This window comes from Pseudophryne corroboree, chromosome 2 (assembly GCF_028390025.1).
Source record: "Pseudophryne corroboree isolate aPseCor3 chromosome 2, aPseCor3.hap2, whole genome shotgun sequence".
NCBI lineage: Eukaryota > Metazoa > Chordata > Amphibia > Anura > Myobatrachidae > Pseudophryne > Pseudophryne corroboree.
Window position 1 is genome coordinate 31,954,008 of NC_086445.1, and position 144,179 is coordinate 32,098,186.

Below are 144,179 nucleotides of genomic sequence, written 5' to 3' on the forward strand. Positions count from 1 at the left end.
CGGTATGGGGAAGCCTATATTGTACAAAGTATAATCAGCCATTATATACAGCTGCTGTGGTATAAATACATGTACACCGGTATGAGGAAGCCTATATTGTACAATGTATAATCAGCCATTATATACAGCTGCTGTGGTATAAATAGTACATGTACACCGGTATGAGGAAGCCTATATTGTACAATGTATAATCAGCCATTATATACAGCTGCTGTGGTATAAATACATGTACACCGGTATGAGGAAGCCTATATTGTACAATGTATAATCAGCTATTATATACAGCTGCTGTGGTATAAATACATGTACACCGGTATGAGGAAGCCTATATTGTACAATGTATAATCAGCCATTATATACAGCTGCTGTGGTATAAATACATGTACACCGGTATGGGGAAGCCTATATTGTACAATGTATAATCAGCCATTATATACAGCTGCTGTGGTATAAATACATGTACACCGGTATGAGGAAGCCTATATTGTACAATGTATAATCAGCCATTATATACAGCTGCTGTGGTATAAATATATGTACACCGGTATGGGGAAGCCTATATTGTACAATGTATAATCAGCCATTATATACAGCTGTTGTGGTATAAATACATGTACACCGGTATGAGGAAGCCTATATTGTACAATGTATAATCAGCCATTATATACAGCTGCTGTGGTATAAATACATGTACACCGGTATGGGGAAGCTTATATTGTACAATGTATAATCAGCCATTATATACAGCTGCTGTGGTATAAATACATGTACACCGGTATGAGGAAGCCTATATTGTACAATGTATAATCAGCCATTATATACAGCTGCTGTGGTATAAATACATGTACACCGGTATGGGGAAGCTTATATTGTACAATGTATAATCAGCCATTATATACAGCTGCTGTGGTATAAATACATGTACACCGGTATGGGGAAGCTTATATTGTACAATGTATAATCAGCCATTATATACAGCTGCTGTGGTATAAATACATGTACACCGGTATGAGGAAGCCTATATTGTACAATGTATAATCAGCCATTATATACAGCTGCTGTGGTATAAATACATGTACACCGGTATGGGGAAGCTTATATTGTACAATGTATAATCAGCCATTATATACAGCTGCTGTGGTATAAATACATGTACACCGGTATGGGGAAGCTTATATTGTACAATGTATAATCAGCCATTATATACAGCTGCTGTGGTATAAATACATGTACACCGGTATGAGGAAGCCTATATTGTACAATGTATAATCAGTCATTATATACAGCTGCTGTGGTATAAATACACGTACACCGGTATGAGGAAGCCTATATTGTACAATGTATAATCAGCCATTATATACAGCTGCTTTTCCTCGCTTGTACAGCAGATTGTCAGACTCATGACAACCCTTCTCTGTAAGTATACACTGTACATGAGCACTGCATTGTGGCATCAATACTGCAGCATTGTTTATTACTGCACATGGGCATGATTGAGAGATGGATGTAATAGCCCAGCCGCTGTGTCTTTGTATCTGCTAAAGTATGTAATGCTGCAGGGGGAGTTTTCTGTAGGACGCAGCATCTGCATGAACATCAGGATGGCTGGAAAGTTCATGCTTCCAGGTCTGACCTTGGAAAGCCAACATGCCTTTTTTATGTGAATGCTGCCCGTTGCTGCCCCGTTCACGCTGCCATGTCAATCCTGCTGTAACTTACAAGGTATTGCAACTGTCGTCACATCCACAGATCAATCAGAAAATAAGAATTTACTTACCGATAATTCTATTTCTCGTAGTCCGTAGTGGATGCTGGGGACTCCGTCAGGACCATGGGGATTAGCGGCTCCGCAGGAGACAGGGCACAAAAGTAAAAGCTTTAGGATCAGGTGGTGTGCACTGGCTCCTCCCCCTATGACCCTCCTCCAAGCCTCAGTTAGGATACTGTGCCCGGACGAGCGTACACAATAAGGAAGGATTTTGAATCCCGGGTAAGACTCATACCAGCCACACCAATCACACCGTACAACCTGTGATCTGAACCCAGGTAACAGCATGATAACAGCGGAGCCTCTGAAAAGATGGCTCACAACACTAATAACCCGATTTTTGTAACAATAACTATGTACAAGTATTGCAGACAATCCGCACTTGGGATGGGCGCCCAGCATCCACTACGGACTACGAGAAATAGAATTATCGGTAAGTAAATTCTTATTTTCTCTGACGTCCTAATTGGATGCTGGGGACTCCGTCAGGACCATGGGGATTATACCAAAGCTCCCAAACGGGCGGGAGAGTGCGGATGACTCTGCAGCACCGAATGAGAGAACTCCAGGTCCTCCTCAGTCAGGGTGTGCCCCTGACCAAGTATCAGCTCGGCAAAGTTGTAAAGCCGAGACCCCTCGGGCAGCCGCCCAAGATGAGCCCACCTTCCTTGTGGAATGGGCATTTACATATTTTGGCTGTGGCAGGCCTGCCACAGAATGTGCAAGCTGAATTGTACTACACATCCAACTAGCAATCGTCTGCTTAGAAGCAAGAGCACCCAGTTTTCCTGACTCCAGCCGTCCTGGAAACTATATTTTCAGGGCCCTGACAACATCTAGCAACTTGGAGTCCTCCAAGTCCCTAGTAGCCGCAGGTACCACAATAAGCTGGTTCGGGTGAAACACTGACACCACCTTAGGGAGAAACTGGGGATGAGTCCGCAGCTCTGCCCTGTCCGAATGGACAATCAGATATGGGCTTTTTTGAGACAAACGCCGCCAATTCTGACACTCGCCTGGCCGAGGCCAGGGCCAACAGCATGGTCACTTTCCCTGTGAGATATTTCAAATCCACAGATTTGAGCGGTTTAAACCAATGTGATTTTAGGAATCCCAGAACTACGTTGAGATCCCACAGTGCCACTGGAGGCACAAAAGGGGGTTGTATATGCAGTACTCCCTTGACAAACTTCTGGACTTCAGGAACTGAAGCCAATTCTTTCTGGAAGAAAATCGACAGGGCCGAAATTTGAACCTTAATGGACCCCAATTTGAGGCCCATAGACACTCCTGTTTGCAGGAAATGCAGGAAACGACCGAGTTGAAATTTCTTCATGGGGCCTTCCTGGCCTCACACCACGCAACATATTTTCGCCACATGTGGTGATAATGTTGTGCGGTCACCTCCTTCCTGGCTTTGACCAGGGTAGGAATGACCTCTTCCGGAATGCCTTTTTCCCTTAGGATCCGGCGTTCAACCGCCATGCCGTCAAACACAGCCGCGGTAAGTCTTGGAACAGACATGGTACTTGCTGAAGCAAGTCCCTTCTTAGCGGCAGAGGCCATGAGTCCTCTGTGAGCATCTCTTGAAGTTCCGGGTACCAAGTCCTTCTTGGCCAATCCGGAGCCACGAGTATAGTTCTTACTCCTCTACGTCTTATAATTCTCAATACCTTGGGTATGGGAAGCAGAGGAGGGAAGACATACACCGACTGGTACACCCACGGTGTTACCAGAACGTCCACAGCTATTGCCTGAGGGTCTTTTGACCTGGCGCAATACTAGTCCAGTTTTTTGTTCAGGCGGGACGCCATCATGTCCACCTTTGGTCTTTTCCAATGGTTCACAATCATGTGGAAGACTTCCCGATGAAGTCCCCACTCTCCCGGGTGGAGGTTGTGCCTGCTGAGGAAGTCTGCTTCCCAGTTGTCCACTCCCGGAATGAACACTGCTGACAGTGCTATCACATGATTTTCCGCCCAGCGAAAAATCCTTGCAGTTTCTGCCATTGCCCTCCTGCTTCTTGTGCCGCCCTGTCTGTTTACGTGGGCGACTGCCGTGATGTTGTCCCACTGGATCAATACCGGCTGACCTTGAAGCAGAGGTCTTGCTAAGCTTAGAGCATTGTAAATTGCCCTTAGCTCCAGTATATTTATGTGGAGAAAAATCTCCAGACTTGATCACACTCCCTGGAAAATTTTTTCCCTGTGTGACTGCTCCCCAGCCTCTCAGGCTGGCCTCCGTGGTCACCAGCATCCAATCCTGAATGCCGAATCTGCGGCCCTCTAGAAGATGAGCACTCTGTAACCACCACAGGAGAGACACCCTTGTCCTTGGAGATAGGGTTATCCGCTGATGCATCTGAAAATGCGATCCGGACCATTTGTCCAGCAGATCCCACTGAAAAGTTCTTGCGTGGAATCTGCCGAATGGAATCCCTTCGTAATAAGCCACCATTTTTCCCAGGACTCTTGTGCAATGATGCACTGACACTTTTCCTGGTTTTAGGAGGTTCCTGACTAGCTCGGATAACTCCCTGGCTTTCTCCTCCGGGAGAAACACCTTTTTCTGGTCTGTGTCCAGAACCATCCCTAGGAACAGCAGACGTGTCATCGGAAACGGCTGCGATTTTGGATATTTAGAATCCACCCGTGCTGTCGTAGAACTACTTGAGATAGTGCTACTCCGACTTCCAACTGTTCTCTGGACCTTGCCCTTATCAGGAGATCGTCCAAGTAAGGGATAATTAAGACGCCTTTTCTTTGAAGAAGAATCATCATTTCGGCCATTACTTTGGTAAAGACCAGGGGTGCCGTGGACAATCCAAACGGCAGCATCTGAAACTGATAGTGACAGTTCCGTACCACGAACCTGAGGTACCCTTGGTGAGAAGGGCAATTTGGGACATGGAGGTAAGCATCCTTGATGTCCAGGGACACCATATAGTCCCCTTCTTCCTGGTTCGCTATCACTGCTCTGAGTGACTCCATCTTGATTTGAACCTTTGTATGTAAGTGTTCAAAGATTTCCCATTTAGAATAGGTCTCACCGAGCCGTCTGGCTTCAGTACCACAATATAGTGTGGAATAATACCCCTTTCCTTGTTGTAGGAGGGGTACTTTGATTATCACCTGCTGGGAATACAGCTTGTGAATTTTTTCCAATACTGCCTCCCTGTCGGAGGAAGACGTTGGTAAAGCAGACATCAGGAGCCTGCGAGGGGGAGACGTCTCGAATTTCCAGTCTGTACCCCTGGGATACTACTTGTAGGATCCAGGGGTCCACTTGCGAGTGAGCCCACTACGCGCTGAAACTCTTGAGACGACCCCCCACCGCACTTGAGTCCGCTTGTACGGCCCCAGCGTCATGCTGAGGACTTGGCAGAAGCTGTGGAGGGCTTCTGTTCCTGGGAATGGGCTGCCTGCTGCAGTCTTCTTCCCTTTCCTCTATCCCTGGGCAGATATGACTGGCCTTTTGCCCGCTTGCCCTTATGGGGACGAAAGGACTGAGGCTGAAAAGACGGTGTCTTTTTCTGCTGAGATGTGATTTGGGGTAAAAAAGGTGGATTTTCCAGCTGTTGCCGAGGCCACCAGGTCCGATGGACCGACCCCAAATAACTCCTCCCCTTTATACGGCAATACTTCCATGTGCCGTTTGGAATCTGCATCACCTGACCACTGTCGTGTCCATAAACATCTTCTGGCAGATATGGACATCGCACTTACTCTTGATGCCAGAGTGCAAATATCCCTCTGTGCATCTCGCATATATAGAAATGCATCCTTTAAATGCTCTATAGACAATAAAATACTGTCCCTGTCAAGGGTATCAATATTTTCAGTCAGGGAATCCGACCAAGCCACCCCAGCGCTGCACATCCAGGCTGAGGCGATCGCTGGTCGCAGTATAACACCAGTATGTGTGTATATACCTTTTTAGGATATTTTCCAGCCTCTCAGCTGGCTCCTTGAGGGCGGCCCTATCTGGAGACGGTACCGCCACTTGTTTTGATAAGCGTGTGAGCGCCTTATCCACCCTAAAGGGTGTTTCCCAACGCGCCCTAACTTCTGGCGGGAAAGGGTATACCGCCAATAATTTTCTATCGGGGGAAACCCACGCATCATCACACACTTCATTTAATTTATCTGATTCAGGAAAAACTACAGGTAGTTTTTTCACACCCCACATAATACCCTTCTTGTGGTACTTGTAGTATCAGAAATATGTAACACCTCCTTCATTGCCCTTAACATGTAACGTGTGGCCCTAAAGGAAAATACGTTTTTTCTTCACCGTCGACACTGGAGTCAGTGTCCGTGTCTGTGTCTGTGTCGACCGACTGAGGTAAATGAGCGTTTTACAGCCCCTGACGGTGTTTGAGACGCCTGGACAGGTACTAATTTGTTTGCCGGCCGTCTCATGTCGTCAACCGACCTTGCAGCGTGTTGACATTATCACGTAATTCCTTAAATAAGCCATCCATTCCGGTGTCGACTCCCTAGAGAGTGACATCACCATTTCAGGCAATTGCTCCGCCTCCTCACCAACATCGTCCTCATACATGTCGACACACACGTACCGACACACAGCACACACACAGGGAATGCTCTGATAGAGGACAGGACCCCACTAGCCCTTTGGGGAGACAGAGGGAGAGTTTGCCAGCACACACCAAAAACGCTATAATTATACAGGGACAACCTTTATATAAGTGTTTTTCCCTTATAGCATTTTAATATATATATACATATCGCCAAATAAGTGCCCGCCCTCTCTGTTTTAACCCTGTTTCTGTAGTGCAGTGCAGGGGAGAGCCTGGGAGCCTTCCCACCAGCATTTCTGTGAGGGAAAATGGCGCTGTGTGCTGAGGAGAATAGGCCCCGCCCCTTCGGCGGGCTTCTTCTCCCGTTTTTCTGAGACCTGGCAGGGGTTAAATACATCCATATAGCCCCCAGGGGCTATATGTGATGTATTTTTAGCCAGAATAAGGTACTATCATTGCTGCCCAGGGCGCCCCCCCCAGCGCCCTGCACCCTCAGTGACCGCTGCTATGAAGTGTGCTGACAACAATGGCGCACAGCTGCAGTGCTGTGCACTACCTTATGAAGACTGAAGAGTCTTCTGCCGCCGTTTCTGGACCTCTTCACTTTTCGGCATCTGCAAGGGGGGTCGGCGGCGCGGCTCCGGGACGAACCCCAGGGTGAGACCTGTGTTCCGACTCCCTCTGGAGCTAATGGTGTCCAGTAGCCTAAGAAGCCAATCCATCCTGCACGCAGGTGAGTTCACTTCTCTCCCCTAAGTCCCTCGTAGCAGTGAGCCTGTTGCCAGCAGGACTCACTGAAAATAAAAAACCTAACAAACTTTTACTCTAAGCAGCTCTTTAGGAGAGCCACCTAGATTGCACCCTTCTCGGCCGGGCACAAAAATCTAACTGAGGCTTGGAGGAGGGTCATAGGGGGAGGAGCCAGTGCACACCACCTGATCCTAAAGCTTTTACTTTTGTGCCCTGTCTCCTGCGGAGCCGCTAATCCCCATGGTCCTGACGGAGTCCCCAGCATCCACTTAGGACGTCAGAGAAATCATTGGAGTTGGGTGTATACATCAAGTTTACGTACATCTCGGAATCAAACCACATGTTTCTATTTGCAATAAAATGTACAATATCACTTCTCTGCTATATTGATTTCTCTATAGTTACAGGTAGTGTAAGCTCTATTTACGCAGGCACATTAATACTGTATGTTGTTATTTCTGTATATTGTATGCAGCCCTAACTTTGTTACAAGAAATTCTATAACCTTAAAAATACTCTTCTTCAGAGAAACTGAATTTCTGTGACTCCAGATGCTATTTGGAATAAAAAAAAAATGTTGGATGATTTTAATTTAGATGTCTTAGTTTTCTATATTATAAAACACCTGTATTAGTCACTTTCCATTCATTAGGAGGCCACAATATCTCCTAAAATGTGAGTTCTGGATCCTGCCAGAAGTGCTGCTCTACTGACTCCGCAACCAGGTGTCAGGCGATTGATAACTCATTCATCGGCATGGTTACACCTGACACCTGGTTATTTAGTCTGCCCGATCCCAGCATTCTTTGCTGGGTCATCAATGTTTCCTGCAATGTTTCTGGTCTTGTTTAATGGTTCTTGTCTTGTGTTCCTGAGCCCTCCTGTGTTCTGTGCCTGCCAAGCTAAGGAACTTCTGCCAATCTCCTGGTTACCATCCTTTGTTTCTTTATTCAGTAATCTGAGACTTGTATTTGCTCTGCTGCTGTGACCACTCTGAAATCTGAAATAGTCTGCAATTATCTCCATTTGAGCATAGTCTGGATTCTCAGTGTTTCTGCATTCCCCTGTCACTGTACCCTCCTTCAGAAAACATCCTTTGAATATATTACTACATTCTGTGATTTCATGCTGGACAGGAGTTCATAGCAAAATTTAGTGAAAGTGGTGATTATGTTGCAGTCAGGGGCGGATTAAAGGAGGGGCTATAGGGGCGATTTTCCCTGGGGCTCCCCACACATTGTCCCACCAAATCGTCTGTCGAGGAGCTACAGTGCAGTGGTGCACAGAAAGTCTCACAGAAAGCCAAATACCACAAGACACTCACTGCCACAGAGCCACCCGCAGGCCACGAGAAAGCTCCGGTGCAGTGGCTTGGATTGTCTAGGCCAGGTTCCCTCGACCCTTATTCCCTGGAGCCTGCTGTTATGCCAGTGACCTCCCTCAGTAGCGCTGAGCGGTGCCAGACTGTCCATCACTTGAAGACAGAGAGGACGCCTCTGCAAAGTCATCAGAAGCCGGCCAAGACTCACTGTGAGTAGCAGTAGTGGGGACACTGAGTGGCATAATGGGGATATTGTTGCATATGGGGGACACTAAGAGGTCTATTTATTAAAATTATTTTTACTAAAATAATGTGAAAAGGGTGCAAAAACATCCTTTTTCACATTATTTTAGTATCACCATGAAAAACTGCTCCAAACCCTTTAATTCACTTTTTTTTAGTAACCCACATCGCATTCCCCATACTTATAATGGGAAATGTGATGTGGCTGAATTTACTAATAGAAAAAATGTGAATAAATACCGCAGTGTGCCCTGTGATAGTCTCCCCAGCTCAGACTGGCGAGATTACAGGGCAGCATTGCGAAAAGCACCATTTTGCCCAGCTTTCTGAGAGGGGACCCGGCAGAGTTTTGCCCAGAAAGCTGAGCAGGGACCCGGCAGAGTGATCAGCTATGTGTGTCCGATGGACACACAAGCTGATCACAGTGTAAAAAAAACCAAACCATAATCACCTGTCCAGGGAGCCAGTGTCCGCTGCTCCGGTTAGCGCTGCCGAGCGCCGGGTCCCCCATGTGTTGCAAAGTGACCCCGGTGCAGTAAAGTGTCGCTGCAAAGACTGGAGTCACATTCATATATAGTAGGAGTCACAGTCATATATAGTAGGAGTCACAGTCATATATAGTAGGAGTCACATTCATATGTAGTAGGAGTCACATTTATATGTAATAGGAGTCGCAGTCATATGTAGTAGGAGACACATTCATATGTAGTAGGAGTCACATTTATATGTAATAGGAGTCGCAGTCATATGTAGTAGGAGACACATTCATATGTAGTAGGAGTCACATTTATATGTAATAGTAGACACATTTATATGTAGTAGGAGACACATTCATATATAATAGGAGTCACATTCATATGTAGTAGGAGTCATATTCATATGTAATAGGAGTCACATTTATATGTAGTAGGTGTCACATTAATATGTAGTAGGAAACACATTCATATGTAGTTATAGTCACACACATATGTAGTAGGAGTCACATTAATATGTAATAGGAGACACATTCATTTGTAATAGGAGTCTCAGTCATATATAGTAGGAGACACATTCATATGTAGTAGAAGTCACATTCATATGTAGTAGTAGTCACATTATTATGTAGTAGTAGTCACATTCATATGTAGTAGGAGTCACAATCATATGTAGTAGGAGTCACATTCATATGTAATAGGAGTCACATTTCTATGTAGTAGGAGACACATTCATATGTATTAGGAGTCTCAGTCATATGTAGTAGGAGACACATTCATATGTAGTAGGAGACACATTCATATGTAGTAGGAGTCACATTATTATGTAGTAGGAGTCACATTCATAAGTAGTAGGAGTCACATTCGTAGGAGTCACATTCATATGTAATAGGAGTCACATTTATATGTAATAGGAGACACATTCATATGTAGTAGGAGTCACATTCATATGTAGTAGGAGTCACATTTATATGTAGTAGGAGACACATTCATATGTAGTAGGAGTCACATTGATATGTAGTAGGAGTCACATTGATATGTAGTAGGAGACACATTCATATGTAATAGGAGTCACATTCATATGTAATAGGAGTCACATTCATATGTAGTAGGAGTCACATTGATATGTAGTAGGAGACACATTCACATGTAGTAGGAGTCATATTTATATGTAATAGGAGACACATTCATATGTAGTAGGAGTCACATTCATATGTAGTAGGAGTCACATTTATATGTAGTAGGAGACACATTCATATGTAGTAGGAGTCACATTGATATGTAGTAGGAGTCACATTGATATGTAGTAGGAGACACATTCATATGTAATAGGAGTCACATTCATATGTAATAGGAGTCACATTCATATGTAATAGGAGTCACATTCATATGTAGTAGGAGTCACATTGATATGTAGTAGGAGACACATTCACATGTAGTAGGAGTCATATTTATATGTAATAGGAGACACATTCATATGTAGTAGGAGTCACATTCATATGTAATATTAGTCACATTCATATGTAATAGGAGTCACATTCATATGTAATAGGAGTCACATTCATATGTAGTAGGAGTCACATTCATATGTAATAGGAGTCACATTTGTATGTAGTAGGAGTCACTTTAATATGTAGTAGGAGACACATTCATATGTAATAGGAGTCTCAGTCATATGTAGTAGGATACACATTCATATGTAGTAGAAGTCACATTCATATGTAATAGGAGTCACATTCATATGTAATAGGAGTCACATTCATATGTAATAGGAGTCACATTCATATGTAGTAGGAGTCACATTGATATGTAGTAGGAGACACATTCACATGTAGTAGGAGTCATATTTATATGTAATAGGAGACACATTCATATGTAGTAGGAGTCACATTCATATGTAGTAGGAGTCACATTTATATGTAGTAGGAGACACATTCATATGTAGTAGGAGTCACATTGATATGTAGTAGGAGTCACATTGATATGTAGTAGGAGACACATTCATATGTAATAGGAGTCACATTCATATGTAATAGGAGTCACATTCATATGTAATAGGAGTCACATTCATATGTAGTAGGAGTCACATTGATATGTAGTAGGAGACACATTCACATGTAGTAGGAGTCATATTTATATGTAATAGGAGACACATTCATATGTAGTAGGAGTCACATTCATATGTAATATTAGTCACATTCATATGTAATAGGAGTCACATTCATATGTAGTAGGAGTCACATTCATATGTAGTAGGAGTCACATTCATATGTAATAGGAGTCACATTTATATGTAATAGGAGACACATTCATATGTAGTAGGCGTCACATTCATACGTAATAGGAGTCACAGTCATATGTAGTAGGAGTCACATTTATATGTAGTAGGAAACACATTCATATATAATAGGAGTCACATTCATATGTAGTAGGAGTCACATTCATATGTAATAGGAGACACATTCATTTGTAGTTGGAGTCACATTCATATGTAGTAGGAGTCACATTCATATGTAGTAGGAGTCACATATATATGTAGTAGGACACACATTCATATGTAGTAGGAGTCACATTTATATGTAATAGGAGACACATTCATATGTAGTAGGAGTCACATTCATATGTAGTAGGAGTCACATTCATATGTAGTAGGAGACACATTCATATGTAGTAGGAGTCACAATCATATGTAATAGGAGTCACAATCATATGTAGTAGGAGTCACATTCATATGAAGTAGGAGTCACATTCATATGTAGTAGGAGTCACATTCATATGTAGTAGGAGTCACATTCATATGTAGTAGGAGACACATTCATATGTAATAGGCATCACATTTATATGTAATAGGAGTCACAGTCATATGTAGTTGGAGTCACATTTATATGTACTAGGAGTCACATTTATATGTAGTAGGAGTCACATTCATATGTAGTAGGAGACACCTTCATATGTAGCAGGAGTCACATTTATATGTAATAGGAAACCCATTCATATGTAGTAGGAGTCACATTCATATGTAATAGGAGTCACCTTCATATGTAATAGGAGTCACATTCATATGTAGTAGGAGTCACATTCATATGTAGTAGGAGTCACATTAATATGTAGTAGGAGACACATTCATATGTAATAGGAGTCTCAGTCATATGTAGTAGGAGTCACATTCAAATGTAATAGGAGTCATATTCATATGTAGTAGGAGTCACATTCATATGTAATAGGAGTCACATTCATATGTAGAAGGAGTCACATTCATATGTAATTGGAGTCACATTTATATGTAGTAGGAGACACATTCATATGTAATAGGAGTCTCCGTCATATGTAGTAGGAGACACATTCATATGTAGTAGGAGTCACATTATTATGTAGTAGGAGTCACATTCATATGTAATAGGAGTCACATTCATAAGTAGTAGGAGTCACATTCATATGTAATAGGAGTCACATTTATATGTAATAGGAGACACATTCATATGTAGTAGGAGTCACATCCATACGTAATAGGAGTCACAGTCATATGTAGTAGGAATCACATTTATATGTAGTAGGAAACACATTCATATGTAATAGGAGTAACATTCATATGTTGTAGGAGTCACATTCATATGTAATAGGAGTCAAATTCATATGTAGTAGGAGTCACATTCATATGTAATAGGAGTCACATTCATATGTAATAGGTGTCACATTCATATGTAGTAGGATTCACATTCATATGTAGTAGGAGTCACATTTATATGTAATAGGAGACACATTCATATGTAGTAGGCGTCACATTCATACGTAATAGGAGTCACAGTCATATGTAGTAGGAGTCACATTTATATGTAGTAGGAAACACATTCATATATAATAGGAGTCACATTCATATGTAGTAGGAGTCACATTCATATGTAATAGGAGACACATTCATTTGTAGTTGAAGTCACATTCATATGTAGTAGGAGTCACATTCATATGTAGTAGGAGTCACATATATATGTAGTAGGAGACACATTCATATGTAGTAGGAGTCACATTTATATGTAATAGGAGACACATTCATATGTAGTAGGAGTCACATTCATATGTAGTAGGAGTCACATTTATATGTAATAGGAGACACATTCATATGTAGTAGGAGTCACAATCATATGTAGTAGGAGTCACAATCATATGTAGTAGGAGTCACATTCATATGTAGTAGGAGTCACATTCATATGTAGTAGGAGTCACATTCATATGTAGTAGGATACACATTCATATGTAATAGGCATCACATTTATATGTAATAGGAGTCACAGTCATATGTAGTTGGAGTCACATTTATATGTAGTAGGAGTCACATTTATATGTAGTAGGAGTCACATTCATATGTAGTAGGAGTCACATTCATATGTAATAGGAGTCACATTTATACGTAGTAGGAGACACATTTATATGTAATAGGAGTCACAGTCATATGTAGTTGGAGTCACATTTATATGTACTAGGAGTCACATTTATATGTAGTAGGAGTCACATTCATATGTAGTAGGAGACACCTTCATATGTAGCAGGAGTCACATTTATATGTAATAGGAAACACATTCATATGTAGTAGGAGTCACATTCATATGTAATAGGAGTCACCTTCATATGTAGTAGGAGTCACATTCATATGTAGTAGGAGTCACATTAATATGTAGTAGGAGACACATTCATATGTAATAGGAGTCTCAGTCATATATAGTAGGAGACACATTAATATGTAGTAGGAGACACATTCATATGTAATAGGAGTCTCAGTCATATGTAGTAGGAGACACATTCAAATGTAGTAGAAGTCACATTCAAATGTAATAGGAGTCATATTCATATGTAGTAGGAGTCACATTCATATGTAATAGGAGTCACATTCATATGTAGTAGGAGTCACATTCATATGTAATTGGAGTCACATTTATATGTAGTAGGAGACACATTCATATGTAATAGGAGTCTCAGTCATATGTAGTAGGAGACACATTCATATGTAGTAGGAGTCACATTATTATGTAGTAGGAGTCACATTCATATGTAATAGGAGTCACATTCATAAGTAGTAGGAGTCACATTCATATGTAATAGGAGTCACATTTATGTGTAATAGGAGACACATTCATATGTAGTAGGAGTCACATCCATACGTAATAGGAGTCACAGTCATATGTAGTAGGAATCACATTTATATGTAGTAGGAAACACATTCATATGTAATAGGAGTAACATTCATATGTTGTAGGAGTCACATTCATATGTAATAGGAGTCAAATTCATATGTAGTAGGAGTCACATTCATATGTGATAGGAGTCACATTCATATGTAATAGGAGTCACATTGATATGTAGTAGGAGACACATTCACATGTAGTAGGAGTCATATTTATATGTAATAGGAGACACATTCATATGTAGTAGGAGTCACATTCATATGTAATATTAGTCACATTCATATGTAGTAGGAGTCACATTCATATGTAGTAGGAGTCACATTCATATGTAGTAGGAGTCACATTCATATGTAATAGGAGTCACATTTGTATGTAGTAGGAGTCACTTTAATATGTAGTAGGAGACACATTCATATGTAATAGGAGTCACATTCATAAGTAGTAGGAGTCACATTCATATGTAATAGGAGTCACATTTATATGTAATAGGAGACACATTCATATGTAGTAGGAGTCACATCCATACGTAATAGGAGTCACAGTCATATGTAGTAGGAATCACATTTATATGTAGTAGGAAACACATTCATATGTAATAGGAGTAACATTCATATGTTGTAGGAGTCACATTCATATGTAATAGGAGTCAAATTCATATGTAGTAGGAGTCACATTCATATGTAATAGGAGTCACATTCATATGTAATAGGAGTCACATTCATATGTAATAGGTGTCACATTCATATGTAGTAGGATTCACATTCATATGTAGTAGGAGTCACATTTATATGTAATAGGAGACACATTCATATGTAGTAGGCGTCACATTCATACGTAATAGGAGTCACAGTCATATGTAGTAGGAGTCACATTTATATGTAGTAGGAAACACATTCATATATAATAGGAGTCACATTCATATGTAGTAGGAGTCACATTCATATGTAATAGGAGACACATTCATTTGTAGTTGAAGTCACATTCATATGTAGTAGGAGTCACATTCATATGTAGTAGGAGTCACATATATATGTAGTAGGAGACACATTCATATGTAGTAGGAGTCACATTTATATGTAATAGGAGACACATTCATATGTAGTAGGAGTCACATTCATATGTAGTAGGAGTCACATTTATATGTAATAGGAGACACATTCATATGTAGTAGGAGTCACAATCATATGTAGTAGGAGTCACAATCATATGTAGTAGGAGTCACATTCATATGTAGTAGGAGTCACATTCATATGTAGTAGGAGTCACATTCATATGTAGTAGGAGACACATTCATATGTAATAGGCATCACATTTATATGTAATAGGAGTCACAGTCATATGTAGTTGGAGTCACATTCATATGTAGTAGGAGTCACATTCATATGTAATAGGAGTCACATTTATACGTAGTAGGAGTCACAGTCATATGTAGTTGGAGTCACAGTCATATGTACTAGGAGTCACATTTATATGTACTAGGAGTCACATTTATATGTAGTAGGAGTCACATTCATATGTAGTAGGAGACACCTTCATATGTAGCAGGAGTCACATTTATATGTAATAGGAAACACATTCATATGTAGTAGGAGTCACATTCATATGTAATAGGAGTCACCTTCATATGTAGTAGGAGTCACATTCATATGTAGTAGGAGTCACATTAATATGTAGTAGGAGACACATTCATATGTAATAGGAGTCTCAGTCATATATAGTAGGAGACACATTAATATGTAGTAGGAGACACATTCATATGTAATAGGAGTCTCAGTCATATGTAGTAGGAGACACATTCAAATGTAGTAGAAGTCACATTCAAATGTAATAGGAGTCATATTCATATGTAGTAGGAGTCACATTCATATGTAATAGGAGTCACATTCATATGTAGTAGGAGTCACATTCATATGTAATTGGAGTCACATTTATATGTAGTAGGAGACACATTCATATGTAATAGGAGTCTCAGTCATATGTAGTAGGAGACACATTCATATGTAGTAGGAGTCACATTATTATGTAGTAGGAGTCACATTCATATGTAATAGGAGTCACATTCATATGTAATAGGAGTCACATTCATAAGTAGTAGGAGTCACATTCATATGTAATAGGAGTCACATTTATATGTAATAGGAGACACATTCATATGTAGTAGGAGTCACATCCATACGTAATAGGAGTCACAGTCATATGTAGTAGGAATCACATTTATATGTAGTAGGAAACACATTCATATGTAATAGGAGTAACATTCATATGTTGTAGGAGTCACATTCATATGTAATAGGAGTCAAATTCATATGTAGTAGGAGTCACATTCATATGTGATAGGAGTCACATTCATATGTAATAGGAGTCACATTGATATGTAGTAGGAGACACATTCACATGTAGTAGGAGTCAATTTTTATATGTAATAGGAGACACATTCATATGTAGTAGGAGTCACATTCATATGTAATATTAGTCACATTCATATGTAATAGGAGTCACATTCATATGTAGTAGGAGTCACATTCATATGTAGTAGGAGTCACATTCATATGTAATAGGAGTCACATTTGTATGTAGTAGGAGTCACTTTAATATGTAGTAGGAGACACATTCATATGTAATAGGAGTCTCAGTCATATGTAGTAGGATACACATTCATATGTAGTAGAAGTCACATTCATATGTAATAGGAGTCAAATTATTATGTAGTAGGAGTCACATTCTTATGTAGTAGGAGTCACATTCATATGTAGTAGGAGTCACATTCATATGTAATAGGAGACACATTCATATGTAGTAGGCGTCACATTCATACGTAATAGGAGTCACAGTCATATGTAGTAGGAGTCACATTTATATGTAGTAGGAAACACATTCATATATAATAGGAGTCACATTCATATGTAGTAGGAGTCACATTCATATGTAATAGGAGACACATTCATTTGTAGTTGGAGTCACATTCATATGTAGTAGGAGTCACATTCATATGTAGTAGGAGACACATTTATATGTAATAGGAGACACATTCATATGTAGTAGGAGTCACATTCATATGTAGTAGGAGTCACATTTATATGTAATAGGAGACACATTCATATGTAGTAGGAGTCACAATCATATGTAATAGGAGTCACAATCATATGTAATAGGAGTCACAATCATATGTAGTAGGAGTCACATTCATATGTAGTAGGAGTCACATTCATATGTAGTAGGAGTCACATTCATATGTAGTAGGAGACACATTCATATGTAATAGGCATCACATTTATATGTAATAGGAGTCACAGTCATATGTAGTTGGAGTCACATTTATATGTACTAGGAGTCACATTTATATGTAGTAGGAGTCACATTCATATGTAGTAGGAGACACATTCATTTGTAGTAGGAGTCACATTCATATGTAATAGGAGTCACATTTATACGTAGTAGGAGACACATTTATATGTAATAGGAGTCACAGTCATATGTAGTTGGAGTCACATTTATATGTACTAGGAGTCACATTTATATGTAGTAGGAGTCACATTCATATGTAGTAGGAGACACCTTCATATGTAGCAGGAGTCACATTTATATGTAATAGGAAACACATTCATATGTAGTAGGAGTCACATTCATATGTAATAGGAGTCACCTTCATATGTAATAGGAGTCACATTCATATGTAGTAGGAGTCACATTAATATGTAGTAGGAGACACATTCATATGTAATAGGAGTCTCAGTCATATGTAGTAGGAGACACATTCAAATGTAGTAGAAGTCACAATCAAATGTAGTAGAAGTCACATTCAAATGTAATAGGAGTCATATTCATATGTAGTAGGAGTCACATTCATATGTAATAGGAGTCACATTCATATGTAGTAGGAGTCACATTCATATGTAATTGGAGTCACATTTATATGTAGTAGGAGACACATTCATATGTAATAGGAGTCTCAGTCATATGTAGTAGGAGACACATTCATATGTAGTAGGAGTCACATTATTATGTAGTAGGAGTCACATTCATATGTAATAGGAGTCACATTCATAAGTAGTAGGAGTCACATTCATATGTAATAGGAGTCACATTTATATGTAATAGGAGACACATTCATATGTAGTAGGAGTCACATCCATACGTAATAGGAGTCACAGTCATATGTAGTAGGAATCACATTTATATGTAGTAGGAAACACATTCATATGTAATAGGAGTAACATTCTTATGTTGTAGGAGTCACATTCATATGTAATAGGAGTCAAATTCATATGTAGTAGGAGTCACATTCATATGTAATAGGAGACACATTCATTTGTAGTTGAAGTCACATTCATATGTAGTAGGAGTCACATTCATATGTAGTAGGAGTCACATTCATATGTAGTAGGAGACACATTCATATGTAGTAGGAGTCACATTTATATGTAATAGGAGACACATTCATATGTAGTAGGAGTCACATTCATATGTAGTAGGAGTCACATTTATATGTAATAGGAGTCACAATCATATGTAGTAGGAGTCACAATCATATGTAGTAGGAGTCACAATCATATGTAGTAGGAGTCACAATCATATGTAGTAGGAGTCACATTCATATGTAGTAGGAGTCACATTCATATGTAGTAGGAGTCACATTCATATGTAGTAGGAGTCACATTCATATGTAGTAGGAGTCACATTCATATGTAGTAGGAGTCACATTCATATGTAGTAGGAGTCACATTCATATGTAGTAGGAGTCACATTCATATGTAGTAGGAGACACATTCATATGTAATAGGCATCACATTTATATGTAATAGGAGTCACAGTCATATGTAGTTGGAGTCACATTTATATGTACTAGGAGTCACATTTATATGTAGTAGGAGTCACATTCATATGTAGTAGGAGACACATTCATTTGTAGTAGGAGTCACATTCATATGTAATAGGAGTCACATTTATACATAGTAGGAGACACATTTATATGTAATAGGAGTCACAGTCATATGTAGTTGGAGTCACATTTATATGTACTAGGAGTCACATTTATATGTAGTAGGAGTCACATTCATATGTAGTAGGAGATACCTTCATATGTAGCAGGAGTCACATTTATATGTAATAGGAAACACATTCATATGTAGTAGGAGTCACATTCATATGTAATAGGAGTCACCTTCATATGTAATAGGAGTCACATTCATATGTAGTAGGAGTCACATTAATATGTAGTAGGAGACACATTCATATGTAATAGGAGTCTCAGTCATATGTAGTAGGAGACACATTCAAATGTAGTAGAAGTCACATTCAAATATAATAGGAGTCATATTCATATGTAGTAGGAGTCACATTCATATGTAATAGGAGTCACATTCATATGTAGTAGGAGTCACATTCATATGTAATTGGAGTCACATTTATATGTAGTAGGAGACACATTCATATGTAATAGGAGTCTCAGTCATATGTAGTAGGAGACACATTCATATGTAGTAGGAGTCACATTATTATGTAGTAGGAGTCACATTCATATGTAATAGGAGTCACATTCATAAGTAGTAGGAGTCACATTCATATGTAATAGGAGTCACATTTATATGTAATAGGAGACACATTCATATGTAGTAGGAGTCACATCCATACGTAATAGGAGTCACAGTCATATGTAGTAGGAATCACATTTATATGTAGTAGGAAACACATTCATATGTAATAGGAGTAACATTCATATGTTGTAGGAGTCACATTCATATGTAATAGGAGTCAAATTCATATGTAGTAGGAGTCACATTCATATGTAATAGGAGTCACATTCATATGTAATAGGAGTCACATTCATATGTAATAGGTGTCACATTCATATATAGTAGGATTCACATTCATATGTAGTAGGAGTCACATTTATATGTAATAGGAGACACATTCATATGTAGTAGGCGTCACATTCATACGTAATAGGAGTCACAGTCATATGTAGTAGGAGTCACATTTATATGTAGTAGGAAACACATTCATATATAATAGGAGTCACATTCATATGTAATAGGAGTCACCTTCATATGTAATAGGAGTCACATTCATATGTAGTAGGAGTCACATTAATATGTAGTAGGAGACACATTCATATGTAATAGGAGTCTCAGTCATATGTAGTAGGAGACACATTCAAATGTAGTAGAAGTCACATTCAAATGTAATAGGAGTCATATTCATATGTAGTAGGAGTCACATTCATATGTAATAGGAGTCACATTCATATGTAGTAGGAGTCACATTCATATGTAATTGGAGTCACATTTATATGTAGTAGGAGACACATTCATATGTAATAGGAGTCTCAGTCATATGTAGTAGGAGACACATTCATATGTAGTAGGAGTCACATTATTATGTAGTAGGAGTCACATTCATATGTAATAGGAGTCACATTCATAAGTAGTAGGAGTCACATTCATATGTAATAGGAGTCACATTTATATGTAATAGGAGACACATTCATATGTAGTAGGAGTCACATCCATACGTAATAGGAGTCAGTCATATGTAGTAGGAATCACATTTATATGTAGTAGGAAACACATTCATATGTAATAGGAGTAACATTCATATGTTGTAGGAGTCACATTCATATGTAATAGGAGTCAAATTCATATGTAGTAGGAGTCACATTCATATGTAATAGGAGTCACATTCATATGTAATAGGAGTCACATTCATATGTAATAGGTGTCACATTCATATGTAGTAGGATTCACATTCATATGTAGTAGGAGTCACATTTATATGTAATAGGAGACACATTCATATGTAGTAGGCGTCACATTCATACGTAATAGGAGTCACAGTCATATGTAGTAGGAGTCACATTTATATGTAGTAGGAAACACATTCATATATAATAGGAGTCACATTCATATGTATAAGGAGTCACCTTCATATGTAATAGGAGTCACATTCATATGTAGTAGGAGTCACATTAATATGTAGTAGGAGACACATTCATATGTAATAGGAGTCTCAGTCATATGTAGTAGGAGACACATTCAAATGTAGTAGAAGTCACATTCAAATGTAATAGGAGTCATATTCATATGTAGTAGGAGTCACATTCATATGTAATAGGAGTCACATTCATATGTAGTAGGAGTCACATTCATATGTAATTGGAGTCACATTTATATGTAGTAGGAGACACATTCATATGTAATAGGAGTCTCAGTCATATGTAGTAGGAGACACATTCATATGTAGTAGGAGTCACATTATTATGTAGTAGGAGTCACATTCATATGTAATAGGAGTCACATTCATAAGTAGTAGGAGTCACATTCATATGTAATAGGAGTCACATTTATATGTAATAGGAGACACATTCATATGTAGTAGGAGTCACATCCATACGTAATAGGAGTCACAGTCATATGTAGTAGGAATCACATTTATATGTAGTAGGAAACACATTCATATGTAATAGGAGTAACATTCATATGTTGTAGGAGTCACATTCTTATGTAATAGGAGTCAAATTCATATGTAGTAGGAGTCACATTTATATGTAATAGGAGTCACATTTATATGTAATAGGAGTCACATTCATATGTAATAGGAGTCACATTCATATGTAATAGGTGTCACATTCATATGTAGTAGGATTCACATTCATATGTAGTAGGAGTCACATTTATATGTAATAGGAGACACATTCATATGTAGTAGGCGTCACATTCATACGTAATAGGAGTCACAGTCATATGTAGTAGGAGTCACATTTATATGTAGTAGGAAACACATTCATATATAATAGGAGTCACATTCATATGTAGTAGGAGTCACATTCATATGTAATAGGAGACACATTCATTTGTAGTTGGAGTCACATTCATATGTAGTAGGAGTCACATTCATATGTAGTAGGAGTCACATACATATGTAGTAGGAGACACATTCATATGTAGTAGGAGTCACATTTATATGTAATAGGAGACACATTCATATGTAGTAGGAGTCACATTCATATGTAGTAGGAGTCACATTTATATGTAATAGGAGACACATTCATATGTAGTAGGAGTCACAATCATATGTAGTAGGAGTCACAATCATATGTAGTAGGAGTCACATTCATATGTAGTAGGAGTCACATTCATATGTAGTAGGAGACACATTCATATGTAATAGGCATCACATTTATATGTAATAGGAGTCACAGTCATATGTACTAGGAGTCACATTTATATGTACTAGGAGTCACATTTATATGTAGTAGGAGTCACATTCATATGTAGTAGGAGACACATTCATTTGTAGTAGGAGTCACATTCATATGTAATAGGAGTCACATTTATACGTAGTAGGAGACACATTTATATGTAATAGGAGTCACAGTCATATGTAGTTGGAGTCACATTTATATGTAGTAGGAGTCACATTTATATGTAGTAGGAGTCACATTCATATGTAGTAGGAGACACCTTCATATGTAGCAGGAGTCACATTTATATGTAATAGGAAACACATTCATATGTAGTAGGAGTCACATTCATATGTAATAGGAGTCACCTTCATATGTAATAGGAGTCACATTCATATGTAGTAGGAGTCACATTAATATGTAGTAGGAGACACATTCATATGTAATAGGAGTCTCAGTCATATGTAGTAGGAGACACATTCAAATGTAGTAGAAGTCACATTCAAATGTAATAGGAGTCATATTCATATGTAGTAGGAGTCACATTCATATGTAGTAGGAGTCACATTCATATGTAATAGGAGTCACATTCATATGTAGTAGGAGTCACATTCATATGTAATTGGAGTCACATTTATATGTAGTAGGAGACACATTCATATGTAATAGGAGTCTCAGTCATATGTAGTAGGAGACACATTCATATGTAGTAGGAGTCACATTATTATGTAGTAGGAGTCACATTCATATGTAATAGGAGTCACATTCATAAGTAGTAGGAGTCACATTCATATGTAATAGGAGTCACATTTATATGTAATAGGAGACACATTCATATGTAGTAGGAGTCACATCCATACGTAATAGGAGTCACAGTCATATGTAGTAGGAATCACATTTATATGTAGTAGGAAACACATTCATATGTAATAGGAGTAACATTCATATGTTGTAGGAGTCACATTCATATGTAATAGGAGTCAAATTCATATGTAGTAGGAGTCACATTCATATGTAATAGGAGTCACATTCATATGTAATAGGAGTCACATTCATATGTAGTAGGATTCACATTCATATGTAGTAGGAGTCACATTCATATGTAGTAGGAGACACATTCATATGTAGTAGGAGTCACATTTATATGTAATAGTAGACACATTTATATGTAATAGGAGTCACATTCATATGTAATAGGAGTCACATTCATATGTAGTAGTAGTCACATTCATATGTAGTAGGGGACACATTCATATGTAATAGGCATCACATTTATATGTAATAGGAGTCGCTGTCATATGTAGTAGGAGTCACATTCATATGTAGTAGGAGTCACATTTAGATGTAACTAGGTGATTAATCGCGCCCTACGGGCGCTCTTCACACCGTCGTAAGGGGCTACGCCCCCTTAACCCTTGCACACCCTTGTGGCATGCAATATTTTTATTATATGGAGTATTACATCCAATCATAATTGTGTGAGTGGTTAAATATTGCACGGACAAAGGGCGTGCAATGGTTAAGGGGTGGAAGGCCCTTGCAACGGCGTGAACAGCGCATGCAGGGCCTGGTGAATCACCTAGTAGGTGCTTTGGTTGGGGGAGTAGGGTGCGCGGGGAAGAGGCGATTGGGATCCTGGGGTGCCACGGGAGTGGTGCCGCAGGTGGGGGAGGGTGCGTGGGTGCTGCGGGTGATGGTCCGGAGCCGCTGCGGGTGGGGGAGGAGCAGTTGCAGGGGTTGCCCCAGGTGAGGGAGGGGCGGATGCAGTGGTGCGGTGGGAGGTACTGGTGTGGGGTCGCTGCGGGTGGGGGTCCGGAGCTATCGCGGGTGCCGGAGGGGGTATGTGGGGGTGCCGCGGATGGGGCCCGGAGTTACTGTGAGTTTGGGAGGGGCGGGTAATGCTTATCCTGCTTCTCCTCCTGTCAGCAGCTAAGCTGCTGTCCTCCCTTTGGCAGTGGCTCTCCCGGAGACTCGCACAGCAGGCAGTCCTATTGTTCGCACCGGTGTCCACACGCGCCGCATTACAGAGAAGATGTACGCAATAAACTACAGCTCCCAGCAGCCCTAAGGGACAGAATGCTTCGGTGCTAAGGGCTGCTGGGAGCTGTAGTTTATGTAGTGCGTCTACTTCCCTGTAATGCGGCGTGTTGGGACAATGTGTAACCACCCATTACCTTTAGATGAGGTCACCATCAAATAGGCGGTTATGATAATACTGAGTGCCTCCACCCAAGCTAAATTTCTAGGCTCGCCTGGGTAAGCCTAAATCACACCTTTACTTGAAAGTATTAGCATTAAATTAATCTGGTTTATTTGGAGTGAAATTAACCTACACACATACATAGACTACCTTTCCTTTCTTCTTTCAGGGCGCCAACTTCCGGATGAGAATCGGCATGGTAAGTATAAGTACAATTTTAATACTAGAAAAGTTTTATTAAAATCAGCTAAAATAATACAGCGAGATCAATATACCATTCAAATATAATAATATACTCTCTTCGTCTTTCCTTTCTACTTCCTATACCAAGTAAATTCAGCTAAATCACAAACACATCAGAATTACAGAGTAGTATCTAAACATACCGTAGAGTGTAGGAATGTATTGGCCAATACTTAAATACACCGTCTCTAACTGCAGTATTAACGTTGGGGCCCTTGCTGCAACAACTATATTCTTGTATCCGTCCTTCGAGTTTAATATAGGGTAATTAGTGTAGTTTAATGTTCTCCTCTATTTAATTTGTTCCTTCTCTATAAAATACTGTAAGTCCGGAGGAAGGAATATGCAGCTACTGTTACTTCGATGCACAATTCAGGAAAGCCTTTTATTGAGCTGTGGCATTACACCTCCCTCTGAGTCTAGAGTTCGTTAGTTTTGTTGCCACACTTATTATGAATAAATTTGCTGATGCACTTGCCAATCACTCTATATTTGTCCACTAGAGTCTAGGCCGCCACCGTATATCTGGCATGAAACGGAGGGGTACTAATAGACATAAAGAGTACAGTCGTCACTTTAGAATTTGTTATAACTGGTATTATTAACCACTAGGGGCGCCTCGTAATGAATATCCTAAACCGTTAGTAGTAAATTAGTTCAGTCTATTAAGTCCACCTTTCCTGGCACTATATTTGGCTTGTATCACTTTACTCCCCCAACCTCGGGCTGGGTATGACGTCTCACTAGCAGATGCCTGTGCCCTCTCACTTGAGTTGTTATGTCAGTTAGGCGCTGTGCATGTCCTCTTGCTCCTGCTGTGTCCTTCCTCTAACTTAGCACTGCGGGAGAGATGGGGCTCATGTCTACACAACATACATATTTATCAATAGTTGTGCTGTGCTTGGGGCTCTGACTGTCAATGGCATAGCCTGGGCTATCTTCATAGGATCACACTGGGATTTGCTTAAGCGGGGCTGCAATACTGTACTCACATACAGTTGTCACACTTGTAGGAGGGGACCGCCTCTCCGGGGCGTTACTTTGCTTTTCTCCTCCCTGCTTCTCCACCTCCAGCATGCCCGGTGACTCCTCTCTCTGTCCTCCGTCCCTGCAGCGGCTTGATCACTGGCGGCTGTACGTGTCTCTGTAACACCGCTCAGTGCGCTCCTGATCTGGACACCGTGCCCCTCGGATGGGGTACGTAGTTAATCGGAGTTGGAGCCAAGTGTCTCTTAAACTGGCACAACACTCGCCTCCGACAACACACTTGCCTCCGTCGACACTCGCCTCTGCTCCCGTCCTGATCCTCTGCCAACCTCAACTGACAAAACGGACGTAACAGAATTCCTCCGCACTCCTCCTCCAGCAGCTATATATATCCTCTCTCCTCTGTGAACCATCCTTACAGCGGGTCCCAGAGCTCGTGGGGCCTTGAACCTTCTACCCCCTTCCACATGCATAAATAGTCCCCCAATTCATGCCAATGCATCTATAGATTTAGTATTTATATGATAAACAGTAAACAAATAACATATACTATACATTCAACAAGGAAATAGATATATATATATATATATATATATATATATATATATATATATATATAAAAAAAATGGAATAAGGGTTCTGGCGACCACCGGTGTATGGAAAAAACCGTATCAGTCCATGTATATAATAAAATAAAATATACAAATTTATTAGGTACAGTTAAAATACAAATAGATCAAAAAATGTGCAATGCTATACTGAATTTAAAATATATATATATTTGTGAAAAATATTTTATCACACTCCGGCATTACAAGCACTAATGAAACGGACGCATGCGCACTGTGGACATGTCCGATACCGGAAGTGGGGCGGAAGTGCCGCACTCCGGTCTGATTATACGCTATAAGTACTTTTTAAACACGTTTTTCATCATGATCATGAATAATGAATTTATTTCTATACATGACTGTCCCCCATAGAATATGTATTATATATTATTAAGCTGTAGATCCAGACACAAACAAATCGACCTGCTCTGAGACAGGAAGTGACATCACTAATTACTGCCTGAAGGTAGAGGGTATATATAGAGACCCTGTCCCTGCACACCAGTACCCCTTGAAGAAGTCACCAGGACGAAACGCGTTGGGCTCTCCCTCTGTGACCCTCTACTTCAAAGTTAAGACTCTCCTTTATTCTAATCTTTGAACATTTTTTATATATTTATATATTTATACATTTCCAGTGGTAAACTTTTTTGGTCTTAGAAATTTGTATATGTTTTTTAGCACACAGTCCATTCCTCTCCCCCTTTTTAAAAAATATTTTTCTCAAATATATATATATATATATATATATATATATTTTTTTTTTTTAAATTCAGTATAGCATTGCACATTTTTTGATCTATATGTATTTTAACTGTACCTAATAAATTTGTATATTTTATTATATACATGGACTGATACGGTTTTTTCCATACACCGGTGGTCGCCAGAACCCTTATTCCATTTTTCTTATAAATCACTATTACAGTAGGTTACCACTACTGCATACTTAAGGGACGGCAGACGCCCAAAATCTTTGGGAGTGTTTTTTAGTTGGGTGTATTTACAACATCTGTGGCGCTTGCACATTCTCTATTTCTATATATATATATATATATATATATATTAATCCCCATCTCTATATATATATATATATATATATATATATATATATATATATATATAGAAAAAATCCAAGAATAACCACACAGGTGATTGTACCCAGAAATACCAGCACACAGCTTAGATGCAAAAGAAGAAGTTTTACTTGTCCAGAAAAATCATTTAAAAAGGCAACAAGCATATAGCACACATGATGGTAGCAGCATGAATAGATCAATGAGTACTTATCATTCCGACAGCTGTTTCGACTATCTTCATCATGGGAATAGATAAAGTGACATGGTGCTGTACACTGCCATCCGCAGTGTCTGGTTCCAAAGTGACGTGTGCCTGAAAAGCTTAGCCCATGAGTGCATTAAATAGTGTGTGAAATACTTACCTGTAAGCTGTCTCACCTGTTCCCCGTCACACGTGGACATCAGCTGCGTTACATCCAAGCAGCACGGCATGCCGTCAACCGGAAGTGACGTGCAGGGGAGGGTATTAACCGCTGCACATCGTCAGTGACCAAACGATGGAGCCGGGACCTGTCCATCCTGCACGGAGACATAAGTCTCCGTAACTGTGTCCTGGTGTGAAGAATCACCCTCGGGCCGCGCGTCACTTCTAACGCGTTACCCGTGGCAACCAACAGGTCGTGCTTGAAACAGTCCGGGTAAACGAACACACCCGGAACTGAAGAAGCATCAGACCTGTTTCCGGGGACAAGGGGAGAGGCGCACAGGCAAAGAAAAACAAATACAGTGTAAGATAACATTGAACTAATAAAAATGAATAAAAATGAAAATAAATTAGATGCACACTTACATCCTGATGATGAATCTACTGATAATAAAGCATGTCTATGGCCAGTCATAAATGATTTAACAATGAATTGAACTGAATTTAAATCTGTCACTGACTACATTCTTAGTTATTATACATAAATCATGCCTTATAAAAAAGCCCCAATTTATAGGCCTTTCAGTAAGTAGGTATATAAATCAACTGAAGTGTGCATATAAGCATAAACAGTTAATCTAATTAATAAACAAATAAACAAAAAGTACATAGATAAGACAATGGATCCGGATGCAGAGTCATCAGGCTCACATGTGTTCACGTACATAAAAAATGTGAAGTGAAAAAAATGTAAATATAAAAAAAAGGAAAAGAAAAAAATATATATTTATTTATAAAAAAGGTACCAACGAGAATTCCTCATTAAGTCCCAATGGTGAAAGGGAAAATAATCGTCGGATCCAGCGGCATTCCTGTTGTAATAGCAGCTTATGCCGGTCACCACCCCTCTTCAATGGTGGTATGTGGTCAATGGGCATGAATAAAAGATCTTTAATGTGGTGACCTTGATGAACGAAGTGTTTAGCAACTGGCGGAGTGGAATTTTCAATTTTGATGAACGCTTTCTTAATTGATGACCGGTGCAAGGCCATCCGTTCTTTGAGCATTCTAATAGTCTAATTTGTTTATTAATTAGATTAACTGTTTATGCTTATATGCACACTTCAGTTGATTTATATACCTACTTACTGAAAGGCCTATAAATTGGGGCTTTTTTACAAGGCATGATTTATGTATAATAACTAAGAATGTAGTCAGTGACAGATTTAAATTCAGTTCAATTCATTGTTAAATCATTTATGACTGGCCATAGACATGCTTTATTATCAGTAGATTCATCATCAGGATGTAAGTGTGCATCTAATTTATTTTCATTTTTATTCATTTTTATTAGTTCAATGTTATCTTACACTGTATTTGTTTTTCTTTGCCTGTGCGCCTCTCCCCTTGTCCCCGGAAACAGGTCTGATGCTTCTTCAGTTCCGGGTGTGTTCGTTTACCCGGACTGTTTCAAGCACGACCTGTTGGTTGCCACGGGTAACGCGTTAGAAGTGACGCGCGGCCCGAGGGTGATTCTTCACACCAGGACACAGTTACGGAGACTTATGTCTCCGTGCAGGATGGACAGGTCCCGGCTCCATCGTTTGGTCACTGACGATGTGCAGCGGTTAATACCCTCCCCTGCACGTCACTTCCGGTTGACGGCATGCCGTGCTGCTTGGATGTAACGCAGCTGATGTCCACGTGTGACGGGGAACAGGTGAGACAGCTTACAGGTAAGTATTTCACACACTATTTAATGCACTCATGGGCTAAGCTTTTCAGGCACACGTCACTTTGGAACCAGACACTGCGGATGGCAGTGTACAGCACCATGTCACTTTATCTATTCCCATGATGAAGATAGTCGAAACAGCTGTCGGAATGATAAGTACTCATTGATCTATTCATGCTGCTACCATCATGTGTGCTATATGCTTGTTGCCTTTTTAAATGATTTTTCTGGACAAGTAAAACTTCTTCTTTTGCATCTAAGCTGTGTGCTGGTATTTCTGGGTACAATCACCTGTGTGGTTATTCTTGGATTTTTTCTATATGATTACACCAACCGTGCACCAGCGTTTTCTAAATGATAAGTGAGAAGCGGCTGCTTTTGTGGATTTGTCTATATATATATATATATATATATATATATATACATACATGGTTACACTCCTATATGGGGTTACAAATGTAATAGGTGAGAGTGCTGTGCAGTGTCAGTTAACACTGCACACAGGGCCGGCGCTAGCCGCTCAGCAAAGGGATGCAGTGCAGGGAGGCACCAGGAAGGAGAGGCGTTCTCCCTGCTCTGCATCCCTGTGCTGAGCTGCTGCTGCTATCCCTGCTGCTGGCGGCTGCTGTCACACATGCAGCGGCGCCGGAAGCACAAAACCTTTTCTCCCCCTCGGCGCTGTCGGCACAAAACCTCCTCTCCTCTCCCCCCTCCCCTGTGTGACATTCAGTGGCTGGGAGGGAGCCAAAGTGGGCGGAGCTATATGGGAGTAAGGGGCGGAGCTACACGGGACCATGCTGCAGCAGGAGGATGAGCTGCTACAGCTTTGGCCAGCCAGACTTCATTAGATAAGTGTCTGGAAAGAGAGTGAGTGTGTGTGTGTATATACAGTGTCTGTGTATACTGTATATATGTGTGACTGTGTATGTGTGTAATGTATGTACAGTGTGTGTGTGTGTGTGTGTGTGTGTGTGTGTGTGTGTGTGTTTGTGTGTATATATATATATATATATATATATATGTGTGTCTGTTTGTGTGTGTGTGTGTGTGTGTGTGTGTGTGTATGTGTGACTGCTGCATAATGTGTGTAAGCGTCACTGGTACAGGGGGCGTTACGTGTCTAAGCGGCACTGGTGTAGATGGCGTTACGTGTGTAAGCGTCACTGCTACAGGGAACATTACTTGTCTAAGCGTCACTGCTACATGGGGTGTTATTTGTGTAAGCGTCACTGGTACAGGGGGGGCGTGACATGTGTAAGCGTCACTGGTTTAGGGGCATTACATGTGTAAGTACTACAGGGGTACGCTGTGCGTTTGTAAAGTATGCGAGGGTGCAAATTTATAGTTTGCAGGGGGGCGCCGAACACCGTAGCACAGGCCCTAACTGCACACCCACTGCACTGCACAGCACTGTCACCTTTTACATTGTTTCAGCGTCCAGACATTACCCTCTGCGATATCACCCTCTCTATCCGTTACATTAGCCATCTCGGGGCTTCCAGGCCGGCAGCCCAGGTGCTGTGTTGCGGAGTCAGGGCCTCTGGGGATCTGGGTGCGGCTGTGGCGGGGAGGCACTTCTGTGACATCACACGCAGAGCAGGCTCCGGGGCTCAGAGAGTATGCGGCGCAGGGAGGCCTATGAAAGCCTTCGGCTGCGCCGCTTTCATACACATCTATGCCGGTGGCCGCAGCAGCTTTTGTTCCACCTGCGGTGCGGCTAGGGAGTGGGGATTGTTGATGCCGGAGGGGGCAGGTGGACTGGCAGCAAGACATTGGTGGTCATTCCGAGTCGATTGCTTGCTAGCAGTGTTTAGCAGCTGTGCAAACGCTATGCCGCCGCCCACTGGGAGTGTATTTTAGCTTAGCAGAATTGCGAACGAAGGGATTGGAGGGCGGGTACAAAACATTTTTGTGCAGTTTCAAAGTAGCTTCAGACCTACTTGGCACTTACGATCACTTCAGATCATTCAGTTCCTGATTTGACGTCATGAACACGCCCTGCGTTCGGTCAGCCACGCCTGAGTTTTTCCGAACACTCCGTGAAAACGGTCATTTGACACCCAGAAACGCCCTCTTCCTGTCAATCACTCTGCGGCTGCCTGTGCGACTGAAAAGCATCGCTAGACCCTGTGTAAAACTACATTGTTCGTTGTAATAGTACGTCGCACGTGCGCATTGCGCTGCATACGCAGAAGTGCCGAGTTTTTGACTGATCGCTGCACAGGGAACGAATGCAGCTAGCGATCAACTTGGAATGTCCCCCATAGGACGCTGCAGTAAAAGGATGTGTTTTTCCTATCTACAGCACAGAGACTTGCTGCAGATGCAGTGACATACCCTCCAGCTGCACCTTTTTGGCAGGTACAGTCCCTTTTTTTTTATGGTCTGTACCATTTTTTGACTCTCCAAGCTTACATTGAAAGTATAGGAAAAGGGGCGTGGCAATGTCACTGTACCCGTGACCACGCCCCCTTTTCGAATGTGTATCAGTGTTTATGTGTACATTGTTGGAGGGTATGATGCTGCAGATGCAGGGGGACTATTTTGGGGTGTGGGGCTGGAGCTGCAGCTCCATCAGTCCCATTGCTAATCCTGCTCTGTGAAAACACTGCAGGCAAAGAGCAGAGCCTCCCATTGGATGTAACCTGTGTGGGAGGGCGTTTCTCGCCCAATCAGCTGTGGACTGGGTGTGATAGACCTGCCACTAACCCAATGAGAGCTCCTAGCCACGCCCAGCGTTAGAAACCCAGGCACAGAATCACAGGGCTATTATATAGGAGATTTATGAAGAATAGATAATAAATCTTTAATAACAATTAATATTAATTTGATAAAAGTTAACTGTTTAATCACAATTATTATTTGTTACATACACTGTACGATTGAAAAAAGATAAAAGCTTTTGCCATGGATGTATAAGGAGTAACAGTAACACTGTACATAAATGAGAGATAACAAGCAGAGGAATGAAATGCAATAATAAAAGTATAGGGAGGATCGTTCTGGGGAGAAAGTTACAGGGAAGAGAAATGGTTATTTTATCTGGACACATCGGGGGGTATACAATTAGCCAGGAAAATGTGATCTGCCGTTTGCAACTAATGTTATTGCACCTATCTCCCGAAAAATCCACTTACCGCAACCTGCGCGCTCCCGTTTATCGCATTCATTTGCACGATAATTCTAGCCTGCAAAACCAAATATAAGTATAGGAGAAAATGCAGAAATCTGCCTGTACCCCCAAAAAAAACAAATTAATATAGGAAAACATTATGGAAGTCTATTAGTGGTAATAATTAGAAATGTGCGGCGGGCATTTTTCGTGTTTTGTGTTTTGGTTCTGGTTCCCTCCTCGTGTTTTGGATATGGATTGGTTTTGCCAAAACCACCCTTTCGTGTTTTGGTTTTGGATCTGGATGATTTTTGAAAAAAACATAAAAACAGCTAAAATCACAGAATTTGGGGGTAATTTTGATCCTACGGTATTATTAACCTCAATAACATTAATTTCCACTCATTTCCAGTCTATTCTGAACACATCACACCTCACACAATATTGTTTTTAGGCCTAAAAGTTTCACCAAGGTACTGTAGCTGTATGACTAAACTAAGCGACACAAGTGTACGGTACAAACAACATGGGACATGCTGGAATTTGCCCAGATGTAGTACACGCACAATATTGGTGGCACAGGAGAGCGTACCCCTAAACCACACACACGGGAAAGCCTGTAAAATTAATTTGGATAATAATAACCCTTTTATTTGGAGCTATTATTATAATATGCAGCACAGGCGAGCGTACCCCTACACCACACATGGCAAACCCTGTTAAATTATTTGGATAATAATATAAGTAATGTATATAAGGCTTTTATTAGGAGTAAATAATATACAGCACAGGACACCACCACTGGACTTATGGCAGCACAAGACACCACCAATGGACTGATGTAGCACAAGACAGCACCACTGTACTGGACTTATACGGCAGTACCCCTGGACTTATATGGCAGTACCCCTGGAGTTGTACGGCAGTGTCAGACAGACAGGATGGCACTTTAAAAAACTAGTCCCCAAACAGCACATGATGCAAAGAAGTAAAAGAGGTGCAAGATGGAATTGTCCTTGGGCCCTCCCACCCACCCTTATGTTATATAAACAGGACATGCACACTTTAACAAACCCATCATTTCAGCGACAGGGTCTGACACACAACTGTGGCTGAAATGACTGGTTGGTTTGGGCCCCCACCAAAAAAGAAGCAATCAATCTCTCCTTGCACAAACTGGCTCTACAGAGGCAAGATGTCCACCTCATCCTCATCCCCGGATTCCTCACCCCTTTCAGCGTGTACATCCTCTTCCTCCTCACAGAGTATTAATTCGTCCCCACTGGAATCCACCATCACAGGTACCTGTGTACTTTCTGTAGGCAATTGCTGGTAAAGGACTTCCTGGAGGAATTTATAATTCATTTTGATGAACATCATCTTCTCCACATTTTGTGGAAGTAACCTCCTACACCGATCGCTGACAAGGTTTCCGGCTGCACTAAACACTCTTTTGGAGTACACACTGGAGGGGGGCAATTTAGGTAAAATAAAGCCAGTTTGTGCAAGGGCATCCAAATTGCCTCTTTTTCCTGCCAGTATACATACGGACTGTCTGACATGCCTACTTGGATGCGGTCACTCATATAATCCTCCACCATTCTTTCAATGGTGACTGAATCATATGCAGTGACAGTAGACATATCAGTAATCGTTGGCAGGTCCTTCAGTCCGGACCAGATGTCAGCACTCGCTCCTGACTGCCCTGCATCACCGTCAGTGGGTGGGCTAGGAAATGTTATCCTTTTCCTTGCAGCTCCAGTTGCGGGAGAAAGTGAAGGAGGAGCTGTTGATGGGTCACGTTCTGCGTGAGTTGACAATTTTCTCACCAGCAGGTCTTAGAACCTATGCAGACTTGTGTCTGCTGGAAAGAGAGATACAACGTAGGCTTTAAACCTAGGATCAAGCACCGTGGCCAAAATGTAGTGCTCTGATTTCAACAGATTGACCACCCTTGATTCCTGGCAAAGCGAATGAAGGGCTCCATCCACAAGTCCCACATACTTTGCGGAATCGCTCCGTCTTAGCTCCTCCTTCAATTTCTCCAGCTGCTTCTGCAAAATCCTGATCAGGGGAATGACCTGACTCAAGCTGGCAGTGTCTGAACTGACTTCACGTGTGGCAAGTTTGAAGGGTTAGAGAACCTTGCACAAGATGGAAATCATTCTCCACTGCGCTTGAGTCAGGTGCATTCCCCCTACTTTGCCTATATCGTAGGTGGATGTATAGGCTTGAATGGCCTTTTGCTGCTACTCCATCCTTTGAAGCATATAGAGTGTTGAATTCCACCTCGTTACCACCTCTTGCTTCAGGTGAGGGCAGGGCAGGTTCAGGAATGTTTGCTTGCGCTCCAGTCTTCGGCAAGTGGTGGCTGAATGCCGAAAGTGACCCACAATTTTTCGGACCACCGACAGCATCTCCTGCACGCATCTGTCATTTTTAAAAAAATTCTACACCACCAAATTAATTGTATGTGCAAAACATGGGACGTGTTGGAATTTGCCCAGATGTAATGCACGCACAATATTGGTGGCGTTGTCCGATATCACAAATCCCCAGGAGAATCTAATAGGGGTAAGCCATTCTGCGATAATGTCCCTCAGTTTCTGTAAGAGGTTGTCAGCAGTGTGCCTCTTACGGAAAGTGGTGATACATAGCGTAGCCTGCCTAGGAACGAGTTGGCGTTTGCAAGATGCTGCTACTAGTGCCGCTGCTGTTGTTGCTGTGGGAGGAAATACATCTACCCAGTGGGCTGTCACAGTCATATAGTCCTTAGTCTGCCCTGTTCCATTTGTCCACATGTCCTTGGTTAAGTGGACATTGGGTACAACTGCATTTTTTATGACACGGAGGACACTTTTTCTGACATCTCTGTACATTCTCGGTATCGCCTGCCTAGTGAAGTGGAACCTAGATGGGATTTGGTACCGGGGGGACACTACCCCCATTAGTTCTCTAAGTCCCACTGAACTAATGGCGGATACCGGACGCGTGTCTAACACCAACATAGCTGCCAAGGCCTAAGTTATCCGCTTTGCAACAGGATGACTGCTGTGATATTTCATCTTCCTCACAAAGGACTGTTGGACAGTCAATTGCTTACTGGAAGTAGTACAAGTGGTCTTCCGACTTCCCCTCTGGGATGACGATCGACTCCCAGCAGCAGCAACAGCAGCGGCAGCAACAGCAGCAGTAGGCGTACCACTCAAGGATCCTCCGGAGGAATCTCGGTTAGGAGAGGACTCCTCAGTCTTGCCATGGCCCATCTAGGAGTGGCACTGCAGTGGCAGACAGGATGGCACTTTTCAAAAACTAGGCCCCAAACAGCACATCATGCAAAGAAGTGAAAGAGGTGCAATGAGGTAGCTGTATGACTAAGCTAAGCGAAACAAGTGTGCGGCACAAACACCTGGCCCATCTAGGAGTGGTACACAGTGGCTGAATGTCGAAAGTGGCCCGCAATATTTCATCTTCCTCGCAAAGGACTGTTGGAAAGTCATTTAGTTGAAGTAGTACAAGTGGTCTTCCGACTTCCCCTCTGGGATGACGATTGACTCCCAGCAGCAATAACAGCAGCGGCAGCAGCAGCAGTAGGAGGAAGTGGTTCTTGATCTTTCCCTATTTTATCCTCCAAATTTTTGTAATCCATTATTTTTCTGGAGTTATATAACAAAATGCAGCACAGGAGAGCATACCCCATTAAAGGCAAAACCCTGTAAAAATTCTTTGGATTAAATATTAATAACCCCTTTATTTGGAGTAAATAAAGTACAGCACAGGACAGCATCATTGAATTTATATGGCAGCACCACTGGACTGGACTTATATGGCAGTACCACTGGATTTATACGGCAGTATCACTGGACTTATACGGCAGTACCACTGGACTTGACTTATACGGCAGTACCAATGGACTTATACGGCAGTACCACTGGACTTATATGGCAGTACCACGGGACTTACACGGCAGTATCACTGGACATATACGGCAGTACCACTGGACTTATACGGCAGTACCAATGGACTTGGTTTTATATGGCAGTTTCACTGGTCTTTACTTATACAGCAGTACCACTGGCCTTATAAGGCAGTACCACTGGATTTAAATGGCAGTATCACTGGAACTATATGGCAGTACCACTGGACTTATACGGCAGTACCACTGGATTTATACGGCAGCATAACTCGAATTATATGGCAGTACCACTGGATTTATACAGCAGTACCACTGGACATACAGTACTGTATATCATAGGCAAACGCAGGGGGGTTTCAGGTTGCCTGGAAACCCCCCTCCACTTGTCAAATGGCTCAAATTATGGCAACAATAGCAATGGTATATAATATGATTAGATTACTAGTGCTGCAGAAACATCATGCAGTTTAAAGGACAGAGCAGAGTTGCTGTGCAAGCCCAGTGGTAGCAGCTTCTTCTACTGAGTTTGCTGTGTGTGTGAATCTGACTCCTCAATCAGTGCACTGGACCAGAGAGTAGCTACCAGGAAGAAGAGACAGGAGCCTTACCATGAGGTGGGAGAATGTGAGCTTAGAAAATGCAGTACTGGTTCTATTATGTTTGTGTAATTATGTATTACGGGATGTTTCATCTTTTCCTGACAACTTATTTTATATTATTTAAATGTTTGATATATCCTATACTATAGACCATCTACAGTATTAAATATTAATACTGTATTCCATACAATATCCAGTATATAAAAAGACCATTAATGTCCAGGGTTATTATTAGGTTCTTCTACTGCTCCCCCAGACTCCCACACTTGCTTTAATGTTCCACAGAGTGGGAGATTGTGAACTGCATTTGGAAACCCCCCTTGAGAAATCCTGCGTTTGCCACTGTATATGGCAGTATCACTGGACTTATACGGCAGTACCACTGGACTCGACTTATACGGCAGTACCACTGGACTTATACGGCAGTACCACTGGACTTATACGGCAGTACCACTGGACTTATACGGCAGTACCACTGGACTTATACAGCAGTACCACTGGACTTATACGTCAGTACCACTGGACTTATACTGCAATACCACTGGACATATACGGCAGTATCACTGGACTTATACAGCAGTATCACTGGACTTATATGGCAGTACCACTGGACATATACGACAGTATCACTGGAATTATATGGCAGTACCCATAGACTTATACGGCCGTACTCCTGAACTTATACATCTGCACCACTGTACTGGACTTATACGGCAGTACCCCAAGACTTATACGGCAGTACCCCTAGACTTATACGGCAGTACCCCTAGACTTATACGGCAGTACCCTTGAACTTATACATCTGCACTACTGTACTGGACTTATACGGCAGTACCCCAAGACTTATACGGCAGTACCCCAAGACTTATACGGCAGTACCCCAAGACTTATATGGCAGTACCACTAGACTTATACGGCAGTACCCTTGAACTTATACAGCTGCACCACTGTACTAGACTTATACGGCAGTACCCCAAGACTTATACGGCAGTACCCCTAGACTTATACGGCAGTACCGTATAAAGAAAAGGAAGTGAGTCTGTACTGGAGGGTCAATCAAATGAATATAATAGTACAAACCAATATACTCAACTGTATAGTTGCATTTAATACAGTATTCTATTGGTGGTGCTCCTGCATGTAAAAGAAGGAAAACCATGAGTTTACAATAAAACCTAACTTTTATTTCTATAATCAAGTAAAAAAAGAACAGACAAGAAAGAAAGCTCTTTTGAATGCTTAATATAAAATATATACCAGTATATATATATATATAAATATATATATATATATATATATATATATATATATAAATAAGTAAATATATATATATATATATATATATATATATATATAGTATTAGATGGGATGTATCATCCCCTTGTGCACACCTTGTGCACACCCCTTGCGCTCATCTCTATAATAAACTAACTTTTCCTAAGAAACCAGTGGGTGGTGATGCCGATCAGTTAGGAACAACTTTTGACATCTGGTTCGGACTGAAGGAACTGCCTACAAATACTGACATGTCTACTGTCACTGCATATGATACGGATTGAAAGAATGGTTGATGATTATTTAAGTGATAGCATCCAAATAGGCATGTCAGACAGTCCGTTTCACTACTGGCGGGAAAAAAAGGCAACTTGGAGTAGAGATGAGCGGGTTCGGTTTCTCTGAATCCGAACCCGCCAGAACTTCATGTTTTTTTTCACGGGTCCGAGCGACTCGGATCTTCCCGCCTTGCTCGGTTAACCCGAGCGCGCCCGAACGTCATCATGACGCTGTCGGATTCTCGCGAGGCTCGGATTCTATCGCGAGACTCGGATTCTATATAAGGAGCCGCGCGTCGCCGCCATTTTCACACGTGCATTGAGATTGATAGGGAGAGGACGTGGCTGGCGTCCTCTCCGTTTAGAATTAGAATAGATTAGAGAGACACTTGATTTACTAATTTTGGGGAGCATTAGGAGTACTCAGTAGTGTACAGTGCAGAGTTTTGCTGATAGTGACCAGTGACCACCACTTTTATTTATAATCCGTTCTCTGCCTGAAAAAAGCGATACACAGCACACAGTGACTCAGTCACATACCATATCTGTGTGCACTGCTCAGGCTCAGGCCAGTGTGCTGCATCATCTATATATATTATATATCTGTCTGACTGCTCAGCTCACACAGCTTATAATTGTGGGGGAGACTGGGGAGCACTACTGCAGTGCCAGTTATAGGTTATAGCAGGAGCCAGGAGTACATAATATTATATTAAAATTAAACAGTGCACACTTTTGCTGCAGGAGTGCCACTGCCAGTGTGACTAGTGACCAGTGACCTGACCACCAGTATATAATATTAGTAGTATACTATCTCTTTATCAACCAGTCTATATTAGCAGCAGACACAGTACAGTGCGGTAGTTCACGGCTGTGGCTACCTCTGTGTCGGCACTCGGCAGCCCGTCCATAATTGTATATACCAGTGACCTAACCGTGGTTTTTTTTTCTTTCTTTATACATACATACTAGTTACGAGTATACTATCTCTTTATCAACCAGTCTATATATTAGCAGCAGACACAGTACAGTGCGGTAGTTCACGGCTGTGGCTACCTCTGTGTCGGCACTCGGCAGCCCGTCCATAATTGTATATACCACCTAACCGTGGTTTTTTTTTCTTTCTTTATACATACATACTAGTTACGAGTATACTATCTCTTTATCAACCAGTCTATATATTAGCAGCAGACATAGTACAGTGCGGTAGTTCACGGCTGTGGCTACCTCTGTGTCGGCACTCGGCAGCCCGTCCATAATTGTATATACCACCTAACCGTGGTTTTTTTTTCTTTCTTTATACATACATACTAGTTACGAGTATACTATCTCTTTATCAACCAGTCTATATATTAGCAGCAGACACAGTACAGTGCGGTAGTTCACGGCTGTGGCTACCTCTGTGTCGGCACTCGGCAGCCCGTCCATAATTGTATACTAGTATCCAATCCATCCATCTCCATTGTTTACCTGAGGTGCCTTTTAGTTGTGCCTATTAAAATATGGAGAACAAAAATGTTGAGGTTCCAAAATTAGGGAAAGATCAAGATCCACTTCCACCTCGTGCTGAAGCTGCTGCCACTAGTCATGGCCGAGATGATGAAATGCCAGCAACGTCGTCTGCCAAGGCCGATGCCCAATGGCATAGTACAGAGCATGTCAAAACCAAAACACCAAATATCAGTAAAAAAAGGACTCCAAAACCTAAAATAAAATTGTCGGAGGAGAAGCGTAAACTTGCCAATATGCCATTTACCACACGGAGTGGCAAGGAACGGCTGAGGCCCTGGCCTATGTTCATGGCTAGTGGTTCAGCTTCACATGAGGATGGAAGCACTCAGCCTCTCGCTAGAAAACTGAAAAGACTCAAGCTGGCAAAAGCACCGCAAAGAACTGTGCGTTCTTTGAAATCCCAAATCCACAAGGAGAGTCCAATTGTGTCGGTTGCGATGCCTGACCTTCCCAACACTGGACGTGAAGAGCATGCGCCTTCCACCATTTGCACGCCCCCTGCAAGTGCTGGAAGGAGCACCCGCAGTCAAGTTCCTGATAGTCAGATTGAAGATGTCAGTGTTGAAGTACACCAGGATGAGGAGGATATGGGTGTTGCTGGCGCTGGGGAGGAAATTGACCAGGAGGATTCTGATGGTGAGGTGGTTTGTTTAAGTCAGGCACCCGGGGAGACACCTGTTGTCCGTGGGAGGAATATGGCCGTTGACATGCCAGGTGAAAATACCAAAAAAATCAGCTCTTCGGTGTGGAGGTATTTCACCAGAAATGCGGACAACAGGTGTCAAGCCGTGTGTTCCCTTTGTCAAGCTGTAATAAGTAGGGGTAAGGACGTTAACCACCTCGGAACATCCTCCCTTATACGTCACCTGCAGCGCATTCATAATAAGTCAGTGACAAGTTCAAAAACTTTGGGTGACAGCGGAAGCAGTCCACTGACCAGTAAATCCCTTCCTCTTGTAACCAAGCTCACGCAAACCACCCCACCAACTCCCTCAGTGTCAATTTCCTCCTTCCCCAGGAATGCCAATAGTCCTGCAGGCCATGTCACTGGCAATTCTGACGAGTCCTCTCCTGCCTGGGATTCCTCCAATGCATCCTTGCGTGTAACGCCTACTGCTGCTGGCGCTGCTGTTGTTGCCGCTGGGAGTCGATGGTCATCCCAGAGGGGAAGTCGTAAGCCCACTTGTACTACTTCCAGTAAGCAATTGACTGTTCAACAGTCCTTTGCGAGGAAGATGAAATATCACAGCAGTCATCCTACTGCAAAGCGGATAACTGAGTCCTTGACAACTATGTTGGTGTTAGACGTGCGTCCGGTATCCGCCGTTAGTTCACAGGGAACTAGACAATTTATTGAGGCAGTGTGCCCCCGTTACCAAATACCATCTAGGTTCCACTTCTCTAGGCAGGCGATACCGAGAATGTACACGGACGTCAGAAAAAGACTCACCAGTGTCCTAAAAAATGCAGTTGTACCCAATGTCCACTTAACCACGGACATGTGGACAAGTGGAGCAGGGCAGGGTCAGGACTATATGACTGTGACAGCCCACTGGGTAGATGTATGGACTCCCGCCGCAAGAACAGCAGCGGCGGCACCAGTAGCAGCATCTCGCAAACGCCAACTCTTTCCTAGGCAGGCTACGCTTTGTATCACCGCTTTCCAGAATACGCACACAGCTGAAAACCTCTTACGGCAACTGAGGAAGATCATCGCGGAATGGCTTACCCCAATTGGACTCTCCTGTGGATTTGTGGCATCGGACAACGCCAGCAATATTGTGTGTGCATTAAATCTGGGCAAATTCCAGCACGTCCCATGTTTTGCACATACCTTGAATTTGGTGGTGCAGAATTTTTTAAAAAACGACAGGGGCGTGCAAGAGATGCTGTCGGTGGCCAGAAAAATTGCGGGACACTTTCGGCGTACAGGCACCACGTACAGAAGACTGGAGCACCACCAAAAACTACTGAACCTGCCCTGCCATCATCTGAAGCAAGAAGTGGTAACGAGGTGGAATTCAACCCTCTATATGCTTCAGAGGTTGGAGGAGCAGCAAAAGGCCATTCAAGCCTATACAATTGAGCACGATATAGTAGGTGGAATGCACCTGTCTCAAGTGCAGTGGAGAATGATTTCAACGTTGTGCAAGGTTCTGATGCCCTTTGAACTTGCCACACGTGAAGTCAGTTCAGACACTGCCAGCCTGAGTCAGGTCATTCCCCTCATCAGGCTTTTGCAGAAGAAGCTGGAGGCATTGAAGGAGGAGCTAACACGGAGCGATTCCGCTAGGCATGTGGGACTTGTGGATGCAGCCCTTAATTCGCTTAACAAGGATTCACGGGTGGTCAATCTGTTGAAATCAGAGCACTACATTTTGGCCACCGTGCTCGATCCTAGATTTAAAGCCTACCTTGGATCTCTCTTTCCGGCAGACACAGGTCTGCTGGGGTTGAAAGACCTGCTGGTGACAAAATTGTCAAGTCAAGCGGAACGCGACCTGTCAACATCTCCTCCTTCACATTCTCCCGCAACTGGGGGTGCGAGGAAAAGGCTCAGAATTCCGAGCCCACCCGCTGGCGGTGATGCAGGGCAGTCTGGAGCGACTGCTGATGCTGACATCTGGTCCGGACTGAAGGACCTGACAACGATTACGGACATGTCGTCTACTGTCACTGCATATGATTCTCTCAACATTGATAGAATGGTGGAGGATTATATGAGTGACCGCATCCAAGTAGGCACGTCACACAGTCCGTACTTATACTGGCAGGAAAAAGAGGCAATTTGGAGGCCCTTGCACAAACTGGCTTTATTCTACCTAAGTTGCCCTCCCACAAGTGTGTACTCCGAAAGAGTGTTTAGTGCCGCCGCTCACCTTGTCAGCAATCGGCGTACGAGGTTACATCCAGAAAATGTGGAGAAGATGATGTTCATTAAAATGAATTATAATCAATTCCTCCGCGGAGACATTGACCAGCAGCAATTGCCTCCACAAAGTACACAGGGAGCTGAGATGGTGGATTCCAGTGGGGACGAATTGATAATCTGTGAGGAGGGGGACGTACACGGTGATATATCGGAGGGTGAAGATGAGGTGGACATCTTGCCTCTGTAGAGCCAGTTTGTGCAAGGAGAGATTAATTGCTTCTTTTTTGGGGGGGGTCCAAACCAACCCGTCATATCAGTCACAGTCGTGTGGCAGACCCTGTCACTGAAATGATGGGTTGGTTAAAGTGTGCATGTCCTGTTTTGTTTATACAACATAAGGGTGGGTGGGAGGGCCCAAGGACAATTCCATCTTGCACCTCTTTTTTCTTTTCTTTTTCTTTGCATCATGTGCTGATTGGGGAGGGTTTTTTGGAAGGGACATCCTGCGTGACACTGCAGTGCCACTCCTAGATGGGCCCGGTGTTTGTGTCGGCCACTAGGGTCGCTAATCTTACTCACACAGCTACCTCATTGCGCCTCTTTTTTTCTTTGCGTCATGTGCTGTTTGGGGAGGGTTTTTTGGAAGGGCCATCCTGCGTGACACTGCAGTGCCACTCCTAGATGGGCCCGGTGTTTGTGTCGGCCACTAGGGTCGCTAATCTTACTCACACAGCTACCTCATTGCGCCTCTTTTTTTCTTTGCGTCATGTGCTGTTTGGGGAGGGTTTTTTGGAAGGGACATCCTGCGTGACACTGCAGTGCCACTCCTAGATGGGCCCGGTGTTTGTGTCGGCCACTAGGGTCGCTTATCTTACTCACACAGCGACCTCGGTGCAAATTTTAGGACTAAAAATAATATTGTGAGGTATTCAGAATAGACTGAAAATGAGTGTAAATTATGGTTTTTGAGGTTAATAATACTTTGGGATCAAAATGACCCCCAAATTCTATGATTTAAGCTGTTTTTTAGTGTTTTTGGAAAAAAACACCCGAATCCAAAACACACCCGAATCCGACAAAAAAAATTCGGTGAGGTTTTGCCAAAACGCGTTCGAACCCAAAACACGGCCGCGGAACCGAACCCAAAACCAAAACACAAAACCCGAAAAATTTCAGGCGCTCATCTCTAACTTGGAGGCCCTTGCACAAACTGGCTTTATTTTACTTAAGTTCTCCCCCCTCCAGTGTGTACTCCAAAAGAGTATTCAGTGCAGCCGGGAACCTTGTCAGTGATCGGCGTAGGAGGTTACTTCCCCAAAATGTGGAAAAGATGATTGTGGCCGGAGAGACGTGGACAATGGGCGCTGCAGCACTGAAGGGGTTAACCCCTAGTGCCCGGCGCCATGTTGCGGACAGTGCCCGGCGCCATGTTGCGGACAATAGGCGCTTGGCGTCACTGTTAAATGTACTTACGGCGCTGGGCGCAGACTGTTTAAAAATATGTTTAATGATGTGTCTTAACATGTCATATGTAGTGCTTTGTGCACAATTGCAGGAATGCATGTTTAAATTAGAGATGAGCGCCTGAAATTTTTCGGGTTTTGTGTTTTGGTTTTGGGTTCGGTTCCGCGGCCGTGTTTTGGGTTCGAACGCGTTTTGGCAAAACCTCACCGAATTTTTTTTGTCGGATTCGGGTGTGTTTTGGATTCGGGTGTTTTTTTCAAAAAACACTAAAAAACAGCTTAAATCATAGAATTTGGGGGTCATTTTGATCCCAAAGTATTATTAACCTCAAAAACCATAATTTACACTCATTTTCAGTCTATTCTGAATACCTCACACCTCACAATATTATTTTTAGTCCTAAAATTTGCACCGAGGTCGCTGTGTGAGTAAGATAAGCGACCCTAGTGGCCGACACAAACACCGGGCCCATCTAGGAGTGGCACTGCAGTGTCACGCAGGATGTCCCTTCCAAAAAACCCTCCCCAAACAGCACATGACGCAAAGAAAAAAAGAGGCGCAATGAGGTAGCTGTGTGAGTAAGATTAGCGACCCTAGTGGCCGACACAAACACCGGGCCCATCTAGGAGTTGCACTGCAGTGTCACGCAGGATGTCCCTTCCAAAAAACCCTCCCCAAACAGCACATGACGCAAAGAAAAAAAGAGGCGCAATGAGGTAGCTGTGTGAGTAAGATTAGCGACCCTAGTGGCCGACACAAACACCGGGCCCATCTAGGAGTGGCACTGCAGTGTCACGCAGGATGTCCCTTCCAAAAAACCCTCCCCAAACAGCACATGACGCAAAGAAAAAAAGAGGCGCAATGAGGTAGCTGACTGTGTGAGTAAGATTAGCGACCCTAGTGGCCGACACAAACACCGGGCCCATTTAGGAGTGGCACTGCAGTGTCACGCAGGATGTCCCTTCCAAAAAACCCTCCCCAATCAGCACATGATGCAAAGAAAAAGAAAAGAAAAAAGAGGTGCAAGATGGAATTGTCCTTGGGCCCTCCCACCCACCCTTATGTTGTATAAACAAAACAGGACATGCACACTTTAACCAACCCATCATTTCAGTGACAGGGTCTGCCACACGACTGTGACTGATATGACGGGTTGGTTTGGACCCCCCCCCAAAAAAGAAGCAATTAATCTCTCCTTGCACAAACTGGCTCTACAGATGCAAGATGTCCACCTCATCATCACCCTCCGATATATCACCGTGTACGTTATCAATTCGTCCCCACTGGAATCCACCATCTCAGCTCCCTGTGTACTTTGTGGAGGCAATTGCTGCTGGTCAATGTCTCCGCGGAGGAATTGATTATAATTCATTTTAATGAACATCATCTTCTCCACATTTTCTGGATGTAACCTCGTACGCCGATTGCTGACAAGGTGAGCGGCGGCACTAAACACTCTTTCGGAGTACACACTTGTGGGAGGGCAACTTAGGTAGAATAAAGCCAGTTTGTGCAAGGGCCTCCAAATTGCCTCTTTTTCCTGCCAGTATAAGTACGGACTGTGTGACGTGCCTACTTGGATGCGGTCACTCATATAATCCTCCACCATTCTATCAATGTTGAGAGAATCATATGCAGTGACAGTAGACGACATGTCCGTAATCGTTGTCAGGTCCTTCAGTCCGGACCAGATGTCAGCATCAGCAGTCGCTCCAGACTGCCCTGCATCACCGCCAGCGGGTGGGCTCGGAATTCTGAGCCTTTTCCTCGCACCCCCAGTTGCGGGAGAATGTGAAGGAGGAGATGTTGACAGGTCGTGTTCCGCTTGACTTGACAATTTTGTCACCAGCGGGTCTTTCAACCCCAGCAGACTTGTGTCTGCCGGAAAGAGAGATCCAAGGTAGGCTTTAAATCTAGGATCGAGCACGGTGGCCAAAATGTAGTGCTCTGATTTCAACAGATTGACCACCCGTGAATCCTTGTTAAGCGAATTAAGGGCTCCATCCACAAGTCCCACATGCCTAGCGGAATCGCTCCGTGTTAGCTCCTCCTTCAATGTCTCCAGCTAATTCTGCAAAAGCCTGATGAGGGGAATGACCTGACTCAGGCTGGCAGTGTCTGAACTGACTTCACGTGTGGCAAGTTCAAAGGGCATCAGAACCTTGCACAACGTTGAAATCATTCTCCACTGCGCTTTAGACAGGTGCATTCCACCTACTATATCGTGCTCAATTGTATAGGCTTGAATGGCCTTTTGCTGCTCCTCCAACCTCTGAAGCATATAGAGGGTTGAATTCCACCTCGTTACCACTTCTTGCTTCAGATGATGGCAGGGCAGGTTCAGTAGTTTTTGGTGGTGCTCCAGTCTTCTGTACGTGGTGCTTGTACGCCGAAAGTGTCCCGCAATTCTTCTGGCCACCGACAGCATCTCTTGCACGCCCCTGTCGTTTTTAAAAAAATTCTGCACCACCAAATTCAAGGTATGTGCAAAACATGGGACGTGCTGGAATTTGCCCATATTTAATGCACTCACAATATTGCTGGCGTTGTCCGATGCCACAAATCCACAGGAGAGTCCAATTGGGGTAAGCCATTCCGCGATGATCTTCCTCAGTTGCCGTAAGAGGTTTTCAGCTGTGTGCGTATTCTGGAAACCGGTGATACAAAGCGTAGCCTGCCTAGGAAAGAGTTGGCGTTTGCGAGATGCTGCTACTGGTGCCGCCGCTGCTGTTCTTGCGGCGGGAGTCCATACATCTACCCAGTGGGCTGTCACAGTCATATAGTCCTGACCCTGCCCTACTCCACTTGTCCACATGTCCGTGGTTAAGTGGACATTGGGTACAACTGCATTTTTTAGGACACTGGTGAGTCTTTTTCTGACGTCCGTGTACATTCTCGGTATCGCCTGCCTAGAGAAGTGGAACCTAGATGGTATTTGGTAACGGGGGCACACTGCCTCAATAAATTGTCTAGTTCCCTGTGAACTAACGGCGGATACCGGACGCACGTCTAACACCAACATAGTTGTCAAGGCCTCAGTTATCCGCTTTGCAGCAGGATGACTGCTGTGATATTTCATCTTCCTCGCAAAGGACTGTTGAACAGTCAATTGCTTACTGGAAGTAGTACAAGTGGGCTTACGACTTCCCCTCTGGGATGACCATCGACTCCCAGCAGCAACAACAGCAGCGCCAGCAGCAGTAGGCATTACACGCAAGGATGCATCGGAGGAATCCCAGGCAGGAGAGGAATCGTCAGAATTGCCAGTGACATGGCCTGCAGGACTATTGGCATTCCTGGGGAAGGAGGAAATTGACACTGAGGGAGTTGGTGGGGTGGTTTGCGTGAGCTTGGTTACAAGAGGAAGGGATTTACTGGTCAGTGGACTGCTTCCGCTGTCACCCAAAGTTTTTGAACTTGTCACTGACTTATTATGAATGCGCTGCAGGTGACGTATAAGGGAGGATGTTCCGAGGTGGTTAACGTCCTTACCCCTACTTATTACAGCTTGACAAAAGGAACACACGGCTTGACACCTGTTGTCCGCATTTCTGGTGAAATACCTCCACACCGAAGAGCTGATTTTTTTGGTATTTTCACCTGGCATGTCAACGGCCATATTCCTCCCACGGACAACAGGTGTCTCCCCGGGTGCCTGACTTAAACAAACCACCTCACCATCAGAATCCTCCTGGTCAATTTCCTCCCCAGCGCCAGCAACACCCATATCCTCCTCATCCTGGTGTACTTCAACACTGACATCTTCAATCTGACTATCAGGAACTGGACTGCGGGTGCTCCTTCCAGCACTTGCAGGGGGCGTGCAAATGGTGGAAGGCGCATGCTCTTCACGTCCAGTGTTGGGAAGGTCAGGCATCGCAACCGACACAATTGGACTCTCCTTGTGGATTTGGGATTTCGAAGAATGCACAGTTCTTTGCTGTGCTGCTTTTGCCAGCTTGAGTCTTTTCATTTTTCTAGCGAGAGGCTGAGTGCTTCCATCCTCATGTGAAGCTGAACCACTAGCCATGAACATAGGCCAGGGCCTCAGCCGTTCCTTGCCACTCCGTGTCGTAAATGGCATATTGGCAAGTTTACGCTTCTCCTCCGACAATTTTATTTTAGGTTTTGGAGTCCTTTTTTTTTCTGATATTTGGTGTTTTGGATTTGACATGCTCTGTACTATGACATTGGGCATCGGCCTTGGCAGACGACGTTGCTGGCATTTCATCGTCTCGGCCATGACTAGTGGCAGCAGCTTCAGCACGAGGTGGAAGTGGATCTTGATCTTTCCCTAATTTTGGAACCTCAACATTTTTGTTCTCCATATTTTAATAGGCACAACTAAAAGGCACCTCAGGTAAACAATGGAGATGGATACTAGTATACAATTATGGACTGCCTGCCGAGTGCAGACACAGAGGTAGCCACAGCCGTGAACTACCGTACTGTACTGTGTCTGCTGCTAATATAGACTGGTTGATAAAGAGATGTCTATGTAACTATGTATGTATAAAGAAGAAAGAAAAAAAAACCACGGTTAGGTGGTATACAATTATGGACGGACTGCCTGCCGAGTGCAGACACAGAGGTAGCCACAGCCGTGAACTACCGTACTGTACTGTGTCTGCTGCTAATATAGACTGGTTGATAAAGAGATGTCTATGTAACTATGTATGTATAAAGAAGAAAGAAAAAAAAACCACGGTTAGGTGGTATACAATTATGGACGGACTGCCTGCCGAGTGCAGACACAGAGGTAGCCACAGCCGTGAACTACCGTACTGTACTGTGTCTGCTGCTAATATAGACTGGTTGATAAAGAGATGTCTATGTAACTATGTATGTATAAAGAAGAAAGAAAAAAAAACCACGGTTAGGTGGTATACAATTATGGACGGACTGCCTGCCGAGTGCAGACACAGAGGTAGCCACAGCCGTGAACTACCGTACTGTACTGTGTCTGCTGCTAATATAGACTGGTTGATAAAGAGATGTCTATGTAACTATGTATGTATAAAGAAGAAAGAAAAAAAAACCACGGTTAGGTGGTATACAATTATGGACGGACTGCCTGCCGAGTGCAGACACAGAGGTAGCCACAGCCGTGAACTACCGTACTGTAATGTGTCTGCTGCTAATATAGACTGGTTGATAAAGAGATGTCGTAGTAGTATGTATGTATAAAGAAGAAAAAAAAAACACGGTTAGGTGGTATACAATTATGGACGGACTGCCTGCCGAGTGCAGACACAGAGGTAGCCACAGCCGTGAACTACCGTACTGTGTCTGCTGCGACTGGATGATAAATGATATAAAAAATATATATATATCACTACTGCAGCCGGACAGGTATATATTATATATTATATAATGACGGACCTGCTGGACACTGTCTGTCAGCAGAATGAGTTTTATTTTTATAGAATAAAAAAAAAACAACACACAAGTGAAGTCACACGATGAGTGTTTAACTTTTTCAGGCAATCACAATATAAGTATACTACTAACTATACTGGTGGTCAGTGTGGTCAGGTCACTGGTCAGTCACACTGGCAGTGGCACTCCTGCAGCAAAAGTGTGCACTGTTTAATTTTAATATAATATTATGTACTCCTGGCTCCTGCTATAACCTATAACTGGCACTGCAGTGCTCCCCAGTCTCCCCCACAATTATAAGCTGTGTGAGCTGAGCAGTCAGACAGATATATAATATATATAGATGATGCAGCACACTGGGCTGAGCCTGAGCAGTGCACACAGATATGGTATGTGACTGAGTCACTGTGTGTATCGCTTTTTTCAGGCAGAGAACGGATATATTAAATAAACTGCACTGTCTGGTGGTCACTCACTATATAATATTATGTACTCCTGGCTCCTGCTATAACCTATTACTGGCACTGCAGTGCTCCCCAGTCTCCCCCACAATTATAAGCTGTGTGAGCTGAGCAGTCAGACAGATATATAATATATATAGATGATGCAGCACACTGGGCTGAGCCTGAGCAGTGCACACAGATATGGTATGTGACTGAGTCACTGTGTGTATCGCTTTTTTCAGGCAGAGAACGGATATATTAAATAAACTGCACTGTCTGGTGGTCACTCACTAGTAAACTATCTGCACTCTCTACACTTCTACAGTACTCCTCCTAGTCCTAAGCTCCAGTAAATCTCTCTCTCTTATAATCTAAATGGAGAGGACGCCAGCCACGTCCTCTCACTATCAATCTCAATGCACGTGTGAAAAAGGCGGCGACGCGCGGCTCCTTATATAGAATCCGAGTCTCGCGAGAATCCGACAGCGTCATGATGACGTTCGGGCGCGCTCGGGTTAACCGAGCAAGGCGGGAGGATCCGAGTCTGCTCGGACCCGTGAAAAAAACCATGAAGTTCGGGCGGGTTCGGATTCAGAGAAACCGAACCCGCTCATCTCTAGTTTAAATGTATTTATATTTAAGATGTGGTCACCTGTATTTTAAAGGAAAAATGCACTTACTATAGATGTCTGAATAATCATCTCCTGTCAGTAGGAAGTGGCATGCTAATGGCCCTGTCCTAGCAGAGAGGTGTGAATGACAAAACCTTTTGATGTGTAAGTTCCTTAGAGAGGGATGTTACTGACGGGGAATCTCCTTATCCCATATGTAAAATAGTTCTGGGCTTGGAACCTGTTTCATGTAATGATTTAATTGATATACGAACCCTGAATGGCAGATGCAGGAAGGAAGACTGTTTGATGTGTTGTATAGCCTTTCCTGTTGTAATCCCAAACACTGGGTTTGCCTGAAATGTGAATGACCAGAAACATTTGTATTTTGAAGCTATGTGATAAATTTATCAATAGTGAATGTTAATCTGATACCAAACGTTGTCTGGGTGACAGGAAGGAGGATATTGTTTTATTGCACTTATCTCCTTTTGAAATGTAATTTATTTATTGGTTGGAGAAGACAGGGAGGGCTTACCCCCCTGTGGTACTGTGTGGAACATTGACATAAAAAGGAGGCCTGCGTGCCTCCAGATTGTAGTTGTACCATCTTTATTCTGCTGGAACATCTTGCTGTATGCTGTTGCCCCTAGCAATAGGGAAGTCTTTTTTAAGGCTATTATTGAGCAAATAAACATCTCATCTGCCTCAAGAAGATTGCTTCATCTTGTGACCTACAGGGTTATGCCAAACATAGCCCCGTCCTCCGGCTGTCCAGGGAAGCACCTAACGTCTCCAAGTTCCGCCTTCCGCCAGCTACCGGTAGAGGCCTAGCAAGTGGCTAGTGGGGATTCGTCAACACCACACAGGTGTGGTAAGGCAGTGCGTCGGCACATACAGAGCAGAACCGTGGTTCCAAACGCCACGGCAGGTTAGGAGTTTGGTGGTGGCAGCATAAACCCGCCCACAACGCAGTGGGTGGAGTCAGTAACAGGCGGTTACTGACGGTAAGCGGGAATCCCCCATGTGGTCAGGCCTTGTGTGACCTGACCCTCCATTCTGTGCGCAGGAGACGGGACGTGAAAGCGGCGAGTGCTTTCGTGCGGAACCGTCCTGTCACAGAAATTGGTGGCACAGCGGTGGGATAATCCCAGGCGGCTTTTCATCACCTGATTGGAGAAGCCGAGTTACTCAGGGGAGGAGTAACTGCAGCGCAGGAGAACGCACAAGATGGCCGAATTCAGCGGAATGTCCAAGGATGATCTGGAGATCGTGTGCCAGGAGAAGGGTGTGGATATCCCTTTCAACGCATCCAGAAGCGTCATGAAGGTGGCGCTCATGAGCATGGAGGAGTCCCATCGGGCGGAGGTGGAAAGCACTGACGGCGTCAGCATCGCAGAGGACGGCCCAACAGTGGACCTTCGTAAGGAACCGGTGAGACCCACAAGCCCCGCCCTCACTCACAGCAGCAATGTTTCCCAGCAATCCCTAGCAGGGCCAGGATCCCAACGTCCCAGGGGGGGCGGCCCGGATATCCTAGCAGATCGGCTAGCGGAATTGGGGGAAAGGGCAACGGAGCAAGAATGCATGCTTGTCATTCGGATGTGGCATGCGGAGCGGGCACCACAGGCCGTGGTACCCCGGGAGCCGTTGTCAGCTGTTGTACACAGATCAGGACGCATTCAGTTTGCCAAGTTTGCAGACAGTGATGGGGACATTGATGGACATTTACAAGTTTTTGAAAGGACTTGTAAACTACACGATTTACCCAAGTCGGAGTGGGTGAGACACCTTGTGCCCACTCTGCATGGAGAGGCATTGGAGGCCTATTGAGGAGTGGCCACGGAGGACTGTGGGGATTACGATGAAGTTGCGAAGGCCCTCCTCCAGCGATTCTTCATCACTCCAGAGTCTTACAGGAAGAAGTTCAGAGACTTGCCCAAGAATCCTAGCAGCACCCATGGGCAGTTCGCCACCCAGCTGCGGCAGTACGTGGTGAAGTGGGTAAAGGATTCTGAATCCACTGCATGGGATGCACTGATCGACCTGATCTGCAGGGAGCAGTTCTATCGCAGGTGCGCCCCAGAAGTGAAGGAGTGGGTGCTAGACCGGGAGCCACCCAGCTTAAAGATGGCTGCCCAGTTAGCAGAATAGTATGTGGCAATTCGGCCACAGGGCCAGAAGCGCCCAGCCAGCAGCCAGCTCCAAAAGACTGTACCACCAAGGGGACCCCCCTCTTCAGCTCATCACCCCCAAAGACAAGCATCTTCCAGCCCGGGTGCTCTTGGCCAGCAACCGCACCGCAGCATCCCTGCAACTGATCAGAGATCATCTGTGCCACGACTGGAGAAGAAGTGCTACGGCTGTGGGAAAATCGGACATCTGAGGATGAACTGTCCTGCATCTCAAGCACCCCAGACTCGTGCCCCAAATCCGAGTGCTGGAGCCCGGCTCGCTTGTTTGACGAGAGGAGATGAGCCTACAGAGACTGTTCCCCCTCCAGTCAGTCCGATGGAGTGTGGCGACAAACACGTGCACTCTGCGGAGAGAGTCACCTGCATGGCCAAACAGCCCCTACACAACATGTGGCGGCACCTGCAACCGGTCCACGTGGGACCCCTGCAGGGAGAAGGCCTAAGAGACTCTGGGGCCTCTATCACTGTGGTGAGCCCCCACCTTATAGATCCTGCTGCAGTATTGCAGGGTTGTACTCCAAAGTCACCCTGGCAGATGGAGCAGAGAAAGAGGTTCCCATGGCAAGAGTCTACCTGGACTGGGGAGCTGGACCAGAGTTGCGAGAAGTTGCCGTCATGGATGGTCTCCCAACTGATGTGGTCCTAGGAAATGATCTGGGTGGTGGGATCGTCACTACGTTTGTTGGCGCCATTCCCCAGAGTCAAGTTCCACAACCACCGTTGACATCAGCTGCTACAGCACAGCCCAGCCCAGAGGAAAAGACTACAGCTGCTAGACAACTGCCAGCACAGCCAACCACAGCATCAACCAGCCCAGAGGAAAAGATTACAGCGGCTAGATCGGCACATCGACCCCGCATGCCTTTTGCCTCTGGTATGCCTACGTCCCCTAGCAACGCAGAGGATGTTGGTTCCAGCTCGTTTGATCCTGTGGGGGTGCCCAATGATGCTCCTGACCCAAGTGGTTTGCCAACTCTGGCGGTGAGTATGAGAAACCACACTGACTTTTCCATGACTGACCCCTACCAGACTGACCCTAGTACTCCCCACCTAGATCCCCCTGTAGAGTGTCCCAATTTAGGAGAGATTGGGGGCCACAGGCAGGAGTTTAGGGAGGCTCAACTCTCTGACCCATCCCCGAAAGGCATGAGGCGCCACTCTGGCAGCGGCCTTGACAGGGTTGGGGCAGGAAGTTTGACCTGGCGGGAAGGGTTAAGGTACAGGGTAGACAGGAAAGTGGGAGGGGATAGACCAGATAGGGAATGTGTCCAACTGGTCCCCCCAGGGAACTTTCCTGCGCAACCGGTGTCGGTTGCCAGCGAAACCCCTTTGGACAGTAGCCCTGAGATAGACCGTACCCTGAAGTGACTGACACAGTGCTTACCCTGGTCTGGAATGTCGGATGACGCCCAGACCAACTGTAAGGCTGGTGCCATGCGTTGGCAGCTGGGGCACTCCAGCGGTTGTGTTGTCTCTGGGCCTCTGCCCATAGGGGAACCCTTGCAGCAAGTTGCTGTGGACATAGCAGGTCCCCTGCCTGTGCGCAGTAGATCGGGGAAGACACGCAGCCTCCCTGTAGTGGATGCCACACAGGATCCAGAAGCTGGTGGTCTGGCCGCCATCACTGTGGCACAGGTAGCGGACGAGGAGGAAGGAATAGGCCTAGGTGACAGGGTAGGTTTCCCGAGTCATAGGTCGACGGAGGAGGATTGTAGGGCAGGTCTGACAGTTAGGGCAGACAGTTGCCAGATAGGTATGACGGAGGTGCAGTGCCTGGGGCACTATGTGGGAGGAGACAGGGGTAGGCCCAAACCAGAGGGGGTGGCGGCCACCAGAGGCTGTCCCCGACCCACATCACCCAGACCGGTACTGACCATAGAAACTGTAAGGCCCTACGGACACGTTGTCATTGACTTTAGTCCTGTAGTGAACCCCTTGACAGAGATGGCTAGGAAGGGCATTCCCAAGTCAGTGGACTTTGCACCTGCTTGCGAGTTGGCATTCTAGTCATTGAAGGAGGCTCTGGTACCCGCTCCAGTGCTGATGGCGCACATTCTTGACCAGGACTGTGTGTTACGAACTACTGCGCCACTGCACGGACTGGGAGTAGTACTGATCCAGGAGGAGCCATATGGGCAGGAGCACCCTGTGGCCTATTTGAGCAGAAAGCTGCTACCGCGGGAGGTGGGTTATGCCACAATTGAAAAGGAGTGTTTGGCTATTGTTTGGGCTGTAAAGAAGCTTAAGCCCTATTTGTATGGCCGCCATTTTACGTTGGTAACGGACCACAATCCATTACAGTGGCTCCAGCACACCACGGGGGAAAACGGCAGACTGTTGCGGTGGAGCCTTGCTCTTCAGGTTTATGACTTTCATATTATCCACAAGCAAGGCAAGGCTCATAGCAATGCGGATGGACTGTCATGTCAGGAGGAGCCTGAACCCCCAAAGAACTCCCGGTAACCTCATTAAGGACTGCGGGACCAGGGACCAAATCGTTGGGACATGAGTCCCTGGTTGACCCGCTTGAATGGGGGGGAGGAGTGTGGCCGGAGAGACCCCCAGCCCACGTGGACAATGGGCGCTGCAGCACTGAAGGGGTTAACCCCTAGTGCCCGGCGCCATGTTGCGGACAATAGGCGCTTGGCGTCACTGTTAAATGTACTTACGGCGCTGGGCGCAGACTGTTTAAAAATATGTTTAATGATGTGTCTTAACATGTCATATGTAGTGCTCTGTGCACAATTGCAGGAATGCATGTTTAAATGTATTTATATTTAAGATGTGGTCACCTGTATTTTAAAGGAAAAATGCACTTACTATAGATGTCTGAATAATCATCTCCTGTCAGTAGGAAGTGGCATGCTAATGGCCCTGTCCTAGCAGAGAGGTGTGAATGACAAAACCTTTTGATGTGTAAGTTCCTTAGAGAGGGATGTTACTGACGGGGAATCTCCTTATCCCATATGTAAAGTAGTTCTGGGCTTGGAACCTGTTTCATGTAATGATTTAATTGATATACTAACCCTGAATGGCAGATGCAGGAAGGAAGACTGTTTGATGTGTTGTATAGCCTTTCCTATTGTAATCCCAAACACTGGGTTTGCCTGAAGATGTGAATGACCAGAAACATTTGTATTTTGAAGCTATGTGATAAATTTATCAATAGTGAATGTTAATCTGATACCAAACGTTGTCTGGGTGACAGGAAGGAGGATATTGTTTTATTGCACTTATCTCCTTTTGAAATGTAATTTATTTATTGGTTGGAGAAGACAGGGAGGGCTTACCCCCCTGTGGTACTGTGTGGAACATTGATATAAAAAGGAGGCCTGCGTGCCTCCAGATTGTAGTTGTACCATCTTTATTCTGCTGGAACATCTTGCTGTATGCTGTTGCCCCTATCAATAGGGAAGAGTCTTTTTTAAGGCTATTATTGAGCAAATAAACATCTCATCTGCCTCAAGAAGATTGCTTCATCTTGTGACCTACAGGGTTATGCCAAACATAGCCCCGTCCTCCGGCTGTCCAGTGAAGCACCTAACGTCTCCAAGTTCCGCCTTCCGCCAGCTACCGGTAGAGGCCTAGCAAGTGGCTAGTGGGGATTCGTCAACACCACACAGGTGTGGTAAGGCAGTGCGTCGGCACATACAGAGCAGAACCGTGGTTCCAAATGCCACGGCAGGTTAGGAGTTTGGTGGTGGCAGCATAAACCCGCCCACAACGCAGTGGGTGGAGTCAGTAACAGGCGGTTACTGACGGTAAGCGGGAATCCCCTATGTGGTCAGGCCTAGTGTGACCTGACCCTCCATTCTGTGCGCAGGAGACGGGACGCGAAAGCGGCGAGTGCTTTCGTACGGAACCGTCCTGTCACAATGATGTTCATCAAAATGAATTATAAATTCCATGAGGAAGACCTTTACCGACAATTACGTCCACAAAATAAAGAGGGACCCATGATGGTGGATTCCAACGTGGACAAATTAATATTGTGTGAAGAAGAGGATGTACACACTGATGGGGATGAGGAATCGGATGCTGATGGTGACATCTTGGCTATGTAGAGCCAGTTTGTGCACTGCATATTGCCAGCTTGCTTTGTGGGGGCCCTAACAAACCAATCATTTCACCCACAACTTACAATAAGTGACAGTCCCTGTAGCTGAAGTGATTGATTTGTTAAACTGTGCATGTCCTGTTTAATATATACAACACAAGGGAGGGTGGGAGAGCCCAAGGACCATTCCATCTTCCAGTTCTTTTCTTTGCATTTGTGCTGACTGTGACAACAAACACTTGTATAGTTTACTAAACTGCCACCCTGTCTGCCACTGCAGTGCCATTCTGTTTCCTGGATGTGCCAGGTTGGAAGTATAAGTGCCACATGTGCCACCCACTGTTGTCACTTGGCGTAGTCACCCAGCTACCTCGCTGCAACCTTTTGGCCTAAACTGTATGAAAACAATATTGTGATCTGTGAGGTGGTCAAAATTGACTGGAAATGAGTGGAAATTAATGTTATTGAGGTTAATAATACTGTAGGAACAAAAACAGGCCCAAATTCTGTGATTTTTGCTGTTTTTATGATAAAAAAAAAAATACAGATCCAAAACAAAAACCCTAAACCCAAGATTTGGGCCGGTGCACATCCCTATTTTCTAGGCGTGTGTTAGTGCACAGCTGCAAATTTATATGGAGTTGGAGAGGACTTGGCACCTTAGTTGAGACAGGGCAATCTTAACGTACAGGCACACTGGGCAGATGCCCAGGGCCCCACAACTCTAAGGGCCCTCGAGCTGGGGTGTGTGGTGGTGACACAATCAGAGCAGTGAGGCAGCAGCCTCTACCTGCCTCCCAGCCTCCGGGTAGACAGCATATGTTTGTCAGCATGCTGATTGGTGGATGGCTGGAGCTATCCACCAATCACAGTGCTGACAGCCATTCACTCTATAGTAGTATGTGTAGAGACGGAGCAGGACCGCGGGAGGGGTAAGTTACATCGGAACATCGATCAACACAATCAAAACATCGGGAACATCTGAAACAGCACAACCATTGCAACTTTCGTTTTAACAGCGGAGACAGCCGCCAAAGTACACAGGTGAGGCTTGGGTGGGGGGGATGGGTGGGGTTAATTTACACTTTACCAGTGGCTGCTGTTGTCTGCATCTGCCGGGTGGGGGCAGGGCTGCCATCAGAAATTGTGGGGCCCGGGACTGACAAAATAGGCAGGGCCCCCCCTTTAAAAATAAATTAAAAAAAGTAATAAAATAAATATATATTTAAAAAATAAATTAATAAATCCTGTGCACATACGGAGCAACACTGTTAATGCCCCTTGCACCATATTAATGCCCCCTGTAGCGGTGCTGCTTATACACCTAATGGCCCCCAATAGCGGTGACGCTTAAACACAAACTGCCCCCTGTAGCAATGCCGCTTATACATGCCTCCAATAGTAGCGCCGCTTACACATAATGACAACACACACACACAGATACACACACACATACATACTCACACACACAGATACAAACATACACATACATACACACACACATATACATACATACATACACACACACCGATAAACACATACCCATACACACACTCACACTTTCTCTCCTACTCACTCTCCCTAGGGTAGCAGCCAGCCTGGTCCCGTGTATACCCGCCCCCTCCATTCCAGTAGCGCCGCCCTCTTTTCATTCCCGAGTTCTGACACTGTCACAGGCGGGGGGAAGGGGGGGGGAGAGGATGCTGCAAGCTTCAATTAAAAACGTCCCTCCCAAGATGGCCACCGCCTCAAAGGAGACAGTTATTAAAGATAGTAGAGGAGCCCTCTAGTATCTTTAATAACTGTCTCCTTTGAGGCGGCGGTCATTTTGGGAGGGACGCTTAAAATTGATGCTTGCAGCGTCCTCGCCTCCTCCTGTGACAGTCAGATCTTGGGCACGTACAGGGGGCGTAGCAGAGTGGCGGGCGGCGGCATGAGCAGCTGAGGCCCTCTCCTCTCTGATAGAGAGGCCAGGCCCGGGACTACTGTGTCCGAAGCACCCCCCTGATGGCGGGCCTAGGTGGGGGTCCTGTCATGCTGACCTATCAGTAGTAATCAGCAGCATGGGAAACACTGGGGGAGGGTGCGGGAAGGCAGAGGGACCTCCCAATCCCTCTGAGAGCTGCAGCAGCGGGAAGTTTCTCTTCCGTTCAGCTGCAAACACTGTTTATCTGACTGGTGGCATCTTGTGTGACCAGGTCAGGTAAAGTACTTGCTGGCGTGGTCACATCTGATGTCACCATGCCAGGCAAGTGGTTAAGGAATACTGGCAGAGGGGTAACTAGGGTTTTCGGAGCCCAGGGCAAGATGGAAAATGGCGCCCTCACCCCGCCCAAAAAAACACACACCAAAAGAAGCATGTGCGCGCCTGCCGAAAAATGGGCGTGGTCACACACCAGAAGGGGTGTGGCCACACACCAGAAGGGGTGTGGCCACTGAAAATGGCCCACAGTGCCAGTTACATTGCCCCACATTGCCAGTTACATGCCCCACATTGCCAGTTACATGCCCCACAGTGCCAGATACAATGCCCCACAGTGCCAGATACAATGCCCCACAGTGCCAGTTACATGCCCCACAGTGCCAGTTACATTGTCCCACAGTGACAGATACATGCCCCACAGTGCCAGATACATGCCCCACAGTGCCAGTTACATTGCCCCACAGTGCCGATACATGCCCCACAGTGCCAGTTACACAAGACTCTCCTCACCCCCCCCCGTCAGTCACTCACCGCTGCGGCGCTATCACTCTGCTATGTGAGGGGAGGAGAGCGCAGCGCCTCTCCAGCCCCTCACCGCTCCAGGTGTCCGGCGGCGGCTGTGTGGTGCTGGTTTGCAAGCCAATCAGAGCTCGAGGACCGGCAGCCAATCAGGAGCTGGTCCGCAAGCTCTGATTGGCTAACGCCGCCGGAGAGCGGACACACGCAGCGCTGCTGGCAGCGGCGGTGAGGGGATGGAGAGACGCTGCGCTCTCCTCCCCTCACATTTCGGTGTGATGGGGGCGAGTGGGGCATGATGCCCTGGCCGCCGGCGGCGCCCCCCTCTCTTGGGCCTGCCAAGGTGCCCAGGGCACGTGCCCCACTCGCCCTACCCTATGATAATGTCGGTATTATCTTAGACCGCAAAGCTATACCCCTTTGTACACTATTACCATTGAGCCGCTATGGCCGCTAGACTACGTGCGCGTGCTACGCACTTTGTACGCTTTTTGCGTACAGAGTCCTCCACGTGGTACGCACTGGGCGTATACAGGCCGCGCTGAGTGTACAGAGAACACACAGCGAGCGCACACACAATTAATAACCTTTAAACCTTGTTAACGATATAATGTAATGATATGCTTATACTTTAAACCCTTAAAAGCAAAGTACTGTAATGATGTAATACCTTTCAACCTTAAGTAGCACTGGCGATACAAAGTATCCGCAGTGCGTACACCTTAACAATGCTTATACACCTTAAACAGGTTAAACTACTTTAAAGCCCAGGCAGGAAAGTGAAAACACAACACTGTTTTGTAGTTGAAACCACAGGGTTCTAAGGCCTCCGTGGATTTGTTCCAAAAAGGTAAAAACAATACAATTTATACACTACAGGCTAACAAGTAAATTTAAACAGAATAATGGCTACAGAGAATGTACATACATGAGAATATTCGCAAGCGCTTCCCGGATCCGGTCCTCCGCTCATCAGGTAGATAGCGTTCAGAGTCTTTGATAGTGACCTGGCCTGCAGCTCGCTCTTTATTCAGTAGGTCAAGGCATAATACAATAGACACTGTGTGCTCTTCTTCCATTGGTTAGGGGGTGGGACATGTCCTGCACCGGTGACCATTGGTTAGTTCAAGAAGTGGGCGATGGCTAGGACTTGGGATGTGGTTTCTATTGTTTACATCTGAGATCCCGCCCCACGATCAGTTAAACCCATCACATTAAACATAAATCTGGTATTATTAATATCTTAATGAGGTAACTTTTAACAATGTTCTTATTCCCACCAGATCAATGTTCATGTGACTCTGAACAATATGATCCCACACATGATATTACTATCTATTTCAATCTTCAAGATATTCATATATCCACATATTCATATATATATATATATATATATATATATATATATATATATACATACACACACATATATATATATATATATATATATATACATACATACACACATACTCCTGGTATTACAATTTGTTAGGAATTATATATTTATTCATTTATATATATATATATATATATATATATATAAATGAATACCTCTATCTCCATGGATTTTGGACTAGGAATGTTAGTATCCTAAATTCCTTTCTGTTTGGTTTTGTTGTGGTTAGCTATTGCTTCTGATCTTCCAAACATACTCGGCATCGGGGCATTGTTCACCCTTGTTTGTCCCTTACTTTCAGGTGAGACAATGACAACTCAGCACTCATTATTCTGAAGAGAAACCTGGCCATCTTAGTAAACAAAGGTGTATGCCCTCTTCATAGGATCTCAAAGTTTAGTGTAAATAAGGCCATTGTATCTCAGTTTGTGGGATATTTAATTTATGTGTGACTGGGTTCCATTCTCGTTCCCTCCACATTCTTAATATATTTTAAATACAATTTATATCTATATTTTACTTCTGCACATAACTATATGCAGGAACATGCGATTTTCCTCTAACCAACACCAGTATGTTTCCCTTAAAATACCCTACAGCTGGATACTAGACATCGCCTTCTAACCTTAGTCTGACCCTTCCTATCATGCAAAGGCGAATCGCTCTGTCCAGGAACTGTTTAAACTAATAATACTCGCTGACATGGTCTAGGGGAACTATATCTAAAATGTACGCTATATGGGTTAAATATGCAATGTTCTAATAACACGCTACGCGCTCACAAACTCCGCCGTAAATACCCATATCATGCGCACGATCGCCGGAGCGATCCTACGCAAATTGCGGATATGTGCACGCACGGCAGACTGAGTGCACGAGCAGCGGGCATGTGCATGGGGTTAGTACAAGGCATATGCATTATGATATTTTTCGACTTTGACAGTCCACCCTTTGGCAGTCAACAATAACTGCCACTATCTAAACATTAAGCAGAAAAATATACCATACAATATCTATAATGTAATTGGGTGGTAGGAGGAGAGGAGTAGGCAGGAAATGTATGACCTAGTGGGATAGTAAAAGCATGTATATATGAACTTCATGTCTGAGGGGCATGTATCATCGTGCCGTACATGTTCTAGATAAGCTTCGAGGTATTGCGAAGTATACATTAAATCCTTCTTATCCCGTATTAAGGGTCTGTAAGTGGGTCAACAAACACTACCAAGCTCTTTTCGGCTTCTTGTTCCAACAAATGGGGTGCACATTTAGTTGATGATACATGGAGGGGGAACATATGTGAATGCTACTATGTGGATATCACCTGTCGACTATGTGTGATACTACCTGAATATTGTAGAGATTAATTTAAGACACGTATCACAAATACATTCACATAACAATTGTGCAATCATCCTTGGGTGTTGATTCAAGTCTTGTCCGGATGGGTGTATACTTGCTGTGGGTGGTAATCAAAGTCTTTCAAGTGTCCATAAAAAGTCTTTAAAAGTCTTTAAAGTGTCTATCAAAGTCTTTAGAATGTCCATCAAAGTCTGTAGAAATGTCCATCAAAGTCTGTAGTCTTCTTCCGAATGGATGTATTTTTGCTTGGGAGAAAAACAAAGGAGAAACGGGTGAAAGAAATGGACCGTGGAATCACGTCTTATCACAACATTGTCTCAATTGAAGGGTCATAAATTAAATCAGTAGTTGTAACAATGCCCCCGCTCCTCAAACTCATCACTTTGGTACTGCGCTTGCACTGCATTAAAATCCGAACACATCTAAATATCAAACCAATCATTACGACGACTCCCAGGATACAAAAGAGAAACTTTCCTACACTCACGATAACATTTTGAGCCCATTCTCCTAAACCAGAGAACCAATTGCGTGGGTTCAACCATGAGACCCAGCCGGTCAGTTCATTACTCACAGCAGTAAGGGTAAGGTTGTGTCTCCTTCGGAACTCCCATTTCAACTGCAAATTATCGTCCATCTTTTGCTCTATGACCTCGGTTGGGTCATCAGTGCTGTTTGTAATATACGTGCAGCACTTCACACCATACTGAGTTGCTAGGGTGACACAGTACCCGCCTGTCACCGCTGTGATGTAATTGAGAACCATCCTGTGCTGGATCAGTTCCGTTTTGTAAGCTTGCAATTCCCTCCCAGTATACCTGAAGGTGTCATCATACATCTCGGTGATATTGTCTATCAGGTTCGCTAGCGCATGAATATACCTAAAATGTATAATTCCTCTGGCGGTACGGGCGATATCTAACGCGAGTAGGAATTGAATCCCGGTGGATTCGTGGATCAAATCAGAGGCTGCGTGCTCTGTCCTATCTATAAGGTGTCTCTTAACGATGTGTTCATAGTGAGTGTGAGTGTAAGGAGCTTGAGCATTGCGGTGAATGTCTTTCATCTTATTATGGGTTATGGTCATTACTTCTGGCAACACTCTTCCAATGTAACACAATCCCTCTGAGTTTGGGGCAAGCCACTTATACGCCTTCCTCCCGCATATGAAATATGCATCATCGGGGAGAACATATGGGACAGAATATGACATTACCATATTGCAAACCTTCCAGGTGAAAAATCCTATCCCTAACTCTCTCATCTGTTCAGTACACGTATCAGGCTGTATGATATGCGCACAGTACCCTGGAGATACTTCTCCAACCCGCATGGTCCTACTTCCTAGCGTATACCTGTACCGAAAATACCTCCCACCGTCGGCTATTTGGCGTATAAGTTCTGAGTTTACGGGCATCCTATCGGCTCTGTGTGAAAATGCCATGGTTTGGTTATTCCATGTCACTTCCCAATTTCCCGGCTTTCGGGGATTGGAAATGTTGAAACATACTAAGGACCTATCCACATGATATTGGTGGAGCTTCAAACTAGGAGGCCTAGAAATATTAAATTTCTTGTCCACCGGTCTCCCACCCCTTAATTCAAGTACCTCATCTATTGTTAAGGGATACGGTACTAGTCCTGACTTGCTCTGACCTTGAGGTACTTGTGAGCACACCCAGCATTCTGTTTGGTTTAAAACCTTACCCACTAATGAGTGATAGTCACTCAATGGATGACGGTCCATGTTGATATTAAGGCTGGACTGATATCTCTGGATGCACCTGTCCTCAACTATGTTTTCACAGTTTCTACAAATACAATTTTCCTCAGCCAATAACCCTTCACAGTGCCTCCTAGTTTCATGACTACCAGATTGTTTTCTGATACTCGCCTTTGCTCGGTGAATGTGTTGCTCTTGGAATTCTACAAATCCGTCCTTGCCATCAGAACCCATTCCAGATCCTTTCTCGACCTCTCTGGTACTCTCACCAAAACAGACTGCTCTGGTCAACAACAGGGTCAACAGGAAAACCCAGAATGCAGTCTCTTGGGGTAAGTCCATCTTGTTAAGGGAAGAGGAAAAGAATGAGAAGGGGGGAGGAAAGGAGGGTGATGGGAGGTGGAGAAAATAATAAAAGGGAAAAAGAAAAACTGGTGCGACAACCGCCTCTGGTCTTATTGTTCTCAGTGCTTAGATGCCGTCTCAACCTTCCCGGAACAGACACTCCAGTGATATGATTTCCTCTACCAAGTCAGAGACCTTTCTGTAGGGAACATAAATCTTGCATTACCATGTGTTTAACTGTTGTGTATTATCATTTGTGTGAAGTAAACCATCCTTGAAAAATGAAAAGGAGAGAGAGAGAATAATAAAAAGAAAAAATTGTCAGATTTCCGTTCACCATCAGGCTGTCACACCAACATGTCTATCGGTATCTCTGCACAGTCTCCCTCCACCTGTATTTCCACTCTCCACCCTCTGTGCATGGCCAGGCATAATGATGCTGGTGAGATATACCGGGGTTGGGCAGACCTCTGAAAAGACCGAGTAGACATGTGACGTTAGAGCTGTAGTTCTGTCGGTGAACGTCAGAGATGAAAAGGAAACTTTAAAGATAAATCACAGAGTTTACCTGGCCGCTCCTGTATCTACAAGGAATGATCTACCAACTACATCAACTGTGACCTCAGGTTTACTACCAAGGCTAGCAATCAACTTCACTGGCTGCAAACTACAGGTGTGGCCTAATCCCTATTGTAAGTTGTGACCCTCCCGCAGCGCGCTGGCAGCTACAATATGTGAGGGGGGTAGCTGAAAATTTCCAGAGGTCTGCCAGTCCTTCCTAGGTGGGTACCTCCTTGTTTCCCCTGCATGTGGCTCGTAATTCCTCCTCTGCGGTCCCTGATCCCAATTACGTGTGTCATACTGTGAGTCATGTTCTGGTCTAGGGGGTCGATATACCTTATGTGGGTCTTTAAAATTACAGTTTCATGCGTGATGTCCTTCCCTCTGACATTTAAAACATTTTACCACAAACGACTTACCATCAGGAGTCTGGGGTTTAGGCTGATGTGGCTTTGTTGTCAGGGCTTTTATACTTACTGTCATCAGCTTATCCCCCTGTGACTCCCTGTGCCTAATGATGTTCCGATCATGCTCAATAGCAGACTCTCTTAATGCAGCCACCGAGATACCTCTTCAACTTGGTTGAGTGGTTTGTACCCTTGTTCTCAACGTTTCCTTTAAGCCGTCCATTAATACGGACACCGCTACCTCCCTATGATGCACATTTTCCTTAATGACCGCGACCCCAGTGTATCTAGCCATTTCCTGCAGTGCTCTATGGAAATAGCCAGAAGCAGTTTCACCTTCTTTTTGTCTAATGGAGAAGATTTTATTCCACTTGACAACAGTTGGGAAATATACTCCTAACTGCAGATTGATCTGTTTTACGTTCTCCTGATTGTATTCATCAGTGAGCGGTACCTCTGCATCTAATTTACAGTCAGCAATGAATTTCACAGGGTCAATATTAGAGGGCAAACATGCCCGTAGCACTGTCCGCCAATCTTTGTTATTGGGTTCGGTGGCGTTACCTAGTTCTCTAATAAATCTCTGACATGCGGCTAGATCTTTCCTGGGATCGGGAAATTCCGACATAATTGTCCTCAATTCTGTCCGGGACCAGGGGCAATGCATAGCAACGTTCCTGACGGGAGTGATTCCCTGAGCATCAGTCTTCCCATTGGGGACTGCGATCACCCTGACAGGATTTAGTTCAATTACATCATTCTGGGTTGCTTCTACAATGTGAGGTGCAATTGTCTCTGCATAATGTACAGTACCGTACTTACCTGTGGACACGACCTCACCTGTCCCTCCGCAAGGGGCCTTTGCTACTGCTCTTACTGGTTGGGCCGTGCCCACTTGTGTGTCTTGTATGGTGGCTGCTAGAGAGAGTGCCAATATCGTGGTGGGCTCATCTTCTTGGTCGCAGTCCTGAGGGAAGTTTAAGATGAGATACAACTTGCACGGGTTAGTATTAATACATTTATTAAGTTCACTCTTATCATATATTAGTATGCCATTCTCTGTAGCCACTTTCTCTCCTGTAATGTACGGTGGTGGTGGTTCAGTTGCTATCAGTTTCCTGCTAGGGTTGGAAATAGCCGCTTGAGCTAATCCCCTTTGCATATCACCTTCCTGTTGCCATAAATGTAAACAATCATAATGTCTAATCCTTTGTTTTCTGGATCTTATTAGACATATCCTTCTCCTTAAATTTTGCAACACCTCAGGACTAAAACTGCCTACCCTAGGGAACGGTTCCCTATCTTCCGCAGTCATACGTTTCCATTCATTGCATAAAACCTCTGCGTGTGATCCATATTTCTCACACATTATGTACCTTGCCGACCCTTTGGGCCGCGGAATATCAACCTGAACCCTGGTTGATCGTCCCTTACATGAGCAACTGGCCCCCATTCTTTGCAGGTATTGCCTTCTCAGCTAATTCCTACAAAAACCAAATTACTCAGTGGTAAGGCGACGGTGAAAGTTCTCAGAGCGCTCTCACCCACTCACGCCCACGTTGGCCAATACACCTACACACTGTCCTCAGCGCTGGTCGTACCCAACCTAGGGCCCTACGTAACCTCTATTTACTGAGAGTGTGTGGGAGTGACTTACCCTTCCCACTAAATATCAGTCGTTGGAGATTTCCTGAGTGACCAGCGAAAGTCCCTTAAAATAAAAAACTGTTACACAAATCACGTTGCGTGTGCTACAATTAGTGTCTATGATCCCGCGATTTTACGCAAATGGCGTAATGGGTATCAAGTTGAACTAACTATTGCACAAACTAACGCGCGGTACAATCGCACAGCGTATAAGTAACTGTTACTTATCCGCTGTACGACCAATGGAATCGTTTTTCAGGCTGCGAAACCTCAGCCGGAGCGTATCTGAACAGGCCTATATGGGTACTACGCAAACCCCCGGGGCTGCGCTCTCACCGCTGACCTTTTTCAGGCCACGGTATTCAGAGCTTCGCTTGACTTAGTCAGCGGATTTCTGACTTCGCTGACCTCTTGGTCTGCTGTTATACTAATTGCTCCTTTATACCTTAATCAATGTTAACGTGAGAAAGCCACTCCCACGCCACCAAGTGTCCACTCACCTGATGTGGTCTCCTACGGGATCCCGAATTCTGGGATCACGAATCCTTTATTTGCACACTCACGCTCGTTCACTCATATACACTTTGATTTTTTTTCTGTACAGAAAATTAACTTTCATTCAGATAAAACAGCCTAGTCCCAGAGGTGACACAGTAAGAGAAGGTTCTTTTAAACTAAATATTGGAAACTGAACAAATTTGTGCTATTATCGCGTGGCTACCGTATCGCCTAAACTGAAACAATGCTATTGTGTGATTTGTATTTAGTGGGCGTACCTGTAGCCGTTGCGTAAACACGACATGTGTGTACGCCTTTACGTTGCGTACGCAGTCCCGAACGCTGTCCGAGACACGTGTACAAAGGCCGTACGTCCGCAGTACTACAAATCCCACACATCTATAAATGTAAGCGATATTTAACTATAATCACTTACTTAACACACACACAGTTTCTACTGTATCAACCTTTACAACTAGACCAGGCTGCGTGTGCGTCTTACACTTACTCCCTTAAATATTAACTCTATATGTTAACTAAATAGCAACAAATTTTCCAGTACAGGTCAAAATAAACCTAGTAATCAGTGATTATGGCAACGGTGTGAGCAGATATGCAAAGTACAAAATACAGGTGTGTGCGTAGGATGTGTGCGCATTTGGCGCCAAAACAGAAATTTACAGATTTTAAAAAGAAAAATAGCTTTTGCGTTCTTACCTTACAGATCCCTCCAGCATCCCTTCAAACCATGCAGTACAGACGCTTTTCTAATCAGCACTTATATCCCCCGACCAAGAGAAGGTGTACAGGGGGATACCCTTCCGCCCTTTGCTGATAGATAAAGTCTGCGAAAACTCTGCTAGGCTGCGGGTATGAGAAGGAACCGGACGAGCCCTCAATTTATAATGTCGGTATTATCTTAGACCGCAAAGCTATACCCCTTTGTACACTATTACCGTTGAGCCGCAATGGCCGCTAGACTACGTGCGCGTGCTACGCACTTTGTACGCTATTTGCGTACAGAGTCCTCCACGTGGTACGCACTTGGTGTATACAGGCCGCGCTGAGTGTACAGAGAACACACAGCGAGCGCACACACAATTAATAACCTTTAAACCTTGTTAATGATATAATGTAATGATATGCTTATACTTTAAACCCTTAATAGCAAAGTACTGTAATGATGTAATACCTTTCAACCTTAAGTAGCACTGACGATACAAAGTATCCGCAGTGCATACACCTTAACAATGCTTATACACCTTAAACAGGTTAAACTACTTTAAAGCCCAGGCAGGAAAGTGAAAACACAACACTGTTTTGTAGTTGAAACCACAGGGTTCTAAGGCCTCCGTGGATTTGTTCCAAAAAGGTAAAAACAATACAATTTATACACTACAGGCTAACAAGTAAATCTAAACAGAATAATGGCTACAGAGAATGTACGTACGTGAGAATATTCGCTAGCGCTTCCCGGATCCGGTCCTCCGCTCATCAGGTAGATAGCGTTCAGAGTCTTTGATAGTGACCTGGCCTGCAGCTCGCTCTTTATTCAGTAGGTCAAGGCATAATACAATAGACACTGTGTGCTCTTCTTCCATTGGTTAGGGGGTGGGACATGTCCTGCACCGGGGACCATTGGTTAGTTCAAGAAGTGGGCGATGGCTAGGACTTGGGATGTGGTTTCTGTTGTTTACATCTGAGTTCCCGCCCCACGATCAGTTAAACCCATCACATTAAACATAAATCTGGTATTATTAATATCTTAATGAGGTAAATTTTAACAATGTTCTTATTCCCACCAGATTAATGTTCACGTGACTCTGAACAGTATGATCCCACACATGATATTACTATCTATTTCAATCTTCAAGATATTCATATATCCACATATATATATATATATATATATATATATACATACACATACAATGTCCAGATGATCCGGCACTCCCAGTAATGTCCAACCGCCTGTGTGCCCCTGTCCAAAATTCAAATATATGAAGGAGTCAGAACAAGCAAATGTTCAAGACAGAACATGGCACTCCAGGACTTAGTATAGATGATTATTTAATATATCAACTTGGTCAATGCCCTGCATCACTCCAAAAGCCAGTGGTGTAGAATGAAATGTAACATCATGGCACAAGCAAGTTACATACGATGTAGCATTTCGGGTCACGCAGGACCCTTCCTCAGGTCGTTCTAGTGCTTCTAACGAACAGATGAACAAACACACATATTACATAAATCTTACCTATATAGCGTCCCCATGCCGGCGTCCTCGGTCTCAGGGCAGCGTGGAGCTTCCGGTCAGGACGGGTTGCCTGGAAGATGACGTCATCGGGCAGCAGCGGTAACCACAGCAACCTGATGTACGGAGCTGCTGACGCTTCCGGACAGGACTGGACGCCTGGGTGATGACATCATCGGGAGGCGGCGGTAACCACAGCAACCCGATGCACGGAGCTGGTGACGCTGTCCCTGGCCGTGCTGCCTGGCAGGGGAGGCTATAAAAATATATACATATAAAGCAATTGATAAAAGAACAACAGCAAATAAGGTGGAAAAACGAAACACACTACATTTAAAAAAATGAATGTGCAGTGCTGATACGCAGGTTGAGACACACTAAGATGTGACCTGCAACCTGCGTATCAAACGCCACAGAACAAAATCTCATATTATAATGAATAGTAATTCATGGAGCTAACTGGCATACACTAGTGAAGGATAGTATATCATGGTATCTGTCACAGTAATATACATACATTACCAATAACTTACATGACTGTCCTACCAAATGGTGCCGACAGACTCACCTAATCAATTATTGGATAATTTGGCCACCTAGCCGGAATTACCTATATTGTAGATAATTCCAATTAATTTTCTCATTGAGTCCTGAAGGATGCAACGTGTTCAACTTAATGATCCACTTAGGGTCCTGGCATTACATAGACTAGAGGCTATCACCACCTCTAGGTAACTCTGGGATATGATCAATTATTTGATAACGGAGTTCAGACAGTGTATGGGCTTTAGTGCAACAATGTCTGGATACCGGTTGTTCATTGGCATTACCTGCCAATGCCTGACTAATGTTGGAGCGGTGCAAAGCCATGCGTTCACGTAAAGTGCGGGTAGTAAGACCCACATATAGTAATTTGCATGGACAAATAATGTAATAGATGATGAATCTGGTCGTGCAGTTTAACACATGCCTGATGTTGAATTTCTGCTTAGTTACTGGATGCATAAAAATTGATCCTGTAATCAAAGAAGAACATGTGATGCAAGAAGGACATTTATAACTACCAGCTTTCTTAACTGATCCAAAAATGCCTGGTTTAGGGGAGTAATCTGTGATATCAGTTTTAACTAACACATCACGCAAATTGCGACCTCTTTTATAACTAGTCATGAATTGAGTGTTATGGAAACCCGGTAAGGATTTGTCGGTCTTAATTATAGGCCATAGTGCTTTACTAGCACGGGGTATGATGGGACTAGCAGTAGAATATCTAGTGGACCAAATAAATTTATTGTGATCTTGCTTCTTATCAGGTGTTTCTTGGAGTATGATTTCTCGATCTTGACTCATCACCCGATTTTTAGCTACTTGCAGATCCCTACTATTATAACCACGGCTTCTAAACTTATTGACCACAGTTCCCAATGCATCACCTAACTGTTCCGGATTGCTGGTAATACGGGCCACCCGTAGCATTTGCGAATAGGGAAGACCCTTCTTCAACGCTACTGGATGGTGGCTGCTAGCGTCAAGCAATGAATTGCGATCCGTGTTTTTGTAAAACACTGTAGAACTCAATTTACCATCAATCAGATGGACTGTAACGTCCAGATAATCGATCTTATCGGGTCTACAAACAAAAGTGAACTTGATGGGACCCGGTGTCTGATTAATATTCTGCATCATTTCATGAAAAGAAACATAACTCCCCTGCCATAGCATAAATAAATCATCTATATACCTAGTGAACCATCTGATATTGGCACTGTATATAGCATTGTCAAAAAATAATTTTTGTTCCTGATCGAACATAAATACATTGGCATATGCTGGTGCCACACTACTGCCCATGGCACAACCAGCTCTCTGTAAATAAAATCTACCATTAAACAAAAAAATTTTTTTGGTAAGAACCAATTCTAATAATTTAAGAAATAATGTCTTATCCAGACCAAATTCAACATCTAGATTACAAATGAATCTGTCCATAGCATCTAATCCCTCTCCATGTGGTATGGACATGTAAAAAGAAGAAACGTCCATGGTGCAAAGTAAGGTGTCTGCTGGCAGTTCTTCAAACTCCTTGATCTTTCTAAGAAATGTTGTCGTATCCTTGAGATATGTATGTCGTATGGTCACGTGAGGTTGGAGAAGAGAGTCCAGGAATTCCGCTGTCGGCTGGTACAGAGATCCCCTAGCTGACACAATCGGTCGACCCCGGGGGTTCACTAAGCTCTTGTGAACCTTTGGAAGTGTATATAAACAAGAAGTAATAGGATTCTTGGGAATGAGGGCCTCCTTCAGTCTCGGATTGAGCAATTTATCCAAGACCGCCTGGTCTAAAATCGTGTTAAGTTCCTTTTGAAAATCTACCGTCGGATCTTTTTCTAAAATCATGTAAGTATCGGTGCAAGCAAGTTGTCCCATAATTTCTTGGACATACTGTGATCTGTCTTGCAACACTATGGCCCCACCCTTGTCCGCCGGGCGGATAATGATGGAAGCATCTTGGCTCAGATCTTTCAAAGCTTTATACTCATCACGTGATAGATTGTTGTAAATCGGTTTTGGAGTAGCTAAGAATCTATTAACTGAATCGTCCATCAACCTCCCAAACGTCTTCAACGATGCATTGTTGGAGACGGGATCGAATTTGAGATATGGTACTTCCGCATGATGTAATTCGCTGGGTCCGATGATGGTTGACTACTAGTATGTTGAAAGAATTCTCTTAAATGTAACTTTCTATTCATCTGATGTATGTCGGCCTGCCACTCTAAAGGGTCATGATGATTTGTTGGGACGAAAGACAGTCCTCTATTGAGTACAGCTTCTTCTGTAGATGTTAATTGCCTCGAGGACAAATTAAAGATTAAGTTTTCTTGGACTTGTTCCCTTTTGCTGATCCTTTGGTTTTGTCCGCCGCGTCTCGTGGGCTTGGACCAGCCTCTGCCCTGGCCCTGGTGGTAGCCCCTAAAGGGGGACGTTTGGCAGAAAGAGCATCATCTGAATCGGCGACCACAAAGTCGCTATCGCTGTTTGATGAATGATGTCCTTTATCCGGACGACCCCTACGTTGCCGATACGTAGTGCGTGTCTGAGCTCTATGGTTGCAGTTGGCGGAATCTGTACCCGTTAGCCATCTATAAACCTGGAAATCTTCATAATCATTCTGAACAACTTGTAGTTTTGATTTCTTAAATTTAAGTAATTATTTACGGTAATTTTCTATTTGTTGTGTCAATGTGGCCCAGGTTGCTGCATGGTTAGGGTCAGACATAATTCCTGCATGAGTGGTATTTAGAGCCTCAATTTTAGACTTAGCGACTTGTAATTCTCGTCCTGATTCTTCTATGACAAGAAGCATCAAGTCGAAACTGCACTTGTTCAGTACAGAAATCCACCGTCGGCAAAATTCGGGGTTAGTCCTCCCTATTGTCGGGGTATTGCGGACCTGGAAACCCCACGGGATCAGCTTTTGTCTAAAGTAATCTGAGAGTGTAGAGCCGTGTAATAGATAATCAGTTTCGCGTTTCTTCAAACGTAATAGCTGTTTAAAAAAATCGTCAACCGTATCATCCAATGCCTCTGGCACACAATCTTCAGCAAATAAGATACGGTCAGCTTGTGCCTTATTGAAGCTCAATGTATCACCAGTCTGAGATGACATGTCCATGAATGGACTGGCCTCCACTCTGTCGACGTCAGTAGCTTCCATCTTGCAAGTGATATCCACCAATGCTGGTCCTGAATCACCAACGCAATAAATGTAAAAGAATCTATACTAAGTCCTGGAGTGCCATGTCCTGTCTTGAACATTTGCTTGTTCTGACTCCTTCATATATACATATACACACACACACATATATATATATATATATATATATACATACATACACACATACTCCTGCTATTACAATTTGTTAGGAATTATATATTTATTCATTTATATATATATACATATATAATATATATAAATGAATACCTCTATCTCCATGGATTTTGGACTAGGAATGTTAGTATCCTAAATTCCTATCTGTCTGGTTTTGTTGTGGTTAGCTATTGTTTCTGATCTTCCAAACATACTCGGCTCCTGGGCATTGTTCACCCTTGTTTGTCCCTTACTTTCAGGTGAGACAATGACAACTCAGCACTCATTATTCTGAAGAGAAACCTGGCCATCTTAGTAAACAAAGGTGTATGCCCTCTTCATAGGATCTCAAAGTTTAGTGTAAATAAGGCCATTGTATCTCAGTCTGTGGGAGATTTAATTTATGTGTGACTGGGTTCCATTCTCGTTCCCTCCACATTCTTAATATATTTTAAATACAATTTATATCTATATTCTACTTCTGCACATAACTATACTCAGGAACATGTGATTTTCCTCTAACCAACACCAGTATGTTTCCCTTAAAATACCCTACAGCTGGATACTAGACATCACCTTCTAACCTTAGTCTGACCCTTCCTATCAAGCAAAGGTGAATCCCTCTGTCCAGGAACTGTTTAAACTAATAATACTCGCTGACATGGTCTAGGGGTACTATATCTAAAATGTACGCTATATGGGTTAAATATGCAATGTTCTAATAACACGCTATGCGCTCACAAACTCCGCCGTAAATACCCATATCAAGCGCATGATCGCCGGAGCGATCCTACGCAAATTGCGGATATGTGCACGCACGGCGGACTGAGTGCACGAGCAGTGGGCATGTGCATGGGGTTAGTACAAGGCATATGCATTATGATATTTTTCGACTTTGACACCTAGTTACGCCTCTGAATACTGGTAAACACCTCCATAGGCTGAGCACATAATCAGCCTCTGCCAGAATGGGTCCTGGCAGCTTGGAGTATGGCGAAGACAGACAGCTTCCTCACTGATGTACAGTATTTGCACCCATGAACAAACTGTCCCGCAAAGCTGCTGATTGGGTTTCCTATGGGATCAACTATATACAAGATTCATTTGAAAACTTGCCTGAAAGTCTAACACAGCTAAAGTTATTGCCTTTAAAGTCACATTTATGGGGGTGTTCAATTTGCCACAGGGTTTACCCATCAGCCAATTACCACGCCAGAGGTATTCAATTAGCAGGGATTACACACGTGAATCCCTGAAGTTGGACTGAACCATGAGCTGCCAGGTAAAGTCCATGGAAAAAACATAACATTGGTTTCGCGCAAAGGATAAAAAACACTGATTCTTCGGTTTACGTGGAATGAGTGGGTTTCCACACCTGAATCCTGTTTTTTTGACACGGATAAAAGACTATTTAATTAAATTGCCTTTCCCCCTGCTGCTGGGATTTTTGCTGGCAATTAGTTGCAGTGTAAACCCTTCGGCTAATTGAATACCCCCTTACTGTATACAGTAGGTTAAGCTTTAATGATGTGCATTACAAATAGGAGCTTGTAAAGCCCGATGCTGATTTTATTGCTTCAGTGACAGGATGGGTTAATATAATAAATTGTAAGCTTCTTGTAATGGATACGAGCAGTACAGAAGCCCTTCTGTATAGTAATACACAATGTATTTGTTACTGATGTTAGGTTTTTCAGTCTACGCAATTGACTGCACTTGGCGCAGACCCAGACATGTGTGAGTAGACAGAGACAGAGCTGGCAGTCCCCAATGCAGACTCATGCTGGGCAGAGATTGTGCCTGGGCTGTACCCATGTTTCCTGATGCATTATAATAGTAGAGATGTACGGCTGGCACTTTTCGTGTTTTGTATTTTGGTTTTGGTTCTAATTCCATTTTCGTGTTTTGGTTTTGGTTTTGGATCTGGATGATTTTTGAAAAGCAAACAAACATAAAAACAGCTAAAATCACAGAATTTTGGGGTAATTTTGCTCCTACAGTATTATTAACCTCAATAACAATCATTTCCACTCATTTCCAGTCTATTCTGAACACCTCACACCTCACAATATTGTTTTTAGGCCTAAAAGTTGCACTGAGGTGGCTGTAAGACTAAGCTAAGTAACACAATTGTGCGGCACAATCACCTGGCCCATCTAGGAGTGGCACTGCAGTTGCAGACAAGATGGCACTATTCAAAAACTAGTCCCAAAACAGCACATGATGCAAAGAAGAAAAAGAGGTGCAAGATGGAATTGTCCTTGGGCCCTCCCACCCACCCTTATGTTGTATAAACAGGACATGCACACTTTAACAAACCAATCATTTCAGCCACAGGGTCTGCCACACGACTGTGGCCGAAATGACTGGTTTGTTTGGGCACCCACCAAAAAAGAAGCAATCAATCTCTCCTTGCACAAACTGGCTCTACAGGGGCAAGATGTCCACGTCATCCTCCGAATCCTCACCCCTTTCACCGTGTACATCCTCCTCACTGAGTATTAATTCGTCCCCACTGGAATCCACTATCACAGGTCCCTGTGTAATTTCTGTAGGCAATTGCTGGTAAAGGTCTTCCCGGAGAACTTTATAATTCATTTTGATGAACATCATCTTCTCCGCATTTAGAGGAAGTAACCTCGTACGCCGATCGCTGACAAGGTGACCGGCTGCACTAAACACTCTTTCGAAGTACACACTGGAGGGAGGGCAACTTAGGTAAAATAAAGCCAGTTTGTGCAAGGGCCTCCAAATTGCCTCTTTTTCCTGCCAGTAAACGTATGAACTGTCTGACATGCCTACTAGGATGCTATCACTCATATAATCCTCCACCATTCTTTCAATGGTGACAGAATCATATGCAGTGACAGTAGACGACATGTCAGTAATCGTTGGCAGGTCCTTTAGTCCGGACCAGATGTCAGCTTTCGCTCCTGACTGCCCTGCATCACCGCCAGCGTATGGGCTAGGAAATGTTAACCTTTTCCTTGCAGCCCCAGTGGCAGGAGAAATTGAAGGAGGAGCTGTTGACGGGTCACGTTCCGCTTGAGTTGACAATTTACTAACCAGCAGGTCTTTGCACCTCTGCACACTTGTGTCTGCTGGAAAGAGAGATACAATGTAGGCTTTAAACCTAGGATCGAGCACGGTGGCCAAAATGTAGTGCTCTGATTTTAACAGATTGACCACCCTTGAATCCTGGCAAAGCAAATGAAGGGCTCCATCCACAAGTCCCACATACTTTGCGGAATTGCTCCATCTTAGCTCCTCCTTCAATCTCTCCAGCTGCTGGTGAAGGTAGCAGACTACTGGTGGAGTTCTTGCCTGGCTGTATTTGATCAACTCTGGGGACGCCTGGTTTTATCATTAACAAACGCTGTTGTCTGCCATATTGTGTAGACCATTCCATCTGGTGAGAACCCATCTTGTAGATTACTTTTTATGTTATATGTGTCAATAAATTTTACGGTAATACACTATCTGGAAATTATTTTGATTTACATATACCTTTGGTGAAGTAAGAAGGGGAACTTCTCCTAAAAAGACTACAGAGGCACCAGGACACTTGCGAGTTGGTGATCTGTTCCCAATGAGGCGATATTGTCTACTATTGTAGACCACAACTTGGGGTACGAGTCTGGACTTTACTTATCTATTTGCATATTAAGTCTCTCACAGTATCACACTATGTCTGTGTTGCATTTTTTGTTTTAAAGGACAAACACTCCAGCTTTTCTAAGAGATTGAATTCCTGTCGGGAGTGTTCTAAAAGCGCCTGGAATAAAGGGTGGTAACTATTGGAATTTGCATATGTATTGGAAGTGTTGGTGACACTTCATTACCACTCATATTTTCAGGCTGCTCTTGTCTGGCGCACTGTATGTGATCTTTTCTTTGTGTTTGGACATGTCAGTAATCGTTGGCAGGTCCTTTAGTCCGGACCAGATGTCAGCTTTCGCTCCTGACTGCCCTGCTCCTGATGGGCTAGGAAATTTTATCCTTTTCCTTGCAGCCCCAGTGGCGGGAGAAATTGAAGGAGGAGCTGTTGACGGGTCACGTTCCGCTTGAGTTGACAATTTACTAACCAGCAGGTCTTTGCACCTCTGCACACTTGTGTCTGCTGGAAAGAGAGATACAATGTAGGCTTTAAACCTAGGATCGAGCACGGTGGCCAAAATGTAGTGCTCTGATTTCAACAGATTGACCACCCTTGAATCCTGGCAAAGCGAATGAAGGGCTCCATCCACAAGTCCCACATACTTTGCGGAATCGCTCCGTCTTAGCTCCTCCTTCAATCTCTCCAGCTGCTTCTGCAAAAGCCTGATGAGGGGAATGACCTGACTCAAGCTGGCAGTGTCTGAACTGACTTCACGTGTGGCAAGTTCGAAGGGTTGAAGAATCTTGCACAAGACGGAAATCATTCTCCACTGCACTTGAGTCAGGTGCTTTACCCCTCCTTTGCCTATATCGTAGGTGGATGTATAGGCTTGAATGGCCTTTTGCTGCTCCTCCATCCTCTGAAGCATATAGAGTGTTGAATTCCACCTCGTTACCACCTCTTGCTTCAATTGATGTCGGGGCGGGTTCAGGAGTGTTTGCTGGCGCTCCAGTCTTCGGCACGCAGTGGCAGAATGCCGAAAGTGGCCCGGAATTTTTCGGGCCACCGACAGCATCTCCTGCACACCCCTCTCATTATTCAAAAAATTCTGCACCACCAAATTAATTGTATGTGCAAAACATGGGACGTGCTGGAATTTGCCCAGATGTAATGCACGCACAATATTGGTGGCGTTGTCCGATGTCACAAATCCCCAGGAGAGTCCAATTGGGGTAAGCCAATCTGCGATGATGTTCCTCAGTTTCCGTAAGAGGTTGTCAGCTGTGTGCCTCTTATGGAAAGCGGTGATACAAAGCATAGCCTGCCTAGGAACGAGTTGGCGTTTGCAAGATGCTGCTACTGGTGCCGCCGCTGTTGTTGCTGCGGGAGACAATACATCTACCCAGTGGGCTGTTACAGTCATATAGTCCTTAGTCTGCCCTGTTCCACTTGTCCACATGTCCGTGGTTAAGTGGACACTGGATACAGCCGCATTTTGTAGGACACTGGTGACTCTTTCTGACGTCTGTGTACATTTTCGGTATCGCCTGCCTAGAGAAGTGGAACCTAGATGGGATTTGATACCGGGGACACACTATCTCCATCAAATCTTTAAGTGACACTGAACTAATGGTGGATACCGGATGCACTTTTAACACCAACATAGCTGTCAAGGCCTTAGTTTTCCGCTTTGCAAAAGGATGACTGCTGTCATATTTCATCTTCCTCACAAAGGACTGTTGGACAGTCAATTGCTTACTGGCAGTAGTACAAGTGGTCTTCCGACTTCCCCTCTGGTATGACGATCGACTCCCAGCAGCAACAACAGCAGCGGCAGCAACAGCAGGCGTAACACTCAAGGATCCTTCGGAGGAATCCCGGTTAGGAGAGGACTCCTCAGTCTTGACAGTGACATGGCCTGCAGGACTACGGAAGTTGACTTTGAGGGATTTGGTGGTGTGGCTTGCAGGAGCTTGGGTACAGGAGGAAGAAAGGATTTAGGTATCAGTGGACTGCTTACGCTCTTACCCAAAGTTTCACAACTTGACACTGACTTCTGATGAATGCGCAGCAGGTGACGTATAAGGGAGGATGTTCCTAGGTGGTTAACATCCTTACCCCTACTTATTACAGATTGACAGAGGCAACAGATGGCTTGACACCTGTTGTCCGGATTTGTGGAGAAATAATTCCACACCGAAGAGGTGGCTTTTTGTTAGTTGCCCAGGCATCACAATGGGCTTCTTTGTCCCAAAGACAACAGGTGTCTCCCCCGGTGCCTGACTTAAACAAACCACATCACCATCAGAATCCTCATCGTCAACTTCCTCCTCAGAGCCAGCAACACCCATATCCTCATCCTGGTGTACTTCTACAGTGACATCTTCAATTTGAATATTAGGAACTGGACTGTGAGTGCTCCTTCCAGCACTTGCAGGGGGGCATGCAAATGGTGGAAGGAGCCACCTCTTCCCAACCAGTGTTGGGAAGGTCAGGCATCGCAACCGCCGACACACTTGGACTCTCCTTGGGGATTTGTGATACCATCTCAGAGCACACAGTTCTTTTCTGTGCTCTTTCCAGCTTAACTCTTTTAATTTTTCGAGCGGGAGGATGAGGGCTTCAATCATCATGTGAAGCTGAACCACTAGCCATGAACATAGGCCAGGGCCTCAGCCGTTCCTTGCCACTCCGTGTCGTAAATGGCATATTGGCAAGTTTACGTTTCTCCTCAGAGGATTTAAATTTCTTTTTTTGGTTCTTTTTACTGAACTTTGGCTTTTTGGATTTTACACGCCCTCTACTATCACATTGTGCATCGGCCTTGGCAGACGACGTTGATGGCATTTCATCGTCTATGTCATGGCTAGTGGCAGCAGCTTCAGCACTAGGAGGAAGTGGTTCTTCTTGATCTTTCCCTATTTTCTCCTCAAAATTTTTGTTCTCCATTATTTTTTGGGAGTTATATGAGACAATATGTGTCACAGGAATGACTGGAATTACTGATGACACAGGACACTACCACTGGTCTGATGCAGCACAACAGGTTGTTGTTGTTATAATTATTATACTGCAGCAGTGGACATAAAGCAGCAGCGTATATCGTCACTGGAATTACTGATGACACAGGACACTACCACTGGTCTGATGCAGCACAACAGGTTGTTGTTTTAATTAGAGATGAGCGGGTTCGGTTTTACTCGGTTTTACTCGGTTCTCAAAACGGCATCTAATTGGCTCACGGATGTCACGTGTTTTGGATAGCCAATAAGATTCGGTTTTGAGAACCGAGTAAAACCGAGTAAAACCGAATCCGCTCATCTCTAGTTTTAATTATTATTATTATACTGCAGCAGTGAACAGATTGCAGCAGCGTATATCGTCACTGGAATTAGTGATGACACAGGACACTACCACTGGTCTGCACAACACAGCACCACTTTATACAGCTACACTGGATATATGGCAGCAGAGAACACCAACACTGTGACTGCCTGGACTGATGCAGCACAATACACTGAGTGACTACACTGGACTGGACAACACTTGCTACCCCACTTTCCCGCCCCAACACACAGACACTGAACACTGAGGACACGTCCTCTCTATACACTCTCTGAGACTGTAGTGAAAATGGCCGCTCCTTATATGGAATCCAAATCCCGCGAGAATCCGACAGCTGGATGATGACGTTTTGCCGTGTTCAGGTTTCCGAGTCAGGCAGGAAAACCCAAGCCGGACTCGGATCCGGGCTCGGAAGGCAAAGTTTGGTAGGGTTCGGTTCTCTGAGAACCGAACCCGCTCATCTCTAATTACTAGGGACTTCCCTAAAGTCACACAGATCAGCCTTCATCATATAGTGTCTTCCCTAAAGTCACACAGATCAGACTTCATCATATAGTGTCTTCCCTAAAGTCACACAGATCAGCCTTCATCATATAGTGTCTTCCCTAAAGTCACACAGATCAGCCTTCATCATATAGTGTCTTCCCTAAAGTCACACAGATCAGACTTCATCATATAGTTTCTTCCCTTATGGTCAAAGCTAAATAGAAGTGATAATGACTTTCATGTAACTTCCCGAGTTCTCTGACTAGTTACAGTGTATGTGTGTACTTGTGTCTGTGTATAGTGCAGTATGTGTGTACTTGTGTCTGTGTATAGTACAGTATGTGTGTGTGTGTGTATGTGTCTGTGTGTGTGTGTGTCTGTGTCAATATGTGGGTGTGTGTGCGAGTGTGCGTGTATGTCTATGGGGGTCATTCCGAGTTGATCGCTAGCTGCCGTTGTTCGCAGCGCACCGATCAGGCTAAAAAATTGAATTTCTGCGCATGCGTATGCTCCGCAATGCGCACGCGCGACGTACGGGTACAAAGGCATTTGTTGTTTAGCACAGGTTCTAGCGAAGTTTTCAGTCGCTCCGACGGCCGCAAGAAGATTGACAGGAAGGGGGCGTTTCTGGGTGTCAACTGACCGTTTTCAGGGAGTGTTTGCAAAAACGCAGGCGTGTCTGAAAAAACGCAGGCGTGGCTGGGCGTTTGCTGGGCGGGTGTATGGCGTCAAATCCGGACACGAATAGGCTGAAGTGATCGCAAGGGCTGAGTAGGTTCAGAGCTACTCTGAAATCTGGACACTTCAGCCTATTTGTGTCCAGATTTGACGTCATACAACCGTATGACGTTAAATCCATCACTCAGCAACGATCCGCTTTGTACCCGTACGACGCACCTGCGCATTGCGGTGCATACGCATGCGCAGTTTTGACCTAGTGTGCAATCAGGTCGGAATGACCATCTATGTGCGTGTGTGTGTGTGTCAGAAAGATCCTTTGTGTAAAATATTTGTCCTATATTCAGTGAGACAATAAACTCCACAGGGACACTAGTACAATTATAACTTAAGTGCAGAACTCTGGTAATTATACGGAGACAGGTCAGTGATGTGGAAGACTGCAGGGAGTACAGAGCAGATAAATATCTTGGTCTCGCCACTGTACCTGCAATAAGGAACCAGACTGACAGGACCCCGGCTTTCTGCACTACTGGTTAATGTACGTCATCACTGTGAGTATTATACGTAGTTATATAACATTTAGTCTGCATAAGGGACTGACTCTGAGTTGGAAGTAAGGCAATAAAACATCTTGCATCTGGAACAAACCGGGGGGTATATTTACTAAGATGTCGTTTTTTTTTTCAAATCCATTCGAGATCCGTTTTTCTGTCTAAGTGGCGTTTCGGGAATTTACTAACCCTGCAAGTCGGCCGTGTTCGTTGCATTCGTATATTTTATCACAGCCGCGAACACAAATACGAATGAATACACCATCGGTCAAATACGGTTGTTATTTAATACAACGCGGTAATTTACTAATGATTCGTGTTTGTGTTTTCGGCCGTAAACACCTTAAACTCTGCCACAAATGTCATCGATTCGTACAAAAGTTGACAATCAAAATAGAACTGCTTTTGGCTGGCGTGTTTGAAATCTACCACTCTTGTCAATTACTATCGTAAGTGTATTAATGTTCCTGTATGGTTTTTTATGTATTGTGTGTGTTTTGTGGGTTACCTGTTATGTTTTGCACCACACTACACTTTGTTCTTGTGTTTGTATTGTTAAAATTGCCGTACAAATACAGTCCTGTCCTAATAATCTTTACATTTTCCCAGCATTTATGTAGTGCTGATTTGGGATTCAGAATGTAATCTCATGCATACACATAATCCTAGGTTCACGTTATGTAATAGAATAGTGTGTTTTCATTTTGTAATGTTATAAAAGAAAACTAACCTCTGCTGCATGCGTAAGATATGTATCTTGATTGTGAGCATGCATATGTATTTTACAAACCACAGTACCTAAATATTTTTAGAAAGAAGACCAAAAGAACTATCATGTTGTGCCTTGTTATTACTAGTACATACAATATGTATCATAATAAACGTACTAAACAAATGAAAAGCACTTCTCAAACTTGTGAGTGCAAACCTAAAAATGATGCTATAATCACATTTTTGGGGGGTTTTCAACAAACTTGCTTATGTGGTCTTATTTAGCAAGTTGGCCTCTTGCGGTGGATGGCCCTTTACCGCTGGTGTCTTGGCGACTTCTGCCAGAACGTCTGGGAGGGGACGTGCAGGTGTCACCAAGGGGGTTATGGTAGTGGAGCTGGAACTTGTATGTTCCCTTTGCTGAGTGACATGTTGGCTTAGTGTTGTCAGAGTGACATTTAAGTCTCTGGTTGCAGATGTGTGGCTCTCCATAATTCTCACCATGGCGTCTTGTGATGTTTGATTCGCAGTCAATATCTGCAAGTACGTTTGATATAGCCTTTGGTTGTCATCCGTTACTCTTTGAAAGGTGTCGATCATGCGATTATTGCCTGTCCTCATGAGTTCTAATGCGTTTGCTATTCGGGTGAGCTCATTAGTTTGTCTGCTGTTGCTTCTGGAGATGCGTGGAGCTTGATGGGCCAGACTTGCAATGTAGTGTGTTTTCTTACGCAAACACTCTAAATTAAGATTTTGCTGGGTCGACCAGCTGGACCAAAATGCCTGGTCTTGTGACTGTACTAAAGGTGTGGGTGGGCGTCTGTCCTGCTCAGGTGTCAGCTGAGTGGACAGAGTGGCAAACTGAGTGTTTGTTGGTTGTGGTGGTGGGATTTCCACTAGATTGAGGGTATACAGTATGTTGCCTCACGTGTTGGCTGCAGTTGCCCTGGCTGACTTTCCGGAACAATGTTGTTGGCTGAAAATAGAAAGCAGTTGTAAGGTGTTTACATTTTGGACAGTGTAGGTGTGTGTTGGTAAGCCTACTGTATATTGGGCACATATTTTGTCTTAACCTTTTTCCACATATGTACCTTACATTTCTTGTGTTTAGAGCCAATAGTGTCCATTTGATTGGTGTGCTTGTGGTGTTCACTAACGTGGTGCACTAATGTGCTTCACACATCTTTTGGCAAACCTTGCAGTATTTGACGTTAGCTTGTATTGGACCTAACTGAGGTACATTGGACATCTCATTCATGCACATGTAATGTGTAGAATTATAAAAGGTGCTACATAATTTTACAGTTTACTGTGTTTGGATGTTAAGGGCAACATGCCAGCTTATGTTGTCCATCACTACTCCTGCATATTTAGCACTGCTTAGAGTAGTGTGAAGGGTGCGTGGAAATGTGTGTGTTGTGTGATTGTGCAACAAAACTCACCAGGCAGCAGTGGGGGATGCGGTGACATAGGTGGTGGACTGTCCAGCAGTTGCTATGGTGGCACAGGTGAGACCAGGGAGATGCGTCGGCGTGGTGATGGCTGTAGTGGCTGTCTAGATGACACACCCAGGCTGCACCTCCGCGGGGGAAGTGCATGTGTTGATGGACCTTTGGTGAAGATGGCTTCAGTAATTTGACATTCCACATTGAAGGACAAACACACCCAAGGTTAATGTACTTACCAGCATCAGCAGCATCCTCGGATTCAGTTACAATGGAGGCGTGGCCAGAAGGCCTTTGTGAAAGTGTAGACACTGCAAAAGGAAAGGAGGCCCTTTAAATATTTTAAAAATACAACCTACAACCAAATGTAGCAACGCAGGACTCGTAAGCGGATTTAAGACAGATCGTACCTTTAACCCACCACTAAGCCAACACTTTTTACCCTATCTGACGGCATACAAATCCACACAACTTAACAATGTCCTGCTTAATGACACTTCTATATTTCTAATCCGTGTACTTAAACACTATTGTATTGCAACGTAAGACGCTGAATTCATGTTTGGTCTCATTGTACACTAATTTGTCTTTCATCCAAAAAAACATGTGCCACCATATAAAGGCATGCACCAACCAAATATACCACAAACAGAACATACTCATTACATACAACAGAATTGTTTCTTTTAATAACACAAAACACTCTCTTAACCAAAAAATGTATAGAAGTAAAACTAATTCAGAACATTACACACATAACATATTAATGAGTGGTGGCCTGCCAATTAACCACCCAAAAAAATACAAAAAAACACTACCACTTCCGCAATCATGTTTTGGCAAAATGACCAATTAAAGCAGAAACAGGACATACATTTATGTGCGAACACCATACACCAGGCATGTTCAAAATGCGGCACTACAGCCGCTGTTAAACTACATAGCCCAGCACGGGCGGACACAGTTTTGCTGTGAGAGATTGCTAAAGCTGTGTCATGGCATGCTGGGATGTGTAGTTTCTCCACAGCTGGTGGGGCGCAGTTTGGGCATGCCTGCCAGACACAATGGAAGATAACATGCACAAATAAGGCATTACTTTAAAGAAACAATATAAAAACAACAAAAAAACCCCTAAAAAAACACACAACCAAAAACACTACTTACCAGACACCCTGGGCTGATCAGAGTTCCATACATACGTCGCCCTCACTACCTCAGGAGGAATGAAGTTCTGCAGAGGCTCTTCGTATTCCAAATACGTGGGAATAAATGGACGCCCCCCTCCTGTTTAGCGGGCCGACTTGGCCTCCTTTGCCATTTTTGCTTTCACACGACGTTTGATGTCATAAAAACGCTCTCTGCAGGTCCCCTCTGTACGCCTCACCACACCCTCACAATTCACTGCGTCAACAACCTTCTGCCACAACACTGCTTTTTTCCGGGAAGACACCTTAGCAGACTCCTGACCAAAGAGCTGGGGAGGATATTATTATCATTATCATCCTCACCAGGGCAACATTCTCTGCAAACATGAACTTCACATTTCACCCTGACTTAGTCCTGGTACGTGGCTGCGGAGCCTCATCAGTGTCACTAGAGGACTCAGGAGATTCCTCTACCACCTCCTCCACCTCACACCCCTCACTACCCTCCTCCACCTCACTAACCTCCTCCACATCACCAACCTCCTCCACCTCCCCAACACCCTCCACCTCACAACCCTCACTACCCTCCTCCACCTCACTAACCTCCTCCACATCACCAACCTCCTCCACCTCCCCAACATCCTCCACCTCACACCCCTCACTACCCTCCTCCACCTCACTAACCTCCTCCACATCACCAACCTCCTCCACCTCCCCAACATCCTCCACCTCACACCCCTCACTACCCTCCTCCGCCTCACTAACCTCCTCCACATCACCAAGCTCCTCCACCTCCCCAACATCCTCCACCTCACCCCCCTCACTACCCTCCTCCGCCTCACTAACCTCCTCCACATCACCAACCTCCTCCACCTCCCCAACATCCTCCACCTCACCCCCCTCACTACCCTCCTCCGCCTCACTAACCTCCTCCACATCACCAAGCTCCTCCACCTCCCCAACATCCTCCACCTCACCCCCCTCACTACCCTCCTCCGCCTCACTAACCTCCTCCACATCACCAACCTCCTCCACCTCCCCAACATCCTCCACCTCACCCCCCTCACTACCCTCCTCCACCTCACTAACCTCCTCCACATCACCAAGCTCCTCCACCTCCCCAACACCCTCCACCTCACAACCCTCACTACCCTCCTCCACCTCACTAACCTCCTCCACATCACCAACCTCCTCCACATCACCAACCTCACTAACCTCAGACTCAGACATGTTTAAGACAGACAACAAAAAACACTTAAAAATAGACTAACAAAACACACTCCTCCTCTACCTCTACACAGCACACACACACACACACACACACACACACACACTGACAAAAGACTTAAATAAAATAACTAGGACAGAAAATATGACACACTAATAAGGATACAAGACAACAATGAAGACAAGACAACTTTCACAGCTCAGCAGTCAGAAATCGCAACCCAATAATCCAAAACACTCACCAACTCCTCACAGCACTACCTCTCTCCTCTCCACCAACTAAACCCACGAGGTTCATCCGGTTTGGAGCGTTTTTATATGGGTGCACTTTGACACGCCAACGTCATCCACATGACCAATCACGATTCACCTTCAAAAACGAATGTAAAAGTAAAAATGCGGCTACAAAGTTCAGAAAACACTGCAGCACACGAAAAATATGAATGATGCCTCACAATACACATCTTCGGATGGAAAAACGCTCAATTGGCCGTAAAAACACAAACAAAAATACGAATGACATCGACATCGAAAAATACGAATAGGTAGAACATGAAAGCATAGTAAATTACCGTAAACATATTCAAAAAGTTGCAATTACGAACAGCCGATGTCAGTCGATTTAAAATCGACACAAATCGGCACAAACATGAATAATAGTAAATAAACCCCCACGTTGCATTACAGTACATTTATTATTTGTGCACGCAGGGTAAATACTGGCTGCTCCTGCATGTGGGGCCTGATTCAGAGGTGGACAACGTTTCCTCCGCAGGTGCGATCTCGCACGCAGCAACTGTGAGTAAACTATAGAGATGAGCGGGTTCGGTTCTCTGAGAACCGAACCCTACCGAACTTCACGTGTCAAACACGGTTCCGAGCCCGGCTCGGTTGTTCCCGCCTGACTCGGAAAACCCGAACGAGGCAAAACGTCATCATCCCGCTGTCGGATTCTCGCGAGATTCGGATTCCATATAAAGAGCCGCACGTCGCCGCCATTTTCGCTCGGGCATTGTAGAGGGTACAGAGAGGACGTGGCTACTTTCAGTGTCAAATCTCAGTATCAGTGCTCAGTATCAGTGCTCATTGTCTTGTGCTACATCGTGCTGCTCAGTATCAGTGCTCAGTAGTATCATCAGTGCTCAGTATCACTGCTCAGTATCACTGCTCATTGTCTTGTGCTGCTCAGTAATACTACATTACTAATACTAGTACAGTGTCTTGTGCTGCTCAGTGTCAGTTCTCAGTAGTATCATCAGTGCTCAGTATCAGTTCTCAGTAGTATCATCAGTGCTCAGTATCAGTGCTCAGTAGTATCATCAGTGCTCAGTATCACTGCTCATTGTCTTGTGCTGCTCAGTAATACTACATTACTAATACTAGTACAGTGTCTTGTGCTGCTCAGTGTCAGTTCTCAGTAGTATCATCAGTGCTCAGTATCAGTTCTCAGTAGTATCATCAGTGCTCAGTATCAGTTCTCAGTAGTATCATCAGTGCTCAGTGTCAGTTCTCAGTAGTATCATCAGTGCTCAGTGTCAGTTCTCAGTAGTATCATCAGTGCTCAGTGTCAGTTCTCCGTAGTATCATCAGTGCTCAGTATCATCAGTGCTCAGTATCACTGCTCATTGGGGGTAATTCCAAGTTGATCGTAGCAGGAATTTTGTTAGCAGTTGGGCAAAACCATGTGCACTGCAGGGGAGGCAGATTTAACATGTGCAGAGAGAGTTAGATTTGGGTGTGGTGTGTTCAATCTGCAATCTAATTTGCAGTGTAAAAATAAAGCAGCCAGTATTTACCCTGCACAGAAATAAAATAACCCACCCAAATCTAACTCTCTCTGCACATGTTATATCTGCCTCCCCTGCAGTGCACATGGTTTTGCCCAACTGCTAACAAAATTCCTGCTGCGATCAACTTGGAATTACCCCCATTGTCTTGTGGTGCTCAGTAATACTACATTACTAATACTAGTACAGTGTCTTGTGCTAATCGTGCTGCTCAGTGTCAGTTCTCTGTAGTATCATCAGTGCTCAGTATCATCAGTGCTCAGTATCACTGCTCATTGTCTTGTGGTGCTCAATAATACTACATTACTAATACTAGTACAGTGTCTTGTGGTAATCGTGCTGCTCAGTGTCAGTTCTCCATAGTATCATCAGTGCTCATAGTAACATAGTAACATAGTATCCGAGGTTGAAAAAAGACAATTGTCCATCGAGTTCAACCTATTTGTGGTCTCCTATGCATGATGATTTGACTAAAATTTCTGACTGATGCTGCTGTCAGCCGTTACATTTTATCCCTATTTATAGTAACTATAATGCATGACTATGCACCATACCCCTGGATATCCTTATCCATTAGGAATTTATCTAACCCATTCTTAAAGGTGTTGACAGATTCCGCCATTACAACTCCCTCAGGCAGGGAATTCCAAACACGTATTGTCCTTACCGTGAAAAAGCCTTTACGCCGTATTGTGTGGAATCTCCTCTCCTCTAACCTGAGCGAGTGTCCACGAGTCCTCTGTGTTGATCTAACCAAAAACAGGTCCCGCGCAAGCTCTGTGTATTGTCCCCTTATATATTTGTAGATGTTGATCATATCCCCTCTTAGTCTCCACTTTTCCAATGTAAACATGCCTAGTCTTTCAAGCCTTTCCTTGTATTCCATCGTCTCCATGCCCTTAATTAGTTTGGTTGCCCTCCTCTGAACCTTTTCTAGCTCCAGGATATCCTTTTTGTAGTACGGTGCCCAGAATTGTACACAGTATTCAAGGTGTGGCCTCACTAGTGATTTATATAACGGGAGTATAATACTCTCGTCCCTAGCATCAATACCCCGTTTTATGCATGCTAATATCTTATTAGCCTTCTTTGCTGCACTCCTACTTTGGGTACTACTGCTTAGTTTGCTATCTATGAGGACACCTAAGTCCTTTTCCAGTACAGAATCCCCTAATTTTACCCCATTTAGTAGGTAGGTGTAATTTTTGCTCAGTATCATAGGTGCTCAGTATCACTGCTCATTGGCCCTCATTCCGAGTTGTTCGCTCGCAAGCTGCTTTTCGCAGCTTTGCACACGCTAAGCCGCCGCCTACTGGGAGTGAATATTAGCTTATCAAAATTGCGAACGAAAGATTCGCAATATTGCGAAAAGACTTCTCTGTGCAGTTTCTGAGTAGCTCGAGACTTACTCTGCCAGTGCGATCAGTTCAGTGCTTGACGTTCCTGGTTTGACGTCACAAACACACCCAGCGTTCGCTCAGACACTCCTCCGTTTCTCCAGCCACTCCCCGCGTTTTTCCCAGAAACGGTAGCGTTTTTTCACACACACCCATAAAACGGCCAGTTTCCGCCCAGAAACACCCACTTCCTGTCAATCACATTACGATCACCAGAACGAAGAAAAAACCTCGTAATGCCGTGAGTAAAATACCTAACTGCATAGCAAATTTACTTGGCGTAGTCGCACTGCGGACATTGCGCATGCGCATTTGCAACTAATCGCTCCGTTGCGAGAAAAAAATAACGAGCGTGCAACTCGGAATGACCCCCATTGTCTTGTGGTGCTCAGTAATACTACATCACTAATACTACTACAGTGTTTTGTGCTAATCATGCTGCTCAGTGTCAGTTCTCAGTAGTATCATCAGTGCTCAGTATCAGTGCTCAGTATCATAAGTGCTCAGTATCACTGCTCATTGTCTTGTGGTGCTCCGTAATACTACATTACTAATACTAGTACAGTGTCTTGTGCTGCATCTTAGAAACATAGGCCCTCATTCCGAGTTGTTCGCTCGGTAAATTTCATCGCATCGCAGCGATTTTCCGCTTAGTGCGCATGCGCAATGTCCGCACTGCGACTGCGCCAAGTAAATTTGCTATGAAGATAGGATTTTTACTCACGGCTTTTTCTTCGCTCCGGCGATCGTAGTGTGATTGACAGGAAATGGGTGTTACTGGGCGGAAACACGGCGTTTTATGGGCGTGTGGATAAAAACGCTACCGTTTCCGGAAAAAACGCGGGAGTGGCTGTAGAAACGGAGGAGTGTCTGGGCGAACGCTGGGTGTGTTTGTGACGTCAAACCAGGAACGACAAGCACTGAACTGATCGCAGAGGCAGAGTAAGTCTGAAGCTACTCTGAAACAGCTACGAGGTGTGTAATCGCAATATTGCGAATACATCGTTCGCAATTTTAAGAAGCTAAGATTCACTCCCAGTAGGCGGCGGCTTAGCGTGTGCAATACTGCTAAAATCGCCTTGCGAGCGAACAACTCGGAATGAGGGCCATAGAAACATAGAATTTGTCGGCAGATAAGAACCACTTGGCCCATCTAGTCTGCCCCTTATTTTTTATTTTTTTTTATTTTATTTTTTTATATTATTTTTTATCACTAACCTTATTTGATCCTTATTTCTTTGTAAGGATATCCTTCTGTCTATCCCATGCATGTTTAAATTGCTCTACTGTCTTAGCCTCTACCACCTCTGATGGGAGGCTATTCCACTTGTCCACTACCCTTTCTGTGAAATAATTTTTCCGCAAATTTCCCCTGAACCTCCCCCCCTCCAGTCTCAGTGCATGTCCTCGTGTCCTATTGCTTCTCTTCATTTGGAGAATGTTTCCCTCCTGGACTTTGTTAAAACCCTTCATATATTTGAAAGTTTCTATCATGTCCCCCCTTTCCCTTCTCTGCTCCAAACTATACATATTGAGATTTCTTAGTCTTTCTGGGTATGTTTTGTGATGTAGGCCATGCACCATTTTAGTTGCCCTCCTTTGTACAGTTTCTAATGTATTAATATCCTTTTGAAGATATGGCCTCCAGAACTGAATACAGTATTCTAGATGAGGCCGTACTAATGACCTATACAGTGGCATTATTACTTCTTTCTTTCTGCTGCTGATTCCTCTCCCAATGCAGCCAAGCATCTGACTAGCCTTCCTCATTGCCTTGTTACATTGCTTACCTGCTTTTAAGTCATCTGAAATAGTGACTCCTAGATCCCTTTCCTCCTCAGTAGTTTCCAGTATAGTGCCATTAATACTGTATTTAGCTTTAGGATTTTTGAGACCCAAGTGCATGATTTTGCATTTTTTGGCATTAAACTGTAATTGCCAGACTCTTGACCATTCCTCTAGTCTACCTAGATCCTCAATCATTTGTTTTACCCCACCTGGTGTGTCTACCCTGTTGCATACCTTTGTGTCATCTGCAAAAAGGCATACTTTCCCTTTAATGCCATTTGCAATGTCACCAATAAAGATATTAAAAAGCACTGGTCCGAGGGCGTGGCCACGGCGGTGAAGGAGTAGGCAGCGGATCCCGGGAGCTCCCCGATTTTACAACTCCTGCACCCATCCTGTGTCCCTCCGGAGTGTCTACCCCCCGGTGCTGGTCCCCCCTCACCTCCGTGCAGCGGCGGGCACCTTTGTCCGGGATCTCTGGGTGCTGGCTGGCCGCGGCGGACGACTTCCGGCATTGCGGCCTGTGACTCCTCCGGATCCCCGGCCTCGAGTTTGGCGCTCCCGGCCGCGCGGCTCCAGGGCCCTCTTGACGGACTGACGAACGGGCGGGCGGCGCTGTCTGGTGCTGGGCACATTGCAGGAGACACTGAAGGCCCTCCTGTACCTGGCTGAAGGGGACCTGAGACTCCTGGCTGGACAATAAGGCGCAGGTACTCCAGTGAAGGGGTGAAGTGCTTAAAAGCCCGGGGGCCATTTTGGGTGCAGTTCCATAGACAGCCTCAGCACACAGCTCTCCCTGTCTACCCTGCAAGGACTGCATGCACACTGCAACTCAATGCACTATTGTGTTACACTAATAGCTCACAGTGTATTACACACCAATACCCTGCTTCTACCTGGAATTTGCTGCAGGACATTCTCCCCTCAACAACATCAATATCATATACTATTTTTTATTTTTACACAAAGCCTGTGCTCTTGTCCATTGATATTTTGACCCAAAGATCCGTCACGGCTGCTTCCCGGCTTTAAAAGCATATAGCCTGCTGTCTTCTAATTATACCTTATACTACAACTCTACCCGGAGGAGTGGGTGACCGACATCTGTCAATATGGTGAAGGGCGGCCAGAGTGCGGCCGCGGCCAAACTAGAAAGATTTGCTAGGCAACCCAACCCCAGGGGGTCATCGGCTCCACCTCAGGGTGCCTCTCCAACACACTCAAGCTCCCCTCCTGCGTCTACCGCCAACTCCCCAACGGCAGCGGAGGCGCCGTCTATTCAGCAGGTGTTGGAGGCTATAGCCGGTAGTGAGCAGCGTCTCTCCGATAAGATGGAAAAGGTGCAGTGCGACCTCTCCTTACTTCGACAAGATGTTCAGCGTATACGTGAGAGAGTGGGTGAGGCGGAGACGCGTGTCTCCAACTTGGAGGATGTGTGTGGCCCCCTTAAGCAATCCGTGTCCGCAGTGACCCAACAGGTCTCATCTCTCCAAACCAAGCTCCTAGACATGGAGGGTCGACTGCGCAGAAACAATGTCCGATTTGTGGGTCTGCCTGAGAGAGAGGAGGGCTCGCAGCCGGAGGACTTCCTCGAATCCTGGCTCAAAGAGATCTATGGTGCTGAGTCCTTTACAGCACAATTCACGGTGGAGCGAGCGCATAGGATACCATCTCGGCCGCTACCTCCTGGTGCCCCTCCTCGCACCTTCATCGCCAAATTCCTGCACTATAAGGATCGTGACTCGGTCCTCCGCCTTGGCCGTACGAAGGGCCCATTGGTCCGCAACGGAGTCAGAGTGTCGGCCTTCCCGGACTTTGCCGCGGACGTCCAGAAGGACAGGGCCCAGTTTATGCCTATCAAACGACGTCTGCGGGACCTCAACCTCTCATATTCCATGCTGTTTCCCTCTCGGCTCCGAGTGGTGGCGGATGGGGAGACCAAGTTCTTTAATTCTCCTAGAGAGGTGGCCCAGTGGCTGGACGGATATGCGCCGGGTGCCCGTCAGCTAGCTCCGGACTGATTCCCTGCGCTGAAGATGCTGGGATCTTGACCACCGGAGGAGACGACCACAATTCGGGGAGCTCCCCACCTTTTGCATTGGTGGCTCAAGACTTTTCACGTTCAAGTGCTACTGGTTGAGAGGGTTTAGGTTAAGTTGAGAATCTGGGCCTTCTTAGCATTTGGTAGTTGGGATTGGCGTTTTGGGATATAAGTATGCCAGAGTTCGGGGTGGTGTACGGGGAGGGGAGGGATGGTTGGGAAGCTGCTAGTTGCGGCTCTTCTTGTTGTTTTTGGTTTTCTTTCTTTAGTTTATTATTTTTCATATCTATGTTTTTTCTGAAACTAGGATGTTTGATATACCAGATATTATGGCTTATAACGCAGAGCTCTTATGAGATATATGTTACTATGCCTAGTGGTGCTGATTTTTGGATATATATTGTGAGATGTCTATCCGTGTGGCACATCGAGTATATCTGGGGTCATGAGTAACTTGAAATTTCTGGCATGGAATGTCCGGGGTCTAAATAACAAAATCAAACGTTCTTTGGTTCTAAATATGATTAGGAAATATGACCCGGATATTGCATGCCTTAGCGAGACCCACTTGCAGGGAAATAGGTTGTTATCTCTAAGACGGGCCTGGGTGGGATGGGCTTACCATGCCTCTCATTCCTCCTTCTCCAGGGGTGTGTCTGTCCTGATTAAAAAAACGGTGCAATTTGAGTTAATATCGGTCAAAACTGACACATATGGCAGATTTGTATTTCTGGAATGCAAACTGAGTTCCCAGCCCTATTACATTTTGGCAGTGTATGTCCCCCCTCCTTTTTCATACGCTGTATTGCAGCAAGCTGCATCTTTTATAGCTTCCTCCCCTACCACTCCGGTGATATGCCTGGGCGACTTTAACAATATATTAGATGTCTCTTTGGACCGATGGCGGTCTCCGAATGATGTGATGGTGGGTAGTGGTTCTACCAAATTTGCTGATTTCTTGAATAATTTACAATGGGTAGATGTGTGGAGGCTTCGCCACCCTGCAGTCCGTCAGTTCTCCTGTTTCTCCAGCACATATGGCTCCTTTTCTAGAATAGACCTGGTACTGGTGTCCCCCGCCCTTATCCCTGCAATCACAGACGTCCGCTACGAGGCCCGAGGGATCTCTGACCATTCCCCTTTGCTGATGACTCTCGCTGTGAAGGGTCAGAGGGGACACTCTTATTGGAAGTTGCACCCTTCTTGGCTGACTCAGCTAGGTGACTGCGGTGACCTGGAGACTCAGTGGGAGGGTTACTTTAGCGACAACACAGGATCTGCCCCGGGAACTATGGTATGGGATTCATTCAAGGCTTTTCTGAGGGGCTCTTATATAGGACGCATAGCAGCTCATAAAGTGTCCTCTAGAGAAAGGGAAAAGGCCCTGGAGAGTGACGCCAGAGATTTAGAGTCCCAATACTTGCTAGATGGTACCCCCACGACGAAAGCACGTTGGCTGGTGGCCCAGTCGGCCTGGCTTGCCCACCTGTCCGATAAAAACTCACGGTCCCTCCTCTTTAGGGCCACTAATATTTATATGCAGGCTGATAGGACGGGTGGCCTCCTGGCCCGGCTGATACATCAGGATCGTCCTGGGACTGTAATTACACAAATGTCCGATGGGGATGGGTCCTTTGTTGACACCACGCCGGACATTGCGCAGTTATTCCGATCCTATTACACCAAGGTTTACAGCTCACAGTCGACATGCTCCACTATGGATCTCTCCCACTATTTGGCGGGTATTCCGCTTCCCGCGCTCCCCTCTGAGGCCCGTGAGGTACTGGAAGCGCCCTTGACACTCGCGGAGGTGACTGCGGCTATTGGTGTGTCCCCCAATGGCAAGGCCCCGGGGTGTGACGGAATTCCCTCAGAGGTATACAAAACTCATGTTGATTTTTTTGGGCCCAGGCTCCATGCCTTATACCTAGATATATTTACCAATAATGAACTTCCCCCCTCTATGTCAGAGGCAATTATAATAGTGATCCCAAAGCCCGGTAAGGACCCTAGGTCTCCGGACTCCTATAGACCGATATCCCTAATCCCCACCGACGCTAAGATCCTGGCAAAGATATTGGCAGTACGACTTAACACAGTGATCACCTCCCTCGTTCATCCAGACCAGACTGGCTTCATGCCTGGGAAGTCCACGTCTATTAACCTACGTAGACTGTATACCATTTTACAACTCCCACATGACTTCCCTTCTGACTCGGCTGTGGTCTCGCTGGACGCGGCCAAGGCCTTTGACAGTATTGAATGGGCTTATTTATGGGAGGTGATGTCTTGTATGGGCTTTGGGCCCAACTTTATCAGATGGATTAAATTACTGTACCAGCATCCGAGTGCCAGGATCTTGGTAAATGGCTATGTATCCCCCTCCTTTCAATTGTCCCGGGGTACCAGACAGGGCTGCCCCCTATCCCCCGCACTGTTTGCTTTGGCCATAGAGCCCTTGGCCTGTTTGGTACGATCGCACCCAGATATTGTGGGAATTTGCACGGGCTCACGCGAGGATAGGATAGCACTTTATGCCGACGACATGTTATTATTTTTGCAAGACTACGCCAGGTCAATGCCCGTTCTGCTGCGTGTGATTGAGGACTTTGGTGCTCACTCGGGCCTTCAGATCAACTGGTCTAAATCATATATTATGCCAGTCATAGGCCCCCCTCCTACTGTTCCAAAAATTTCCCTACCATTATGTTGGACAATACAATTTAAATACCTCGGAATTCAAATAACTAATGACCCTTCTGATTTCATCCCTCTGAATCTGGACCCGATCATGCAGCAGATCATGTGCAAATCCAAAACCTGGTGTAGGCTTCCACTGACGGTGTCTGGCAGGGTTAATCTCATTAAAATGATCATACTGCCCAAACTTTTATACATTATTCTTCAGTCCCCTGTATATATCTATCCAACATTCTATAGGAAACTAAACAGTGTTCTGTCCTCACTCGTTTGGGCTAACAAACGACCTAGGATACAATTAAATACCCTCACAAGGCTGCGCTCTGATGGCGGCCTAGCTCTGCCTAATTTCCAGATGTATTACTACGCTGCTCAGCTGACTCATATTAGTGTATGGGTGCAGGATTCTGGTGATGATTCCTTGCAGTGTGAGTTTATTCGCTGCTATTTTCCTCACCTCTCTCCTATGCAGGTGCTGCTGAGTGGGAGCGTGGCCCGGTTTCTTCCCCCTATTATTTTTCAGGCCTTAAAGATATGGCGGGCCCTGAGAGACCTCTTAGGGTACGACGACCTGGACCCAGACACCCCCCTTTGGTACTCTGACTGGCTTCCTGAGTTGCATGCGCTTGAGGGACGGGAGGTGTGGACCCCTAGATCTGTGGTCTCTATTTCCCAACTCTATCTAAATAATTTATTCAAATCCTTTCAGCAACTGAAAGATGAGTTTGGGTTACCTAACTCCTATTTTTTCAGATACCTTCAACTTCGACATGCCCTCCAGTCCCAGTTTGCAGAGTCCCCCCCACGAATCCTCCCATTTCCCATCAAGACTTTTGTAACTACATTGGGTCGAACTAAGATGGTTTCCCTTGCGTATGGATATCTTCTCACCAAACTCCATACGGACCCTTTGACGCGTCTCCGTGGAAAATGGGAGGAGGATGTAGGTCTCATGGGTGAGGAGGACTGGGCCCTTGCTCTGGAATACCCTGCTACAGTCACCAAGTCCCTCAGATACCAACAAATCCAATTCTTCATTCTACATAGAACATATATGACTCCAGCTAGACTGGCCTCTTTTGGGACTGGCAGATCTGGCCTCTGCCCTAAGTGCGAGGCGGATATGGGAACATTTTGGCATATGGTGTGGGATTGCCCAAGACTACGGGTGTTCTGGTCGGGGGTTAGGTCAATACTGGAGAGTACGGGAGTGACTGGCGGACTGCTTACCCCACAATTCTGTGTTTTGGGGATAGGAGGCTCTACTTCTGAGACTGGCCCGGTGGATCTATATGCTCACAATGTATGTGCCTTGGCTAAGGTTTGCATTGCGAGGCTCTGGATGGCCCCTAGCGGCCCTTTAGTTTCTGCGCTCAAGACCTTAGTTAATGATACAATATTCAAGGAAAGATATATTTATATGAAACAAAACGCATCAGCCAAATTTGAAAGAGTCTGGTCTCGTTGGCTGGAATCTCCCCACTCCCACCTGGTCCCTCAATCATAGTGGATATCGAAGAGCTATTGTGCCACTGACCTACTGTATAATGATGTATGTTTAGATGGTTGGCAGCTGAGCTCTGCGGGCTCGCCTAATTACATATACGACTGATAAGGTCCTGGTTTAGATGACTATTTCTTACTATGTTTCTTTCTATGTTTCTTACTTCTTTCTTTTTCTTTTTATGTACCCTTTTTTGGGTTAGTTTAAGGGCGAAAAATCTAAAAATGTCATGGTGATTTATATATTGGTTGCGGATGTTGCAGGCTCAAACGTGCCGATAAACTGTATGTAAACGAGGATGTGATTAATTTGATATATGTGATATGCCGTTGATATGCAATGTCTGTAACTTAATCTCCATATTATTGAATAAAAATTACTCTATTTAAAAAAAAAAAGCACTGGTCCAAGTACAGATCCCTGGGGTACTCCACTGGTAACATTTCCCTCCTGTGAATGCACTCCATTTACCACAACTCTCTGTTTTCTATCCTTCAACCAAGATCTTATCCATTCAATAATCCTAATATCCAATCCCAAACTTTCAAGTTTATTTAGCAGTCTGCGATGTGGAACTGTGTCAAAAGCCTTACTAAAGTCTAGATAAGCTATATCCATGGCTCCACCTTTATCCATCACTTTAGTCACACAATCAAAAAAGTCAATAAGATTTGTTTGACATGATCTCCCCCCAGTGAATCCATGCTGTTTGGGATCCAGTAAATTGCCGGATTTGAGATAATCTACAACTCTTTCTTTTAAGAGTGTTTCCATCAATTTCCCTACTACTGATGTAAGACTCACTGGCCTGTAGTTGTTTGCCTCTTCCTTGCTTCCACTTTTGTGCAGTGGGACTACGTTTGCTCTTTTCCAGTCCCCTGGAATTTCTCCTGTAGCTAATGACTGGTTGAATAATTCTGTCAATGGTGCTACCAGCACCTCTTTAAGTTCTTTTAATATCCTTGGATGTATCCCATCTGGCCCCATAGATTTGTCCACTTTCAGCTTTGAGAGTTCTGTTAGGACCTTCTCCTCTGTAAATGTACTTGTTTCATTTTCCTGAATATCCCTGCAACTTAACTGTGGCCCCTTCCCCTCTCTTTCAGTAGTAAATACTCAGCAAAAATAATCATTAAGATGATCTGCTATTAAATTGTCTCCTTCAACAAGACTCCCAGTGTCCGTCTTTAGTTTTATAATTCCGCTTTTTGTTTTTCTCTTTTCGCTTATATACCTAAAAAAGTTTTGCCTCCTTTACCCACTGACTGGGCCATTTTCTCCTCAGCTTGTGCCTTTGCACATCTGATTACCTTCTTTGTCTCCTTCTGTCTAACAAGATATATCTTTTTGTCTTCATTATTTTGTGTCTGCTTATATTTCCTAAAAGCCATCTTTTTTGCTCTCACAATATTTGCTACTTCTTTTGCAAACCACACTGGCTTCCTTTTCCTTGTGTTTTTCCTAACAGTTTTGATACAAAGGTCTGTTGCCTTCAATATTGCACATTTGAATGTTTCCCACCTCTCCTGCACTGTTTCCAAGTTCCTCCACTCTGCCAAAGAATCGCTTACACATTTTCCCATCCCTACAAAATCAGCCTTCCTAAAATCCAACACCTTTGTTTTTGTATGGGACGAGTCAGTCTCTGTCTTAATGCTGAACCATACTGCTTGATGATCACTGGATCCCAGGTTTTCACCCACTTTTACGTCCGATAATCTGTCTCCATTTGTAAGTATTAAGTCTAATATTGCGTCTTTCCGAGTGGGCTCCCTCACCAATTGGTGGAGGGATGCTCCCTGAAGGGAATTTAAAATGTTCCTACTTCTAGTGGAACTAGCAACAGACACCTCCCAGTTTACATCAGGAAGATTAAAGTCTCCCATGATTATTACCTCTCCTTTTAATGCCATTTTAGTTATGTCCTGCAATAGGTTCTTGTCAAGTTCCTCTTCCTGACCTGGTGGCCTGTATATCACGCCAATACGAATAATCAACTTTTCCCCTGTTTCTATGGTCACCCAAAGGGCCTCAGTTTTTTCTTCAATACTTTGTATTAATCTTTAATCTTTAATCTTGCTGTTGTAGGGTTGCTGTGGTAGTGTCCTGTCACTGTGCATAGGTCATCATCATTCCAGTCACAGTGGTATCTGGTATCTATCTAGTGGTATCTAATTCCAGACATAACTGCCGTCTAATTCCAGATATATTACTGGCATATAATTCCACACATTAAAAAATGGAGAACAAAAAATTGGAGGGTAAAATAGGGAAAGATCAAGATCCACTTCCACCTCGTGCTGAAGCTGCTGCCACTAGTCATGGCCTGCCAACGATTACTGACATGTCTACTGTCACTGCATATGATTCTGTCACCATTGAAAGAATGGTGGAGGATTATATGAGTGACCATATCCAAGTAGGCACGTCAGACAGTCCGTACGTATACTGGCAGGAAAAAGAGGCAATTTGGAGGCCCTTGCACAAACTGGCTTTATTTTACCTAAGTTGCCCCCCCTCCAGTGTGTACTCTGAAAGAGTGTTTAGTGCAGCCGCTCACCTTGTCAGCAATCGGCGTACGAGGTTACTTCCAGAAAATGTGGAGAAGATGATGTTCATCAAAATGAATTATAATCAATTCCTCCGTGGAGACATTCACCAGCAATTGTCTCCAGAAAGTACACAGAGACCTGTGATGGTAAATTCCAGTGGGGATGTATTAATACTCTGTAAAGAGGAGGATTTACACAGTGAAAGGGGTGAGGAATCGGAGGATGATGATGAGGTGGACATCTTGCCTCTGTAGAGCCAGTTTGTGCAAGGAGAGATTGATTGCTTCTTTTTTGGTGGGGGCCCAAACCAACCAGTCATTTCAGCCACAGTCGTGTGGCAGACCCTGTCACTGAAATGATGGGTGTTAGGTGCGGCGGTCCGTGACGCCGCTCTGACTGTTGCCGAGCGACGGTCATGGCCGCCGCACCTTCTTCCGTGTTCGCCCGGCGCCTAGCAAAGCCAGGATGCCGTGCGTGCTGTGCCGCCGGGTCCCTGGCAATGCTAGGACGCCGGGCGACCACAGCCGCTGGGTCCATGGCAACGGGGACGCCACTGGCGGCCCGCGTTCCCCGTTGCCAGATACTAATTCTATTTAATGAGTTGCTCGTGCAGCAGAGCAGCTGCACGGCAACCATCAACTGGGGGCTGGTCTGGCTGGCTCTCCGGTCATTGGACAGCAGGGCCTTTTTATGGGAGCCAGCACACTGCAGCCTCGCCGGTGATAGCTTCCTGTATGCTGTTCCTGCCTTGTAACGTCTGTTCCTGGTCTGCTATATCTGGTCGATCCTGCTCCCGGTGCTCCTGAGTCCTGGAGTTCTGAAGCCGGTCCTGGGAATCCTTCCAGTCCAAGTGAACCTGTTGCAGTCATCTGGGGGTTCTCGCTTATTGGGGTTCTCTCCCGGTTTCGTGAGTAGCGGCTTTTGCCGCGTGTTGCGGCCTAGGCCGCTTAGTCCTTGCGTTTGTTTTGTACTGGTGTTTTTGCGGAGGTTTCCGCTTTTCACTGTCCTTCTCGGTACACGACGGTGCCGTGTGGGGTGTGGACAGTGGTATCTTTTGTTGTCCTTTTCCCTTGGCGGCGTGCCGCACATATATTTAGTTTTAGGGTTGTTAGTAGCCCCTAGCCGTCTGTTTGCTTTAGTTAGAGGTCCCCTTGTTATTATCCTGTCTCGGTTCATGCCTTGTCTCACTCTAAGACCTGGGGGCATCGGAGTTGGGCAGACCTAATCCGCCCTTCAAACGCGGCTGCCGTGGGCCCTAGAAACCATAGTCACGCAGGCGTGAACTGACCACACGGGTGAAACAATGGAGGTAGGTTGCTAGGGGCTATTTCCATACCACACCTTATTTCAGTGTCACGTTCTGGTGCTCTGGACTCACTACGCAACATCTCTCTTGTTCTGAGCACCAGGAACGTAACATTATCACCGGCCCAAAAAAAAAGAAAAAAAAAAGAGTTATTTGTATTTGGTGGGCCTTAAGATTCGGCCTCATGAATCCGGCAGTATTAGGACCGAATCCCAGCCAGCTTTTGGCCAACCAGATTCAGGAACTAACTCAGATGGTTCAGGATCTTACTCTTCGGGTGAGATCGCAGGAAGATCTTTTGCGAGCCTCCCCGAGTATGATTCCAGAACCAAAGATGCATCTTCCTGACCGTTTTTCGGGTAACCGAAAGGATTTTTTTAATTTTAAGGAAGCTTGTAAACTTTATTTTCGGTTAAGGCCCCGATCCTCTGGTACTGAGTCTCAACGTGTCGGGATTGTGATGTCTTTGCTTCAAGGCGACCCGCAAACTTGGGCTTTTGGGTTAAAAGCCGATGTCGCAGCCTTGCTATCGGTAGATGCCTTTTTTAAGTCTTTAGGCCTTTTGTATGATGACCCTGATAGAGAAGCGTCGGCTGAGAGTCACCTGCGTGCACTTAAGCAAGGGAAAAATCCAGCAGAGTTTGTACCGAGTTTCGCCGTTGGTCGAACGACTGTGGCTGGAATGACCCGGCCCTGCGCAGTCAGTTTCGCCTCGGTTTGTCTGAAGTTATTAAAGACCGTCTCCTTCAGTACCCCGCTCCAGAGACTTTAGACAAACTCATGGAGCTTGCTATTAAAATTGATCGTCGTCTCCAGGAGCAGAGGGCTGAAAGAGGAGCTAGTTTCAGGCCTAGTCCATGTGTGTATACTTTCCCTGAGGACGTCGAGGAGCCCATGCAAATGGGTCTCTCCCGGATGTCCCCAGAGGAAAGAACCAGAAGGCTAAATTCTGGTCTCTGCTTGTATTGTGGTGGCAAGGGACATGTCGCGCGTAATTGCCCGAATAAGCAGGGAAACGCTCTGACCAAGTGAATTGTGAGGGGGTTCACTTGGGTCTGCAATTGATCTCCTCGAATGATTCCTTATTAGTTCCTGTAAAAAATTTCCTTTGGTAGTCTCAGTTCGTTGGTGTCAGCCTTCGTCGACAGTGGAGCTGCGGGAAATTTCATGGATCTTGGTTGGGCTCAGGCTTTGGGCGTTCCGCAGATACCTTTGGATAAATGTATCACCATGCACGGCTTGGATGGTGGTCCGCTTTCTAATGGGGTAATCACTCACCGCACACCTCCAGTACAACTGACAGTGGGGGCCCCACATTTGGAGAAAATCGAGTTTTACCTTACCCATTGTCCTGCAGTCCCCGTAGTTTTGGATCACTCCTGGCTTGCCTTTCATAATCCCACCATAGATTGGCGGTCTGGGGAGATTTCCCGATGGGGTCCCTTTTGTGTTAAGGAATGTATTTCCCGTCCAGTCCGGGTTGCGGCTGTTACCCCAGAACTTATTCCTTTGGAATATCAGGACTTTGCCGATGTTTTCTCCAAGGGTAATGCGGATATTCTGCCCCCTCATCGGTCCTATGACTGCGCCATTGACTTAGTTCCCGGTGCCTCTTTGCCTAAAGGGAGACTATATGCCCTGTCTGGGCCGGAAACTACAGCAATGGATGAGTATGTACAAGAGAGCCTGAAGAAGGGCTTCATTAGGCCCTCGAAATCTCCATTGAGTGCAGGGTTCTTTTTTGTTGAGAAAAAAGATGGGTCGCTCAGACCATGTATTGATTATCGGGCTCTGAATAAGATTTCTGTTAAAAACACCTACCCCTTGCCACTGATTTCGGTACTATTTGATCAGCTCCGTACTGCCGTTATCTTTTCCAAAATCGATCCCGTCTCCAGCTTCTTACTCACTTCTTATTCCTGCTCCAGCTTCTTACTCACTTCAAATTCCTGCTCCAGCTTCTTACTCACTTTTTTCCTGCTCCAGCTTCTTACTTTTTATTCCTGTGCCAGATTCTTATTCACTTCTTATTACTGCTCCAGCTTCTTACTCATTTCTTTTTCCTGCTCCAGCTTCTTACTCACTTCTTATTCCTGCTCCAGCTTCTTATTCCTGCTTCAGATTGTATTTACTTCTTATTCCTGCTCCAGCTTCTTCTTAACTTCTTATTCCTGCTCCAGCTTCTTACTCACTTTTTTTCCTGCTCCAGCTTCTTACTTCTTATTCCTGTGCCAGATTCTTATTCACGTCTTATTCCTGCTCCAGCTTCTTACTCACTTTTTTTTCCTGCTCCAGCTTCTTACTTCTTATTCCTGTGCCAGATTCTTATTCACGTCTTATTCCTGCTCCAGCTTCTTACTCACTTTTTTTCCTGCTCCAGTTTCTTACTTCTTATTCCTGTGCCAGATTCTTACTCATTTCTTTTTCCTGCTCCAGCTTCTTATTCACTTCTTATTCCTGCTCCAGCTTCTTACTCATTTATTTTTCCTGCTCCAGCTTCTTACTCACTTCTTATTCCTGCTCCAGCTTCTTGCTTCTTATTCCTGCTCCAGATTCTTATTTACTTCTTATTCCTGCTCCAGCTTCTTCTTCACTTCTTATTCCTGCTCCAGCTTCTTACTCACTTCGTATTCCTTCTCCAGCTTCCTACTCACTTTTTTTTCCTGCTCCAGCTTCTTACTTCTTATTCCTGTGCCAGATTCTTATTTACTTCTTATTCCTGCTTCAGCTTCTTACTCATTTCTTATTCCTGCTCAACGTCTTACTCACTTCTTATTCCTGCTCCAGCTTCTTACTCACTTCTTATTCCTGCTCCAGCTTCTTACTCACTCCTTATTCCTGCTCCAGCTTCTTACTCACTCCTTATTCCTGCTCCATTTTCTTACTCACTTCGTATTCCTGCTCCAGCTCCTTATTCAATTATTATTCCTGTTCCAGCTTCTTTTTCACTTCTTCCTGCTCCAGATTCTTATTCACTTCTTATTCCTGTTTCATCTCCTTATTCACATCTTATCCCTGCTCCAAATTCTTATTCCTGCTCCTTATTCACGTCTTATTCCTGCTCAAGCTCCTTATTCAATTTTTATTTCTGCTCCAGCTTCTTTATTCACTTCTTATTCCTGCCCCATATTCCTGCCTCATATTCTTACTCACTTCTTATTCCTGCTCCAGCTTCTTAATCACTTTTTATTTCTGCTCCAGCTCCTTATTCACTTCTTATTCCTGCTCCAGCTTCTTACTCACTTCTTATTCCTGCTCCAGCTTCTTAATCACTTTTTATTTCTGCTCCAGCTCCTTATTCACTTCTTATTCCTGCTCCAGCTTCTTACTCACTTCTTATTCCTGCTCCAGCTACTTACTCACTTTTTATTCCTGCTCCAGCTTCTTATTTACTTCTTATTCCTGCTCCAGCTTCTTATTCACTTCTTATTCCTGCTCCAGCTTCTTATTCACTTCTTATTTCTGCTCCAGCTCCTTATTCACTTCTTATTCCTGCTCCAGCTTCTTATTCACTTCTTATTCCTGCTCCAGCTTCTTATTCACTTCTTATTCCTGTTCCAGCTTCTTATTCACTTCTTATTCCTGCTCCAGCTTCTTATTCACTCCTTATTCCTGCTCCAGCTTCTTATTCACTTCTTATTCCTGCTCCAACTTCTTATTTACTTCTTATTTCTCCTCCAACTTCTTATTCACTTCTTATTCCTGCTCCAGCTCCTTATTCACTTCTTATTCCTGTTCCAGCTTCTTATTCACTTCTTATTCCTGCTCCAGCTTCTTATTCACTCCTTATTCCTGCTCCAGCTTCTTATTCACTTCTTATTCCTGCTCCAGCTTCTTATTCACTCCTTATTCCTGCTCCAGCTTCTTATTCAATTCTTATTCCTGCTCCAGCTTCTTATTTACTTCTTATTCCTGCTCCAGCTTCTTATTCACTTCTTATTCCTGCTCCAGCTTCTTATTCACTTCTTATTCCTGCTCCAGCTCCTTATTCACTTCTTATTCCTGCTCCAACTTCTTATTCACTTCTTATTCCTGCTCCAACTTCTTATTCACTTCTTATTCCTGTTCCAGCTTCTTATTCACTTCTTATTCCTGCTCCAGCTTCTTATTCACTTCTTATTCCTACTCCAGCTTCTTACTCACTTCTTATTCCTGCTCCAGCTCCTTATTCACGTCTTATTCCTGCTCCAGCTTCTTATTCACTTCTTATTCCTGCTCCAGCTTCTTATTCACTCCTTATTCCTGCTCTAGCTTCTTATTCACTTCTTATTCCTGCTCCAGCTCCTTATTCACTTCTTATTCCTGCTCCAACTTCTTATTCACTTCTTATTCCTGCTCCAACTTCTTATTCACTTCTTATTCCTGTTCCAGCTTCTTATTCACTTCTTATTCCTGCTCCAGCTTCTTATTCACTTCTTATTCCTGCTCCAGCTTCTTATTCACTCCTTATTCCTGCTCCAGCTTCTTATTCAATTCTTATTCCTGCTCCAGCTTCTTATTCACTCCTTATTCCTGCTCTAGCTTCTTATTCACTTCTTATTCCTGCTCCAGCTCCTTATTCACTCCTTATTCCTGCTCCAACTTCTTATTCACTTCTTATTCCTGCTCCAACTTCTTATTCACTTCTTATTCCTGTTCCAGCTTCTTATTCACTTCTTATTCCTGCTCCAACTTCTTATTCACTTCTTATTCCTGCTCCAGCTTCTTATTCACTCCTTATTCCTGCTCCAGCTTCTTATTCACTTCTTATTCCTGCTCCAGCTTCTTATTCACTCCTTATTCCTGCTCCAGCTTCTTATTCAATTCTTATTCCTGCTCCAGCTTCTTATTCACTTCTTATTCCTGCTCCAGCTCCTTATTCACTTCTTATTCCTGCTCCAGCTTCTTATTCACTTCTTATTCCTGCTCCAGCTTCTTATTCACTTCTTATTCCTGCTCCAACTTCTTATTCACTTCTTATTCCTGCTCCAACTTCTTATTCACTTCTTATTCCTGTTCCAGCTTCTTATTCACTTCTTATTCCTGCTCCAGCTTCTTATTCACTTCTTATTCCTGCTCCAGCTTCTTATTCACTCCTTATTCCTGCTCCAGCTTCTTATTCAATTCTTATTCCTGCTCCAGCTTCTTATTCACTTCTTATTCCTCCTCCAGCTTCTTATTCAATTCTTATTCCTGCTCCAGCTTCTTATTCACTTCTTATTCCTGCTCCAGCTCCTTATTCACTTCTTATTCCTGCTCCAACTTCTTATTCACTTCTTATTCCTGCTCCAGCTTCTTATTCACTTCTTATTCCTGCTCCAGCTTCTTATTCACTTCTTATTCCTGCTCCAACTTCTTATTCACTTCTTATTCCTGTTCCAGCTTCTTATTCACTTCTTATTCCTGCTCCAGCTTCTTATTCACTTCTTATTCCTGCTCCAGCTTCTTATTCACGTCTTATTCCTGCTCCAGCTTCTTATTCACTTCTTATTCCTCCTCCAGCTCCTTATTCACTTCTTATTCCTGCTCCAGCTTCTTATTTACTTCTTATTCCTGCTCCAACTTCTTATTCACTTCTTATTCCTGCTCCAGCTTCTTATTCACTTCTTATTCCTGCTCCAGCTTCTTATTCACTTCTTATTCCTGCTCCAACTTCTTATTCACTTCTTATTCCTGTTCCAGCTTCTTATTCACTTCTTATTCCTGCTCCAGCTTCTTATTCACTTCTTATTCCTGCTCCAGCTTCTTATTCACGTCTTATTCCTGCTCCAGCTTCTTATTCACTTCTTATTCCTCCTCCAGCTCCTTATTCACTTCTTATTCCTGCTCCAGCTTCTTATTTACTTCTTATTCCTGCCCCAGCTTCTTATTCACTTCTTATTCCTGCTCCAGCTTCTTATTTACTTCTTATTCCTGCTCCAGCTTCTTATTCACTTCTTATTCCTGCTCCAGCTTCTTATTCACTTCTTATTCCTGCTGCAACTTCTTCTTCACTTCTTATTCCTGCTCCAGCTTCTTATTCACGTCTTATTCCTGCTCCAGCTCCTTCTTCACTTCTTATTCCTGCTTCAGCTCCTTATTCACTTCTTATTCCTGCTCCAGCTTCTTATTCACTTCTTATTCCTGTTCCAGCTTCTTATTCACTTCTTATTCCTGCTCCAACTTCTTCTTCACTTCTTATTCCTGCTCCAGCTTCTTATTCACGTCTTATTCCTGCTCCAGCTTCTTATTCACTTCTTATTCCTGCTCCAGCTTCTTATTTACTTCTTATTCCCGCTCCAGCTTCTTATTCACTTCTTATTCCTGTTCCAGCTTCTTATTCACTTCTTATTCCTGCTCCAGCTTCTTATTCACTTCTTATTCCTGCTCCAGCTTCTTATTCACTTCTTATTCCTGCTCCAGCTTCTTATTCACTTCTTATTCCTGTTCCAGCTTCTTATTCACTTCTTATTCCTGCTCCAGCTTCTTATTCACTTCTTATTCCTGCTCCAGCTCCTTATTCACTTCTTATTCCTGCTCCAACTTCTTATTCACTTCTTATTCCTGCTCCAACTTCTTATTCACTTCTTATTCCTGTTCCAGCTTCTTATTCACTTCTTATTCCTGCTCCAGCTTCTTATTCACTTCTTATTCCTGCTCCAGCTTCTTATTCACTCCTTATTCCTGCTCTAGCTTCTTATTCACTTCTTATTCCTGTTCCAGCTTCTTATTCACTTCTTATTCCTGCTCCAGCTTCTTATTCACTTCTTATTCCTGCTCCAGCTCCTTATTCACTTCTTATTCCTGCTCCAGCTTCTTATTCACTTCTTATTCCTGCTCCAGCTTCTTATTCACTTCTTATTCCTGCTCCAGCTTCTTATTCACTTCTTATTCCTGCTCCAGCTTCTTATTCACTCCTTATTCCTGCTCTAGCTTCTTATTCACTTCTTATTCCTGTTCCAGCTTCTTATTCACTTCTTATTCCTGTTCCAGCTTCTTATTCACTTCTTATTCCTGCTCCAGCTTCTTATTCACTTCTTATTCCTGCTCCAGCTCCTTATTCACTTCTTATTCCTGCTCCAACTTCTTATTCACTTCTTATTCCTGCTCCAACTTCTTATTCACTTCTTATTCCTGTTCCAGCTTCTTATTCACTTCTTATTCCTGCTCCAGCTTCTTATTCACTTCTTATTCCTGCTCCAGCTTCTTATTCACTCCTTATTCCTGCTCCAGCTTCTTATTCACTCCTTATTCCTGCTCTAGCTTCTTATTCACTTCTTATTCCTGCTCCAGCTCCTTATTCACTTCTTATTCCTGCTCCAGCTTCTTACTCACTTCTTATTCCTGCTCCAGCTCCTTATTCACTTCTTATTCCTGCTCCAACTTCTTATTTACTTCTTATTCCTGCTCCAGCTTCTTATTCACTTCTTATTCCTGCTCCAGCTTCTTATTCACTTCTTATTCCTGCTCCAGCTTCTTATTCACTTCTTATTCCTGCTCCAGCTCCTTATTCACTTCTTATTCCTGCTCCAACTTCTTATTCACTTCTTATTCCTGCTCCAACTTCTTATTCACTTCTTATTCCTGCTCCAACTTCTTACTCACTTCTTGTTCCTGCTCCATTTTCTTACTCACTTCTTATTCCTGCTCCAACTTCTTATTCACTTCTTATTCCTGCTCCAACTTCTTATTCACTTCTTATTCCTGCTCCAACTTCTTACTCACTTCTTATTCCTGCTCCAGCTTCTTATTCAATTATTATTCCTGTTCCATATTATTATTTACATCTTATTTGTGCTCCAGATTCTTATTCACTTCTTTTTCCTGCTCAAGATTCTTGTTCACTTCTTATTTGTGCTTTAGATTCTTATTCACTTCTTATTCGTGCTCTATATTCTTACTCACGTCTTATTCCTGCTCCAGCTTCTTACTCACTTCTTATTCCTGATCCAGATTCTTACTTCTTATTCCTGTTCCAGCTTCTTATTTATTTATTTTTCCTGTTCCAGCTTCTTATTCCCTATTGCCCTGGCTCTTCCACCTTAGCTGTGGTGCCAGTCCTCCCACCCTCCTTGGTGCTTTTATGTTTTGCTTTCTCTTCTACATGTCTGGCTGCCCAGGTTTGGGCATCGGATGAAGGTCCTGCTGCTTCTGCTCCAGTCATTGAAGTTGTGGGCTTTGGTTTTGGTCCTGTATGTGAGTGGCTCTACAATTTGAATATGGATTGGTATGCTGTTGCTACTTCTTCCTCTTCTGTCTCCTCTAATGTCTCTCAGATGCATTTTTCCCTCAGGTTGCTTCTACCTTTGCTAGGTACCACTACAGAAGGAGATGTTGCCTTCACAGTTCCTCGGTCACAAATGAGGCTTCCTACTCTTCACATTCCAGCATGTCTTTGTGTTCTTTACTAGGTATGTGAAGTTTGCAACAATGGCCATATGGCCATCTCAGCTGCTCCCAGGGTCCCAGAGTCCTTGAATGGTGTTCTCTCTTGGTAATTAGGTTCTAGTTGTGAAGTTATGCTAGGTTGGAAAACAGATTTGACCTGGGACCTTTGCAGCAAGGTTCATTCCTGGTTTTCTTTCTGGAAAGAACATGGCTGTGCTTGAAATGATACTGATGAGTAAGAAGGGACTCAAAGGCTTGGGTGGGTTAGGAAGATTTTTGTCCTACCACAATTGGCTAGGAAATTAATATTTTCTTATGGTGTGCTACTTTGACACGCTTCTGGGCAAACACTTCAATGTCATTTGCTAACTTAACTTTATCCATGGCTAGCCTCATATGGAGGGAATATTATGAACAAATTTGCCATAAGCAGGACAGTTGCTGCATCATGTAATTCAATTGCAAGTTTGTGGAGATTACCCAAGCTAATCATCTGGACTGCGATCAGATCCTTCACCATTGATTTTCTTGGTCCTTTCTCCACTTCTGTTTCCACTGTGGTGGCCCTCAGTCTGCAAAGGATTTTACCAAACAATACACACACACCACATCTAGGAACACTTCTCCCAGTGTTCAGAGCAAGGTGCCATGCCCATCAGAATTGGGACCATGGCCTGATAGCTCTCATGGTACCCTTGTAGGTCTGCCACAACCTTCCTTGCCCAGGTTTTGGCATCAGTTTTCATTTGCTTGTATTAAATCTGGTCAGTTTCACTAAGGCTAGAATTTATGATCAGTCTTTGACATGGCTCAAGTGCTGATGAAGCATGTTATGAAGGATGTTGGATGGTTGCATGGTTTAGGCCATTTGTGTTATCTCATTTTCGTAACCTGGTGTTGTCGCTAGTGGAAGTCATCTCCAAAAAAGATATTGGTTCGATTTCATCTTATTCAGAACCTCTCATACACTGCTGGTGGCTTGGTTATTAGTGCAATTTTTGCAAATGTGTGTCGTATGGTCTAAAAGCCATCTGTGACTGCATTGGTTTTGGTCAGGGCTCCTGGGCCGGGTTGCCTTCTGGCCAAACCTTACTTTCTGTTTGCTGTCCTTGTAGCCAGATTCTATCTGCTTCATGAGTTTATGATTATGTTGTGGACAGATGCTTACCCATGGGATGTCCAGCATCTTGTACCTACAGATGGGTCCACATTTATCTTTACCTTGTTTATACACTGTTGTATTGTTGTGGGTTTTTGGCAGTAGAGGCTACCTCCCTACCTTGATGACTTCCTTCTTACCAGCACAGCAGATTCTCTGTGATGTTCTGCACTGCATGTAATATTTACCTACAATACTTTGGTTTTCTGGCAGCTGCTGACAAATCAGAGGATCCAGTTATTAGTAGAGCTATGTGATTTGGTTTTCCTGAAATACAAACACATCAGAACTTAGGGGTTCCAAACTGAATCAAGTCCCAGTTCAGAATCAATTTGGTGTTCTGAGTGGAACGAAGTCCCAGCTCAGGTCTGTTGTCAGCTCAGATCACAGAATTAAAAACCTAACTTGGGTTTTGAATTGCATGTGAACAGGTTTAAATTACATGATTTTATCTGTTTTTTTATCGATTTGTATCAATTTTTTTCAACTTTTGTTTTAAATCAATGCTCATCGAATTTTATTTAATGATTTTAAGGAAATCCAAAACCGAACCAAAAACCGAATCCGAACCAAAACACATGAGGGTGGTTTTGTTAAAACCAAAACACGATGATGAATTAGAACCAAAATTAAAACCAAAACATGGGGGTCTACGCACACCACCAGTTACGAGACTGTTGCCAGTTTGATGAGGTGGTGAGACTGCAATCAAGGATGGTGGTATCTCATGCTGAGAGTAAGGTCTCCTTGCATCAGGTCCAGTCCCTGAAGGATTTGATGAATTTTGCCTGTCAGGAGATTCATATGGCCAGGGAATTTTGGCATAAACTGGAGCATGCTGCTATGGGTCTAGCAAATAAGCATGGCCTGGCTGACTTGTGTTTTTGAGGTCCTTTAATGGAACCATCTTTGAGTTTATCGAAGTAGTCCCCAGTTGCAGCTGTTTACCAATGCCACTGTTTTCAGGGGATTATGGGTCTAATTGACTAGCACATGGTGCTGAAATAAATTATCAGAAATGAAAGCTCCTAAAAGTATATGGCAACAAAATGAAGCAGTATCTCAGAGAATCACCAAACATTCTGCATCTTAATAACTGTAGTTACCTCTCTAGAGAACAGTATCAACACATTTCTTGCTTTTCAGTGTTGGTGGCCTCATCATAAGTCTCAGCCATGCCTTACTGTAATGTCATACTAGACACATCTTCACTCCAAGATGGTCCATTAAGGGAGGGATCACTGTATTTTTCTTAAGGTGGATAGTAACTCTAGGCTATGCCTAGTGGTGCTTGCTTCAGTGTATACATTACATCACCCTGCCATTTATTTCTCATACATTTTGATAGCACCACCGTAACTTTTTTGTTTGCTCCTAACGCTGAATCAGGGCTACTATTGCGTCATTGTGAAAAATAAAAGGTTAGTAAATGTTTTCATGGATCCTAATTCATTTTTCATTTATTTTTCTGTGTATGAGATCCCTGGAAAAGAAGAACGCTACTCTTCTAATCATGATCAACTCATCAGAAAATCAACAAAACATGACTCAAGTGTCCGTCACTGGCAGCAAAACAACAGAGTATGTACAGTGGACCATTATATTCCTTATAATAGTGGGATTCTGTTTCTTCTTCTACTTTGTCACAGTGATGCTGAACGCCTTCTTCCTCATACCAGACCTCCAGCAGAATGCTCGTTATGTTCTTTTTATTTACATGCTCATCAATGACACAGTGTATCTAGTCCTGTCATTCCTCTTTCTTCTTGCAGCTATATATGTAGTATATGTCCCTGTGCCACTGTGCTATATTTTGTACACTGTTTCTGCAATGGCATTTAGAGTAACTCCATACAACCTGGCAGCCATGGCTGTAGAGCAATATGTCGCCATTTGCCACCCACTGCGACATGTCCAGCTGTGCACCCCACAAAGAGCTAATGCTGCTTTCACCTTGATATGTTCAGCAATGATGATCCCGTATGTGACTGAGTTATGTGTCATGGTCTCATCATTTACCAATATATTCAACATCTATATTGTATGCACACAGAATATGTTGTTAGTTAATAACATTCAAAATGTTATTAGGTCCGTTAATCTCATTCTGTGTTTCAGCTCTGTGGGACTTGTCATCATATTTACATATGTCAAGATTATGCTGGTTGCCCTAAAAGCAAGTTCTCAGTCATCTTCTGCAGCCAAAGCCGGGAAGACAGTTCTGCTCCACGCCTTCCAGTTTCTCCTATGCCTGTCTTCATTACTAACTGTTCTCTCACTGGCATTTTCTGTACAAGCAGAGGAGCCCATACAATTGTTCAACTTTTTTATGTTCACCTATGTGCCGAGATTCCTCAGTCCTATAATCTATGGAATCCGGGATGATGTATTGAGAAAACATTTTAAGAAATCTTTACCAAAATTTTATCATTAGTTACAAAACTAATGTCAAAGATCACCGGCTGGTAATATAGCGCTGGCAATAGTCACAAGTTGTACAGCTATAGGAATATGAATCTCACTAACATAATCTACAAATAAAACTATCTACAAATATGTCTGATTTATTGAGTCATGTAAACTGGGATGTATAACGTTGCATCTGCTGGTGTAAAGGTTCTACTAGGCCAGTGATGGCTAACCTTGACACTCCAGCTGTTGTTGAACTACACATCCCAGCATGCCCTTCTACAGTTTTTTCTATTTGGCCATGCTAAAACTGATGCAGGTCATGCTGGGATGTGTAGTTCAACAACAGCTGGAGTGTCAAGGTTAGCCATCACTGTACTAGGCAGTTCATTATTCTCTTCTTCTACAGTCTTAATGGCTTATTCTTATTTCTGGTCTTATGATGTTATTCCTCTGTAATTAGATAAAGCGCAGTCTGTGACAACAAAAATATCAGTTTAAACTTTTTTTACATAAAATGTTAATCTCTAATCCTGCTTTAGGTGAATGGCAATTTAATAGCATACAAACAAGCATAACTGTCCATAGTGCTGTCATTTCTATATATTAAAAAGGGTTATTTCAGAATAAGATAGAAGGAGATGTTAAGTATAACATTTATTGTACTATTGACGTGGGGCTCAAACATGCTGCCAAGAACACTGCAGGACCAAATGGAGCCTAATTATACCCCTTTCAGACATAAGCACAATCCCCGGATATTGCTGGGGCACGGTGAGACTACAGAGGTCCTGCTTATGCTTGAAAGGGTCTGACCTGGGTTTACAGTCCCGGGTCCTCGACCCACCAATCGACCAGGGTTATTCTAGGAACTTGCTATCTGAGTCAGTACCCCGGCCCAAGTCTGAATGGTACAACCTAGGTATTTGGCCCTGAGTTGCACTAAAGGCCCCCATCTAATAACTAGATTTATCTCAGCAATGGGCTGGATCCTTTTTTCCTGCAATCTGGCCGGCAGCTTCCCCGGAGCCCTGCGATTGCGATTTACTACTTGAGTTTATTTTTTACATGTGATTTATCTCATGCGATCTAACGTTATTAAACCTATTTCTGTGCGATTGAGATAAATATAATGGTCAGTCTGTGTCATCTGTGACTGCGATGCACACGGGAATGCGCCTCGCATCGCAATCGCACAAAAAGGACATGTGATGTGATACTTTTCATACAATCCATCTCAGCAATTCATCTCAATCGCATAAAAAAGCCCATGTCGCACTAGTGGATGGGGGCCTATTGAATGAGCAGATTTTCTGTATGGTTGCCACCTGGAGGGGGAGAGGGCTTCTGTCCTACAATAGCTGTCAGAGCCTCAGCCAATCAGAGGGCGCGGTGGCCAGCAGCACTCCCCACCCAGTGACTGGCACCATTCTCTGGCTGTATGCCACCTCCCTCCTCTCCCTCATTCAGAGCTGGCTTGTCTTGCTTGTTCTATGCAGGATCAGGCTGCTGCAGCTGTTGAAGGCAAGTAGAGCTGGACTGAGGGGTGGGGTAATCACCGGTAAGTGTTAGTCAGCTGTGGTGAATGCCAGGGCAGACATGGCTTATGTGTGAAAGCGGTCAACCCATGAAAAAACAGGGTCTACGGTGTTCTGAGAATGGAGTTCTCTGAGCTTGGACCTGGGTTAGAGTCATGTTAAAAAAGCCTGGTCTTACCCAATATTTGCCGGGGTCTGAAAGGGGTATAACTGATTGTTATGGCTTTATAGAATTACCATATGCTCTGGACTGCTGTAGGGGTGTAAGACCAGAGCAGGAGAGATCCGAAACTCTGGGCAGCACAGCATAAATGACAGCTCTACGCTCTCTGTCAGCAGAGTCATCAGACGGGTCAACAGTTGAAGGAGAGGGGCCTGATTGTAAGAGGTACCTGAAGCAGCAGCCCTGAGAACTGCCCCAGGGGAGATCACCGCTGGGACTCACCTCAGAGAGAGAGCGAGATGTCTGCTATTCACACAGCTCCTTCCTCCATAGCACTCTTTGAACTCCCACCCCTACGGGAGTCAGAGCTGTGACAGTGAATGAAGCAGAAGGTGTCCTATCTATGAGAGCACTATACTTGTCCACTATCACTTGTCCACTATCACTTGTCCTCAGTGCTGAACCTAGCCCTGCTGCCCAAGCTGAGGCTTCCTCAGTGCTGAACCTAGCCCTGCAGCCCAAGCTGGGGCTTCGTCAGTGCTGTGGTAGCTGAGAGGAAGCTGCCCCGTCTGTGAGGGAGCTGTCCTCAGTGCTGAACCAACCTGGGGCTTCGTCAGTGCTGTGGTAGCTGAGAGGAAGCTGCCCCGTCTGTGCGGGAGCTGTCCTCAGTGCTGAAACCAGCCTGCAGCTCATATTAAGGAGTCTGGGGGGGGGGGGGGGCATTCCGAGTTGATCGCACGCTGCAAATTTTTGCAGCCCGTGCGATCAGATAGTCGCCGCCTATTGGGGAGTGTATTTTAGCTGTGTAAGTGTACGAACGCTTGTGCAGGGCAGCTGTACAAAAACATTTTGTGCAGTTTCTGAGTACTGTAGCTCTGAACTTACTCAGCCGCTGCGATCACTTCAGACTGTCAGGTGCCGGAATTGACATCAGACACCCGCCCTGAAAATACCAGGACACCCCTGCGTTTTCCTCTCCACCCCGGAATGCCTTCCTGCTGTCAGTCACCTAGCGGTCGCTGCTGCGTTAAAAATCTTCATTAGAACAATTGTTGCCGGCTTTCCCTGTCACCAGGCAGCGACGCACCTGCACATTGTGGCCGCAGCGCATTCGTATTCTGGACCCGATCGCACGGCTGTGAAAAACTGCAGTGTGCGATCGGGTCGGAATGACCCCCTAGGAACGCTGTGACAGTGGAGGGGAAGCTGCTCTGTCTATGAGCGAACTGTCCTCAGTGCTGAAACCAGCCTGCAGTCTAACCTGAGGAGTCCGGGTGCGCAGCTGCATGTGTAAAAATAATTCTGAGGTAAAAAATAAACCAGAGGATTCAGAGGTAACTCCAGTAAATCACTGGCAGAGCTCAGACTGACAAGCTAATCCAATATACAGACAACTACATATAACTCATATTACAACATTTCAGGTCAGCTCTGGTCAATTTTTTTTTTCTCATTAAAGTGCTGTAAAGGAGGAGAGAGATGTAATATGCAGCCAGGCCCTATATTTAACTTTGATGAGTGGCTGGTAATTCATACAAAGTTGCTCCCTTTTAGGGATAATTTATACAAAGTTACTCCCTGTTATGGAACATTAATTAATCTGGAAAAAAATCACACTCAGCTACTGAAACAATAACCTTTAGGTAAAAAAATCCAAATAATTACTAAAAAAAAATAAAAGGAAATGAGAGAGAGAGTGTTATTCTGCTCCTTTGCATCAGTGAGTGTGCAGACCTCAGAGAACTTATTTTACATCATTACATAAATCAAACCTACACTAGGAATTACTGTTTTAGAATACCAACCGACTGCAGCCCTTAGTTCTATTTTTCAATAAATAGAATTGGTTTATGAGGTCTTGACTCAGAAATATATATTATTACAAACTGTGGTTTAGCTTCATCAACAGTGTCGCACATATAAATCAGAAATATGTATTATTTTTTATATCACACGTTGCGGTTACAGTGTCGTACAATATATCAGAAATATATATTATTACACACTGCAGGTTAGCTTCACTGGCAGTGTTGCACAAATGAGTCAGAAATATATATTATTACACACTGCAGGTTAGCTTCACTGACAGTGTTGCACAAATGAGTCAGAAATATGTATTATTATTTTTTATATCACAGACCAGCGGTTACAGTGTCGCGCAAATGAGTCAGAAATATGTATTATTATTTTTTATATCACACACAGAGCAGCCCCTTTCAGACAGACAGACCCAGTTTATGGACAGAGCACCCACTGATGCAGCCCCTTGTGTACACCAGGGTACCACAGCAGTCCCTTCCTTCAGACAAACCCTTAAAGAATAGCAGGCAGCACATGTACACTGTACAGCCCCAGTTTATGGACACCCAAAGCACCTGTTTTATGAATAGAGCACTCCTGCAGAAGCCCCTTGTGTACACCAGAGTACCACAGAAGCCCCTTCCTTAAGTTCTGGCAGCCCCCACTTAAAGAATAGCACACAGCATAGCAAAGACAGGCAGCACATGTACACTGTACAATCTACAATGCCGGAGTGAAGATGCTGCTGATGCATGGGGACTTATATAGAATCCAAAACACACGAGAATCTGACCGCGGAATGATGATGTTTTGCCTTGTTTTGGGATCTGAGTTAGACAGGAAAACCCAAGCCGGGCTCGGATCCCAACTTGGATCTCAATGTTCAGGTGGGTTTGATTCACGGAGAACCAAACCCACTCATCTCCAACATATATATATATATATAAATATACACTGCTCAAAAAAATAAAGGGAACACTTAAACAACACAATGTAACTCCAAGTCAATCACACTTCTGTGAAATCAAACTGTCCACTTAGGAAGCAACACTGATTGACAATCAATTTCACATGTTGTTGTGCAAATGGAATAGACAACAGGTGGGAATTATAGGCAATTAGCAAGACACCCCCAATAAAGGAGTTGTTCTGCAGGTGGTGACCACAGACCACTTCTCAGCTCCTATGCTTTCTGGCTGATGTTTTGGTCACTTTTGAAAGCTGGCGGTGCTTTCACTCTAGTGGTAGCATGAGCCGGAGTCTACAACCCACTCAAGTGGCTCAGGTAGTGCAGCTCATCCAGGATGGCACATCAATGTGAGCTGTGGCAAGAAGGTTTGCTGTGTCTGTCAGCGTAGTGTCCAGAGCATGGAGGCGCTACCAGGAGACAGGCCAGTACATCAGGAGATGTGGAGGAGGCCGTAGGAGGGCAACAACCCAGCAGCAGGACTGCTACCTCCGCCTTTGTGCAAGGAGGAACAGGAGGAGCACTGCCAGAGCCCTGCAAAATGACCTCCAGCAAGCCACAAATGTGCATGTGTCTACTCTAACGATCAGAAACATGAGGGTGGTATGAGGGCCCGACGTCCACAGGTGGGGGTTGTGCTTACAGCCCAACACCGTGCAGGATGTTTGGCATTTGCCAGAGAACACCAAGATTGGCAAATTCGCCACTGGCGCACTCTGCTCTTCACAGATGAAAGCAGGTTCTCACTGAGCATATGTGACAGATGTGACAGAGTCTGGAGACGCCAAGGAGAACGTTCTGCTGCCTGCAACATCCTCCAGCATGACCGGTTTGGCAGTGGGTCAGTAATGGTGTGGGGTGGCATTTCTTTGGGGGGCTGCACAGCCCTCCATGTGCTCGCCAGAGGTAGCCTAACTGCCATTAGGTACCGAGATGAGATCGTCAGACCCCTTGTGAGACCATATGCTGGTGTGGTTGGCCCTGGGTTCCTCCTAATGCAAGACAATGCTAGACCTCATGTGGCTGGAGTGTGTCAGCAGTTCCAGCAAGATGAAGGCATTGATGCTATGGACTGGCCCGCCCATTCCCCAGACCTGAATCCAATTGAGCACATCTGGGACATCATGTCTCGCTCCATCCACCAATGCCACGTTGCACCACAGATTGTCTAGGAGTTGGTGGATGCTTTAGTCCAGGTCTGGGAGGAGATCCCTCAGGAGACCATCCGCCACCTCATCAGGAGCATGCCCAGGTGTTGTAGGGAGGTCATACAGGCACGTGGAGGCCACACACACTACTGAGCCTCATTTTGACTTGTTTTAAGGATATTACATCAAAGTTGGATCAGCCTGTAGTGTGTTTTTCCACTTTAATTTTGAGTGTGACTCCAAATCCAGACCTCCATGGGTTAATAAATTTGTTTTCCATTGATAATTTTTGTGTGATTTTGTTGTCAGCACATTCAACTATGTAAAGAACAAAGTATTTAATAAGAATATTTCATTCATTCAGATCTAGGATGTGTTATTTTAGTGTTCCCTTTATTTTTTTGAGCAGTATATATATATATATATATATATATATATATATTCCTACCCTAGTCCCATGTGCAGGGGAGCGGGTGGCATAGGGAGCAGGAGACAGCCACTGCCTGCAACTGACAGCCACTAGGGTATCCACCAAGAGGATGGGTGCTTTTTAAAAAAAAATATCACGTCCTGCAGTGGTCCCAGGCAGCCAATTGGGGGGGTGCCACTACTAGGATAAGGGACAAGCCTGCTGCCTGCAACCAATGGCCCAGAAACTTTTTCAGTTTTGTTTATGAGTTTCCCCCCAGGCACTGCAGTGGTACCAGGTAGCCAACAGGTTCACTGCTGTGGGGTTAGGGGACAACCTCACTGCATGCAGCCGATGGCCCAGGTACTTTTCCTGGTTTTGGGTTTTCCCCCAGGCTATGCTGTGGCACCAGGCAGACAATGAGGGATGCTACTGTGAAGATAGGGGACAACCCTTCCATATGCAACTGATGGCCTTGGTACTATTCACGTTTTGTTTGTGTGTTTCTGCCAGGCACCGCAGTGGTGCCAGACGGCCAACATGGGCACAGATGCAGGGATAGGGGACAACCCAGCTGGCTGCAACTAGCAGCATGGGTACTTTTCCCACTTTTCCCAAGAGGGGTGCCGCTGTGGGGATAGGGAACAACTCTGCCACCTGCAATCAACGTTCCAGGTACTTTTTCCATTGTGATTTTGTTATTTTAATTTCCCCAGGTGATGCAATGGTGCCAGGCAGGCATCGGGGGGACCACTGTAGCAATAGGGAACAACACCACCGCCTACAACCAATGACCTGGGTACTTTTACAATTTTGTCTTTGGTCTTTATCCCCACAGGCACTGCAGTGGCACAAGGGAAACAATGGAGGGTGCCTCGATGGGGGAGAGGGATTGCCCTATCCAGAGGGAGCTTCCCTTCCAAGTTAACCCAGGGCCACGGAGCCCATACTAAGGACCTGTGATGGAATAAGCTCGGAACCAAGAGCCCAGAAATTATCTCTCCCTCTCCCCCTACCTGGTGCAGCGCCTTTAGTGGAAGACCTGGGAACAGCAGCCTTGAAGTTCACGCAATGACATCAGAGCGGCACCCCTCTGGCCAGGAGCCTGAGCAAAACTGGAGCAAGTCCCGCAAAAGTGTTGCGCATTCTACTCATTCCACTATGCTTGTGGGAGCTCCTCTCCAGATTAAAAATGGTGTGCGACGTGAAAGCCAGGTCCCCACATGGCGAATACTATGCTAACAGAGGGTTTAGCATGGCTTGTTAAAAAAAGAGGGATAAAAAAGTACTGTAGGCTGGCAAAGGCAGGCAGTGCAACACACTCCAAAAATTACTTTGTTTGTCCTGTAAAAACAATGGATATGGACAGGGGAGATGGTAACATGGAGAGGAGTGAAGAAGACCATCTCCACAACTTTTCTGAGTTGAGCAGTTCAGACAACAAGAGCAGGGATGACAAATTGTGTCATGGAAGACAGAAGCTACAATAAGCCGTGGCTTCCTCCATGGAAGGTGGCCTAAATTGTCAGATGCCCCACCGGTATTGGTCCAGGTACTTACCTGAAAAGGGGATGGTTCAAGAGCATATACCAAAAAAAAATTGCATATAGTGCGAGTGGACATACTCAAAAAAGCCATCCACCACAGCTTGAAGTAATGAGGGCACTGAGCTTTCTGAAGCACTCCAGGGGAAGGTGCTAGCAGATGGACTTGATTTATAAGTAGGGACACTTTGTTCATAATGCTGGGTTCCCCATGTTGGCATCAGTGTCCTACTACAGTACCATGCAAGAAGTGGCTCCCCAAGATTTCATGCACTGTGAACACTGTCAAGGCCTATTCTCCAGGCAACATCTGTGGCAACAAGTGATGAGGAGCCCACTTCACAAAGGGGGTAGTAATCTCAAACCTGGCAGAACCAGGGCCCAGTCCCTGTGCAGTTTTGCCACACCCATTCCACCAGGTGTTGGCATCGGCCTCTGAAAGTTGTTGAGCGACATGAAATACAATGATGTGGTACCCATTATTAAGGCGGACCACTGCATCATGCTGTTCAATCGGCCCCTTTATAACCCAGCAAGCATGAGTACATCTGCCAGGAGCTGTGATAGGTAAGCGGCTTCTGCTGCATGTATTGAAGGTCAATCCATTGCAGAGAATGGAAGACATAATTTGCCCACCCAACTTCTTCCATGTGGTGACCAACACCTTCAAAATGACCTCGCTGGCGCTGAAGAAGGGCCACAGCTTTCAAAAGATATCCAGCATGGTCGAATGTCAGGCACTGAAGAAGTCCTGCACCCTGACTGTGGAGAGTGCACAGAGCTTCAGGAAACCAGAGAACCAAACCTGTTTCCATGATATGACATTATCACCGTACACCTGGACAAGTTGGCAATTAATTTCAGCTGCTGCTGATCCCTCTAGATGCAGAAATTAGATCACTCTGCGCACCTCAATGTTTGACCATGTTTCCGCTAGCCCCGCCATCTTACACCTGATGCTAGGACAGTATGACTGATAGAAGGTCCAGCCTAATGGCCACGAGGGGAAGCAGTGGTCTGCCTGCTCTGGCAGGATATTAGAATGAAATAGGGAACATTACACACGTGAGGGGTCTTGTTATCTTATATATTGAACCACCTTCACATACACAGTACAATAAATTTGTAAAACAAAAACCGTGCATCTAGCATTGTAACAAACAACATATAAATATTAAATATCACAATACATTCCTTATGAGCGTGTCATAATTCCTCAATGGAATCTTTCCAGATAAAGTGTCCTTTTCATCCATCAATTGTATTGGCAGATACCACATTTCTTATTGCTGTTCTGAAAGGCATGGATGAGACCAGCATTTGGAGGGCACGCTGATACTTGTAGTGCCATTAGCAGAACCTAGGGGAGTCTCCAGGTAAGCTTGCTCCCTATTAAGATATTTTTGTGTATGTGCCATTACCATGTGGCCTTATACTAGGCAGTTATATGACCCAAGTAGGATGCCGTTCCTAGTTTTATGCATGAGTTTGGGGCACGGTGCCCCCTGGGCTAGTAGAGCTGAGATGCTTTGTGGTAGCACACTGTACTATTTCATTTAGCACATTTTGTAATACTTTCAAATATTTTTTTCTACTAATACTATTTTTTTAACCATTTAATTCCACCTTTCACTTGTGTATCACCTTTTAATGCATAGCTTTAGCTTCTTTCTTCTTAACATTCATTAACACTTTAGCTTCTCACTGGTGTGCTGCCCTAGGGTAGCTGGCCCTTCCTGCCTTGTGGGGTTTCACGCCCCAGACTTAGACTTAGTATTAGGGACCTCCAGTATCAGAGACACCATCACCTGCGGCCAAAAATGAATATTGTTACGTTCACTGTACTCGGTACTCAAGGAACAGGGTGGACAAGCTCCGAGTACAGGAACATAATGCTGTAGTTAGGATAAAGTTCAGCAGATACCCCCAAGAAGCCCTGACTCCGTTGTCTCACCCTCGTGGTCAGTCTACGCCTGCGAGACTATGTTTGCTTTGGCCCACGGCAGCCGCGTTTGAAGGGCGGATTAAGTCTGCCCAACTCCGATGCCCCCCGGTCTTAGTTGGAGACAAGGCGTAAACTGAGATAGACGATAACAAGGGGAACCTCTAACTAAAACCTGAAACAGAGTTAGGGGCAACTCCAGAACTCTAACAAAAGTATGTGCGGCTCAGCCGCCAAGACAAATAACAAAAGGCAATGCAGCCCACACGACACCGTCGTATACCAGCAAGGACAGCCAAAGCAGAGACCTCCGCAGAAAACACCAAAGGAAAATAACGGACAGATACGGCCAAGGCCGTTAGGTGCGGCAAAGCCACTACTCACAACACCGGAGCTAATTCAGGCAGGTGAACTGGAACCCCGAGGCCGCAGACACAGGCTCACAGGAATGGAAAGCTGGAAGGATTCCAACAACAGGCTTCCGGACACCAGAACTCAGGACTACAGGATAAAGGGTTGACAGAATCACTGGGTTTCAGGACAGGAACGCTCCAGAGCAGGAAGCAGCTCACAAGAAGCTCCCGACTCTGACAGAACCGAGTACACAGGATTCCAGTATCAGACAGGGCCAGGACACAGATGCAATACTGGACAAGACACTAATCAGGAACATCCAGGTATAACAACAAACGTCTATCACCAGCTCAGAACTGCAGAGATAGCTAGGTAATAAGGGAACACGCCCCAATCAGGATGGCTGGAAGCCAGGCACACTGTAATGGCCAAGTACCTGCAGGTGAGAGTAACAGACAAGAGCCAGATTGCAGTACAGAGACTCACCACATAATGATCAACTATCAGACAGGTGAGGCTAAACACATAGAAACAGGCTGCAATTACACCGACTCACCACCGGCGGCCAACAAGAGTCTTCTAAACAAATACAATGGAAATCCTGGCATGCAAACAGAATTATAATACATGAAATAAATAAACAGAATGCAAACAGGAATGAACCACTGCTTGTGGTTCATAACAAATATACTTAAAACCTGGACCATTAATGCTCATTGAGTTTGGGAATCACTGATCTAAACAAATGTGACCACTGTATTCATGAGGATCCCTCTACATATCACCCACTAGGTAATACACTCATAGAAAAAAACACTTCAAAGGGCATGTCAATTACTTTTTTATCTCTCCAAAAGGAGTGCGTCAAATCATTGGTCTCCCATCACATAACAGATGTAGGCCCGAAAATCAGAAGAAGCAGGTGACAGTGTTACTGTAACACATTTTTAAAGAAATCTCAGCATAAAGCACATGTAATATTGTGCAGCTGCACTCTGGCAGAAGTAAAATAGAAAGGCGTATATCAAACAGATGGAGATAGATGTTAAATTACTTGGGTATCGACCAACAGATTAATTGCTTCTACACTGGACAGGAGCACAACAGCTACTAAATACTTCTCACCAACGCGTTTCACACCTCAATAGGATATTTTTCATAATAGTACAATAAATGGGCAGAAAGTTTACATAACAAGTATCCAATTCTATTATTGCAAATACTGTAAGACACAAAATATAGCATTTTTATTTGTTCAATGTTTATAGTATCACAAATACTATATGGACAGGATTATCTTTCACACACAGTATGACAAATACTTTTATGTTTAGTACACTGTAATCTTCTTACTATGTTGTATCTACTGCAGTTCCACCAAATGGGTTTGTTTAAGGCAGAATCAGTGAATTAGCTGTTTGGATGCTGTCATCGTCAGCTCACAACTAACACCATGGTCTGAGCACCCACAAGTCATGTGACTCCTATCAGATGCAATTGTGGTTCTTCAGTTGTTATCTAAAATGCACTTTGTGATGACACACCTAAACTATACTTTGACCATATCAAATCAACACCTACAACCCATGTCCCACCTCATTTGGCATAGAATCATAGATACAAGATACTTCCAAGTTGTAACAGCAAAACACGTATCAGAAACAATTGGGGATGCATGAAAAGTTGCTGAATGTGCTGTTAAGTCATCTGTAAATGAGGTCCTATGTTACAAGATAAGTATTTCAATAATTAATCTTTGCACTAAAACATTTTTCGTTGGGTTTAATGCAGTATTGATTAAAAGCATGAAAATTATAGATTAACTGCCCATGGGGCTGATTCTGAGTCAGACATAGAAATACATTAGCAGCGTCTTTTGGCGCTCACCCGCCAGGTTTTTATGTTACTGCCAGTATCAAGTCTTTCCCTGGTGGAGATTAAATTTAGTACAATTTTTTTAAAATGTTTTCTCAACACATCATCCCGGATTCCATAGATTAAAGGACTGAGAAATCGCGGCACATAGGTAAAAATAAAAAAGTTTGTCACGTGTATCGGCGCTGCTGCTTGGAGAGAAAATGCCTGTGTAAGCGTATTCACTAAGGACCCCAGGCATAGGAGAAACTGGAAGGTGTGGACCAGAACTGTCTTCCCGGCTTTGGAAGCAGAAGATGACTGAGAACTTGCTTTTAGGGCAACCAGCATAATCTTCACATATGTAAATATGATGACAAGTCCCACAGAGCTGAAACACAATATGAGATCAATGGATCTAATAATATTTTGAAAGTTATTCACTATCAGACTTCGCAGTCCACATACAATATAGAGATGGAATATATTTGTAAATGATGAGAACATGACGCATAACTCAGCAACATACGGGATCATCAGCACCAAACATATAATGGTGAAAGCAGCTTTGGCTCTTTGTGGGGTGCACAGCTGGGCATGTCGCAGTGGGTAGCAAATGGCGACATATTGCTCTACAGCCATGGCTGCCAGGTTGTATGGAGTTACTCTAAATGTCATTGCAGAAACAGTGTACAAAATGTAGCAAAGTGGCACAGGGACATATAATAAATATAATGATGCAAACATCATGAAAAATGTCACAATTAAATAGCTTGTGTCATTAATGAGCATACAAACAAACAGAACGTAGCGAGCAGTCTGCTGGAGCTCTGGTGTTAGGAAGAAGACGTTCAGCATCACTGTGACATAGTAGAAGAAGAAGCAGAACCCCACTATTATCAAGGCTGTAATGATCCACATTGTGTACACAGTCACTTTACTGTTTGTGAAGGACTCTTGTGTCAGGTTGTTGTGAAGTACTGATGAGTTGATCATTATTGGAAGAGTCATGTTCTCCTTTTCCAGTGATGTCACAAACAAAAAGACAATAAAAAGGAATATTATCATCCATGCAAACACATAGGGTTAAATGTAGTAGTCTACGAGCTTCTGGAGGTGCAGAACTTTGTACAAGGTGATATGAGGATCCGGTGCATGGGATGCCGGTAGTCAGAATCCTGGCAGTGGCATCCTGATGCGCAGACTCCTAACACCTGCTAGGAAAGTGTTCTAACCCTATCCCTCTACCCTTCTAACCCTCCCTGCCCGCAGCCTCTCCCTAACCCTCCCCTTATAGCCTAACCCTATCCCTCTACCCTTCTAACCCTCCCTGCCCGCAGCCTATCCCTAACCCTCCCCTAATAGCCTAACCCTATCCCTCTACCCTTCTAACCCTCCCTGCCCACAGCCTATCCCTAACCCTCCCCTTATAGCCTAACCCTATCCCTCTACCCTTCTAACCTTCCCTGCCCGCAGCCTATCCCTAACCCTCCCCTTATAGCCTAACCCTATCCCTCTACCCTTCTAACCCTCCCTGCCCACAGCCTATCCCTAACCCTCCCCTTATAGCCTAACCCTATCCCTCTACCCTTCTAACCCTCCCTGCCCACAGCCTATCCCTAACCCTCCCCTTATAGCCTAACCCTATCCCTCTACCCTTCTAACCCTCCCTGCCCACAGCCTATCCCTAACCCTCCCCTTATAGCCTAAACCTATCCCTCTACCCTTCTAACCCTCCCTGCCCGCAGCCTATCCCTAACCCTCCCCTTATAGCCTAAACCTATCCCTCTACCCTTCTAACCCTCCCTGCCCACAGCCTATCCCTAACCCTCCCCTTATAGCCTAACCCTATCCCTCTACCCTTCTAACCCTCCCTGCCCGCAGCCTATCCCTAACCCTCCCCTTATAGCCTAACCCTATCCCTCTACCCTTCTAACCCTCCCTGCCCACAGCCTATCCCTAACCCTCCCCTTATAGCCTAACCCTATCCCTCTACCCTTCTAACCCTCCCTGCCCACAGCCTATCCCTAACCCTCCCCTTATAGCCTAACCCTATCCCTCTACCCTTCTAACCCTCCCTGCCCGCAGCCTATCCCTAACCCTCCCCTTATAGCCTAACCCTATCCCTCTACCCTTCTAACCCTCCCTGCCCACAGCCTATCCCTAACCCTCCCCTTATAGCCTATCCCTCTACCCTTCTAACCCTCCCTGCCCACAGCCTATCCCTAACCCTCCCCTTATAGCCTAACCCTATCCCTCTACCCTTCTAACCCTCCCTGCCCACAGCCTATCCCTAACCCTCCACTTATATCCTAACCCTATCCCTCTACCCTTCTAACCCTCCCTGCCCACAGCCTATCCCTAACCCTCCCCTTATAGCCTAACCCTATCCCTCTACCTTTCTAACCCTCCCTGCCCGCAGCCTATCCCTAACCCTCCCCTTATAGCCTAACCCTATCCCTCTACCCTTCTAACCCTCCCTGCCCACAGCCTATCCTTAACCCTCCCCTTATAGCCTAACCCTATCCCTCTACCCTTCTAACCCTCCCTGCCCGCAGCCTATCCCTAACCCTCCCCTTATAGCCTAACCCTATCCCTCTACCCTTCTAACCCTCCCTGCCCACAACCTATCCCTAACCCTCCCCTTATAGCCTAACCCTATCCCTCTACCCTTCTAACCCTCCCTGCCCGCAGCCTTTCCCTAACCCTCCCCTTATAGCCTAACCCTATCCCTCTACCCTTCTAACCCTCCCTGCCCGCAGCCTATCCCTAACCCTCCCCTTATAGCCTAACCCTATCCCTCTACCCTTCTAACCCTCCCTGCCCGCAGCCTATCCCTAACCCTCCCCTTATAGCCTAACCCTATCCCTCTACTCTTCTAACCCTCCCTGCCCGCAGCCTATCCCTAACCCTCCCCTTATAGCCTAACCCTATCCCTCTACCCTTCTTACCCTCCCTGCCCACAGCCTATCCCTAACCCTCCCCTTATAGCCTAAACCTATCCCTCTACCCTTCTAACCCTCCCTGCCCACAGCCTATCCCTAACCCTCCCCTTATAGCCTAACCCTATCCCTCTACCCTTCTAACCCTCCCTGCCCGCAGCCTATCCCTAACCCTCCCCTTATAGCCTAACTCTATCCCTCTACCCTTCTAACCCTCCCTGCCCACAGCCTATCCCTAACCCTCCCCTTATAGCCTAACCCTATCCCTCTACCCTTCTAACCCTCCCTGCCCACAGCCTATCCCTAACCCTCCCCTTATAGCCTAACTCTATCCCTCTACCCTTCTAACCCTCCCTGCCCACAGCCTATCCCTAACCCTCCCCTTATAGCCTAACCCTATCCCTCCCCGCTTTGTGCCTAAACCAAACCTTCCCTCTCCGCAGCCTAACTTTAACCCTCCCCCTTAGTTCCTAACAGGGGCGGATCCAGAAGAAAATGATAGGGGGGGCACCATGGAAGGGGCAAGTACATTTGCGTGCGGCTTCGGTGCATGTGAGGTGGCGCTTCTTATACAATGCCCACAGTTGTAGCGCTCATTATGCAATGTCCACTGTACTGGTAGTGCCCCTTATATAGACCCCAAGTAGTGGTGCCCCTTTTGCAATGCCCGTATTGCCCCCAGTAGTAATGTTGCCTGTAGTAATGCCCCCAGTCATTATGCCCCCAGTGGTAATTCCCCTGCAGTCATGACCCCAGTAGTTTACCCCCCTTTAGTTTAGCCTCCCAGTGGTAATGCCCCCAGTAGTTTAGCCACCAGTAGTAATGCCCCCTGTAGTTTGCCCCATTGTAGTTTAGTCCCTGTAGTTATGCCCCCTTGTAGCTTAGCCTTCAGTAGTAATGCCCCCAGTAGTTTGGCCCCTGTAGTTATCCCCCAGTAGTTTGGCCCCTGTAGTTAAGCCCCCAGTAGTTTGCCCCCCCTGTAGTTCAGCCCCCAAGTAGTAATGCCCCTGTAGTTAAGCCACCAGTAGTAATGACCCTGTAGTTACGCCGCCAGTAGTTGGCACCTTTGTAGTTGGCCCCCAGTAATAGTCCCCCAGTTGTTTGCCCCCAGTAGATGCCCCCCAGTAATAACGTCATCCAGTAGTTTGCCCCCAGTAGTAATGCCCCTTATGAGTTTGCCCCCAATAGATGACCTCCCAGTAGTAATGCCCCCAGTAGATGACCCCCAGTAATAATGCCCCCAGTAGATGGCCCCCAGTAAAAATTTCCCCCAGTAGCTGCCCCCAATAGATGACCCCCCAGAAGTAATGCCCCCAGTAGATGCCCCCCAGTAATAATGCCCCAGTAGCTGCCCCCAATAGATGACCCCCAGTAATAATGCCCCCTACGAGTTTGCCCCAATAGATGACCCCCTGTAGTAATGCCCCCAGTAGATGGCCCCCAGTAAAAATGTCCCCCAGTAGCTGCCCCCAATAGATGACCCCTCAGTAGTGATGCCCCCAGTAGATGCCCCCCAGTTATAATGCCCCCAGTAGTTTGCCCCCCAGTAGTAATGCCCCTTGTTGATGCCCCCCCAGTAGTAATATCCCCCGTAGTTAGCCCCCAGGAGATGCCCCCGCTGCATTAAGGAAGAAAAAAACATACTTACCGAGCCCCGTTCCCGCGCCGCTGCAGTCCTCCTCCTCCCTGGGCGTCCGCTCCTCAGTCAGCACTATGAGAGAGACGTCATGACTGACGTCTCTCCCATAGCGCACGCCGCACAGTGACAGCGCCGGAGGCCGGAGCTCAGTACTGAGCTCCTGCCTCCGGCTGCCGCTGTGCAGGGAGACGAGCGCCCGCTGGTAACACAATCTCAGCGGGCGCCCGTCATCTCCCTGTGCGGCGCCGGGGGAGCGCAGGGGGAGAACGGGGGACGGAGGCCAGAAATGACAGGGGGGGCACGGGCCCGAGTGCCCCCCCCTGGATCCGCCACTGGTGCCTAACCCTTACCAGTGGTCTATTTCCCACTAGGCACAGGAGGCATGTGCCTATGGACAGCAATTGCTGGTGGGAGGGGTGGCACACCAGGCTGCTGAGGCCAGGTGATTTTTTTTTTTGTCATTATGAATTATATTGTTAATATTTTATTTTGGTACTGACAGGCGCGGGACAATGGGCAGCAATTGTGGTACAGGAAGTGTTAGTGTGTTGAGCTTGGAACTACTTTGGTGGACTTGAGGCATTCGGACTGGTCCCAAAATGAAGGGGGCAGTGACGTGAAGCGAAGGGGGAGGAGTGGCAGCCAATAATGTGCCCAGGGTCATCCCCTAAATCTGTCCATGACCCTAACCCTCCCTTTTTAGTAGCTAGCCCTATCTCCCCACAGCCTAACCCTAAATTTCCCTCCCACAGCCCAACCCTAACCCTGCCTCTAGTTCCTAAACCTAACACCCCCCACCCCACCCCCCACAGCCTAACCGTAACCCCCAACATAAGCCAACATTGGGGATTCTGGCACCGACATTGTCATCCATATCGGCATCTTGGCATCAGTCTTCTGACCAGTGTCGGGATTCCAGCATTTGGATTCAGAATGCCAACATCCTGAACGCAGGTATGCTGACCGCCTCCCCTTGTGCAAGTCTGCCCATATTTTGAAAGTGGCAATCATTTACAAAGCATAAGCAGCAGATTCAGTCCCAGACCTCCGCCAGCTCGCAGGCTGTTATATATATTGCATGCAAGCTCGGCACTCACGAATCGGAAGACAACGGGCTGAGTGCCATCCAAAACATAAGTATATAGAGAGAATAGGAGGTGGCACTCACAGACTGACACGTTGGAACAGTATGAATTCTACGTTTCGGTTTTTAATAACCTTCATCAGGATTCCTGATGAAAGTTATTAAAAACCAAAACGTAGAATTCATACTGTTCCAACGTGTCAATCTGTGAGTGCCGCCTCCTATTCTCTCTCTCTCTCTCTCTATATATATATATATATATATATATATATAAAAAACAACAAACTAATATCCCAGTGCACTAATACATATATGACCATAAATTCAGTGGCAAAAGGAGTTATAGAAGAATCGGCCTCATTGAGCCAATCAGGAATTCAGTGTACCAGAGACCTTTATTTTGGCAACACAGATGCAAAGCACCCTAGAATAAAACCCTCTCACCAGGAAAGATCACCACAAAAGATGACAACCATTAGTGGTCAAGCAATGATGTTTTATTTGTTTAACATTTTTTTAATAAAAAAGATAAAAATGACAAAATATTGAAACACTAAACAGATTCATATAAATGTCAATGTACAGAAGATGGTATAAATCTCCCCTCACCTTAACAAAGGTGTGAGCTCAGGGTGGAGAATATCAAAACAATGACACAATGAGTAAGATTGGTGACCCTACGCGTTTCGTCTCTATGACTTCATCAGGGGTATGAAGCTTTTAAAGGTGAGGAGAATAAACTGAGAGGAGAGTTGGAATTATGATTTAATTAACCTAACCATTTTGGGATAATGTGTGCTCATAAGAGTACATACCAATGTGGCCTTAAGGAGAATATATGAGGAAAGCCATTACTCAATTCCATTATTGAAGACTATCATAGAATCTGAAAGAGGAGGATTCCAATTATGATTCCATTATACAACAATATGTCAAATTAATACAAGAAAGGGGAATGCAACTATACATACCATTTGGTATAGAGATAAAAAGAAATCAATTTCAATGGAAATCTCAAACGTGATTAATATGTGGAATCTACAAATGCCCTGAAAGAGTGTTTTATATACAAAAGACATAATTAGTCATCACAATACTGGGTGACCGTCAATTAGTGATTTAGACATAGGGTTCAGCAAGTACAAAATATAGACCCATACGTACCAGTAAGGATGATTTACTTTCTTACTAGTGACCAATGGACCACTACAATAGTGGAATAAAATCACACTTGCACCTTAAATGAAACAACAAACAGAGAGTGTATTCATATCTTACAGAAATGTCCTGGTAAATAACCGGCTTCCACTAATGATTCCCACTTAATGTCATTAGACTATGGCTGTCAAAGCACATCATTGATTTTCATTTAACAACATTGTCAAGGCACATAATTAATATTAAACAACATTGTCAAAGCACATAATTAGTGTTAGCAAAACTACAAGTCACATTATTACCATACATAATTGTTTCCACATTTTACCAGGAAACATTCACTCTTCCCTATTTAACTTGGAAATATTGTATCAAACAGAAAAATAGACATTCTAATGATATAAGATGGATAAGTCAGCAATACTTACAAGCTCCAAATAGGTGATTGTATACAGGTCACCATCAGACTAAAATGGCGAGAGTTCCCCCCTGGGTTTATAAACCCCTTTAGGTGTGACATCACATCCTGTAGACTAATACTGTAGGTTTAATGTTTGAAATGACTACAAGGAATATTGGTAGTAACCCCAGGGCACCATGGCAATATTAGCTTCTAAATTAATTATATGTGTGCCTCAATTCCAGCTTACTGCCTTAGTAATTTAACACAAAAACTGTAAATTGGGTATTTACCCATAATTCCCTATGAATAATGACATTCCTGGTATTTCCTTTTGTGTGAACTGTATTAAATAAATACAAATATTTTATTTACACTGCAAAGCTTTACAGTAAGTGACTGGCCAGTTTGTCAGGGCTTGTTATGGTATAGTATTCTGCAGTGCCATATTCATCTGCTGCTGTTGTTTTCAGCCCTGTAAATTTCATTAGTGGAGCAATCACCACCCAGTGGTGAAGCTGTGCATTGCATGCTGTGGATCCTCTTTCTCCTTAGTACGCTTTACCATGCCAAACTGCACTTTATTTACACTGCGACTAAGATGAATGTATGGTGCAACTACAGCAAGGATGAGAGTGGCTATATATATATATATATATATATAATAACACTGAACACTATTCCACTGGGTTCACTCGCCCCTGTCCTGACCCTATGACCCTTGTCCTATCACTGTCCTGTCCCCTCTGTCACAGCGCTATCACTCTTCTCTCCTGTCCCCTCTGTGCTGTCTGTATCCTCTCTGACCTTGCCCTGTCACATCTGTCCTGTTCCTGTCACTCCTCTCTCCTGTCCCCTCTGTTCTAGCCCTGTCCATGCCACCTCTATCCTGGCGCTGTCACTTCTGTACTGTCCCTGTCACCTCTGTCCTGCCTTGACTTTTGTTCTGTCATCACTGTCCTGTCCCTGTCACATCTTTCCTGCCCTGTCACCTCTGTCCTGCCCTGTCACCTCTGTCCTGGTCCTGTCCCCACTGTCATGTCCCTGTCACACCTTTCTCCTGTCCCTTATATTCTGTCCAGTACCTTTTCCCTCTGTCCTAATCCTCTCCCTGTCACCCAGTGTCTTCCTGCCACCCATTATCTCCCGATCTCCCTTTCCCTCCTCAGTCACCCACTATCTCCCAGTCACCCACTATCTCCCCACCTCCCTTACCTTAACTATCTCCCCCGGGGGGGGGGGGGGGGACAGACAGAATCTTGCCTAAGGCATCAAATTGGCTAGGGCCGGCTCTGGCTGCTGGAAGCTAAACTTCCAGCAGCTGCTGGGCTCACAGTGCCTGGCCAACCCATCCTGACCCTTGGCATTGCCTCCTCCTGCTCTCCCTGACTGTGGCTGCAAGAATAAATCCTCTTCTTACAGTCCGAATACTAATAGAACACTGAAGCAGCAGCTTCCCATGACCCCAGGGATCAGATATAATGACAGTGATCGGTGATCCAAGACTGTAGGAAGAGAATCTTCCTGCATCCTGGACTCACTGCAACCACACATCCCCCTGTCTCTCTGTGTCCCCAGGCAGCAGGAAATTCCCACCACCTGCTGCTGGCTGCCCTTCATGCAGGATTGTGAAGTTCTATGAGAAGTGTAACTGAGGAGAAACAGCGTTTTAAACAGTAAAAAAAAGGAGAGAAAAAAGGATTTCTTTTGTCAACTCTAAACAATATATACAATATTACCAGTTAAGTGGTGAAGAGTGTTTCCATCAATTTTTTTACTACTGATGTAAGGCTCATTGGTCGGTAGTTGCTTGCCTATTCCTTGCTTCCACTTTTGTGCAGTGGGATTCATTTTTTTCTTTTTCAGTCCTCTGGAATTACTCATGTAGCTAGTAACTGGTTGAATAATTCTGTTAATGGTGTTATAAGCACCCTTTTAAGCTCCTTTAGTAGCCTTGGATGTATTCCATCCGGCACCATTGATTTATTCTCTTTTAGTTTTGAGAGTTCTGTTAGGACCTTCTCCTCTATAAATGTACTTTATTATAACAGCTTTCCTCTCATTAATCTAAACTTATTCTTAGACACATGTTGCCTATATATCTACATTGTGCGTATTATTTGGCTAATCTGACCCAGGTCATAAGTATGAAAGGATGTATTAGACATATGCATTTTCCTATTGGTTCCATTTATCAGTTATCAGTGTCATGAGGAAAGTTGTGCTTTTCAACTTGAAAGATTGAGTGGTGGCTGGATTCCTAGTTTCCTAAGTTCAGTCTTTGCTATCCCTACGAGTCCCAATTAGATAATGGTTTGCTTCTTCTTCAAACTGCATGGAAAAGACTTCCACTTTCACTTTAAATACTGCAGTTCAGTTATAGTTTTCAGTCCTTCTGGAGGAAAATATACAGTTCAGTTTTGCAGGCTACAACTCACCCTTACTATTATGTTCTCCTGCAGTTTATGCAGGTATTTAGGTCACCTATTACACCACGTTATTACAAATGTCAAGAAAGTGGCTTTGATTACTGGGGGCAGTCTGGCTGTTTTCTTGCTGGCTGACTGAAGTTCTTTCTAACTGAAACATCTATTTCTGGTTCTGTCTGAATAAGGTGTGAACATCAATTGGTGTAACAGTGTATTTACTGCAGAGTGAGAGTGAATTTCAGCACCTTTCCTGTGGACAGCTAAAGAAAGACTGTCTTCCATGCAGTCTGTTGAGCACTTCAGAAGGAGTGGAGTTGTCTGGATGAATGGCCATACCAACAACGAGAAGGGGCAATGACGTTTCCTCTGCTTCTACCAGCTTCTTCTTTCACTGCCATTTCCTTCTTTCAGGCTGCCATCGGATCTGGGCCAGGACATCACAGCAGAAAAAACATCACTCAGCTGCCCAATGGACAGTCCCTGCTCCCATTAATTATTATGCATCTGAGGTCAAGGTCTTTCAAATTCTTCAAAAGGAACCTAAAAGTGTTTTGGTTTTGGATCTGGATTGGTTTTGCCAAAACAACCCTTTCGGGTTTTGGTTTTGGATCTGGATGATTTTTGAAACAAACATAAAACAGCTAAAATAACAGAATTTGGGGGTAATTTGATCCTACGGTATTATAAACCTCAATAACATTAATTTCCACTCATTTCCAGTCTATTCTGAACACCTCACAATATTGTTTTTAGAATAAAGGTTGCACTGAGGTCGCTGTATGACTAAGCTAAGTGACACAAGTGTGCGGCACAAACACCTGGCCCATCTAGGAGTGGCACTGCAGTGTCAGACAGGATGGCAGATTTAAAAACTAGGCCCCAAACAGCACATCATGCAAAGAAGAAAAAGAGGTGCATTGAGGTAGCTTGAGGTTCTTGATCTTTCCCTATTTTATCGTCCAAATTATTGTTCTCCATTATTTTTATGGAGTTCTATAATAAAACCACACAGGGCAAACCCTGTAAAAATTATTTGAGTTAAATATTAGTAACCCCTTTATTTGGAGTAAATAATATACAGCACAGGACCGCACCACTGAACTTATACGGCAGCACCACTGGACTGGACTTATAAGGCAGTACCACTGGACTTATATGACAGTATCACTAGAATTATATGGCAGTACCACTGGACTTATATGGCAGTACCACTGGACTGTATGTATACGGCAGGACCACAGGATTTATATGGCAGTATCACTGGACTTATACAGTAGTACTACTGGACATATACGGTAGTATCACTGGAATTATATGGCAGTACCACTGGAATTATATAGCAGTACCACTGGACTTATATGGCAGCACCACTGGACTTATATGGCAGTACCCCTGAACTTATACAGCTGCACCACTGTTCTGGACTTATACTGCAGTACCCCAAGACTTATATGACAGTGCCCCTAGACTAATATTGCAATACCCCTAAACTTATACAGCTGCACCACTGTACTGGACTTATATGGCAGTACCCCAAGACTTATACGGCAGTACCCCTAGACTTAAACGGCAGTACCCCTGAACTTATGCAGCTGCACCTCTGTACTGGACTTATACAGCAGTACCACTGGACTTATACTGCAGTATCACTGGAATTATATGGCAGTACCACTGGAATTATATGCCAGTACCTCTGGAATTATATGGCAGTACCACTGGACTGGATTTATATGACAGTGCCACTGGATTTATACAGCAGTATAACTGGACATATATGGCAGTATCACTAGAACTATACGGCAGTATCACTGGAATTATATGGTAGTACCACTGGAATTATATGGCAGTACCACTGGAATTATACGGCAGTACCACTGGACTGGATTTATACAGCAGTACCACTGGATTTATACAGCAGTACCACAGGATAAACATGGCAGTATCACTGGACATATACGGCAGTACCACTGGACATATACAGAAGTATCACTGGACCTATACGGCAGTACCACTGGACATATATGGCAGTATCACTGGAATTATATGACAGTACCACTGGACTTCTATGACAGTACCCCTAAACTTATACCGCAGTATCACTGGACTGGATTTATACAGCAGTACCCCAAGACTTATATGGCAGTACCTCTAGATTTTTATGGCAGTACCCCTGAACTTACACAGCTGCACCACTGTACTGGAGTTATACGGCAGTACCCCAAGACTTATACGACAGTACCCCTGAAATTATACAGCTGCACTATTGTACTGAACTTATACGGCAGTACCCCAAGACTTATATGCAGTACCCCAAGACTTATACGGCAGTACGTACCCCTGGGCTTATATGGCAGCACAGGGACACCACCACTGTACTGATGCAGTACAACCCAGTACCACTGCAATGCACTGGACTTATACAGCAGCACTGGACATATGGCAGCAGAGGACACCACCACTGTAACTGGACTGATGCAGCATGATACACTATCATTGTACTGATGCAGGACAACACAGCACCACTGGACTGGACTTATACAGCTACACTGGACATATGGCAGCATAGGACACCACCACTGTGACTGGACTGATGCAGCATAAGAAGACACTACACTGGACTGAGTAGCACAAGACAGCACTGGAATCGCCACCCCACTTTCCTGCACAGACACTGTTGATGGAGACACGTCCACTCGCTACACTCTCCAATTCTAGAGTGAAAATGTCGGCGGCGCGCGGCTCCTTTTATGAAATCCAAAACCCACGAGAATCCGACAGCAGGATGATGACGTTTTGCTTCATTCTGTTTTCCGAGTCAAGCGGGAAGTCCCGAGCCGGACTCGGATCCGGGCTTGGGACGTGAAGTTCGGTAGGGTTCACTTCTCAAGGAACCAAACCCGCTCATCTCTAATGAGGAGTAACTGAAATTATCTGCATCAAAGAACACACTTACATTGAGGTTAGCTAGGAGGATATTTACAGATGATAGCTAGATAATACATTCTGCAGAACATCTCCCACAGTTGTGAAATAAGGGATACATTGTAAGTGCACCAACATCAGACTAAAAACGTACTGCGCAGGTTGAACTTACTGGGGAAATTATACAGTAAATAGTTTATAAACTTTCAGTAAGCTTTAGTATCCGCAGAAACCAGTGATAAACTTGCAGAGAAGAATTGAATACTCCCATGTCCCGTGACATCTGAAATCCTTTCAGTAAATAATGACCTCCCGTCTATCGTAGTTATAGAAAATACTGACCAGTCCGACAATCGGCCAGGAGATTATTATTCCATAAATCTTCGTCTGCTCTCACAGCTGACAGCCGTATCGCTCTGTAACTCTACCACCGATTCTCATTGGAATACAATAACCTGTACAATCCTGTCGGATTCTTATAAGAAAGAGGGTTCAAGAGAACTGGATAACCAAATTACATTCAGGAGGCTGATAACAGGAATTTAGGGGGTCATTCCGAGTTGATCGCTCGCTGACATTTTTTGCAGCACAGTGATCAGTTCTCTACTGCGCATGCATATGCACCGCAATGCGCAGGCGCATCATACTGGTACAAAGAGGATCGTTGCTGAGCAATGGATTTAATGGAGAATCAAATTGCACGGGCGATCGCAAGGAGATTGACAGGAAGAAGGCGTTTGTGGGTGGCAACTGACCGTTTTCTGGAAGTATTTGGAAAAACGCAGATGTGTCCAAGCATTTGCAGGGCGGGTGTCTGGCGTCAATTCCGGCACCAAAAAGACTGAAGTGATCACAAGGGCTGAGTAAGTCCAGATCAGTCCAGTGCTGCTGTATAAGTCCAGTCCAGTGGTGCTGTGTTGTGCTGCATCAGTTCGGTGGTGTATTGTGCTGCACCAGTCCAGTCACAGTGGTGGTGTCCTCTGCTGCCATATGTCCAGTGCTGCTGTATAAGTCCAGTCCATTGGTGCTGTGTTGTGCTACATCAGTACAGTGGTGGTGTGTTGTGCTGCATCTGTCCAGTCACTGTGGTGGTGTCCTCACCTGCCATATGTCCAGTGCTGCTGTATAAGTCCAGTCCAGTGGTGCTGTGTTGTGCTGCATCAGTTCGGTGGTGTATTGTGCTGCACCAGTCCAGTCACAGTGGTGGTGTCCTCTGCTGCTATATGTCCAGTGCTGCTGTATAAGTCCAGTCCAGTGGTGCTGTGTTGTGCTGCATCAGCCCAGTGTTTGGAGTCCCTGTGCTGCTGTATATGTCCAGTGGTACTGCTGTATATGTCCAGTGATCCTGCCATATATGTCCATTGATACTGTCGTATAAATCCAGTGATCCTGCCGTATAATTCCAGTAATACTGCCGTATAATTCCAGTGATCCTGCCGTATAAATCCAATGATATTGACGTATAATTCCAGTGATACTGCTGTATAAATCCAGTGATCCTGCCTTATAAAGCCAGTGATCCTGCCGTATAAGTCTAGTGATCCTGCCGTATAACTATAGTGGTACTGGCGTAAAAGTCCAGTCCAGTGATACTGCCGTATATGTGCAGAGATAATGCCGTATATGTCAATTGATACTGCCGTATATGTCCAGCGGTACTGCCGTAGAAATCCAGTGATCCTGCTGTGTAAATCCAGTGATCCTGCCGTATAATTCCAGAGATCCTGTGAAATAATTGCAGTTGTACTGGTGTATAAGTCCAGTCCAGTGATACTGCCGTATATGTCCAGTGATCCTGCTGTATATTTCCATTGATACTGATGTATAATTACAGTGATACTGCCATATAAATCCAGTGATCCTGCCATATAAATCCAGTGATCCTGCTGTAGAACTACAGTGGTACTGGTGTATAATTCCAGTGATACTGCCGTATAAATCCAGTGATCCTGCCATATAAATCCATTGATCCTGCCATATGCGTCCAGTGATCCTGCCGTATAACTGCAGTGGTACTGGCGTGTAAGTCCAGCCCAATGATACTGCTGTATAATTCCAGTGATCCTGCCTTATAATTCCAGTGATACTGCTGTATAAATCCGGTGATCCTGCCGTATAAGTCCAGTGATCCTGCCGTATAAGTCCAGTGGTACTGGTGTATAAGTCCAGTCCAGTGATACTGCCATATATGTCCATTGATACTACCGTATATGTCCATTGATACTGCCGTATATGTCCAGCAGTACTGCCATATAATTCCAGTGATCCTGCAGTACAATTACAGTGATCCTGCTGTATAATTACAGTGGTATTGACGTGTAAGTCCATTCCAGTGATACTGCCATATATGTCCATTGATACTGCTGTATATGTCCAGTGATTCTGCCATATATGTAGATGGATACTGCTGTATATGTTAAGCGGGACTGCCATATAAATCCAGTGATCCTGCCGTATAATTCCAGAGATCCTGCCGTATAAATCTAGTGATCCTGACGAATAAATCCAGTGATCCTGCTGTATAATTACAGTGGTACTGGCGTAAAAGTCCAGTCCAGTGATACTGCCGTATATGTCCAGTGATACTGCCATATACTGTATGTCCATTGATACTGCTGTATAAGTCCAGTGATCCTGTCGTATAATTACAGTGGTACTGGCGTATAAGTCCAGTCTAGTGATACTGCCGTATATACATATACCCTGTTGCAAAGTGGATTACTGAGGCTATAACAACTGTGCTGGTGTTAGACGTGCATCTGGTATCTGCCATTAGTGCATTGGGACTGCAGTGCCAACCCTGGATGGGTCAGGTGTTTGTGTCGCTTAGCTTAGTCATACAGCTACCTCATTGCCCTCTTTTACTTCTTGGCATAGGGGTATATGCAATTGTGGTCGAATTGCCGCAAATGTCGAAAAACGGGGCATCTTCGACACAAAAAACCTGTCGAATAGGATTCGACAATGCAATGCAGTACTTTTCATCAAAAAACCTGCCGTTTCAGATTCGACTTTTTGAAATTCGACAGTTGTCAAATTTGACATGTCTGCACTGGTAAAAATGCGGCTTTTCGACAAAAGTATATTCAATTGAAGAATGTCGATTCGACAACAGTGCTTTTCGACAGTAATTTCGTCAATTTCATTCAGCCTCACTTTTTTTATTGTGATTTTTTTATTGCTAATAGCATATCTATTTATATTAGAAGGGATTATGTACTTGGTTTGTCTATAAGGAGACACAAGTATTATTTATATATTTAAAAAAATTTTTTTTTTTACTGACTAAAATAATATGGAGAGATCAGAGTATGTTTTTTAGTGGGAAGGGGTGGGAATGGGTTAAAAATCCCGAAAAAAAATTGCGTGGGGTCCCCCCTCCTAAGCATAACCAGCCTTGGGCTCTTCGAGCCGGTCCTGGTTGTAAAAATACGGGGGGGAAATTGACAGGGGATCCCCCATATTTTTACAACCAGCACCGGGCTCTGCGCCTGGCTCTGGTGCAAAAAATATGGGGGACAAAAAGCGTTGGGGTCCCCGGTATTTTTAACACCAGCACCGGGCTCCACTAGCTGGGGAGATAATGCCACAGCCAGGGGACACTTTTATACTGGTCCCTGCGGCCGTGGCATTAAATACTCAACTAGTCACCCCTGGCCGGGGTACCCTGGAGGAGTGGGGACCTCTTAAATCAAGGGGTCCCCCCCTCCAGCCACCCAAGGGCCAGGGTTAAAGCCCGAGGCTGTCCCCCCCATTCAAGGGCTGCGGATGGGGGGCTGGTAGCCTTGTGTCAAAAAAAAGTATTGTTTTTTGTAGCAGAACTACAAGTCCCAGCAAGCCTCCCCCGCAAGCTGGTACTTGGAGAACCACAAGTACCAGCATGCGGGGGGGGGACCCCGTATTTTTTGCACCAGCACCAGGCGCAGAGCCCGGTGCTGGTTGTAAAAATACGGAGTATCCCCTGTCAATTTTTTCCCGTATTTTTACAACCAGGACCGGCTCGAAGAGCCCGAGGCTGGTTATGCTTAGGAGGGGGGACCCCGCGCAATTTTTTTTCTGTTTTATTCTACATTTTTGTGCCATCCAAAAAGTCGAATCCAGGACGCACATATCCGTCAATTGGTCTGATTTTCGACAGCGGGACTGTCGAATCCATTTTTTATTGAATATGTCGAATTCGGGTACCGGCGAGAGGGTATGTGACCGTCGAATTGTGTTGAATTTAAAAACGGTCGAATTCCAGCCGGAATTCGACCCCATTTGTATATACCCCATAATGTGCTATTTGGGAAATATTTTTTTTTATGCACCCTCCTATCTGACATTACAGTGCCACTACTAGATGGGCCAATTGTTTGTGTCGCTTAGCTTAGTCATACTACCTCATTGCACCCTTTTTTTCATCTTTGCTTGATGTGCTGTTTGGGGCCTTATTTTATATCTGTCCTCCTGTCTGACACTGCAGTGCACCTCCTACATGTGCCAGATGTTTGTGCCGCACACTTGTGTCGCTTAGCTTAGTCATACAGCAACCTCGGTGCACTTCTTTTTCTTCTTTGCATCATGTGCTCTTTGGGGACTATTTTTTAAATCTGCCAGCCTGTCTGACACTGCAGTGCCCCTCCTAGATGGGCCAGGTATTTGTGCCGCACAGTTGTGTGGCTTAGCTTAGTCATACAGCCACCTCGGTGTAATCTTTTGGCCTAAAATCAATATTGGTGTGAGGTGTTCAGAATAGACTGGAAATGAGTGGAAATGAATGTTATTGAGGTTAAAAATACCGTAGGATTAAAATTACCCCCAAGTTCTGTGCTCTAGCTGTTTTTATGTTTTTTCAAAAATCATCCAGATCCAAACCAAAACCAAAACACGAAAAAAGTGCCAGCCGCCCATCTCTAATATATCTATATATACACAGGTTGAGTATCCCATATCCAAATATTCCGAAATACAGAATATTGCGACATACAGACTTTTTTGAGTGAGATAGTGAAACCTTTGTTTTTTGATGGCTCAATGTACATAAACTTTATTTAATACACAAAGTTATTAAAAATATTGTATTAAATGACCTTCAGGCTGTGTGTATAAGGTATATATGAAACATAAATGAATTGCGTGAGTGTACACACACTTTGTTTAATGCACAAAGTTATAAAAAATATTGGCTAAAATTACCTTCAGGCTGTGTGTATAAGGTGTATAGGAAACATAAATGCATTCTGTGCTTAGACTTGGGTCCCATCGCCATGATATCTCATTATGGTATGCAATTATTCCAAAATACGGAAAAATCCCATATCCAAAATACTTCAGGTCCCAAGCATTTTGGATAAGGGATACTCAACCTGTATATGTGTGTGTATATATATATATATATATATATATAGTGGAAATTATGGTTATTGGAGGTTAATAATGCTATGGGATCAAAATGACCCCCAAATTCTATGATTTAAGCTGTTTTTGAGGGTTTTTTGTAAAAAAAACACCCAAATCCAAAACACACCCGAATCCGACAAAAAATTTTCAGGGAGTT

General features: G+C 44.3%; 1 protein-coding gene and 1 long non-coding RNA gene across 2 annotated transcripts; one reads left to right on the forward strand and one right to left on the reverse strand.

The window, feature by feature from the left end:
• The first annotated feature begins 7,882 nt into the window (after positions 1 to 7,882).
• On the forward strand, positions 7,883 to 114,561 carry LOC135050476 (uncharacterized). The gene is made up of 4 exons (XR_010241619.1): positions 7,883 to 8,591; positions 24,824 to 24,853; positions 113,418 to 113,519; positions 114,057 to 114,561. It is a non-coding gene; the product is annotated as an uncharacterized LOC135050476 (long non-coding RNA).
• An 11,514-nt stretch (positions 114,562 to 126,075) lies between these two features.
• LOC134989801 (odorant receptor 131-2-like) lies at positions 126,076 to 127,077 on the reverse strand. The gene has a single exon (XM_063950628.1). The coding sequence runs from the start codon at positions 127,075 to 127,077 to the stop codon at positions 126,076 to 126,078; it is 1,002 nt and encodes a 333-aa protein (XP_063806698.1).
• Positions 127,078 to 144,179: the final 17,102 nt, after the last annotated feature.

Excerpts from the sequence above, each read along its gene's own strand:
- LOC134989801 (XM_063950628.1), bottom strand. The coding sequence starts at position 127,077 with ATGACTCTTCCAATAATGATCAACTCATCAGTACTTCACAACAACCTG.